At 46.4% G+C, this 121896-nt stretch overlaps 1 protein-coding gene and 1 long non-coding RNA gene across 9 annotated transcripts; both read right to left on the bottom strand.

Moving 5' to 3' along the window:
• Positions 1–26344: 26344 nt before the first annotated feature.
• On the bottom strand, positions 26345–103566 carry DNAAF11 (dynein axonemal assembly factor 11). 7 transcript variants are annotated; one of them, XM_042923582.1, is made up of 12 exons: positions 103443–103566; positions 94578–94745; positions 89919–89996; positions 80857–81029; positions 77705–77907; positions 70913–71098; positions 67518–67595; positions 62246–62311; positions 57710–57779; positions 56414–56509; positions 33566–33651; positions 26345–26770 (listed from the first exon to the last, which is right to left on the bottom strand). In XM_042923582.1, exons 1-12 carry the CDS (start codon positions 103450–103452, stop codon positions 26593–26595), a joined length of 1392 nt encoding a protein of 463 aa, XP_042779516.1. In that variant the 5' UTR covers positions 103453–103566; the 3' UTR covers positions 26345–26592. The 7 variants fall into 7 exon arrangements, 5 of the variants coding, with proteins under 5 accessions (XP_042779516.1, XP_042779515.1, XP_042779511.1 ...); XM_042923581.1 differs by lacking the exon at positions 103443–103566 and adding an exon at positions 98057–98747; XM_042923577.1 differs by lacking the exon at positions 103443–103566 and adding an exon at positions 94960–95230.
• A 15056-nt stretch (positions 103567–118622) lies between these two features.
• On the bottom strand, positions 118623–121435 carry LOC122210748. 2 transcript variants are annotated; one of them, XR_006198217.1, is made up of 2 exons: positions 119864–121435; positions 118623–118927 (listed from the first exon to the last, which is right to left on the bottom strand). It is a non-coding gene; the product is annotated as an uncharacterized LOC122210748 (long non-coding RNA). The 2 variants fall into 2 exon arrangements; XR_006198218.1 differs by having other exon boundaries at positions 119322–121435.
• Positions 121436–121896: the final 461 nt, after the last annotated feature.

Below are 121896 nucleotides of genomic sequence, written 5' to 3' on the forward strand. Positions count from 1 at the left end.
CTAGGAGGTCACACAGCATCCGCAGAACGAAGAGTAGGCTTCCCGAAGCAAAAATTTAGCAGTACATTTAAGGGAGAAATTACAAAACCTGCATCTATAGTAGAGAAAGGGTCTTTGGAGTGAGACAGGCGACCCGTGTTCCAGCTCAATTCTGCACCCAGCCTCGGTCTTGGCCCCAGTTTTCCGTGGGGCTGCTTTAATCATACTACCTTGGGTGAGGCATGGCGAGGCCAGGTGCAGTTCAAAAAAGAGAATCGAACTGCAAAGAGTAGACTCCCAGCTCCCTGGGGACATCATCTCATGCCACATGGGGTCACTCTGGACGTGGTGGGGTCAGCCACGAGGCCGAAAGGGAGGAGAGATCGGTGGGCAGGCACTTTTTATTGTGGTCTCCTTGGGTAGGGACATGCGAAGGCAGGGCAAGCGGGCTCCAGATTGGCTAGTTTGGTGGGCTCTGGGGCATCGGGCTGTGCCTGATCGTCTGGTACCTGGCCCTGAGCTATTAGGGTGGCTGTGGTGACCCAGAGTATGAGACTCAACAGACTGCTCAGGAAGGGGAGCTAACTAGCCTCTGGCCAGCGTCCTACGGCTAGGTGGGCATGGCCTCTACAAACTAATGTGTTACGCAGGTGTTACACAGGCCTTGACCAAACCACCTCCCCTCTCGGGGCCTCAGTTTCCTCATCTTTAAGAACGGACTAAAAGTTCTTCAAACTCCCCTGAATTCTGAAGTTATTCCCTTTGACCAAAGCGCTTTCTGAGGTCATTTGCAACAGCTGCAAGAAATCCAGCGCTCTCCAGCTTGGACATGCTGAGATTCTAATTTTAAAAAAAAATTTAATGTTTATTTATTTTTGAGACAGAGAGAGACAGAGCATGAACAGGGGAGGGGCAGAGAGAGAGGAAGACACAGAATCCGAAACAGGTTCCAGGCTCTGAGCTGTCAGCACAGAGACCGATGCGGGGCTCGACTCACGGACTGAACTCACGGACCGAACTCACGGACCATGAGATCATGAGCTGAACCAAAGTCGGATGTTTAACCGATTGAGCCGCCCGGGAGCCCCAAGGGATTCTAATTTAATATTAACAAACCGTTTTCAGAGTATTGCCAGTGTTGTCTGGAATGCAAAACGCACCACAGAATAAATATGAAACGCAGATCTAATTTGTAGAAGTTTCTGAAGCCCTGGCCGACAGGTGGTTCACCTTGGCAGTGTTTCTGCCTCAAGTACAGACTGATGCACCAAAGGATATGCCCAGGTTTTCCTCTGTCTTGTCTCCAAGGGTGTACTCTTCCCTGTTCAATGGATTGTCATCGTCTTGGGGATAATGAATGTCCCTGTCTACTTCCTGAACTCCCCCACCCCTTCCAGCCACTCCAGACTTTACCAAGCCCATGGTTCATCAGCAACATCATGTTGGGGGGGACAGCTTGATCAAGTTAAAAATTCGGCCTTGAGGGGCACCTGGCTGGCTCAGCCAGTTAAGCATCTGACTCTTGATTTTGGCTTGGGTCACGATCTCACGGTTTGTGGGTTCGAGCCCCGTGTCGGGCTCCGTGCTGACAGCTCGGAGCCAGGAGCCTGCTTCGGATTCTGTGCCTCTGCTCCTCCCCTGCTTGCACTGTTTCTTTCTCTCTCAAAAACAAATAAACATTAAAAAAAATAAAAATAAAATGGAATAAGAATTCAGGTTTGAGCCATCATTGTAGGCTTCAGAAACCCAGTCGTTTCTTCTAAAAGTTCATTCTTTCTTTCCCTTTCTTTTTCTTTCTTCTTTCTTTCTCCGTCCACCTGATCGCACAAGCCACCAATGTGGAGGCATCCTGGGCTCCTGCCTGCCCTCCTTCCCGCTGCCACCATCCCCCGTCACCCCTTTCGTGTGCCAGCCCCTCACCTCCACCCCTCGGGCACTGTTCTAGCTCAGACCCACACCGCCTGAGCTGGGACCTCTGCAGAGTCTAGGGAGGGCCCCTTAAGGCCCAGAGACTTCCTTTTGGTCAATGCATTTCCCCCCCCCAACGACAACAACTTAGACTAGCTGTCCCGGAAGCAGACACTGACGCCAGGATTCGGGTGCAGATGAATTTCGAGGACATGTTTGCAGGACCACCTGGTAAAGGAGCAGGAAAGGCAGAACAGGGATCTGGAAAAGAGTCCTGGGGCTGGGGGGGGGGGGGAGGGGGGTGCCATTTCAGGTCAAGTCTCCAGCCTGATCATGCAGGAAACGCTGGGGTATAAGGGAGTCCGCAGAGAGTCTGTCCTGACTCGAGGAGCCGGGCTTCCCTATCCTGCACCATTAGGTTCTCGGCTTGTCTGTGTGGGACGGACGCAGAGGCAGACATGAAAACTCAGGGACACCAGCTATTTCCCCAGTGCCCCGCGGGGTAGGTGGGGAGAGGTGGAGCCAGGCAATCTGGGTACATGGCTGTGTCCCCACCAGTCTGGTCCCCCTGCTTATTCTTCTTCTGTGCTCGGGGCACAGAGAGGCCAAGTGACTTTCCTGAGTTTCCACAGCCAGGTAGTGGCAAAGTCACAACTCGGCCCCCAGGTCCTCTGGCCCTGTTCGGGGACGCGGCAGGCGGCACAGGGCGCGTCTCAGAGAACGAAGCTATGGCCAGTGAAGCAGCCGCTGATGCAGGCCGGGGATCCGTGTTGCCCTGGAACACCTCCAAACACCCTCGCCTCTCTCCTTCTTCCTGGAGCAGGAAGCGTAATGGCCAAGCGAGGTCTGAGTTCTAAGGATGCGAACGGGGAGATCCTGGGAGCTGGGAGCAAATATCCCAGTGAGGAGGGAAAACAAATGAGTCAGCTCCCCTCCCCCGCCGCCCCGATTGTGTGCCTGTTACAATGCAAGTCAGTTCATGTCTCTTCTTGCCTCTGACCTTCCACTGGTCTGTTTTACCTTGCACAGAAGCCATGTCTTTATGAGGACCTCTACGGCCCTCTGCAGCCTAGCCCTGCCCACTCCCCTCTACGTTTCTGATCTTACTTCCAACTCCCCCATGCTCGCCTGGATCGAGCCACACCTGCCCTCCTGCTAGGCTTCACACATGCTCAGTGCAGTCCTGCCTCAGGGCCTTTGCACTCGCCTTTCTCTCTACCTGGGATGCTTTTTTGTCAGATAACCACCTCCTTCCGGACATTATCCCCGGGGAACCCCATCTCAAGGCAACCTCCCCCATTTCTTCCCATTACTATTCCCCGCTTTAAGTTTCCATTTCTATCATAATTTTACTTATGTTCATGATCTGTCCCGCCTCCTGCCCTCCGCCCTGCCACACTTGGAAGCCCCCAGAGGGCAGATACTATTTCTCTCTCCCTCACTCCCCGTTGTATCCCGGTGTCTAGAACAGTGCCTGGCACACACGATGTCCAAGAGATTTGTTGTCGCAAAGAGTGTACTGCTCTGCGGGGTCGTGTCTGTGAAGTTTCCTCCCCCCCACCCCCATCCCAGAGCTGTGCTCTGAACCAGACAGGCTAGGCTCTGACATTGACACTCAGAGTTAATGAGCACGTGTCCTTGAGTCAAGAATCTCATCTCTGGCATTGAAAGTCTCATTTTTAAAGCAGGTATTATTATTCATATCTCACTGGGTCTTGGGAAAACTAAGACACAAAACATTGATACAAGGTATACACCCGCATCCGCGCGCCTATGCGAGCCACATGGCGGGTGTTGCCTGGGGATCCGGGATAATTTTAAAAATCTCAAATAACCACAGACCTGGGTACTTAGTCTCACCTCCGAAATTAGCTGTTAAGTGTGAAAAGAAGCTAGCAAGCTGGTTTTGCGGCATGAAGTCTGAGATGTTGCCTTATTATGTCAATCAACAGGTCATTTTAGCAGACACATTAACGACATTTAAATAGAAATTTGGGATAGTTCATGAAAAAATAAGACATAACAGGGAGGGGGGAATGTCTTCATTGTCTAGGCTTCCCTTCCAAAGCACCTTAAGAAACCCTTTTGCATAGATAGTTCTCTTTCATATTTAATATTGTTTCCTCTTGACCCCCTCCATACATTTATGCTGATTTAGTATGTATATTCAATAAAGTATATTTAATAAAAAGCCTCTCATGTAAGGGAGAATCCCTCCCCTCTCATTCACTCATTTACCCTGCTTCATTCATTCACGGAACAAATGCTTATCGGACGTTTAACGGGTGCGAGGCCCTGTGCTGGACCCTGGGGTATCACGGGAGCAAATAATATAGTCTCTGCTTTCATAAAGCTCACGATTTAGGGAAAGAGAGATACTGAAACCTGCATGCAAATATCAACGATCTAATATTGAAAGTGATCCAGGGGGATACAGAAAAGGCACATGAGAATTCAGAGGAGGGGACAAATTGCTTCCACGTTGAGTCATCCAATGGCACGCGGTCCCCTTTGGCAGAGATAACCCTCTCTCTGCTGGCTCTGTGTCGCACTCCAACAGAATGAGCGGGGGAAAGGCAGGGGGTAGCTCGCATATAGGACGGCCTCGAGCCGCCTTCGCCATCTCGGCCCCTCTGCCAGGTCTCGTGCGGGTCACTGTCATCCTCCTGCTTGCCACCTCCTGAGGCTTTTCCAGTACTCGTCTACGTGGTCATGGAGACAATGACAGATAAGACAGGTACAGCCGTGGAGATGCCCAGAGAAATGGTTTGGGAGCGGCATGTTTTGAAGTCCTGTTGTATTTGGCAGGTCGGTGTAAAACCAGTAAAGCTAGGAGACACGACTGGCCACCTCCTCCAGGAAGCCAGTCTTGCCTCAGCTTCTCCTGGTTGGGTCCCCACCCCTGGCCCTGTCCTCTGGGTTCATCACTGAATCACCGTCCTGTGATCATGACTGCAGACCAGGGTCCCTTGGGACTTCTTTGTCTCTCGAGAAAGAGAAATCTTCCAGATCACAGAAAATACCGCCTCATCCACAGCATCATGTATTTCATTAGCGGCAATATTAGTTAACGGCATTTGTAACACAAAAAATACAATAAAATAGGACGAGGGGCACAGAATGAGGTGTAAATGGCTCCCTGACAAGGAGAAGATGTGACTGAGACCTAGCCATCGCGTCCGGCCTGAAGCCAGGGCGTGTGCATGGAGCGAGTCCTGACGGGTCCTTGACCGAGGGGGTCACACAGGATATGAAATTGGATAGCGTTCACGGACTCAGGGGCGCTCTTCTGAGCTTAACGGAGCCTAACATCCTACCACGGGACTCCAGGTGATTCTGGAAGCACAGAGAAAGCAATGCCTTACGCTGAGCAGGGTGGAGGTGCTAGGATTGCCACGGCGGGTGGGGAAGGCTCGGGGCAGGGGGCATCCCGGGACGGGTCCCTACATTGCGGAAGGCCCACCGGGTGGTTCTCGCGAGGGCTCAGAGCCCAGACCATTGGCCGCAAACGAAGAAAGCTGTTAGGAGAGCACCTGCGTCACGAGAAGTCGGGGAGCGCCTCTGTGGGCCAGGGCCAACGTAGGGGGAGCTATGAAAGAGCTTGGCTTGCAAATAGCCCTGGGGATGACGGGACCACCCCCCCGAAACAGTGGGGGCCAGCTGGCGGCACTTAGCCATCGGAAACCAGGGGGTTGCAACTATCGCAAGGGTCGAGCAGGAGGGCCTGACGCCCAGAGGACTGTGGAGACGGTGACGACGATGGGGCATCCTCAGGGGCGAGACAGACGGACAGGGGATGACGGCAGTACTCGGCCGGCACCAGCAGAAGACATCGAGGACGAGTGACCACGGTCTGGCCGCTGAAGGTTACTTGTTTGTGTAGCTGAAGGTTACTGGGTCCTACTAACTTCCCTCCATTCTAAGAGTCCCCTTGGGAGAGAAGCCCTCCAGGACACTGGAGGCCCGAGTCCCCGAGCGTGCATGCGACGTGGACGCGAGCAGGGCGTCGGGAGGACCGGGGTATACATGTAGATGTGCTGCCCAGCTGCTTTTCCCGGGAAGAGCTGGCGGCCCGTTACGAGGGTGCGGGCAGCCCAAACCCTCCTCTAGCTTGCTCCTTCGGGGTTTGCCTGAGCTGCCTCCCCAAGGTCACGCCCTTTCTAGGGCAGCTAGTGACCAAGTGAGACGGTGCCCCCCCCCCCCCGCCCCTGCGTTGAACTAGTCCTTCGTAATTCTCCCACGGCTTTACCCTGCCTTTATGAGTAGATAGTCCTCTGAAGAAGCCCTTCTTGGGCTTACCGTCATTGGAGAGCACCCAGGCTCTGACTGACACAACGGCCGATAAGACCAGCACATCCTCGGAGACACCCAGGCCAACGTTCTGGGGGAGGCACGTTTTGAATTTAGCAGGTTAGCATAAAACCGGCAAAACTGGGGTTACAAACAGAAACACAGGCCTGCGATCTGTATGCTGCCCTGAGGTTTTGGAAAGAGTTTTGCCTGCCTTCTCAGCAGCCTATATAGATGGGGCATTGTTGTCTCCTTCCACGCGGCTGACTGCCCGGCTTAGGTGTCACCCCCTGATCGGGCACCGACTGGCCGCCCTCAGTCGGCCTGGAGTCGATGTCTTTTCCACACTGCCTCCCCTGCCAGGCTCAGGAAAACATTTGTTCTCTGGGGGCTTCCAAAAATATTGACAGTTCTTGGAAGAGATTCAACGCTAATTTGGGGGACTTTCTCTTTCTCTTTTCCATGGTGACAGCTTTCCTGACAGCATGGGGCCAAGCATTTCGGCTGTTTCAATGGTGAGTTTTGTTTTTTTGTAAAGATGGTGATGAGCTCATCTCTGCAGCTCTGTCTGGGTGGGCATGAGTGGCACAGACATCTCACACGCCAGGGCTGCATAACGAGCTCTCGGGAGGACGATGAGCTCATCTGATTGCTACCGTGACCGTGGTCTTGGGGTCGGGCCGCCTTCTGCGTATCTGTGGCATCCAGGTTCTTGCAGACGGGCACCTTTGCTTCTGAAGATAGCTCAGCTGGCATTTTCTTTCCCAGCTGGCCATTGGCAGCTCTTCCCCATAGAAATGATTCTTGCCGCGGACGCCTTCTCAAGCAGCAGTGGACGATGCCCTTTGTCCAGTGTGCCCTTTGCTGTCCTGTCCCCAGACCTTAGCTGTTCCCTCCCCCCGGAATGCCTGCTCTACTCCATCCACACGGCCAAGTCCTCATTGTCTCTCGATCGCCATTGTCGCCATGAAGTCTTCCCCCAGCCCCTCACGTTGGATTTAATATTCCCCTTATCCAAACATCCACAACAGTGTAGTTCTCTGATAACTTAGAAATAATATCTGGGCAGTATTTCTGCTTTCTAGGTATTTCACACACGCATTATCGATCCTTAAAACGTACGATGTTATCCCATTAGTTGCTGAAGGCTTGTCAAAGTCATTGATTCACAGAAATTCTCAGTTCTCCCTGCCCCTATAAAGTTAGGTGAAGCCACGTGACTTGCTTTGGCCAAGACAACAAAACTGAGGGGCTCCGGGGTGGCGTAGTCGGTGAAGCGTCGGACATCAGCTCAGGTCACGATCTCATGGTTCGTGGGTTCAAGCCCCGTGGCGGACTCTGTGCTGACAGCTCAGAGCCTGGAGCTTGCTTCGGATTCTGTGTCTCCGTCTGTCTCTCTACCCCTCCCCTGCTTGTGCTCTGTCTCTCTCTAAAATAAATAAACATTAAAAAAAAACCAAAAAAAAAAACAACAAAGCAAAACTGATATGTCATTTCTGGGTCAAAACTTTAGGGGCCAGGGTACAACTGGCCACACCCTCTTTGACTCAACCCCGTAAGACCAGCAGTAGCCAAGGTCATGGCTACTCTGACAGTGGCCTGGATTCTTTGCTGGGTGCTGAGAACACAAGATGGTAACGTGGGTACAGCCTTGGAGATGCTCGTGGGCTAGCGCAGAGTGCCCGGGGGGAGTGCGTTACCAGTGCTGAAATAATGGCTATAATGGAAATATTTTCAGAATAATGGAGGGAGGTGGGACGGAGACCCTAAAGGATGACTCGACGTTAGCCAGGCCCCAAAAGCAGGAGTGGGCTGTTCCCAGAAGCCTGGGAAAGTACAAAGACAGGAAAAGAGCTTGCCACGACAAAAAAAAACATGAAGGAAATGAATGGCCTCCCAAGGAGATCACAACGAAAGCCAACACCCTGGTGCCTTTGTCAACGTGTATCGTTATTACGGTGTCTTTATTACTAATGGCATAAAGGAAGCACTGAGTAAATGCTCATCCCCATGCCTCCCTCCCCAGGTCAAACTCTGTTCTGTGGTTGAGGTCAGGGACGAGGGCCGTTTTCATATTGTCTCTATAAATGTTGGACAAGGAGACCTGGGTCTTTTCTCCCTAGTGCCTGCCTCTTGCTTCTTTTTTTTTTTTTTTTTTAATTTTTTTTAAGTTTATTTATTTATTTTGAGAGAGACAGAAACAGTATGAGTCGGGGAGAAGCAGAGAGAGAGGGAGAGAGAGAGAGAATCCCAAGCAGGCTCTGTGCTGTCAGCATAGAGCCCAATGCGGGGCTTGAACTCACAAAACCATGAGATCGTGACCTGAGCTGAAACCAAGAGTCAGATGCTTTACCCAACTGGAGCCACCCAGATGCCTCACTGCCTGTTGCTTCTTTAGTCAATGCCCTCATTTAAAATTGTCAGTGGTGCCCCACTACCTTCAGAAAGGAAGTTCACGCTCCTGGAGAGGCATTCCGGCTCATTCCCAGTCCGTACCCAACCTACCATTCCAGGATCTAAGTGCACTGTATTCCTACAGAAGCGCGTGTCCTGAACTTCCAATTCTCTGGGTCTTTGTTGATCATTCCTCCACCTTGAAGACCCTTCATCCAAACCATGGCCATCTTTCAAGACCCAGCTTACGTCTCGCCTCCTAGGTGGAACCAGACTCTTGCCTGACTCCCTGGCCTCCCCCCTGCAGGGTAAACCCCTCTTCTCTGTTACTGTTGTTCTTTGCTCTGGTTGTTTCTAAGAGGCTGTTTCTCCTTCGGTTTTTGGCAGTTTTCCTATGATGTGCTTCGCCGTAATTTTTCTTTCTATTTATCCCATTTGGGATTTGTAGACATTCTGAAATCTCTAGCTTGATGTCCTTCGTCAGATTTATAAACTTCCCACCATTATCTCTTTAAAAATTGCTGCTGCCCCATTCTGGACCTTCTGTCCTTGGGGGCTCCGTTACCCTCTCTTCTGTATTTGTCTGTCTCTCCTCTTCTCATTTGATTCTCGGTATCTTTCAATTTACAAGTTCTCCTCTGGGCGGGGCTTAATCTTCTGTTCGAGAAGCCCGTACTGCGTAATTTTAGTTACTATATTTTTTTCAGTTCTGAGATTTTAATTATTTGATAGTTTCTGATTCGTTGCCAAAATTCTCAATCCTATTTTTTATCTTCTGGCTGATGCATCTTTATTTTATAACTCTATTATTTATATCACCTACGGTTTGTTTCCATTGCCTGTTTTGTTTTCCGTTAATATCAGCTTCTGTCTGGCATCTTTACTGGGCGACATACATTGTTTATGAAGAACTGGGCAACGCGGACAAGGGACATCGCATGCTGTGATTCCTGAGAGACAGGAAGTATGTGAGACGAGCCCAGGATTGTTCCAGTTTTCTGCCTTGGGGAACTTTCTAGAATATTGCAGAGGGAGATGAAATCCAAAAAGAATGCAGAGGTCTCTGCGCTCTGGGGCTGCTATCAGGGGTGGAGTTTTTAGAAGGGGGTACCGCAGAGAAGGAGGGAGCCATACATACCAGGAACTCCGGAATTAGGCACAGGGTTCACTTAAGTCTGACCAAATACTAACGTGTGCCTGCAGAGCGGGATTCTACACAGCCCAGCAGAAAATAACTACAGCGGAGGAGTGAGCTGGATGGAGATTCTGGAGGCTTCCCAGTGCCGGGGACATAAAGGCGTTCAGACCAGCCAGGCAGACCTTGAAAAGCCACCAGACCACTCAGCTGACATCCCCCCAAAGCCCCGTGTACATCGGAATGTCCGGTGAAGTGATTTGGTGTTGGTTATGCATCGCACGCTGGGGGCGCGGCGAAGTTAACTTGCCCGTTCAGTTTATGGATCTTCCCTCTGAGAAGAGCCATATTCAAGGAAGCGCACCCCGCGAGCCTCATCAGCACCCGGACCCGATTTAGATGATGGGATTCCTATCTCACAGCTGAGACTGTAATGATACAGGATTTGGGGGCATCTTGGGAAGGGGTGAGTGCATTTTGCACGTGGGGAAATACTTTATGACCGGAAGTTGGACTGTCGTAGAGATGGCCACAGATTCTCACACTCTGCCCCATCGGGGGCTGGACCCACCCCTCTTCCGCTGACCGCTGAGAACAGCTCCTAGGCCAGCGTGCCCTTCTGGACCCGTTTCGTGTCTGTCTCGGGAAACCTGGATTCCAGACGGGCCCTCCTCTGTTTGACATGTCCCCACCAGGTGCTCTTGTCCTTCTGTGGGTGATGTAGGGATAGACCACAGTGTGTTGGCCAAGCAGAAATTTCACTGAGGAATCAGCCTCTCCTTCTTGCTGGCTCTCACCAGTTTTTCTGAGCCATTCTCTCGGCCCCTCTTTCCCTTGGCTCGTTAGATGATCAGAGTTAGAACTCTGAGGTCACAGGGCATAAACGGGCTTAATATTCTTGCCATATCATGGAAACGCCCTTTCAGAAAGAGGTTACACGGGCTGACTCGGTGCCAGCACCAGGCAGGAGAAGCCCCTGTGGCCGTTTTAAAGAGGAATCGGGGGCGCACGGATTTTCCCTGTCCTCGGAGAGTGACATCATCTCTTGGTGTTCCTGCCAAAAACGATTCCCTGCTGGGTGGACTGTGAAGCATGACTGTGTTTAAAAAGCCAACGAAAGGCTCTCAGAAAAGGGGATTTTGCAGTGTTTGCAAGTGAGTGGGAGGCCGGTTGGCTCTGGATCTGAGCTACAAGGATTTTTCGAAAAAAAACGAGAGACTCACACAAGGGTTTTCTCTTTACATCTAAAACCTCCAACGGAGCAGGAAGGCACTTGGCACTCAGGGGTGGTTTCCGAACTGGGTTCAAATCCTGACTCATTAGCTGGATGAATGTCATCGTTTACCTCGGTAACTGAGTTTCCTTCCCTGCACAGCGAGGTGAGTAACACCTCTAAGTGTTGCCGAAGCATGAGGAAGCGTACCTCCCACCCTGCCCTCTCCCCTGAATTCCAGACCCCACCTGCCCACACAACCCTCCTCAGGTATCCAAAAGGTGTTGGCAGCTCAGCACACCCAAGGCCAAGGCCGCATCCCCCCGCCCGACCGCCATCCCCTCCTAACTCTTGCAGACCTCGGTTTAAGTCGACTCATCCTTCCTGTTTCTCAAACACTTCAAAGTCACTCTCGACTCCCTCTCTCTCTCTCTCTCTCAAGAACACACACTCCATCTGCAAATCCTGATGTGTCTCTCCTGAAAATATGCACAAAATGCAGTTAACGTCTCCCAACCCCTTCCACCACCCCGTAATCTAAGCCAGCATGGTCTCCCTCTGGGTTGTCACCACCTTCTTTTTTTTTTTTTTTTTTAATTTTTTTTAAACGTTTTTATTTATTTTTGAGACGGAGAGAGACAGAGCATGAACGGGGGAGGGGCAGAGAGAGAGGGAGACACAGAATCAGAAGCAGGCTCCAGGCTCTGAACCATCAGCCCAGAGCCCGACGCAGGGCTCGAACTCATGGACCGCGAGATCGTGACCTGAGCCGAAGTCGGACGCTTAACCGACTGAGCCACCCAGGCGCCCCTGTCACCACCACTTCTAACAGGCCAATGGCTTTTCCCATTGCCCCTGCAGAGCAGCTAGGGCAGGCCTTTGGGAAAGTCTTACACCTCGCTCCCACCCTTCAGCGTCCTCCCCGCCCACTTCTGTCTCATAACGAAAGTAGAGCCGGCAGAGTCCTCTGAGGTGCCCTGTAATCTGGCCCCCTTAACTCCCTGACGGCATCTCCCCCTGGAGGTTTCCAGCCATGTAGCCGCTCTGGTCACTCCTCCACGGAACTCCGATCATTCCTACCTCAGGGCCTTTGCAGTTACTGCTAAATCTACTTGGAACCCCCTTGACCAAGAAGTCCATGCTGAGTCTGACAAGTCAGTTTATTCTTTGCCCAAATGCCGCCCTTGTGACCACATTATTTTAAATGGCAGCCCCCGTGGTACCCTCTAGGCCTCTCTCTTATTTATTCCGCTCCATTTTTCTTATACCATATGGTTGGCTTGTTTATTTATTTGTTTGTTTTCTGTTTCCCTTCAGTCAAATGTAAACTCCATAAGGTTGGAGATTTTTGCCCATTTTTTTTTTTTTTATTGCTGTGTCCTTAGCCTGGAACACAGCAAGCGTTCAATCAATATTTGCTTGAATAAAGTGAAGGGCGCACAGCAGACACTTAATAAATGTTAGTTATTATTATTCTCATTTTTACAATATTAAATTAGCTTCACTTAACCAAGTATGTCATGTGAAGGATGCACGGTTGAGCCTAATTTTCTGGTTTAACATGAATTAAGTCATTGTTGATGAAAGAACACATTTAAAATTATATTTTACAAAACAACTCTTCTCTAAAAATAGGGACTGACTAAAATGACTTTTACTTGCTTACTTAACACCCCAAACTCACAGAATGGCCTTCCTCAGATCTAATGAAAAAACAATGGCAGCTCTTTGGCCCTTGCCAGCAAGCACCGTCTCTGCTCTCTCCTCTCTGGAGCTCCTAAAAAATCTTATGGAGGGACAGAATAGTGGAGAATACAGACAAGGGAGCACTGCTCACTCACCTTCTAAGAAGTTTGGTTTCTCCTTTTAGATATAGGCAAAGGCTGGAAGTGTTCATGTGCTGCAATGGCTGACCTCCTGATTGCATCATCACCATCACCATCACCCCCATCATCATCACCATCACCGCGATCATCACCATCATCACCATCATCACCATCATCACCCCCATCATCGTCACCATCATCATCACCATCATCGTCACCATCATCACCACCATCATCATCACCATCACTGCAATCATCACCATCATCACCATCATCACCCCCATCATCATCACCATCATAATCACCATCACCACCACCATCACCATCATCATCACCATCACTGCAATCATCACCATCATCACCCCCATCATCATCACCATCATCGTCACCATCATCACCACCATCATCACCATCGTCACCACCATCATCATCACCATGGTCACCACCATCACCATCACCATCATCATCACCATCACTACCATCATCACCATCATCACCATCACTATTATAATCACCCTTGTCACCACCATCACCATCACCATCATCATCGTCGTCACCACCATCATCATCACCATCACCATCACTATTATAATCACCATCACCATCGCCATCATCACCACCGCCATCATTATTTTGATAACTAACAGTTGCTAAGGTGCTTACTATATGCCAGTAGCTTTATATGCATTTTATCCTCACAACAACTCCATGAGATCAGCATTATTATACACCGGATCTTACAGAAGAGGAAACCAAGGCTCAAAAGAGGTGGGTAGTATTTCCAAGATCATACAGCTACTAAGCGTCTCAGCAAGGATCTGCCACATCTTCGTAAGAACGCATGTCTGCCAGGGGTTTCTACTGTACCATCATCCCTCCCTCAGCTACAACCTTCCTGTGAATTTTGTGGTCCCTCTCTAGCCTAGGGGCAATTGTTTCCGATCATTGGACAGATGGATCTGGCCTGAGTTTGTTCTTTTCTATGAACAGCTGAATGAGTACATTTTCATTTCAAATCAGATTTTTAAACCTTATAAGACTTCTAAGGACTGATATTGGCCACGATGGGAATCACTGGAGTTTATGCTGGGGAGGAAATTCGCAATCCAGCCTCGGCTGCCTAAAGACCTACCTGGAGAGAGTTCCACTTGGAGGCCCCCACTGAGCCCCGCTTTGTTCTGCTACACCCCCAGCATCTCTCCCATCCAGCGTGGGGCTCCTGGCAGCTCAGACCCGGCGCTGAAGGCAGGGCTAGTGTTTCCATGGTGCCGGGGAGTTGCCCTGACCTGTCCATTAACACAACTCACAATTGATCTAGTTGCTTGGAGACGCAATGTGCTCTGTTTAAGGGGTGAGCCAGGGACAGAATGATTCCAATTGGGAACAACTAGCTCTGGAAGCCCTGTGCCCTGCGTGCTGGGGACAGCGCACCTGTGGGAGCAGGGTGATCGGAAGGACACTGGTGGGCAAGGACGACTTCACTTCTCTGACCCTAGGATTCTGCTGATGGCTAATGCAGACCTGCTGACGTTTCTGCTGAGTTCTCATTCCTGTCTGAAGTCAGCAGCAAAAGGGGTGCTAACTGCATTCAGGTAACACTTCAGAAGGTAATTTCACGCCCTGCCTCAGTGCTGATGAGGCACTATTAATTTGGGGACACTTTAACACCACTTCACTCTGCCGGCTTAGCAACCTGGCTAATTAATAGGGGAAAAAAAGGAAAGAATAAGGAGTTGATTTAAAGAGACATTGCAATGCAATATTAAAAAGTCACTGCAAATGTTCTGATACAAGGAGAGAGTTTGGGATTCTTTATATGTGGAGGTAAGATTATGATCTTATTAATATACAAATATAGAATTTTGTACATTTTTCTTATAAATCCTTATAGAATAGTATAAAGCAAGCATGTGCTGTGGGAACGGCACGGATTTGAAGTAAGATAGATCTGAGTTTCAATCCAGACTCTGTTCTTCCTAAAACAGCTGGAAGTCATTCAAGCTCCATGAACTTCACATTCCTCATCTGTAAAATGGGGCTAAGACTTCCAACACGGCAGGGTTATTCTGATGGGAGACTGCTGTTGACGATGTGCTTAGTGTTGCGTTGGCCCCCTAGCAGGCACTTTATAAATCGTTCATCAATGATCGTCAAATATGATAATGTTCCAAACTAGTAGAAGCATTCTTGAAGTGGATTCTATGAATCCAGAGTTTTTTGGACATACCACTCCACTCATTACCTTCCTGTACCAGGAATTGGCTGCATCGGACTCGAGAAGCCTGCTGGGTGTAGGTGGAGGGATGCTGTCCATCGCGAGCTCACCTGAGTGTCTGAACCCGGCTCAGGGTCAGCTGGTCCACATAAGAACCAGGCTTTCAAGTCCAGAATATCCAGCCCCTGGAGGTTTGGGGGGAGGGCAGTGAGACGAAAGGTAGAAACTCTGAGGGCAGCACGGGGGAGTCGTTCAAATTGCTGATTTTGAGCCAAGCTCTGTGCAGATTCTTGAGAACCACTCCAATTTTTTTGAGAGAGAGGGTGCAAGTGAACGAGGGGCGGAGAGAGGGAGAGAGAGAGAGAATCCCCCAAGGGGAATGGGGGTGGAGAGAGAGAGAGAAAGAGAGAGAGAGAGAAGTGGGGCTCACCCAAAACGAGGCTCAGGCTTGCCCAATGCGGGGCTCGGAACTCACGAATCGTGAGCCGACGGCCTGAGCTGGAGCCCAATGCTTAACCAACTGAGCCACCCAGTTGCCCCGAAACACAATTTTTAAAAGGACACATGTGTACCAAAATAAATGCAAGGGAGAGAGTTTGAAAGGCATAAACTAAATAGACTGGATTGGATCCCATGGAGGAATAGAATGGGTGTGGGGATGTGGGATTACAGAGAAAATAATTAAGACACATGCATGCATACAGACATGAAACACACCACATAGAGGCTTTGCATTAATTAATTATGACCTGTAATGAGCTGAAGAACATGCCTGTTTTCAGAAAGCTTAGATCCTAGGGGAGAAGGGAAGGTGAATCAATAAATCAATATTCATTCCTCATTTCTATAGTGCTGTTAGGAAATCTGAGGAATAATTCAGCCAATTGGAAACAGAGGAATCTAGACTGGTAGTCACTTAAACCTTTTTCCACTAAATATGAGGAATCCTTAGTATTAGCAAGCACTGTTCCAAGCCCTTGGGGCCACCAGTGACCTATACGAGCTCTGTCTGTGAAGAGAACCTTAGGTTCTAGTGGACAGGAAGTTGTAAAATCTCTCAGACGAACTGTCCCCATTCAGAGCCGCGCTTCAGGCCTGGCCTTAGGATGGGGAGGGCATTAAGAGGCAAGAACTTTTGTCCCTCATTAAACAACAAGCCTATCACGATTAACTTAAGACCTGCTTTTTTCACTTACATCCCTCAGTGCCTGATTCATACTATGAACCCTTGAAACGGCTGTCGAGGGAAGGAAATCGAGGGAGACAGGGAGACAAAGAGGCAGGCGATCCGTGTTATTTCAGAAGGTCAGAGAAGATGCCAAGCATCGCAGATAGCGTGCGGGAATATGTAACCTGCCACGACTACTCCTGCCTCGTGAAACCCGCACCTAGTCTAACACCGTACATTCTTATGAGATTCCTTGTCCCCCTCTTCGTTAAGACTTACTGATTTAGGTTTTTACCTCTACCCTTAGCTAGGCAGCGACCTCTGAATCATTCCACTGTATTTTCTCCTCATCTCCCCTTCCCCTTGGGGGATTCTCTCTCTCTCTCCCTCTCTCCGCCCCTCGTTCACTTGCGCCCTCTCTCAAAAAAAATGTTTTTGTGTTTCAGCAAGTGTGTAGTCTAAAAAAATACAAAGATTATACTATGTGCTTTCGAGATCTATGCGTCTGCATGTACATCTAGCTCGCAGCCCCTGACAACTGAAAAGAAGGACATCCGAAGCATAGATATCATCATATTCACCCATTCCCCTGGATGTCGTGCCCCTCCAACTCTGTGCTGCAATAAACCACACTTCCCCGCGGGCCTAGACGCGAGTCTTGCCGGGATACGCGTTGCAGGAATGACGGGCGTTGATTGGCCAGGCGCCTGCTGAGGGTGTATCGCCCGCTGGGCGCCACTTGGTACCTGATTTGACCGCCACCCTCCCCGCACCAAGAGCTGCAGACAGGTTTCCAGAGGAGAGCGAGCGTTCCCCTTTCTCCACCTCTTCCCGACACTTGATGATGACAAGTTTTTCTATCTCCTTGTTTAGCTGGTCTCTTCTGATTGCTGGTCACGTGTGCTTGTTAGCGTTTAGATTTTGCCGTCTGTCCACTTCCTAGTCCTTTTCTTCCCGATCTAAGTTTCTCATGTGATTTAGACACTAACTTCTTATGGTTTGAGACTTTCAAATAACTCTGGATAGAAGAGGTCGTGTTGAAGACGTCCTTCCCCTCTGCTGAGATCCAAAATATATTCACCTACATTTTTTTCTATCACATTTATAGACTGGTATTTCGCATTCACTTCTTCATTCCGTTTGGGATTTGGAAGTAGAGGTTCCTACTATTTTTCCTTCCCAACGCTATTTACTAAATAATCCATCTTTCATCCATTTGTTTGTGATAATAAGGGAACCTCTTGGTGTGTAGCAAGGTGAGTCTGCAATTCATTTTGTTTCATTTTGTTCTGTTTTAGTTGATTTATTCTGAGACAGAGAGAACAAGCAGGGGACAGGCAGAGAGAGGGGGACAGAGGATCTGAAGCGGGCTCATGCTAACAGCAGAGAGCCTGATGAGGGGCTCAAACCCATGAACTGTAAGATCATGAATGGAGCCGAAGTCAGACGCTTAACCGACTGAGTCATCCAGGCGCCCCATTTTGGCTTTTATTTTACGATTTGTCTTAGCCATTTGCTGACCCCCAAGTTCTGCTGCTGTTTTTATTGGAAGTGAATCGAATTAACTATTGAAGGTCTGACACATTTTTAATGTTTCATCGCCCCTTCCCTGCACAATAGTGTATCTACACTTGAGTAAGGGCTTTTTTCATGTCCATTAGATAGCTGTTTTTGTCTCAATATTTTTGCATGTTTAGGATAATTCTTAGGTACTTGATAGCTTTTGCTTACAGATGGCAAACTTGTTTGTGAATAGCGGCCTGTATCCTATCCTACTTTTAATTCACTGTCGCTGATGTAGAGGGACACTATTAACGTTTTTGCATACTGATCTCACAACTGGGAAAATCTACTGAACTCAGTTGTTCTAACAACTTGTCTTTTTCTCTTAGGCTTCCTGGGAACATAATCACATTATGTGAAAGCAAGGTCATCCCAATACCTCTTATTTCTTACTTGGTTGTTTTTATGTTTTGTTTTGTTTTGCTTTCCCATCAGAACACGCAGTAGCATGCTGACCCAGAAGAAAGGTAGGAAACACCCTTTTTCATCCCGAGCTTAAGGAAGTGCATACAAATAAGTGAATTTCACGAAGCGTCATGCTCGCTATAGGTTTTTGGAGGAAGAAAAATCTTAGCGGGTTAAAGAAATTATTTTTCTTAATGCCCATTGTTCTAAGAGTTTTTCCCTTTATTATTTTTTTTAATTTCCCTTTGAAAATCATAAATAACTATTAAACTTTAGCAAAACTTTGCTGCATCTACTGAGATGATGATATGATACAGTCCTCCTTTATATCGATTAATGTGCATTAAATTGATAGATTTCATGATGGCTAAACCATCCCTGCATTCCTGAAGTAAAGATTACTTGCTAGTGGTGTGTAATTTTTAATACAGTGGTATTGAATTAATTGATACTGTATTTAAGAGTTTCATATCATTGTTCACAAATGAAATGGCTCCATATTTTTTTTCATGAACTGTCTTTATCTGGTTTAGTATGAAGATCATTCTAGGTGCCATCTTAATAAGCAATTTTTTCATCTTTTGTTTGCAGGGGAACCAACTTAGATGGTCTAGACTATTTTGTCCTTTGAAAATTTTATAGAATTCTTATAAAACTGCTAGAGCCTCAGAAATTTGGTGGTGGGGGAAGGAGGCTGGGGAGGGAAGTTTTTGCATTAAGTGAAACTTGGAAAATTTTCAAGATTTTAACAGCCATTGATTAGGTCAAGCTTTCTATTTTTAATTTTTTTTTATGTTTATTTTTGAAAGAGAGAGAGAGAGAGAGAGAGAGAGAGAGAGAAAATGAGTGGGGGAGGGGCAAAGAGAGAGGGAGACACAGACTTGGAAGCAGGCTCCAGGCTCCGAGCTTTCAGCACAGAGCCCAACGCAGGGCTCAAACTCACAAACCGCAAGATCATGACCTGAGCGGAAGTCGGACGCTCAGCCGACTGAGCCACCCAGCACCCCAAGTTTTCTATTTTTTAATGGATTTTTGTCATTAAAATGTTTTAGCGTTTCAGAAATTTCCAATGTATCGGTGTCTAGTTTCCTTAGTATTTTATTGAAAATTTTAAATTTCTATCATATAGGTCACGGATTTCCCTCCTTTCCCTTTTTTGTTCTCTATTTTGTTAATTTGCATCACCTTCCCGTTTCTCTTGACCAGTCTTTCCAAATGAACAGTTTTCTTTATTATTTGCTTCTATTGTTATTCACGAATTCGTGGGTTCATGCCTTATTTTCACGATTGATTTCTCTTCATTGTTGGGTACATTTATAGTATGTTTTCTAGCTTCCAGAGTTAAATCCCGAGTTTGTTTCAGTCTTTGAGATATATATATATATATATATATATATATTTTTTTTTTTTTTTTTTTTTTTTTTTTTTGATAAATGCACTTGAAGTGTCGAGAAAAACTGAGGAATGTTCTGGAATGGACAGATACAGACCACTGACTGGGTGGCCTGCCCGCACAACTTCCTGTGTTACTTCCACCTTCCATCCTCTGATTCACAACAGGACCAGCTGTCAAAAGTTGGGAATCCTGTGGATTGTGTCAGGTGGACTGAGACTAGTCGCCGCCCTGTGGACAGACAGAGCTGTGTCTGTCTGTGAATTCATGACAACAATCCCTCCTGCCTCTATGCTAGCGACTCACAAGTTCCCCTCGGGACCAGTGGTAACATCCTACTGGCTCACTCATTAGTGAGTTTAATACAATCTTTGCTATTTATTTATTTATACCCACGGGGGAGTTATAAATTTACCTATTTAAAAAAATTGTTTGTTTTTTTTTTTAACAAAAGCTATAGATTTTCTTCTAAGCATTGCTTTAGCTTCATCCTTCAGATTTTGATCTATGATGCTTGACAGGGAGCTCACACTGAGACGAGCCCGAGTCTGGAGCCCTCGGGAAGCCCGGGCTACATCAGATAGCAGGAAAGGTAAGGCCAGAAAAATAGTCACTTGTGAACAGCTCAGTACAGTATCACAGTTCACTGCTACTCACAGAGAAATATGACCAAAGGACATTTAAAAAAGACAAAACGAAACAAAACAAAAACCTCTTTTTTATCTTCATCTGCGTGACCTAAGGAACATTAAATGGGATCTAATTCATAACTCCGAACAACCCTTCTAGACGGCATCCAGCGATCTTTATTTGGCCGTGCATTGATTGGTAACTGTTTTTATTTATAGAACCCGTCATAGGAAGGAGAAGCAGCCGATGGTCCCCTCCCCCCACCATTGGCCGTATCTTTTATTCATACACCAACAGGAGAGGAACCACTTCCTGTTTTCTTGGGGAGCAGGGAATGTTGCCTAAACTTGGGTTTCGTGGAGGATGAGAGGCGCTGAGATGGCCCGTGTTCTCCTGACAATGTCTCTTGTCCTGCACGTTCTTCCGGAAGCTAGCCACTCCTCCAGCAAGATGTAGGGACTGAGTCCTCTCCCCTTGAAGCCGGATCAGGGTATGACAGAAGTAAGCTGTGTCACTTCCAAGGCTAGGTCATCAAAAGGCCACGCACTTCCTCGTTCTTCTGGGATGCTCGCTCTTGGAGCCTATCCATCGGGCTCTGGGGAAGGCTCGACCAGCCTTCGTGGACACGTGTCGGTGTTCTGGCCATCAGCCCGGCTGAAGTCCTGGTCAAAAGCCAACATCAACTGTCAAGCGTGTGAGTGAAGACACCTCCAGGTGATTCCAGCGTCCAGATTTCAAGTTATCCTGGGAATAAGAGAGAGAAGGTGGCTCCATTGTCTGTATCTCTGACCTACAGAAACTAGGAGTATAGTAAAATGGTTGTTCTTTGTCACTAAGTGTGGAATGTGTGTTATGTGGCCAATGTAACCAGAATGGGCATTCTAACTTTTCCCTTTGGTGGTGGAGGTGAGCAGAGCCAGTAACCCGGTTCTCCATAACCCCGAGTGCTATCCGGGAGTCCCTGGGTCGCTCTGGTCAGTGAGTTCTCCCTTCAACAGACCATGGGCAGGTGCACGACGGGCAGGTGCATCTTGCAGATGCAAGATCATGGCCCATCAAGTTGGTCTTAATTTGTCCCTGAAAAGGGCCCCATTTGTGTATAATTATCTCCACAATTGATGCTCTGGTCAAGGAACGGGTGCCTGTGTGTTGGCTCCTGCCTTCTCAGGGCCTCTACGCTGTCCCCGGACCTTGGCAACATCATCCGACTTCTGGGCAGCCCTGAGAGGGCTCACCTGTGCCCTCAGATTCAGCACATCGCCAAGCTCAGCTCAGTGACGCCGCTGACAGAGGGCCAATGCACACATAACCCCCCGGATGGTGACGACCTTGGTGTAGTGGGTTCGAGGTGCCGGGGCGGCGGGGGCGGGAGGGGGGGCAGTGTTGGGAGATGCGGCCTCCCAGCAGGATGGGGCCCAGGTCTTGTCCTCCAGGCAACAAAGGGGGTACTTAAGTCGAGGAGGGGTGAAGTGGGAGTCACGTCGACAAGCAGATGGCAGGAGAGTGAATATGAGCTGTGGAAATGGATTTGGAGGAGACACGAGAAGCTCTTTTTGAGGCAGAATTGACAGGAGTTAGTCACCACTTGCACAATGAACACAGGACACAGTGATGGTGTTTTCCTGTCTGGGTGAGTGGGAAGCAAGCACGTAAAACAAAAGCCGGAGGGCGGGAGGCAGGACAAGGTGCGAGAAGATGATGGACGGGCGAGCGTTGGAGCAGGAGGAGTCAGGTGACCTTCAGGAAGGCATCGAGGCCCTGGAAGGGGGATTTCGGGAGCGTCAGGCTGGAGCTGGCATGGAAGCCACAGGAATGGGCCCAAGCGTCCCAGGACGGGGCGGGACGGACACACGGGGAAGAGGATGGGGCCGAAGGGGTCCCCCGGGTAGCGGCCTCACGCGATGACTGGACGGAGAACCGGGAGAGTGGGCTCTCAGAAGAGAACTTTCCCTGGCACCCGGTATGGCTCCTTGCACCTAGCAGGTGCTTCGTAAATGTCCGCCGGGCGAAGGGCCGACCGAGGCTGATCTCTAAGACGAGGAAAGCGCCAGACCAAATGAGAGGAGCAAAAGTTAGGGAGCGAACTTAGAAAAGAACAGCTGCTTTTGGCAAAGGTCTGCTCCAGGAGTGCCAGACACGTTGGCCTGACAGGCGTCAACTGGAGACGGGCTAGCACTTTCCATCCAAATGTGTCAGGCAAGCTGTGACAGACTGCGAAATGGTGACAGACACACGCCGCGGTGCAGCCCCAGCTGTCACGCGGAGGGCAGCCGCCCGTGCGAGGGGAAGGAGGGCGCTGTCGCCCAGACCCTGCGGCTGGAGCAGCGCTCACCACCCCGCCCCCCGTGACGGCCACGGTCAGCGGCCTCGGGCCATTCACGGGCCACTCGCGTGCTGAGGGGAGCAGGAGGCAGAGACGGGGACAGCCGTGCAGGGGACGGTGGGACATGATGGTGGAGAAGGGACAGTTCTTGCTGCTCAGTGACACCTAAAAAGAGAAGCAGGAGGAAGAGTTCGTGGACTGGAGAGCATCTGGGCATCGGGACCCGAAGCTGGCACCCCACCAGGTGGGGGGGGGGGGCGAGGTTTTCTCTCTCCTGGGGCCCGTCCTGGCCCTGCAGAAACTGATGTGGGTGCATAGCCATGAGCCTTCCCGAGGGCGCCTGGGTGGCTCAGTCGGTTGGGCGTCCGACTTCGGCTCAGGTCATGATCTCACCGTTCACGGGTTCGAGCCCCGCGTCGGGCTCTGTGCCGACAGCTCAGAGCCTGAAGCCTGCTTCTGATTCTGTGTCTCCCTCTCTCGCTGCCCCTCCCTCACTCATGCTCTGTGTCTCTCTCTCTCTCTCAAAAATAAACATTTTAAAAAATTATAAAAAAAGAAATGGGCACAGGGAGAATCTGCAGGGAACCAGAGTACCAGACCCTGGAACCGCGGACCATCACTCGCATGAACCTATCGCTGAATGCTCACCTCACCTCGCAGCAGTGATCGAAACAACGCATTCACGCCTCCCGCTCTGCCCTTCTCCTTCCTTCCTTCCTCCGCGGCCCTCACCTGCCCTGGAGGAACATGCAGGCAGGTCCTAGGGTGCTTCCTCCTGCTCAGGGGGAATAGATGACCCTTCGGCGCTCAGTCCCTACTCGGTAATGAGACTGTCCCCCGCGACAGTCCCCTACCTGGCATGAACGTTCTCCACTCCTCTCCCTCTCCTGCCAGGGTCCCCGGCTGCTTAGGTTGGAAACCGCAGCTGAGGAAGAGGGGACGTGTGGCCGTCTTCTCACCCTGCTCCCCTGCTTCTCAGCCAGACTCCTGGCTCTCCTGCTCCGTCCCCGAGTCCCGGAGGGCAGGGGCGGGTGAGGGCAGAGAGGTGAGAGGGAGCGTGTCAGCTCAGTTCACTGCCGCCCTCTACCACAGGGTGGACCCTGGGAACGGAACCTCTAAGGGCCACACTGACAGGCCCCCTTGCTCCTGGCCTCTGGTTGTGTTTGGCCGGTGGGAGACCCTAGCAAGAGATTGGAGGGAAGGAGGAAAGTAAGGTCAAGGCATTATTCCCCCAGCTCGTCCCTGTCCTTGGCTGTCTCTCTGTGGCCAGGTGGCCACTCCCTCTCTTTACCCATTCAAGTCCAAGGCCAGGAGCTGCCAGGTGCAGGTAAGATGGTCGTCACACGGCTCGGTCAGGCTTCCTGTCCTGCCAGCCGAGGGGATAGGTGAAGCGGAGGCTCCCGGTTGCCCTTCTCCTACGACACGGATTCTGGTCAGTCCTCCCAGCTTCTTTCCTCAGCCCCGCACACAGCAGCAGGCCTCCAGCCTCCTGCCTGGGCTCCTCACCCCTCGGGGCAGCCCACATGGACAGCACCCACGACACCCCACATTTGGTCCTTAGCAAAGGCTCGGGCGTCCTGCCCCCAGCCAGCCTTGGGAGAGGGCCACGTTCCCCGCTCCTGTGGCACAGCTTTTCCCTGCGCCCAGGGGTGATTCTCCCGGCAGGATGGGACTCCGGCCCATCGTGGGCTTCAGGTTTCTCAGGTATGAGTCGGGCACCAGCCTGCATGTCCCCAGCTTCAGGAAACACTCTTCAAAGCTCCCCGGTGCAATCCTGTGAAGGTCATCTCACAAAGTTTGGGCTACAAAGGAGGAACGCCGAGCCGGAGGCAGAGCTCACAGAAAGGTAACAGCTCTCTCCAAAGACACGTGTTCGTCCTTCTTCGCCCCAAAGTCCCCCGGAAGCCACGCTCAGCAGGATCCAAGTGAGGACACGGCACGGGCCCTGCCCGAGGGTCTTAGAGCTCATGACCCCCAAAGACATCATCCGCCACAAAGCCCTTCTACCCTCACACCTCTTTGCATATCTCCCAAGGGAGTGAGTAGCTTTAAGATTCACGAAGTTGGTTTGCGTCTATCTTCTTTGAAAACATCGGCATGTGAATAGTCCCATTCGCTTGGGGAGGGAAAAACCTTTCAAGGGGGAAACTGAGTCCAGAGTGACCTACAGACGATCCCATTCTAACATACCGTTAAGCCATCTTAGGGCAAGCCACCCGGTGTTTAGGGGCCTCGGTCCTAAAATGCGAGAGTGAGTTCAGAAGAGTTAGCTTAGTTTGCTCGTGCAATTGATTCACATTTGTCTGCATCACAGAAAAATACGCTCAGTGAAACCCAAGGCCTGTTTCCTTTGGTTCACCATTATTCTCCCCACACTTGGTCCACGGGAGGCACGTGCCTACTGAACGAAGAATGAGCAAATGCTTAGTTGAGAGGATTTCTCTGAAGATCGGAAATGAAATGAGTCTAGGGAAACATTGGGCAAAAGACCAAAAACGCAACACTATGAAATCCGAAGACGCTCTCTCGGGAGCGGTGCGAATTTCCCAGCGGTAGGCGTGTCTTTTTAGGTCAAGCATCGTCGGGCCCGGCTCTCCATTGGCTCTCCCTTCTCTGATACTCTGCCTTGTTCAGGCTGCTCCAGTCCCACTGGCTTGCTGGCTATTCCTGAAACCTCGTGCCATCCCAGGCCCTTGCACTCGCTGTTCTAGGTTTTTAGGACACTCCTCCCCCAGGATTCCACAAGGCTCACTGTCTCATGCTTGGATCTCACTGGCGATCCCTGCCACACTGCCCAGATTTTATACTGTGCATCTCCCACCTGGCCTGCTGCAAAGGGGCCTTGTGCTTACCCCAGATGACTGTGCATTGACAAACAGAGTTTTCAGGCATTATGGGACACTAACTCTGAACGGATGGTAATTCCTTGGAGACCCAGAACAGCAATGTGGTCCACGGTCAGGGTGAGGCTGTTTGTATTTCGGCTGGGGAGAGACTGGGAGGGGAAAGTTTGATTTTGAACCTAGCCAATTTAGTCCCTTTATATTTTCTCTAAACGCTGCTTGAAAATGGACGAATTATTTGTGTCTTTTGCCTTGCAGCTAAAGGCACTAGTGGAGACTTTGGCATTCTACATGGAAATCTCCTTCCCTAAACCTATTAGGGCAGTGGGTACACTTACAATGTTTCCATGTTACCCCCGGCAACAGCTTTGCTAAACTCTCTTCCCCTAGGTAAGGTGGGTCTCCTTTCCTCCAGCACCGAAGAGCACCTTCCTCTTTCTCATGAGCCCTCATGGCAACCTCCTCAAGGCTGGTAGAGCTGCTGTGACCTTCTTGTGGCCGATAGAGGCACCCTGCTCGGCTGTCCCCAAGAGAGAACCCGCACGACGTGCGCAGAGCACCCCAAGTCTCCCACTGCGGCCACCACTCTCTGGGCAGGTGGCTCCCAGCCAAGGACTGAGTGTGGCCGGGGGGTAGCTGGGCTCGACCGTCTTGACCCAACGGGCTCGTCCTCTGTGGACAATCCTGCACTAGAGCGCCTGTCTTCTCCGAGCTGTGTGCTGCCTTCCCAGGCTCCATTTAGCCCACTAGACTTCCACCTGCTTCCCTCTCGTTTTGCAGATGTCAGGCCCGTACCTACAGCCTTAACGGCTTTCGCTTCCTACTCCTGCCAGCTCTCCTCCTCCTCACCCCAGGCATTACCACCAGTAATCACGAGAAGAAAATCGAAACACCGCTAAAATCATATTAGAGCGTTCCAGTTTGATCTGAAATTACAGTTTTAACTTCTGAGCTTGACCAATTTGCTGAAGCACCGACTTAATAATCAGTCCTTTTATCTCCGACTTCGTCTCTCTGCATTAGCAAGCAGTTCTGTGATTAAAAATCAGTGTCTTAATGTAAGAGTTCTATGATTTACTGAACGTTTGCCCTAGCCAACATTTTATTATAGGCAAATGAGCTGTAGCATTTTAAGGTACACACTTGAACGTCAAACTGGTGGAAGAATATCACTGCATAAAGTAGAAGTGAGACACTAGAGCAGCGATGGTGACAAATAACTCTGTGTTTACCCCAAACGTGGCATACTACGCGCTCTGCACTGAGGAAAACGGGATCGGGTGGGTCCGTCCACCTGGCCTGATGTTTCAGATCAACGGGGGCACTTCAGGGTTATCTTCAAAGTCTGGATCTTCCTCACTTGGTATAATTTTGGCTTCAGATCGAACTCTTCGGGGCGTGGGTTTTTTCTCTTGAACTATGTTAGCCACATCGGGGAAGGAACGCTTGCTAGGATCTACGTCTAATTTCTCAATTCGCTTGCTTCTACAACAGAAAAAAAAAAAGGCAAGAGGAAATTGAGAGATGTCATTTTAAATTAAATTTCAAGTAGACTCAACTCGTTCATTCATTCACTCATTCATTCAGCAAACATGGGCCAAGTGCTCTCCTTAGAGCATGGAGACAATAGTAAGAGACTGTCCCTTACTGTCCCCTACTTTCAAGTAGCTCGGAACCTTGTGGAAGCAAGAGTCTGACCTGTGGAGAAGTAAAGTGCTGATGCGTGGGCAGCTGGAGGGGAGGTCGGCTGAGAGGCTCTGTTCGCCTGAGAGGCTTTATTTTTTTTCAAGGTTTTTAAGTAATCCCTACACCCAACGTGGGGCTCGAACTTACAACCCTATGATCAAGCAATGCGTGCTCTACTGACTGAGCCAGCCAGGTGCCCTGCACCTGAGAATCCTTAAATGATGCTGTAGCAGGCAAACCCCGCAGCCAGGGCCAACGGTAGAATCCCTGTAGGCAGGTCTTATGTAGGCTGAATGTAGCTAATCAGCCTCCTGGTGATGCAGACAATCCAGCCTGTGTGCTTTTGCAGGGGCGTTTGTATAAGTTCAGGTGCCTAGAAATCTCAGCCCACCAGTCTCCCCCACAAGACCCCACCCCTGCTGTCGGCACCCAGTTCTTTCGGCAACGGCTATGTGGAAACAGAACAAGAAAGATTCCCGTATTGCCGTCATTAGAAAATTCTAGATAATACAGGTCATTGGGCTGCCGCCCTGTCAATTTTGATCTGTAGGCCTGGGGATGGGGCCCAGTACTTTGCATTTATATAAAGCCCTCCCCCCCCCCAACCTATCCCCCAGGGATACTGATAATCAGTCAAATTATTTTGGAATCACTGCCCTGGTCACCCAGCCAGGCATTCAACGGAATACATTAAGTGCCTCCCAGATTCTAGACACCAGAAATCCCATGGTCTGTGCAAATAGGACGTTTCCTGGTGACATCTAACAGTGCAGCAGAGAGCTCGAATAGAACATTTATCACATTATCATGTAATCGTCTCATTACTGATCTGTTCTCCCTATTAGAACCAGCATTCTTGAAGCAATTAGATTGTCTTTTTCATCTTTGGCATATAGCATTTGTGAATACTTGTTAAATAACGAAAAAAAATACTCTACTACGGTGCAATCATGAAATTAAATCAGAAACTGTCTCTGACCCAAAGAGAATCACGGTCGGTCTCATCCGGGAGCCCCACACTGATGTCCTCAGACCGAATTTAGGCAACAGACACAAGGTATTGGGAGGAGGGGTGGGGGTCCGACTTTCTCTGGAAAGTGTGAACCCTCTGTTGTTCTTACGGCCCATCCCCCCTCCTTTCTGTCAGCCACTTAGCCCTTGAAGGCAGTTGAGGTTTCAATTCTTTCCAGAATTTTGACGAACGCACACGGACCTGCTGAAGGCAAGTATCATGTATACGAAGAGTATAAAGTGTAAATTTTCCGAAGACCCAGATAGTACACTGTAAACTCTGTAGGAAATTCTAGTTTTTGAAGACCTACGTTACAGTCATTATTAAATGTGGCTCTGCTTTTTAATTACTGTGCTCTTGTTTAAAAGGCTGCCATATCTATGGCTTAATCAAGTAAATAGCGAAACTCAACTGTTATAATTATGTTGGCTTTGAGGACAAGCCGCGTCTCTCACTTCCAGGCATGTATCTCTCGGGCCATAACGTCTGGATCTTCGTAATAAAGAGTGAACTCAGCCCAGATGCAGTTCTCCGCGGCTCACCCACTTCAGATGTTGTGAGGAGTAATTTGCACGCAGGACTCGAATCGGTCATGAGTCTCCGGGTGATAAACAGTGAGCCCATAAGGCCGGGAGCCCCAAAGGATCACACTAATCCCAAAATAAAGAGGAGAGGGCCTTTTCTCCCCTACTGTTTCCTCCCTTAATGTCAGGCACCCGACGTGACTGTTTTACCCACCACCTGTCTGTCAGGGCCAGAACCTCTGGAGTCTAGTCAGAATGACCGGTTGGGCAAAATGAGTATTTTCATCAATGGTGGAAGAAAAAAAAAAAAAAAAAAAGACTAAAATCACCAGGCATAACACATCAGAGATTGAGTCCTTCTACCAAAGAACACAAGGAAAGAACTTTCTTCTGGTAATATGGTGGGCTAGCATACATGGACCAAAGATTCCCACCTCCCACTGAAAACCCTCGGGAGATCAGGAAAGATGTGATAAGATGATAAGGAACCATGAGGGCAGGATTCAGTAAAAGGAGGGACCAGAGAGGGAGTGGGTCCCTGAAGCCACCTTTGGCCTGAGGGCATTTGCTGAGCCCCTAAAGTCATGCTTTGGTCTTGCTGGCCTTGCGGAGTCTGGGAACAGAGGTCAAGGTCCTGAGCATGCCAGGTGCACAGTGAGGGGACGCCCGATCCCCTAGAAGGCTTTGCTCTGGCGTAAGAGTGACTGAACAGTAAACCCGCTGTGCCTGCCCCCACGGGCACTGTGAGGGAAGTAGGACAGAGAAGGGCTGGGCTGTCACCACAGCTAGGGTTTCCATGGGTTTACAGCGGCCGCAGTTAAAACCCAGCCACCTTGAATTTAGCGTAAATTGGTTCCGAACGGGCAGGGTCCTCAGGTAGCGTCTGCCCCAGAGCGCAGGCCAACGCTCCCCGGGTGAGCACTTTTCGGGCCTCTGAGAAGCCCCTAAACTATCTTCTAAGAAATTTCGGGCAGCTTGTAGTAAAAACGAACAAGCACTCAAGGAAAAAGGGCACTTAGCGTGAGAACTGGCAGAAGCAACAAGAATGTGAATAGAGACGAGAAACTTCAGATTTTGAATACGACAGCACGGATTATGAAACCAAGGAAATGCTTCAGACTTAATACTATAATGTTGACCTTTTCCTCTGGGATCGGCAAGAAGACAGAGACGGTTGCTGTCACCTCCCTCCCACTCCGTCCTGGTGCCTTTCCCTATGCACTAAGGCAGGAAAACAAAAGGAACAGGATTAGGAAGAAAGAAACTCCACATTCTCTGTAGGTAGACAGAAAATCCAAAACAACTAACAAATGAATAAAACAGTAAGAGAGATCAGCAAGGCTGCTGGGTACAAAATCAAACACAAAAGTGAGTTACGCAGTGGGGGTGATACAAACACTGTGAATATACTGAATCCCATTAAAAAGTTGTACACTTTTTAATACTCGAGACGACGAATTTGATGCGATATGTATTTTACCACGGCAAAAAATTAATTGCAAATCTATATCCTAGCAACAAAAGCATAGTTATGATAGCATCAAAATATCACACACCTAAGAAAATTAATACAGTATGTGTATATTAAAAAAAATTTTTTTAGTGTTTATTTGTGAGAGAGAAAAAAAGAGAGAGAGAGAGAGAGAGAGAGAGAGAGAGAGAGAGCATGAGTGGGGGAGGGGCAGAGAGAGAGAGAGGGAAGACACAGAATCCGAAGCAGGCTCCAGGCTCTGAGCTGTCAGCACAGATCTTGATATGGGGCTCGAACTCATGAACCGCAAGATCATGACCTGAGCTGAAGTCGGACGCTTAACTGACTGAACCACCCGGGTGTCCCCAGTATGTGTATATTTTAAATGAATTTAGACATAAACCTTGCGGCCTTCACAAGAAGTAACTCAAAACGGATCAGTGACCTAAACACAAAAGGCAAAACTGCAAAACTCACAGAAGGGAGCACAGGAAAAGAGCTGACTGACCCTGGGGGCGGGCGATGCCGTTTTAGATACAGCAGCAAAGGCACGAGCCCTGAAAGAAGTCATCGGCAAGCTGGATTTCGTTAAATTTACAAACTTCTGCTCCATGAAAGACAATTTTGGGAGAATGACAAGACAAGCCACAAACTGGGAGAAAACATCCGATGAACAGCTGTTATCCAAAACATACCAAAAAACCCTCTTCGAATGCAACGATAAGAAAGCCGTGTGATTGAAAGAAGGGCCAAGGATCTTCACAGACACGTCACCAGGGAAGATGTGCAGATGGCAAATACACGAATGGAAAGAGGCTCCAGACCGTTTGTCAGGGAAACGCATTTGTCCAAGTCCATGGAATGAATAACACCAACTTTGAACGCTAATGCCCACTATGAACTTTGGGTGATAACGACGTGTGTCAATGTAGATTTAGCAGTTGTAATAAATGTGCCACCTTCATGGGGGGATGTGGATAATGGGGGAGACTGTGTATGAGTGGGGGCAGTGGATATATGGAAAATTCCTGTGCTTTTCGCTCAAGTTTTCTGTGACCCTAAAATTGCTTTAAAGAAGAAAGTCTACTAAAAAAAAAAAAAAAAAAAAGACCTCGTGAAGAGAGTAGGAAGGCGAGCCAAAGAATGGGCCCAAATTTATCATTCTGGCTCTACTTTATGATCTTGGGCAAATTAATTTCTTTGAGACTCAGTCCAGTAGGAATAACAGGATTTCTCTTGTGGTTGTTTTGAAGATGAAAGATAGGTGATGGATAGTATCATGTAACACAGAGAAGGCACTCGGCACTCAACAAACCCATCCCGAGTGAGGTATGTGTCCCTCCTTGATCATACAGTGTCACAGGACCACAAGAGTTCACGGCATCGGTGACCTGCCCCACAAAACGTGATCTCCTCCGGTCCCAAGGAACGGAACCTTACTCCCCTGATCTTCCCCTCCGGTCACTCTGTCTCCACAGCATGAGGAAAGGGCCGCTCTGGCTACGAAAGGATCGATGGGCCTCTTCTGGCCCTCCCGGCGTATCACTGTGTCTAACGTCTTCCCGTCCCTCAAACTGACAACCTGCCTGACCTCATTCCCACGTGCGGCCTTCTTAGTTCACAGGATCGCCCAGCCAGAGGCTGAGGTGGTGTGGATGGTCAAGTCCGTCAATGACTAAGGAGCACGCAAACAACCTTCACACAGACATGTTAAGTGTGGCTGCAAGGTGATTACTTCTCAGTAACAAAAATGAAACAGCTTTATGGGGCGCCTGGGTGGCTCAGTCGGTTAAGCGTCCGACTTCGGCTCAGGTCATGATCTCACGGTCTGTGAGTTCGAGCCCCGCGTCGGGCTCTGTGCCGACAGCTCGGAGCCTGGAGCCTGTTTCAGATTCCGTGTCTCCCTCTCTCTCTGCCCCTCCCCCACTCATGCTCTGTCTCTCTCTGTCTCAGGAATAAATAAACATTAAAAAAAAATTCAAAAATGAAAACGGCTTTGCAAACAGACCGTAGGAAGCACTACCATAAAGAATTGTGCTAAGACATCTCTAGTCCTCAAATGTCATCACCGTAATGGGGATTTTCCCGGGGTCTGAAGACCAGCTTCCACACTGGCTGCCCCTCCCTGATCCTTCACAAACGGGAGTCACACTCCTTTCATGTGTGGATGCTGCTGGGGGGTAATTATGACCATGAATATTCATGCTAGCAGAGTACCCTTGAACCTCTGTAAATTACACTAATCTGGGAAATAGGAGACCAACTGGTCTCCAAGGTTAAAACCAGCAACCCAGCTTTCAGAAGGAATTCAACTCCGTACCCGTCGTTCCAACAAAGCCCACGTTCGAAAGTCCACAAAACTTCCACAGTTGACTCGGGATGTTATGAATGCCTGACGGCTTCTATTATGCAAGACATAAATATAGCTCTCGTTCAGGTATTTTTGTAATGATAATTTCAGCATATACATTTGTATCACAAAGATAGTTTGCCTCGGTTCAAAATAGATTTTGCCATCTGGACGGTAACAGTCTGGAAATCACGACAAGTGGAAGGAAAGTCGAAAGGCCCGGGATTGTGCATTCGAAGGAAGCACTGAAATAACGAGAGCTTTGTCCCAAATGCTTTAAGGGATGCCACTGGTCACGGGTGCTGAGCTTCGTTCTGAGGGCATTCAGGAGGCACCGCCAGGATCTTCAGTTAGGAATGAGGAGAGGCTTCCTGTCACTGGGGGAGTACGGAGAGCGGGAGGGGTCCTGGTGTGGAAGAAGCTGAGCCAGAGTCTCGCAGATCATCTGGGGGTAGGAGGTGGGCGGGAGGGCACATGGTGGGGACTCTTGGTCCTGGCAACCCTGAGAGCTTTAGAAGCTATGAAGTGGCATCCGAGCCATGAAAGGGTAGGTGAGCAGCATTCGACGAGGGCTCAGCAGGGCTGTCCCAACGTGTCAAGACTACCTGATCTTCAGGCATTCGAATTTTTTTTAATGTTTACTTATTTTTCAGAGGGAGAGACAGAGCACGAGCAGGGGAGGGGCAGAGAGAGATAGGGAGGCACAGAATCCCAAGCAGGCTCCAGGCTCTAAGCTGCCAGCACAGAGCCCAACGCGGGGCTCGAACCCACGAACCGCGAGATCATGACCTGAGCCGAAGTTGGACGTTTAACCGACTGAGCCAGTCAGGCGCCCCCAGACCTTCAGACATTCTAAACTTCTCTCCCTCATTTTGCCCATCTGTAAACCGAGGATAAAAATGGTGAGGATTAAGTGTGTTACTATGGGTGAAGTACACACGATACTGTCTGATACGTAGTAAGTGCTCAGTAGATGTTAGCAGTCGTTGGTGTTGACCTCACCACTCTCACCATTATTGACACAAGAAATTGGGGCCTGTATGTCCAGAGATTTGATTTTTAGGGATCAAGAGCCCTATAAATCCAGAGTCTAAGTTTCGGGAATAGACATGAACATTCACAGCGTGAACCATCTGTAAATGCTAAATAATTGTATCTTTGAGGAAGGTGCATTCTAGCCACCAAATGACAATGAAGAGAACTATAAGGAAGCTTCCGATGGCTGGGGAGGTGGTACCTTTGGTTTGTGTGCTCTCTGCTGCTGTCCGAGGGACTCGTCCCCGACTCTGACGTTTGTCGCCAACCTGTGATGACTTCGTCTACCTAAAATAAAAATATAACACGCACTGAGTGGTGCATTAGTCTTGGACATATCCTCAAAAATATACAACATTTTAAGTTTTGCTACGTATGCCATGAAAGAGTCTAACTGTAAGCCCCTGCATGCGGTATGAGAAAGTTATATCACAGACTGGATCTGTCTTGCAAAGCCACAAGCTATCCTTCATTTGCCAAAGACCAAGCAGGGGGGATACGGTGAATTAATTCACATAACAGATATTTTCTGAGAGCCAGAAACCTGCCAAACACTGCTTGGGGTGGTGGGGATTTAGGCGTGGTTGAGACACTGCCTCTGAGCAGCTCCCCTCCTCCACCTCCACCTGGCATGTGTTGCAGTGGAAAGCAGGCTGAGCTGGAGGTTCGAATCCCTCCCTGCCCAGCACACTGGACCCCCAGGTCATCCTTCATAAAATGAAGGGATGAGATATGAGCTCAAAGGCCCCTTTGGGTATGAAAAGTTCTGTGATTCTTCCACTTCTTTTTTTCAAGTTTATTTATTTATTGGGGGGGAGGGGCAGAGAGAGGGAGAGAGAGAATCCCAAGCAGACCTCACGCTGTCAGTGCAGAGCCCGAGGCGGGGCTCGAACTCGTGAACCTGTGAGATCGTGACCTGAGCTGGAATCAAGAGTCAGACGCTCGATCGACTGAGTCACCCAGGCGCTCCTTCTTCCACTTCTTTTAAGCCAAATAGGCTCAGTGCTAACCATGTTGAGGTCTCAATAAATAAAACTGACTGATTTGATTCGATGAACATATAGTGAAGATTATTCGCACCCAGCACCTCCTACTAGAAAGCTCAAAGATCTAAGACTATGGGGGCAGAAGAGAACAGGTGGCCACTTACTAGATCCCGACACCATGCTGGACACATGCCTGCCTATCCTAGGCAGTTCATGTGTTTTATTTCACCCCCACCTCCCAGTATAACTATAAGACAAGGATTATTTATAGGCAGAGAGAAGGAACTCTCCTCATGTTGTTTTGGTCCGCTGATCAGGATGGGGGCTTCTGCCTTTTCTTTCCTTTCTTTCTTCTTCTTTTTTTTTTTTTTTTTTACAAGAGATGGAGCATGAGTTGGGGCGGGAGCGGGGGGGTGCAGAGAGAGAGGGAGACACAGAATCAGAAGCAGGCTGCAGGCTCTGAGCTGTCAGCACAGAGCCCGATGCGGGGCTCAAACTCATGAATGGTGAGAGATCATGACCTGAGCTCAAGTCCAACGTTTCACTGACTGAGTCACCCAAGCGCTCCGGCCTTTTATTACCAGGGAGGAGAAAGATCTAGAGCGTGTACATTCCTCTCTCCATCCTAATCATTTCCCTTTCTTTGGGGAGGAAGTGCTTCGTTGACTGGCCCATCTCACCGGTGGGCAGGGTCGTTCCCCTGCAGGTGAGGGACACCTGCTGCCCTTCCTCTGTTGGGCCGGAGACTTCACTTGCTGCCCAGCAGCGAGAGGATCCATGAGGACACAGACTAGGCTTGGGCTGTGAGGGTCTGGTCACCACTCCTACCCCCACCTGCTGGCTCGGGCAGGCTGCACTCACCATCTCCGTTTGGGAAGCGAATCGGAAGCCCCGAGGTAGCCTCAATTCTAAACCAGATTCTCCAATCCAATCTTTACCCAACTTCTGCATCAGGGTGCTGGCCAATTAACCAAATTAATAGACCGGGTCGTCGGTTTCCCATTAGGGGCAGAGAGAGAGAGAGAGGAGGACAGAAGATCTGAAGCGGGCTCTTGAGGGGACAGCAGCAAGCCCAATGTGGGGCTCGAACTCACGAGCCACAAGATCATGACCTGAGCCCAAGTCGGATGCTCAACTGACTGAGCCACCCAGGTGCCCCTAAGAACCAGTGTTTTAGATAGTGCAGAGTATATTTATCTATCACATTTGACAACAATTCAATCCGTGTTTGTATGTGTGATTTTGTTCCGCTCCCTTACACAGAGGATCACGCACACAGGCTTGCCTTTCCCTTCCCGTAGACCTCACGGGAGGGCCCGTGTGCAATGCAGAAGGGAAAGATCTGCCGAAGTGACACATTTCAACCTATGTACTGGACACCCGACCAGGAAAAATACCTTTAAGTACCACAAATGGCGTGTGCAATGGCCAGACTTTTGCTGAGACTCTGGGAGGAAGGAACAATGGACACTGCGCGTACTAAAGACGCTAAATTTCAGGTCCAGAAGAGTTTGTTCGGAGACATTTTAAAAGAGAGAGTTCCAGAACCGAAGAGGCCACACAGTCAAGGACCACAGACGAATGAGGGGTAGTCGGCAGAACACAAACTTGTAGAATACTGTGGGGGAATCAGCAACTCAAGCCACCAGTGCGATATTTACTGAATACTTAAAGGAGGTAACTCATGGAAAGGTCTGCCCAAGGAAGCAGATTCTATCATCGTCAAACACAGGTTTTTGGGGGAGGAGGTTAATCCTAAAATGTTTTATTTGCTATGTTAAAATATATTAATGTCATAATTTTGTTTTCCGGGCATTTCTTGCCGGCTAATGACTGATGCTGTATTTTCGGATGTTAACGACAGTAAGGTATGAATGTTAACACTCTTTGAATATGAAAACTTGACTGGTTTTTGTCCTTTTAACAGAATTAGTGTGATGGACTCAAATATTTCCCCCTCCTTCCTGGCCTATCCTTAATGAGACGGAAACACTTTTTAGGTGCTGTTGAGTCCAGTTCTGGCTTGTTAAACCATATTAATATCAAAGACGAAGGAAAAGATAGATACGAGGGGGCTAAACAGACATCTCCAGTCAAGGGGAGCAGAGAGAGGCCATAGATGTTAGGGTGTTGGGAACTGGCACCTTCCTCCTGCAGTGTCTGAGGGAGACCGAAGCATCTCTGGGAGACGCGGTTGTGCAGAGAGAGCATACTGTCCACTAGAATCTTCTGCAACGATGGAAGTGTTCTGTGCTGTCCGACATGGGGCTCCTGAACATTTGAGACGTGGTTAGTGCACCTGAGCTACTGAAGGTTTGATTTTATTTAAATTGAAGTAATTTAAATTGAAGGGAACATGATTACAGTGAGCCCCAAATGCATAGGTGGGCTTCCGATTCTTCTTCAGGGTGAAGGACGTCCATCCACACCAGTTACCCCTAATTCACCTGTAGTCCTTGACTCTGTGGCCTTTTCGGTTCTGGAACTCTCTGCTGCTCCCTTGACGTGCCCGGGACCTGGTACTCTTATGGAAGTATGAGAACCCGGAGCCTGTGTTCCACTCTCTCTGATCACTGTGGGGTCTAAGGTTGCTCCCCAAGCCTGACTCAGGACAACTCTAAAGGACCTTGTCAGCTGCAGAGCTCGCTAGGCATCGGCTGAGGTCTTTGTCAGGCCTCCACGGCAGCTCGGTTTTCCCCTTTCCTGCTCCTGGCCCCTTCCCTCCCGCTCACAGGCAGCTGCCTGGGGGGCGCTCCCTCACAGGCACCCTGCATGCTCCCCTCCATCTCAGACCTGTTCCTGGGGAGCCGTGGCACCTTTGCATTTTTAAAACTTTTTTTGAATATTTTAGTTACATTAAACGAGGCCAATGCTAGTGAAAAATCATTAAAATGTCAGTTTTAAGAACAAAGCTCTTGAGCCAAAAGTACAAATTTTGTATTGCTTCACGTTGTAAACGCACTAAAGAGAATGGGAGCATGTGCATAATTAGAGTCTTAAAACACCCCGTTTCTAACACTGTTATTTGTCACATAATAAGCTCAGACAAAGATACTCTGTGTTTATGGAAATGCAAATAGCATCACAAATTTGGAACTTCTCTTCACAGGGAATTTGCTGTGCACCAGAATCTAAATGTGTTTCTTATTTTTAAGAGATATTTTCAGCTTATTTAGTTCCAAAGATTCTTTGAAGTTTAAAAGTTAGAAGGAACTAAGGAAGCAGCACGAAGAAAAATATTAACACCAACATTCGTATCAACGCCAAAATTCATCTTAACGCCAGTATTTATATTCACAGCAGGTGAAACACTTCCAATGAGCTCTGACTTTCCCCAGCAGAGGACCACGAGGTCCTGCAGGAGTGACCACTGTCTTCCTACCACACCCACAGCACCAGCATCGTTTTTCCTCTAGGAAGTGATGGTCATTAACATTAACCATCTTATTCCTTTGCACTAAGTGTGTTTAGGGATGACTGATGGACAGCTGTAAGGGCCAAAATATGTTCAATAAATTAGATCAGGGGGACTAATGGTTTCCTGAATCCATAGAAAGAAATGTAATCAGCTTCCTGAAAATTCAATTGTGGGACAGGCACAAAGGTACAAATTAACTTTTTACTGATGTGATATTACTTTAATTCTCACAGAGTCATGTGATTTCGTGCAGCTGAAAGTTGGGAGCGCACATGGAGGTAGGAACCAAGTCTCCTCTACAGAAGGCAGAAGTCGCTCCTAAGGCTCTTCCGCCAGACGGCTTTCCAGTCTTTGCTGACACAGTACCCTGGGATGGCGTCTCATGACTTCCTGAGGCAGCACTCAGCGCGGAGACAATCTACCTCTACTTATTTTATTATTTTGTTTTATTTTGTTTTATTTTATTTATTCCATTTTATTTTATTTATTCTATTTTTATTTTATTTTATTCCATTTTATTTTATTTAATTTATTCCATTTTATTTTATTTATTTTATTCTATTTTATTTTATTCCATCTTATTTTATTTATTTTATTCTGTATATTTTATTCCATTTTATTTTATTCTATTTTATTCATTTTATTTATTTTATTCCATTTATTTTATTCCATTTTACTTTATTCTATTTATTTTATTTTATTCCATTTTATTTTATTTCATTTTATTTTATTCTATTTTATTCATTTTATTTTATTTATTTTATTCCATTTTATTTTATTTTATTCTATTTTATTTATTTTATTTTATTCCATTTTACTTTATTCTGTTTTATTTATTTTATTTTATTTTATTCCATTTTATTTTATTCTATTTTATTTATTTTGTTTTATTTATTCCATTTTATTTTACTTATTTTATTCTATTTTATTTATTTTATTCCATTTTATTTTATTTATTTTATTCTATTTTATTTTATTCCATCTTATTTTATTTATTTTATTCCATTTTATTTTATTTATTTTATTCCATTTTTATTTTATTTATTTTATGTGCCTTGAGAACTTGTTTGGAGTTTCTAGCAGGGAATTGCAGCCACTCGTATACCCTTGACTAAAGAATGATCCTCCTCTGTCAGGGAAGGTCATTTTCTTGGACTGAGCGAAGCTTTGGGAGGGACACACCTGGGGCAGCGAGGGAGGAAGGGGACACCCGCCTAGCCGGCTAGATCAGCCAAACCAACCCTGGTGATCAATGGGGTGACAGATGTCGTAGCCAGATCACCCTCGCATCCATTTTTTTTTTTTTTACCATAGATTATTTATTTTTTTGTTTCAAGTTTTTATTTAAATGCCAGTTAGTTAACATACAGTGTAATATCAGTTTCAGTAGAATTCAGTGGTTCATCACTTCTGTACAATACCCAGTGCTCATCTCAACCAGTGCCGTCCTTTATGCCCATCACACATCTGGCCCATCCCCCTCCCACAGCCCTCAGTTTGTTCTCTGTTGTTAAGAGTCCGTTTCACGGTTTGTCTCTCTTTTTCCCCCGAGTTCATCTGTTCTATTTCCTAAATTCCACATATAAGTGAAACCATATGGTATTTGTCTTTCTCTGATTTATTTTGCTTAGCATAATACACTCTAGTTCAATCCACATCATTCCAAATAGCAAAATTTCATTCTTTTTGATCGCTTAGTAGCATTCCATTTTATGTATATACCACATTAAAAAATATAACTTATTGTCAAGTTAGCTAGCATACCAGCGTATACAGTATGCTCTTGGTTTTGGGAGTAGATTCCCATGATTCATCACTTACATACAACACCCAGTGTTCATCTCAACAAGTGCCCTCCTCAATGCCCATCACCCATTTTCCCCTCTCCCCCACCCCTCCATCAACCCTCAGTTTGTTCTCTGTATTTAAGAATCTCTTACGATTTGCCTCCCTCTTTGTTTGAAACTATTTTTCCCCTTCCCTTCCCCCATGGTGTTCTGTTAAGTTTCTCAAGTCCCACATCACACACTTGGGCTGATGAAAACTTGGGCTGAGTGAAAACATAGGGTATCTGTCTTTCTCTGCCTGACTTATTTCACTTAGCATAATACTCTCCAGTTCCATCCATGGTGTTACAAATGGCAGGATTTTATTCTTTCTCACGGCCAAGCAATATTCCATTATATATAAACCACATCTTCTTTCTTATTAGGAAACTGTCTAAATCTGGGGACTGGTTCTTATTCGGAAACTGTCTAAATCTGGGGACTGGTCATCAAATTTATTGCACGAATTTATTGTCGATGGACACTTGGGTTCCTTCCATGTACCTCTACTTTAACAAAATGTATGTGGTTGCTTTACCAACTACAGAAATTACTAAGACGATGAACCAAGACTACATGTGCTGTGTAAAATATAGGAACCAGACGCAAGCGAGAGAGACCCAGCTCTCGATCCTTTAGGTTGAACCACAGGAATTACCAATATCTGACCATTTCTGACCTACAAAACAGTGATTTTTACATGGTTCCACTTAACTGTTATTTATATGAAGCTGAATAAGAATGAGAAAACAATCGCTCCACCTTAGATGAAGGCTTGCTATCGTGGTAAATTAAGGGAGCAAATGGACAAAGAAAATGGAATCTAACCAGAGATGTTCATTGAAGAACAAAATATAAAACAATCCATCATTTAATTTTTTTCTTGTGAATTTACCCTGGTTTCTCAAATCACAGTATTTAGGAAAATCAGAAGCAAATTTCTCTTTCTCTTGGATTTTTACTTGGTACCACGGTTTCAGCTATTGCCTCTATTAAATCTTCTCAAGAAATATTTACTGAGCATCTATTATGTGCCAAACATAGGAGCAAGTGGTAGATATGGAAGGATAGGTTAAAAAATTATCCTTGATCATCTCATGAGAGATAAAGACACATTAGCAGTGAAAATGCATTGAAGGAAGTATAATTGACAGGTATGTGTGTACATTAAATATGGAAGCCCAAGGGAAGGAGGGATGTGCACCGGTGACATGGGGAAGGCTTACTGGAGGATGTGAGGTTTGATATGAATTTTAAAGAAGGAGGAATTTGCCAGAAGCTGGAGATTATGTGGTACATTCCCTACATCAGAACATTCCAGAGAGAGAAAGCAAGCCTGAACAAAGACAAGAAGGTAAATGACCACATAAACTAGCACAGAATATTGGGTAGATAATAGATGGAAAAAAGGCTGAAGCACCAGACAGAGGTCAGGTCTTGAGAGACTTGATTTTAAGGTGCTTGGACTTGGCACAGGAGGTGACAGAGACTTTGCTGGGTTGTTGTGTGTGTGTTTTTTTTTTCCTTCAACTCAGCTGAAGGAGCAATATTCTCAATACACTCTTACTTTCACCAGCCCGAGTGTGTGATGTTAACAAAAATATTAAGTGCAGTGGCATGATGGCTTTTGAAAGAAAGTGTTTCTTTCGTCGCTAGGTAAAAATACACTGTTTTGTTTTTGTTTTTGCCATTACAGCTAAATTGCTTTCTCCTCACCCCAAACTTCACTCTGAAAATACTACTGACACGGAGTCTTATTAGGAAACTGTCTAAATCTGGGGACTGGTCATCAAATTTATTGTACGAATACATAACATGCGAATTATTGGCTAATCGGTTCTTCCGGGCTTCTGTCGGCCTGTCCACTACGGATGTGTACGCATTTCTCTGGCTTCCCGCTGTCCCATGTAACGTAGGTTTTAGACTCTGCATTCGGGGCCCCCTGGCACCCACACACCCTCTTAGAAGGCATCATTTACACGAAGGGCAATCCGTTATTCACAATTTGCCCCAGAAGGGGAGAATAGGAGAGTTAAATGGAGATTTTTCCCTTAAAAGAATTTACCAGTGATAACTGGCTTTCGTACCCTTCGGGCCAGGCCTCTGCGGGATTTTAACGAGGGTGTGATGTGGTATCCAAACTCACAATACACGTACTGAGCCTGCGTGCGGTTGTGTCCGTTTGTTCTCCTGTCTCTGCTCTGCTCTGGAGAGTTCCGGGTCACGTGGCTCCCAGCTGGGCCTGGCCAACAGGAAGCACTGGAGGGAGGCTGGAGAACCTCGAAGGAGGCTCCAGGTGTCCCTCCCACAATCCCTGTGTGCGTGAGCGACTCCACTCCACGGAGGGAGGATCTCCTGCGTGGCTGCCCAAGAGGCCTCTGCGGCTCTGGTTCCTTCCGGGTGACCTGGCGCGTGTTTTCCACCACCACCACCTCCTCCCTCTGTCCTGGGAGAGGGGGGACCCACCTGATGTTACGGCTTTCTGGCTGGTCTTACTCTCCCTCCTCTGGCATCTCAGATCTGCGTTTACCTGTGTAATACATTTCCTGAATTACTCCCGCAAGGTACCTTCCTGTATACATTTCCTGTATGCATTTTCAGTGCCTCAGTGTTTTCCTGAGTTTCCATCAGACCCTTAACTGACTTCCTCCGTGTGTCTCACACCTCAGGGTACTTGTTAAGACACACACTTCCACAACATCTAACTGGAATCCTCAGGATAGTGGCCTGGGAATCTAGTTTTTTAACAAGCTCTCTCCAGGTGATTCTATGGATCGGGGGAGTCTTGAAAACAGTCTTGCTGATCCCACAGCTTCGAGGCTTTTCCGGATGCCATTCAGTTACACAAGCACATTTACGGGATGTGCGATGGAAAGCCATTGGTGGGTTTTAAGCGTGAGAATAAAATGATCCGACTTACGTTTTAAAAAGGTCACTGTGGCTTTTGTATGGGGAAGGAATCAAAAGGTGGAAAGGACAGAAGCAGGGAAACAGGGAGGGGCCTGTATGAGATGGTCCAGCTGGGAGATGGTACTATAGCCTGAACACGGCTGAGGTGGGGAGGCAGAGGTAAGTAACTAAATTCAGGGTATGTTTGGGCGGTAGTGCTGACGACGTGTAAGGGTAAGAGGTAGGTCAAGGATGCCTTCTAACCTTCGACTTGGACAACTGAGCCTACGATGATGCCATTTTCTAGGACAGGGAAGACCGTGGGAGGAGCAGGTCTGCAGAAAGCAATTATGGGTTCATTTGGCCATTTGAAATCAGTCCGGCGGATTTACGCTTGTAGGCGGCTTATGAGCTGGCAGGTGCATATAAAATGTCTTTGATTCTAAAGCCTAGACAGTTTGCTAATATTTAAAGCTTTTATTTTCCAATTAATAACTCTAGTTTGTATTTCCTGTGAGGTTGAACAGCACTGGGGGACAGCATTTTGAATTTCCCAATTGTAGTTAGTGGTTTACTCTGTATTTTATGCTTAATATTATTTCTAGGGACTAGTAATTAAATATAATTTCTGTAATTTTTTCTTTTGGAAATGAGAATAAGCTTTTTGGAGGGTTTTGTCTATTATGAACTTTTCAAATTACCTTAATTATATTGCTCAAATAATAAATGGTCTTACTCTTCATTGATCATATTTATCAAAGACAGAAATGGGTCATAAATCTTCTAGTAGAGATGACTGCTTATCTGTCCTTATGTTTATAAGACCCTGGGCTTTCTACACTTAAATAATGTACAATCAATGAATATAAGGCCGTGAGTTGGATTTTTATTTTATATAATACTTTTATTACTATAGAATAACTTTTATTCCATTTTATGCTTCTTTGCTTTAAATTGTCATGTCTGATACTCATTTTGCCATAAGTACTCTAAATTTTGCTTGCATTCACTTCATATAGTTTTGTCCATTCTTTTGTTTACGTATCTCCCAGGTCTTTGAGTTTCAGGAGTGTTCTTTTGAGCTGGATAGCATAATGGATTTTACATCTGTTACTTTCTTACAAATATTCTGATTTTGTGTCTCCCTCCTGGTGTTTTTCCACTCCTGACTGTATTGACTTTTGTTTACATTTATTTTCTGTAATGCTTTGTAATTCACACATTTTAATTTAATTCCACTCATTTTCCCTGAGAATATTTATATTAAATTTCAACATGAACACAGTGCACTGAGAAGACCTAAATGTGAGACCTGAAAACATAAACATCCTAGAACAAAACGCAGGCAGTAACTTCTCTGCATTGGTCGTAGCAACACTTTTCTAGATAGGTCTCTTATCCAGAAAACAAAAATAATCTCGGGACTACATCAAAATAAAAAGCTTTTGCACAGTGAGGGAAGCCATCAACAAAACTCAAATACAACCTATGGGACGGGAGACGACATTTACAAATGATATACCCAGTAAGGGGTTAATACGCCCCCAAAACAAGAAGCTCATACAGCTCAACACCAAAAAAACCAACAGTGTGATTAAAAAATGGGCAGAGAGGGGTGAAAGGGCGGGCCTACGCCGGCTGACTCCATCTTGTTCTGTGTCCTTCACCTTGACCACACCTCCTCCCCTTGAGTAATACCCCCCTCACCTGCCTAACAGGACTCGGGCCCTTCCCCAGCCAATCGGCTGAGGCCACAGCCATTACCTCACCAACTGCCCCTAGACCCCAATAAAACCTTTGTGCTTTTGAAACTCGCTCTCTCTCCCCGGCATCTCACTGCTAAGTCAGTGCAGGTAGGGGATTGAGCTCGAGCTACTCGAATAAAGGCTCTTTTGCTTTTGCATCGGACTCGGCTCCCTGGCGGTATTTGGGGATCACGAATTCTGGGCATAACAAGGGGTGCATGGGTGCTCAGTCGGTTAAGCATCCTATTCTTGATTTCTGCTCAGGTCATGATCTCACAGTCATGAGATAGAGCCCCATGTCAGGTTCCGCACTGGGTGTGGGGCTTGCATAAGATTCTCTCTCTCTCTCTCTCTCTCTCTCTCTCTCTGAAAAAAAATATATGGGCACAGAACCTGAATAGACATTTCCATATAGACATGAAAAGATGCTCAACATCACTGATCCTCAGGGAAATACAAATCAAAACCACAATGAGATAACACCTCACACCTGTCAGAATGGCTAAAATCAAGAAGAGAAGAAACAATTGTTGGCGAGGAGAAAAAAGAGCCCTCGTGCACTGGTGGCAGGAATGCAAACTGACATTGTCACTTTGGAAAACAGTATGGAGATTCCTCAAAAAACTAAAAATGGAAATGCCATATGATCCAATAATTTCACTATTGGGTATTTACCCAGGGAAAATGAAAACACTAACTCGCAGAGATACATGCACCCCTATGTTCACTGCAGCATTATTTACAATAGCCAAGATATGGAAGCAACGTAAGTGTCCATCAATAGAGGAATGGTTAAGGAAATATGGTGTATATACACAATGGAATATTATACAGCCATAAAAAAGATGAGATCAGGCCATTGAGACAACATGGATAAACCTGGAGGGTATAATTCTAAGGGAAATAAGTCAGACCAAGAAAGACAAATACCATATGACTCCACTCGTAAGTAGAATCTAAAAAAAAAAAAAAAAAAAAAAAAAAAGCAAATGAATAAACAGACAAAAAGCTGAAATAGACCTATGAATCCCGAGAACAAACTTATGGTTGTCAGAGGGAAGCAGGGTGGGGGATTGGAAAAATTGGTGAAGGGGAGAAGGAGGTACAAGCTTCCAACTTTGGGAAAAGGCACAGCACAGGAAATACAGTCAATGATACTATCATAGCGATGTAACATGACAGACGGTAGCCACAGCTGTGGTGAACACAGCACAATGTACAAACTTGTCCAGCTTGAGTATAGTTAGCCCTGAAACTAACTATACTCAAATAAAATTTAAAAAGTTAACGGTATGTATTTGGTGGTTGCGAAAGTGTTCGTATGTTTGTTCTCCCCACTCCCAGTTTCCCTGTTTTCATGTTTTAATCTAAGTTTTAAAAATCATACAACTCTCTTTCTTATATCTTCTTCACTACTTCTTCCAAGAAAAATAACTTTCTGACTCATTTTGAAACTTTACTCAAAACAAGGACAACTATTCCTATAAGACTATTGAAGTAGTTGAGGAGGGGGATGGTGGCTCAGTAGCAGAGCATTAATGGTGGGGGGGACCTGGGGACTGGGAATGAGAAGCCCTCCTTAGGTTTTCAATGCAAGCAAAATAGCAGGAGGTATTACAGATTCGATCCTAATTCTACACGAAGATATCCCTACACGAAGGTATCCCCTATTAGGGGAACCTAATGCAGCACAAGTCTTACTTTTTCTTTGCATTTCCAAGAACCTACCAGAGCACCCAGTAGGTGATCATTAAAATATATGGAATGGCTAGGTGGATGGTAGGATAGGTGGATGGATGAGTGGGTGGGTGGGTGGGTGGATGGATGGATGATGGATGGATGGATGGATAGATGGGTGGGTGGGTGGGTGGATGGGTGGATGGATAGATGGGCGGATGGATGGATGGATGGATAGATAGATGGGTGGGGGGGTGGACGGATGGGTGGGTGGGTGGACAGATGGGTGGATGGATGGATGGATAGATGGATGGGTGGGTGGATGGATGGGTGGGTGGGTGGATGGATGGGTGGGTGGATGGATGGATGGGTGGATGGATGGATGGGTGGGTAGATGCACGGATGGGTGGGTGGATGGACGGATGGGTGGGTGGGTAGATGGATGGATGGATGGATGGATGGATGGGGGGGTGGATGGATGGGTGGGGGAGTGGACAGATGGGTGGGTGGGTGGACAGATGGGTGGATGGATGGACGGATAGATGGATGGGCGGGTGGATGGATGGGTGGGTGGATGGATGGGTGGGTGGATGGATGGATGAATGGATGGATAGATGGATGGATGGGTGGGGGGGTGGGTGGATGGATGGATGGATAAATGGATGGATAGATGGATGGATGGGTGGGGGGGTGGGTGGGTGGATGGATGGATAGATGGATGGATGGGTGGGTGGACGGATGGACGGACGGATGGACGGATGGATGGATGGGTGAATGGATGGAGAGATGGGTGGATGGATGGACGGATGGGTGGATGGGTGGACAGATGGGTGGGTGGGTAGATGGATGGGTGAATAGACGGATGGCAACTAATAGGACTTATAGAAAAGACCCCTAAAGATGCCTGTTCTTGTCTCTTTGTCTACAAATGGGGAAGAGGCAGGAGTTCTATGAGAGCTGCGGCTTCATGCATGCTGGGCTCTGCTGGCGCTGGGTCTACCTGGAGGAAGAGGCATGTCGGGAGCCTTGGGAGATCCCAGAGGTACAACTATGACACTCATCTCTGAGCCAGTAACATAATTCCAAGTTTAAGCAGAAGGGAAGAGAAGCTACTTAAGAAGAATCTGAGCCTTTTTGAAACTGAGACTTAGGAAGTGAGGGGTGAGGGCAGATCTGGGCCCGCAGGTGGTCATGGTCAGTGAGTGGATTCAACAGGGAGAAGACAGGAAGAACGCCCTAAGAAACCCACATCTTTTTTTTTTGGTCTCTTCCACAGTAATTCACACAGTGCTTTATTCACACTAAATGCTTAGTAAATCTTTAATGGATTGACTATTTTAATTGATTAATTAATAATTCATTGATTTTCTAAAGTTTTTTATAATTTGGCAGGAAGTTTTTGAGTTCTAGTGCCTTACTTCCACACATGCTAAATAATTCCCTCATCTGATACAAAAAACTTTCATATAACTTATTAATGGGTGTAGCATGTCTTTTCTCTACCACCGTTCTACTTAAGTATACACATGGCAGTGTCTTCCCCCATGCCTCATAAGTGATTTCTAAAAATGTCTCATAAAGCTTCCAAACTGCCTAAGTCCATTAAATACCAACCTGCACTGATGTAAGCCACTTACCTGATCTGGACGGTAGAGTAGTTGAATCAGTTACTGGGTAAACAGGACTCAGCAATAAGGCCCAGCCCTACACCTGAAATGGACTTATTTTCCACCAATCCTACATCAACTACAGAGGAATTGGGTCAGTTGTAAGTTCTCCACCTTTGTTACATGTTTCTGGTGTTTATATTTATTAGTTATCCATAATTCCAGTGTTGAACATTTAAAAATGTGAGGTTCAGAGTCCCGGAAGAGAAAATTATTAATATAAAACTTCAGAATCTATATAATTTTTAATTTGCCTCTGGCATTAGAGGAAGTTTACATTAATCCAAATTCATTGTTGATATTTTAATAATTTCATTCTTTCTTAACTGTGCCCTGATTGACTTTGCTAAGAGAAGCATGTAATTCACTGAGTCTAATGAAAAAAAGATTTCTTTAAAGAAAACAAAATGTTTTTTCTATTTAAAGACAGGTCATTAACCCACAATTTTAGAAAATATATAAATTACCATAGGAATGTTATTTAAAAATCTTTGAACAGATAAAAATACCTATATAAATTAAACATTTTTGAAGTATATTCCATCTCAAACAAGTACATACCTGGCAGCAAAAAAAATTTAAATTTTAGAAAAAATGATCAGAAAAATAAGAAAGATAGAAATATTGGCTATGATCCCAAAGACACCCAAGTAGTCTGAGGAAAATTTTAGAAGGTGCAATTACTGACATTTATATGTAAAATCAATATGACAGTTGCAGAAGACAGCTACATGGCTTTGAAATAAAAGTAGAAGAAATCTAACTATCAAACAGTTCCTCCAAAATTCTTTTATACTTGTTAATGCAATCTTATCTGACAGTTCCCCCTGGATGATCATCTCCACACAACAGCCTAAAATTGAAGACGGTATTTTATTAAGTTAGGACAAACATCAAGGATGATCATGATGCTTCCAAAGCAAAGACAACATCCTTTTACAGTCTTGCAAGAGATAGTCTCAGTGGGAGATATCCTCCATGGACCTGGAAAAGTTCATGGTTTTTCTTGCCAGCAGTAGTTTGGAATTGCTGTGGTGTTTATATCATCCCCTTCCCCCCGCCCCCACCATAGGTTCTCAGGGTCGGTTTATTACTATTCCAGTTTCTTCTCCGCTTAGGCGGAGCTATCCTGAGGTGTTCTGCAATATCTCCTAGAGCTTTCCCCCTGGGGTAGCTAGCTTCATAGAGCGCTCTCTGCTGGCTACCTTCCTTTCCTTCCCTACTTCCTGACCAGCAGTCCCTTCCCACTCAAGTAAATTGCCGTACTCACATCCCTACACTAGGTTCCTCTTCGGGGAGACCTGAAATTAAAACAGTATTTTACAATCTGTGTCTCACAATTTAATATCTACAATAACTGTGGCTGTCTGAAGGTTCCCGGCAAGAAGGAAGAGCGGCAACCTGGCAGAACCAGATTCCAAAACACTGGTAGTGTTTCAACTGGATCCCATTCATGTCTCTGTGTGCCTAATTTATCTTTGAGTGTGCACTCGATAGTTACTTAAAAACTACCTATAGATGTGTGTGTGTGTGTATATGTGTGTGTATGTGTGTATATAGTCTAAAATAAAATGGTTGAATGGATAGATAGATATTCACATACATATATATGGCCAGTCTCACCTGAGACTACCTTCACTCAAGTTCAAGGCTCAAGTTAGGGCCATTTTGATAGCCATTGAGACAGGCTGCTAGACCTTCTGAAGGGCTGGCTGGCTGCTTATTCACCTTACTCTTAGGTTACAGTCCATCAGAGTGCCCTCTCAAAGCGGGTATGGTTTACCAGAGTCTCCACCCATAGACTTATGCTTTTTTCTTCTCATCCCTGTGTGGCCACTGAAAGCCATTCCTTCTGCATCAGTGGACAGTAACTGTTCACTGCCACATTCGGTACTGATATTATTCAGGTGTTTCAAATATGCAGCCCACCTTCCTCAATTTTGTTCAGCGTCATTATTGCTCCCGATGACCTTGCTGGCAATCAGCAGATGATGTAGCTCTCGATGTCATTCAGAGTCATGAGATGAGGGGAGATTCCCGTAGGGAATGAGTATACATAGGGAAGAGAAGAGGCCCCAGAATTGAATGACCGCCACGCCCACTCTCGGAGGCCAGGGTACGAGAAAGAACCAGCAAAGCAGCAGGTAGCGGCAGAGGACATCCAGTGAGCAGGAGGATCCAGTGGCATAGGAAGAGAAGCGAGTAAAAGTGGTGTATATCTAACGCCAAGTAAACAAACGTTTACAAATGGAGGGACCGATCGTGGTGTAAAAAGCTTCTGAAAGGGCAAATCAGAAGATGAGGGCTTAGTAACGTGGACGAGACTGGAGACCTCAAAGAGATGTTTCCACGGAGGGGAGGTGGGGGGTGTGAATGCCTAGTTGGGGCTGGTTCTTTCTGAGGAAAGAATTGAAGCAGCAAAATACAGATGTCCGTTCCATGAGTTCGGCTGTAAAGCAGATGATGCCACTACCTAGAAGCGGATGGTTTTATTTTGTACCGGTTCGTTTGAAAGAAGGAAGATGTATTTAGCACGTTTTCTAATGCAAGATGCAGAAAGGGGAAATTCGATTCTTCTCTCTAGAGAGAAGAGAAAATTGTCAGAGAGAAAAAAAGGTCTCTCAAGAGCCAGTGGCAATGGGACCCAACACACACACGGAGAGTTTGGATAGATCACAGCCAGGTGGTTGGGCGAGGAGGCCAAGCGAGGGAAGACGCAACCGTTGGGGTATGTGGAAAGGACCTTGTTTTGCTTCTGTTTTGTTTCAATGTTGGAAGTTTGAGAAATGAGCTGAGGCTAAGAAATATGTTCAGAAAAAGGAGAAGTATGAATGGAACAGGAAAAGCTAGCAAGATGAGCAGGCAGCCGTCACTACAGATCCACTTGAAATTAATAAGCAGAGAGTAAAAGTGAGCTTAGGTCGGGTGTATCATACGTATATCCGAGTCGAGGGCAAGTGCGGAGAAATCCGTGTCCAACTAATGAAGACAAGGGAGTCTGAGACTGTGTTTTAGGATCGTGGTCTGTGATGTTCACCTTAACGTGTGACCTTCACCTCCAGCGCTCAATACAGCAGACTCCAGCAAGATGTTCACCAACCGAAGCCGTAAATATAATTTGCTGTTCAGTTGAGATAGCAACTTCCTTAATCTCGGTTAATTATTCGGAAAGAACACCCAAAGGAAATCACGAAGCGTACGCTTGGGGTGTTCCTGTAACTTGTCAGTTGAGAATCTAGATGGGAGCCTAATTTAATGACTTGGAACAAGCTTCTCAGTGAATACAAAATTTCCGTTAAATCTTGTTAAGCTGGACTGTAATGAGATCATATGCCAAACATTCCCAGGCTGATGATGGTGAGATTGTTTATGTACATGTAACTTAGTCTGACCACCCATTGAAGAAAACATGCCGAAGGCCAAGCATAAACTCAGGCAGTGTGATGGGAAATAATTCCACATAAACTGGGATTACAATCCTCTGTATGGGACCTAAAAATAAACCTCAGTAAATCTGTAGTAGCTCTGGAGAGAAAACCACACACATACCAAAAAAAAAAAAAAAAGTTCTGAGGGATGTAAAATAAGAATAATAAATGGAAAAACATACATTATTAAACATACGGTTTTGGTTACGTAAATATATTAATTCATTCCCGTAACAATCTATAGATTCAATAAAATATCAATCATAAAAAATGTTGATTAATAGAGGAAGGGACGTTACCAATTAATGGGACAATATTAGTCACTAGTAACAACGAATAACATGAATTAACAGTAAACAGAAATGCAGTGTGTGTTATGTCCCAAGTTCTTCTAACATACACAAAGCTACATATATTAATTTATATAATCCTCACAATAACCTTTTGTAACATGAGTGATTATTAATATCATTTAATGGACAGGGCATCTGAGGCACAGAAGGATTAATAATTTGCCCACGGCCATACAAATGCTGAGTACAATTACCAGGGTTTAACCTGGGTTCTCTGGCTCCAGAGCCCCTTCCTTAATCATTTCCCCTGCTTCCAAACTGCAATGACAACAAAAATCCCAACAGCACTTTTGGAGGCAGAATTAGATAAAACTATTTTAAAGTTAACCTGCATGGAAAAATAATAGGGAAACGGTTGGGGGAGAAAATAATTAAGCAGGAGATTCACGTTCCAATACTAAATGTATTTCATCTATTTTTTAAATTCTTAAAAAATGTTAAGGTTTATTTATTTTTGAGAGAGAGAGAGAGAGAGAGAGAAAACATGAGCGGGGGAGGGGCAGAGAGAGAGGGAGACACAGAATCTGAAGCAGGCTCCAGGCTCTGAGCTGTCAGCACAGAGCCCGACGCGGGGCTCGAACTCACAAACTGTGAGATCATGACCTGAGCCGAAGTTGGGCACTCAACCGATTGGGCCACCCAGGTGCCCCATTAAATGTATTTCAAAGATGCACTTAAGGTATTCACTCATTGAACAAAACTTAACACCTTCTCTTTGTCAGGCTCTGTTCTTGGTGCCAGTGACAGAGTACTGATAAGAACAGACAAAAATCCCTGTTCTCATAAATCTTAAATTCTTGTTGAGGGGGATAGACAAAGAAATAAACAAATATATAGGCTGTTAGGTCGTGATACAGTCTACGAAGAATATATAGCAGCAAGAGGGATAGTGAATGCTAGGGTAAGGAGGGGATGCTTTCTAGATACAGGGATCAGAAAAGACCCACGGATAGGAGGACACTTGAATAGAAACATGGAAAAGTTGAGAGAGCAAACCATGAGGGCATCTGGGGGAAGAGCATCCCAACAGACCGGACGCTAGGTGCAAGGGTCCTGTGGTAGAAGGCTGTTTGTCCTGTTTGTAAAATAACAGGGAGGCCAACATGGCTGGAATGATCGGAAGGTAAAATGGTACAAGATGATGTCAGAGGGATAATGGCAGGGGGAGGTGGTCAGGACGTTTCACCTTTAACTCTGAATGATACGGGAAATGGGACTTGATCTGACTTACATATATTATAAAACCATCATTCTGGTGGCTGTGCTGACAAAGGAATTACCAACACTTCTCCAAAAAAAAAAGACTGAGTTTGATAGAGGACACCCAGGGGCCACGTCCCTTGACTGGATACGTCTAATGTAATAAAAGGCTGCACACACTGGAACTGAGATTCCCTCTACCACGCCCCCAAAACTAAGGCTAGTGAATAAAACAGTGCTAGAACCTAAGGGAAAAGATGCCACTAACCCGTGAACAGGACTGCGAAAAAACTCACGAAACAGAAAGTTTCCTACTCCTCTGCCTGCCATCTGAGCAGTGGATTGCCCGATGCTACCCTGCCGGGAGAGCTGGAGTGCGTCTTCATCCACTACCGCACTCATCAACGGTAGCCAAGACATTGGCCCTTGAAGTCATGGTGGAGAAGGTACGGTAGGGGACGGCATCCTGGGAGACACGGCGCCCACAAGTGAAGTTATAAGATGGTACGTGAAGACAGAGGAATTCCAGCAGCACTCTAGGGATAGTGACATTTGTATATCAATTACATCTATCCACAGGACACAGACTCAGTGGCGGATGTTGGGAAGCATCTGGTGCTGTGGAGGGCAGGAGGGGAGAGCCTCTTGGAATGTGGACCTGAGCTGGGAGGACCCACTGGCATGTCGGCGACAGAAAATTTAGCCACGACCCCGTGACAGGGAGCAGACTCGATAAAACTTGCCTACAAGCACGCAGTCCGCAAAGATCCAGCCCCATTTAGGAGTAAGAAAAGGGAAAATTATTAATTTGATGTCTAAGACCAAATGCCGGAGGAAGGGTCTGATGAGAAATATTATAGCATTTTGTGGATTCGATTACAAATTTTACGTCCTTGGAAATCGTACACACCCTTGAATTTCCACCAATAAACACAATATAATCATCACAGCACAGACACAATCAAACAGGTCAGCTCTTTGCAGTATTCTTTACAAATATTATCATAAAAGGGAACCAAATATCACATCTGATCTTCTTTTCGTTAATTTAGAGTATCCCAATATTAAAAACTACTAAAGGGCACGTTGGGTATTTCTGGAACTAGGTTATCAATATGTTAAGTAATGACAACACTATTTTGTGAAGGAATCAAAATTGTACCTAAGGGTCTACCCGACTTTTACGAGATGCTTTACAATTCCAAGTCGCTGCCTCAGTAATTATAATGCAGCCAGATGCAGTCAATTCCACAGTAAGTTAGAGGCCTGGACATATAAATAGCTCAGTAGTTTGGTACTTCAAGAGTTTCTATGAAGATGTCAATTTTCAGTAATGCATACTTTTAATAGTACGCATAAGTAAAGTCAGGGTTCTGGATTTTTCACTTGTGATGATGTTTAAGAGAAGGGTTTTGTTCTTTGAACTTTATAGTCCTTGCAAATATCTCACTCATGAATGAAAACCAACTATTTTGGGGCAAGAAATTATTCTCCACAGGTTGTTTTCACTGACTATCTTTCAGTTTGAGGTGTGCAGTTTAGTGATTTGACAATTAAAGTCTTAGAGGAGAACACAGGCAGCAACCCCTTCGACATCAGCCGTAGCAATCTCTTACTAGGTATGTCTCCTGAGGCAAGGGAGACAAAGGCAAAAATAAACTATGGGGACCTCGTCGAAATAAAAAGCTTTTTGCACAGTGAAAGAAATAATCAACAAAACTAAAATTCAACCTCCTGAATGGCAAGAATATATTTGTATATGACATGTCTGATAAAGGGTTAGTATCCCCAAAATACAAAAATCTTATAAAACTGGGGTGCCTACGTGGCTCAGTCAGTCGAGTGTCGGGCTCTTGATTTCAGCTCAAGTCACGATCTCGCGGTTTGTGGGTTCAAGCCCTGCATCGGGCTCTGTGCTGGTAGTGCAGAGCTTGCTTGGGATTCTCTCACTCTCTCTCTCTCTCTCTCTCTCTCTCTCTGCCACCCCCCTCACTTGCTCCCTCTCAAAATAAGTAAACTTTAAAAAACTTCCAAAACTCAATACCCCCCAAACAAATAACCCAATTAAAAAATGGGCCGAAGACCTGAACAGACATTTTTTCCAAAGAAAACATCCAGATGGCCAACAGACACACGAAAAGATGCTCAACATCACTGGTCGTCAGGGAAATACAAATCAAAACTACAATGAGACATCACTTCACACCTTGTCAGAATGGCTAAAATCAACAACACTGGAAATAACACGTGTTGGTGAGGATGCGGAGAAAGGGGAGCCCTCTTGCACCGTTGGTGGGAATGCAAACTGATTATCTACCTTTTAAAAGTAAGAGACATATAAAGGAATGCTAAGAGGGATTAACTGAATAATAATTTAAAAGAAAGAAGAACAGAGATAACGCGTATCGATGTTTGTTGAACATAGTAGTCTAAAACCTTAAAAATAGATACCTCAAAGGAAAAATGTTATTCGTAGTTTATGAGTGAGAACAAAATTGAACCATTCTGAGTCCCTCTATGTAAATTATCTCATCTTCAATGGCGCTCTTCTAGGATGCTTTTTATTTAATAAGCCGCTTTCTATACTTTTCATGTGTCTTTAACATGAAAAATGTCATGTTTCAGTTCGAATGGAAGTTGCAAAAAAAAAAAAAAAAAGAGGTTGCTGATCACAGCATCACACTCTTGTGTAGATCAGAGGACTGAGGTAATTAGGTTATCTCTCAGAGTTCCCTATGGGCTATCCTAATTAGCATACAAGCACTTCCCCAACCGGTGGTAGTTACCAAGGACAATGTGATTCTTACGGCTGTGTTTGCCATCTTATTGCCCGACAGCACATTGTATTTGCTTTTTTTACTGACTCAGAGCAAAAATACATACTTGATCACCCATAATCGATCTGTTACAAATCTGGCTATGGGAAAATGAAGGATTAATAAATTATTATCGAAACCTTACTGGTTAATCAAGTTTATTCTCTGGGGCAGACACCCCATCCCCATTGTCCTGTTTTTCCTCAAGACCAGAACCCCATTTGACTGGCTCATCTACTCTGCCCCTTTGAAACCTGAGTGGCTAGGGCAAAGCTGACCCCACCCCAGGTCATGGGAGGAGATAATAGTAACCAATATAAAATAATAGAAACCAAACAAAGTACTTCTATCCCTTTGGCCAGAGATGGGTTTCATTGCCCAAGGTTAAGTTAATCAAGACTTGCTGGGCTCTTCAGCTAAATCGGCCTGATTAGTCCAGAGGAACTTTTGTTCCAAGGTGACTGGGGGGCTCATCTCTCTGTGTCTGTCCCTGATTCTCCGTTTGTCTATCTTCATGCAAGGGAAGGACAAGACAGCGTGCTGTCCCCGTGGCTGCGAGTGCTCCTCTCAGGAAGGAAGCGGGTCTGAGGACAAAGCTAACATATTGGAGAGACCCTGACCCTCCCCTGCCCGAGCCCTCCCTACCTTCTGGAGATGAAACACTTCTTTATGGTTAAAAGTACTGATCGCCATGTAATAGATGTGCTCGTGTTACCTGTCCCACTTGGAAGGACGAGGGGACTCACACACAACGACCCCCACCGCCGCTCTGGCTGCAGAGGTGGGAGGGGGCTGCAGAGGCGAGAACAACTGGCCGAGTGGTGACGGGGTGAGGCCCCCCCGCCCCCCGCCCCCGGGTCCCAACTGTGCCCCAGTCTCAGCTCTGTTCTCACACGTCCTGGTTCTCCTGCCTTAGCTGGGGTGAGTGGATCTTCTGGTTCCCTCAACCAAAAGCAGCCATCATTAGCTTTGATAGGTCAAGTTCCTTCAGGAGCCGACGCGCCCAGGCTGGAAATCGATCCAAGTGACAAGTGACATGGCTTACCTTGGGCATGCAGATCACCAGATGCCCTGTCGTCTGAGATCGCTTAGCAGAGCTGCTGTCCGGCTTCACTTCGGCAGGAAGAACAAGCTGAAATGGCTGACGACAAACAGGAAGTTTGCATATTACGGGAGAGGGTTACTTCAAGAGGCATTTTCATGACAAATTCAAGATCCACCGTGCCATTTTAAAAACAACGTGCTTAGACTTAGGAAAAAAAGAACCCATGTCCGAGCTACGCTTGATGTGCAGGAACTGTTTGACCTGTTTTAATGGATGGTCTAAAGAACAGTCATCGATGACAAACAGCAAAATAGTCATTGGTCCGTTTATGTTAACATGACTAATAATAAAGGATAAAACTCCTTGTCATGAACTATCAACGTATTTCCATTTTAAAGTCTTTATAGCATTCCTGTGAATGCTCATAATCAGCCAAAAATACTATTTCAAAAATTATAAAATTACAATTGCTGTGAATGAAATCATCGACAATTTAAAGCGGGTACATAGGGGCGCCTGGGTGGCGCAGTCGGTTAAGCGTCCGACTTCAGCCAGGTCACGATCTCGCGGTCCGTGAGTTCGAGCCCCGCGTCAGGCTCTGGGCTGATGGCTCCGAGCCTGGAGCCTGTTTCCGATTCTGTGTCTCCCTCTCTCTCTGCCCCTCCCCCGTTCATGCTCTGTCTCTCTCTGTCCCAAAAATAAATAAAAAAAAAAAAAAAAAAAAAAAAAAAAAAAAAAAAAATAAAGCGGGTACATAATTTAAATATAATCTCAAGCATAGGCTACCACATATATAACCATCTACTCAGCTTTGGAACAGTACTAACACAACAGAAATAAGTTAAAAATATTAATTTTATGGAGCTGCACCGTGGCTGGTCAACAACCATTCCCATTGTATACCACTCCCATTGTATGAAATCATGTGTCCAGGGGCGCCGGGTGGCTCAGTTGGTTAAGCATCCGACTTCGGCTCAGGTCATAATTTCATGGTTTGTGGGTTCGAGCCCCATATCAGGCTCTGTGCGGACAGCTCGGAGACCAGAGCCTGCTTCGGATTCTGTGTCTCCCTCTCTCTATGCCCGTCCCCTGCTCGTGCTCAGTCTCTCTCTCTAAACTAAATAAATATCAAGAAAAATTGTTAAAAACGTTTAAAAATCATGTGTCTAAACAGTAGCTCTCTGATTGGGCTTCTTTTTTCCTATTTTCATATTACTCTCACAATTTTTGAGGCAACCTAGCTGAGTTGCAGACTTAGCTTTTGAAATTGTTAACAGTCGACTGCATTATACTTACCTTCCCTTTGACCATGACCCGTACGTAAGTTGGTTGCACATCTACATCGATTAAAGAGGTGTCCATATACCTTCAAAATCAAACATGTCAAATCTTAGAATTTTCACAAACATTAAGCTTAAAGAAGTGCAAATAAAAACTAACATTTAAAGAACCGTGTTAGGGGTGCCTGGGTGGCTCAGTCGGTTGGGCGTCCGACTTCAGTTCAGGTCATGATCTCACGGTTTGTGGGTTCGAGCCCCGCATCGGGCTCTGTGCTGACAGCTCAGAGCCTGGAGCCTGCTTCTGATTCTGTGTCTCCTTCTCTCTCTGCCCCCCGCCCCCCACTTGTGCTCTGTCTCTCCCTGTCTCTCAAAAATAAATAAATGTAAAAAAAAATTTTTTAAAGAACTGTGTTAAATGAAAGAGAGGTTTACAATTTCCATGCTGAACAGGTCTTAAGAAGTTTGTCTTACATTAATCCCTAAACCAAAGGAAATTCAATATATCAGCAATTTCATTTTTAGAGCCACAAGTACACTTGGCATTGATTGCCCCTCACCTAAAAATATCTGCGGCCTGAAAACACCAGAGGTTTGCAAAGAAAAAAAACAACCAAAAAACAAAAAACAAAAACAGCTTGCCAGGTTCTTTCATGAATATTTTATTTTAAGCCCTTAAGACTGACATGAATAGCCAGGGATGTTGAGCCTACTAAGCGTGGGGCCTGCAGACCCCCACTCCCTCTTCCTTAGCTGCTCTCTGTCCCCACAGCTGTTCTGCAGCTGCCACAATGCCACCCCCCGACCCCCGCAAGACTGGCTTTGCTTCTCCCTGCCAAGCTACCTCCTGCTGATTAAGCAAAGCCTTCCATCTATGGCAGGGACCCCAGGATCGGCTGGTAATTGTTCTCCTTGGCTTTATGAACAAATCAAAGATTCAGGCTTCATCTCGCTTGTGTAGACAAACGATTATACGTATAATTGGACATTTAAAAATATTGTGTTGGGCGCCTCGGTGGCTCAGTCGGTCGATGTCTGACTCGGGCTCAGGTCAAGAGCTCATGGTTTGTGAGTTCAAGCCCCACGTCGAGCTTGTTGCTGTAAGCGTGGATCTTCTGTCTCCCTCTCTCTCTCTCTCCCTGCCCCTCCCCTGCTCACGCTCTGTCTCTCAAAGATAAGTAATCATTAGAAAAATTCTGATTGTGAACTTTAGCGAATGCAGCGAGGATTCAGAAATCACAAACATTAAGGAGAACACCAGGGCCGCAGGCACAGGCCTGGGTCACACTGACGGTGAGGAATTGACCCCACCCCCTCTTCCTCTGTTACCTTGGACGACATTCCTTAACCCCTCCCCGCCTGTTTCCTCACCTGGAAAATAAGGATGGGAAGTGCCCCGCCCCCTAAGATCGCAGTCAAGACCCAGGCATGGCGCCTAGCCCGGAGCTGGCGTTGACAAAGCATCATGCTTGTAATAGTAAAAATAAAAATTCTCGCAACAATACCAAGGCTGGGCAAGGTCTCCCCGAACCTCGTTGAATATCTACCACGCTAAAGGATCACATCTTCTCGTTCACGCGTGGGGCCTCCTCAAGCGTTCATCTGCCCCTCCCTACGAGGTCCTCGCGTGCTGTTCGCCTCTGCCCAAGACCGCCTTCTGCTGGTCCTCTGCAAAGCCCACCACTTCTCATCCCGCAATCGTCAGCGCTCAGTCCAGCAGCTTCCCTGAGCATCCCCTATACACGGACCACCGGACTGCAGGACCCCCGGGCGCCACCCCCGGACTCTGGCCCTTCCTGTGCAGCACCCTGACTTATTAGATGCCTGCCTGTTTACTTCTGGCTCCCCCACGGGGCCGTAAGCTCTAGGACAGCAGAGACTGTCTTTGGAATGTGCCAGTGACAGCCTCCCGTGCCCGGTACATAGGAGGTGTTCTACTGATATTTCTGGATAGAGACAGAAAGAATATACGAACGAACGAATGAACGAGCACATGAACGAACGAACGAATGAATGAATTTAACTTTCAGAGATACGTCCATGCGCCAACGAAGATCACAAGGAGTGTTAGTGTCATCAGTTCAGACAGAATCGTGGGAAGGGAAGGGAGGGATTTTACTACCTAGACAGAAGTCGCACCACTCCTTGAAAAAGTGCACGACAGGGGCATAAGGAAAGTCTTCGTTCGGGGATTGAACATGAAGAGGCCAAGAGAGCTACAAAGAGAAAGGGGTACACATTCATTAAACTCCAGGAATATGACCAAAAAATGGAAAGAACTAAAAGGATGAATGAGAGTGTTTAATGAAACACAACAGAAAGGGAGCTCGGGTTGCTGCAGGGTCAGAGGACACGAAATCAGGAGAAGAGCTGGGCGCTCTTTAAAGGCAGATGGACTGGCGGTGCGTGGGCAGGAGAATTAACAGGAGGTGAGACGGGGCACCTTGTCATGAGAAGGAAGGAACACACGAAGGACTAGCCCTTCCTCACCAGAGCCGAAGGTGGAAACAACCCAAATGGCATCAACCGGTGAGTGGGTGAACAGAAATGTGGTCCATGCGGACAATGGAGTATTACTCGGCCGCAAAGAGGAAGGGAATTCTAATACCCGCTACAACACAGATGAGCCCCGAAGACGTTACGCTACGTGAAAGGACACAAGACCACAAGTGATTCCGTTTATACGAAGTATCGAGAATTGGCAAATCTATAGAGACAGAGCGCAGGTTCGCGGGGGCCAGGGCACAGGGTACGTTTCTCACTTCCCTGTGAAATGAATACTTAGTGGCCATGCGCTTCCGTTCTGCGGTGATGAGGTTGTCCTGGGGCTCAGCGGTGGTAAGGCCGCACGGCATCGTGAAGTTACCGAGTGCCTCCGAATCGGACACTTGAAATGGCTGAAATGGCGAATTTTAAGTTGTGTGTATTTTACCACAAGTAAACAAAGTGGGACGTCGGGCTGTGAGTACATGTCCTGGCCCCTCTGATTACTGTAGTTACTTTGACAAGACTCGGTCTCTGGAAATTTACTCCCTTTTGGATAAATTTCAGGATAACAATCCCTCTTCCTTCACTGGGTTACTGGAAGATCAGATGAGATAGAGCCCACAAAACGGGCCTTAGAAAGAGAGAGGACTGTATTAAAATGCATGTATGTGAATATTCACTGGCTCCCATTACCAGTATTCATTCATTCACTCACTCAGGCGTTCATTCGTTCCTGCACTCACACCTTGTGGGTGCTGGAGACATAAGGAGGGCCGAACAAACAAAGTTCCTGCCTTGACCGCACATTTAAAAAAATGCAAGTAAATTAACAGTTTGTCAGGTAGAAATCAGAAAGCGCGAAGAGGTGGGAGGAAGTGCTGGGGTAGGGGTAGGCACTGTTTTACATCGGATAGCGGGGCACAGGGGCCTCCGTAATGAAGTGACATGTGACCAGAGGCCCTTAGGAAGTGAGGCAGCCAGCCACGTGGGCACCCAGGGTGATGGCGGTGCAGGCAGAGGGAGGCGTGGGTGCAAAGTCCCGAGGCACCAGTGTGTCTTGAAAAGGCTGGAGAAGTGGAAAGACCCTATACGTGGACCCTGAAGTCAGACGCATGAAGGACAGTGAGCCAAAACCTACAATCCTAAAGAAATGAGGCAGGGACGCAGCCAGGGGAAAAAGTATCTGCTGGAGGTAAAAAAAAAAAAAAAAAAAAAAAAAAGCTGCGGGGTGTACCCCTGGGTCTCTAAGAGGGGACTGGAAGGCGGGGGCCACCACCCGCCGCTTACTGTCACATCAGAGTGATTTGGAAAAAACAAGGAGGAATATAAAAGGACAGCGGCAGTAGGGAAAGCCGAGGGGCCCATGGTATCAGCGTTAGGAAACAGCAAAGTTCTGACAATTATGTAAACTAGGCCTGAGCGGCAGGGCCAGGGTGGCTCAGTCGGCTGAGCTTTAGAGTCTTGGTTTCAGCTCAGGTGGTGATCTCAAAGTTATGGGGTGGGCGAAGAGCCTGTCTGAGATTCTCTCTCTGTCTCTCTGCCCCTTCCCCCAGTTCATGCGCCCTCCCTCACAAACAGGATTTAAAAAATTAAAAGTGGCTCAGTTGGTTAAGCCTCTGACTTTGGCTCAGGGCAAGATCTCACAGCTCGAGAGTTCGAGCCCCATGTCGGGCTCTGTGCTGACAGCTCAGAGCCTGTCATCTGCTTCTGATTCTGTGTCTCTTTCTACCTCTGCCCCTCCCCTGCTCATGCTCTGTCTCTCTCTCTCTCAAAAATAAATAAACATTTTTAAAAATTACAAAAAAGATTAAAAGTAAATAACTAAACTCTGCCTTCCAAACAGAAAGTCCAAAGTTCGTAGCCCTGGGATTAGGGGTTTATTTACCTCTGCCTTTGTTTTCATTTTCATGCTTTTTAAAATTACGGTAAGCTCGGGCTTAAAAAACAAAACAAAACTTCTTCGTTTGGCAAACCAAATTCCATTACAAAATACTTCAGGACTCAAGACATGGCACTGAGAATGACACCAGAGAAGCCATTAAGTAAACCCATAATAAAATGACTTTACCTATAGACAGCAAGGTCCAGGATGATCTGGTTACGTTTTTCATCATCTTTCAAGGAGAAGTCAAGTCTAAGGAACAATCAATCCGTTGGGGGGAAGAAAAAAAAAAAGATGACGTCTTTAGCAATACTGTCCAGGTATCCCACCCCTTATCAAAAGTAAACTTGATAATAAGTATATACTAATCCCCGACGACAAACTTATTCTGGGAGGTGTTATTTAAAACTCTCAACGGAAACCTACAACACACGCATACATTATTTATTTACCTTGTTGAAATGTGAGAATCCTAAGGCAAACTACATACAAAAAAAGTAGCATTGGTGCAGAGATAGAGACATCTGGTGGTTAAAGCTTTCTTTTCGATTTCATTCAAGTTTGTTAGAAGCAAAACTAAAACGCTGGGATTGCTTATGGGGAAGAAAATGTCATATCTGCCTCCCTCACCCAGCGTTCTATCCCTTCAGTTTTAAATCGTCCTGTCTTCCTTCTTTCTCCTTGCCATCTTTTTTTTTTCTCCTTTCATTGTTGACCTTTGCACCACCTTGGAAAATGCTGAGACCCTGCCCATGATCTATCACCTCCATATAGACGAAGAAACAGAGGTTCAGAGAGGTTGACACAGCTGGGAAGGCGGCCATGTGAGCCTGGAGAGGCAGGATTTCAAAGCCCTACATCTTTCAACTATATCGTACGGCTCGGTCTGAGGTATAACTTCCATAGTGTCAACATACCATTCAGAATTATTTGGCTGATTTATTTTGAGCATTTCACTTGTCATATCATTCTGTAAAGTATATAGTAAAACAATATTAAAGGATGTATGCTAAATCGTTTGGAACAATTTGGCCATCAGCAAGATGTCTGTGTGGGCCCGTCCCTTTTGGTGCTTTCAATGACCCGGCCATGCGGGACTCCTTCAGTTGCTCAAATGACCCATCCCTTTGTGATCTCCTCTCAGGAGCTTTCTTATGTGCCGGTCCCTCTGCCTTGATTGCTTATGCCCCAATTGTCCAGCCAGCCAACTTGAACTCTCTCTTCGCAGATCATTTGAAAGGTAATTTCAGAGAGGTTTTCTACGGTAGAGATTGCTATTCATTCCCTCACGGTCCGCTTCCCCTTTCTCCACAGTAATAGGACCCCTGATTTTAACTAGGAACATGGCCGTGCAGAATAAAGGTGACACTTTCCCGCACCCCCCGCAGCTGGATATAGTCATGATTTAGTTCCCTGAAGGAGAGCATTATATGGCACTCTCCAGGAATTTCCTTAAAGAGAGGGCGCATGTGTCCTTTTCTCCCTCTCTTCTTCTTCCTCCAGTTGGATGGAAGAGACTATGGGAGACCCAGTCATGAACTACAAAGACTACTTAGCAAGCTGCTGCAACTCTCCGGGCAAGTGGGGGATGGCGTTAGTGAGAAGCTGTGGATTCAGGTGATATTGAAGGAAGAAATTATAAGGTCACTGATAACATGACCGAGAGAAGAGTCAAGGATGAATCCAAGGTGGATGCTTGCTACTGAGTTGGAGAACGCTGGGGAACGAGACGGAAAGTGATCGTGGGGATAGAAATTAGGACTTCTGTTTCTGTCATGGTAAGTTTATAATACCTATCTTATAATCCCATGGCGAGGACAAATAGCTCATTAAACATCCAAGCCTTGAGTTCAGGGAAGAGGTTGGATCTGGTTGTAATGTACAGATGGTGTTTAAAGCCATGGAATTTGGTGAGAGCTTCACAGAGTCAACGTGAAACAAGAAGGCAGCTGAGGAGTTGGCCACCACTTAGGCACATCACAAAGAGAATCTGGCAAAGCCTATGAAGACGAGCAGGTAATAAGGTCAAAGAATCTGAAGCAAAGGGAAGAAATTGCTTTAAGAAGGAAGATGATGATCAGTTTGGTCAAATTTGCTGGGTCAAGTACATAGGGCCTGAGATTTTAAATGATGTGACTGAACATAGGGATAATGTGACCACGGAACACAAAAATGATGTGACCGTGGAACACAGAGATGATGAGAACACAGAACATGGAGATGATGTGCCATGGAACATGGACATGATGTGACCATGGAACACGGAGATGATATGACCATGGAACATGGGGATGATGTGAACACAGAACACAGAGATGATGTAAACAGAAAACATAGATGTGAGGTGAACAGAGAACAGAGAGCTGATGTGAACATATAGAAATGATGTAACTACAAAAGTTTTATGTGACAGGATATGCAGACATGGTTTTAAGAAGGAAAGCGAAGTAGGGAACTGGTGACTGAGTCCAGGCATCTCCATGAGGAACAGCAGCTATAAAGAGGGGCAGAGAAATAGGGCTGACGCTGCAAGGGAAACTACAGAAAGGGAGCTTTCTTATTTTTTTTTAAGATGGACAATATCAGGGCACCTGGGTGGCTCAGTCGGTTAAGCATCTGACTTGGTGTCGGCTCAGGTCGTGATCTCATGGTTCGTGAGTTTGAGCCCCAAGTCGTGCTGGACGCTGCTGGTGTGGAGCCTGCTTGGGATTCTCTCTCTCCTCCCGCTCCCCTGCTCATGGTCTCTCTCTCTCTCTCTCTCTCTCAAAATAAATAAATAAAACTTAAAAAAAAGATACACGATGTCACGACATTCGTATACTGATGAGAGCAATTTGGTAGGAGGGAGAGAAGTGATCCGGAAGAGAAGGAATCATTGCAGAAGCAAGTCCTCTACAGGAAGAGGCTTGGGATCAGCCGACCAGCAGAGAGAGTCACTCTATAGGGGAAGTCCACCCATTGCAGCAGGAGGCAAGAGAGTATGTGGACAGGTCCAGGGACGCTGGTAAATTGGATGGGAAAACTTCTGATTGTTCTGTTTATGGAGTAAGAAACAAGGTCCCAGTCAGGGCCACAGAATGGAAGTAAGAAGGGAGCAAGCAGTGTGAAAGCAGGCTACGGGAAATCAGAGGAGTGAATTACCCAAGAAAGTACAATACGATTGCCGGAAGTCCGCTAGAGATCGATGGTGGTAAATTTACGGTAAGACCGGCAGGTAGAGTTGAATGTTTTCTTCCAGCCTCACGAGGGCAAGTCCAGCAACAGATGGCATAGATTTACATACGGTTGAGGTTACGAGAGAGGACGCGGGAAGGAAAGAGGGACAAGGGACTTGAAGGTCCACGTCAAGGATGAATCTCTGAGACGAACCATAAAAGCACAGCGGAGTGACAGAAGATAAGAACACGAGGGGAGGGGGGAGGCAGGCAGAAAACCAGCAGACTGAACAGATTCCTGTTCTTAATGGGGCTTCTGATTGTTGGGAGTGCAGGGCGCTCCCCGGGAGCATGGGAGGCGGTGCCCGGTGGGACACTCGAGGGAAGATTCTGGAGGCGGAAGAGATATAGAAGATGGCAGATATGAGAATAAGAGTGGATTATGTGGCTGGCTGAGGGAGGGAACCATGGCAGGGAGTGAGACAGTGGGGCAGGGGAAAAAGCAAGGCTTTCGTGGATTGTCTACAAGTAGGACAAAGTCACATGACCAGTGATGGGAGGAGAGGCAGAGGAGGCAGAGAGAGAGAGAGAGAGAGACACTTGTCCGGGCGGGGGGTGAGGTGGGGGGGGGGGTGAACATGGTCTTCTGCAGTGAGTGGGGCAGAGGGCGAGCGTGAGGGCTGGGCAGGGCTAAGCGCACAACCGCAATAAGGACAGAGGTGGTATTATCTAGATGGCCCCGGCTCCAAGGGGGCAGGGAGCTTTTAGGGAAAGGGAAGAAAAATGGTCTGAGAGTGGCTACCGGGTTCAACTTTCCTCGTGGTGTATGTACGTGGCGAGGGAGAATACGGAGGGCAGCCGTGGAAGCAGAACCCTGAGTTTCCCTTAGTGAAAGAAGATAAAAGGGACGTTGAGAGAGAAGGTTGAGGATCGAGGCTTTGCTGACCAACACATACTCCAGAGGGCACAGAGGCAGGGAAGGAGGGGTCGGCAGCGGGGAAGAGAATGAGGTGTACAGAGCCACAGGGGACAAAGTTTCTGGTGGTGACGGGTGACCCAGGAGGGCAAGGAAGGGCGATGACGGCAGGATGGAAGGTGGTAGGAGGAGGTGATGGGTGTTCAGTTCTTCACAGAACCCCCCTCAATACGGTTAGCAGGAGGGGCAGGTAACGTGGGCAGTGTGGTGGGGGGAGAGGTGGTCTCACCAGGGGCCCAGAGGGCTCTGAGGGTCTCCCTTAAGCCCCTGCTATAGGCTGAGAGACAATCTTCCCATTAGATTTCTGAGCTCAGTGAATGCAGACACCGGTCATCTTCACTGCCATATCCTCATGCTTAGTATCGTGTCTCAGGCTACGTTAATTTCTGCAGGAGAGAGAAGGGCTGTGTGTGTGAGGGGCTGGTAGATATGAACTTGATCACGGAAGTCACTAGAGCTGGGTTAGCACGAGCAGGTCAGTCACACCATCTATGAGCTACGTGGCCTTGGACAAGCCACTCTACGTCTCCCAGGCTCAGGCTTTGAACCTCTGAGAAGGAAATACCGCCTGGCATGTAAGATTGCCACGCAGATGGAAAACACAACGCCTGGAAATGATCAGGACGGTCTCTTTATCCTGGTCCTGGTGTCGAAAACGAAGTACTGAAAAGAAACAGGCTTTGAGCAATGAAATGAAGCCAACGAGATTTAGTCCAAAGGCTTTTGGTCGGTATTTTGGCTATAAATGGCCTTTTTTTGTTTTTTAAATTTTGCCTGCTTTCTAGTTTTAGATTTTAAGACAGCCAGATAGGGCGGCCATCATTACACTTGAGCATTTCCAGGTCGAATATTTTCCCTCTCTCATTAACGTCCCTGAAGGATCGCCATCAGTTTCTTTCCTCAGCTCTCACGTGCTTTGTAGATGCGTCCCAGAGTGTCCAGTTGAGGGACACATAGGAAAGGTACCAATACTCTCAGCCAGCTTGTTCGTGTGGCACTTTACAAGTTAATAGACATAACAATAATGCACGTGGAATTTTCAGGCAGAAAAGCATATAGGGCCCAAAGTTTCCGCGGATACATAACTAAGATTCCCATATGTCAAGATCATTTTCTGAACGCCAAGAAAATGAAATATAACGTTATGCACTCGAAAACATCAGAGATGTTCTACTCTCAACTATGCGCAAAATGACATTCTTATCGGGCTCCTCGAGCTTGTGAAGAATGCGATATATTCTCCGCGAAGCAAACCCGCAACGGAAACCATCATCAGGACCACCCCCATGCGCTTGACTTCTTCAAGCCTCTCTTTGGCCTCACGTACTTGGGGTCATTCACATTCAACGCTTTTCCGTCTTCAGTGATCAAAATCCTGGGTGGTTTCACTTTCTTCTTCTTTCCACTTGAGATGGGAGCAAAGGGCAGTGGGGAGAGAGAAAAACAACGTAAAAGGAGTATTTTTGTGACACAGTTTAAGAAAAATCGATCAGGCATTTGTGAATACATGAATAATTCACCGTTATGAAGTCCATTCTGTTACTCCTATGCTGGGAATTGACAGGGCAGATTTCTTTATGATCGTTATCTATATCTTTAAGGCAAAAATGTGACCTAGACAATTTGGCAGTTAATTCAAAAGGGGGAAAAAAAACACTCTTTTTCATGAAATATCCATGAATATTTAAATTCATCTATTTCATGCATGATTTACCCAGATAACTGTCGATTCTCCATTGGCGGATACAGCCTCTGCTTTAGTTAAAGTTTTAATTTTTAGGGGTGCCTGGGTGGCTCAGTCAGTTGAGCATCTGACTGTTGACTTTGGCTCATGTCATGGTCTCATGGTTCATGAGATTGAACCCTTCGTGGCTGTCAGCACAGAGCCTGCTTGGGATTTTCTCTCTCTCTCTCTCTCTCTCTCTCTCTCTCTCTCTCTCCCTGCCCCCCCTCTCTCCCAAAACAAATAAATGAACTTTTAAAAAAATTATCATTTTTAAAATGCCAAGTAGATTCGACTCTATAGAAATAAAAATACCAGTACATGAGATTCTACATAAACAAATGTCTATCACAGAATTACTCATAGTGGCAAAACTCTGGAGCTATGAGGAAAACCCATCAACGGAGGAGTCAGTGGCCTAACTATATTCATGCTATGAAATATTTTGCGGTTGTTAAAAACACGTGTCTGCTCTTTACCTCACTGGTCTAAAAAGTGGTAGAAAATGTTGATGGAGGAAAAGAAACAGTGCAGATAGGAAAGACTCATGAGATAACATGAAAAATGTAGAGCGTAGTCCTAGCTATTTAAACATCAGTGAAGATCTATAAAAACCTAAAAAGGCCTGTATGGACAAGCTCTACAAAACCACATAGAGGAATGTGTGTAGATGACAGAACTGTAGGCAAGTCTTTGCCTTGGATTTCCATTCTTCTAATCCCGATTTTGGATAGTGAACTGTATATGAAAATGTAAATTTATTCACATTTTGCTGCATTTGAAGCTGGTTCTGCTGGTCCAGGTAAGTTAATGTGTCCACGTACCACATTAGTCTCCATGACGAGGACAATCCAGGGGCATCCTCCAGAAGGGGCAAACATCGCAGGGACCCATGGGACTGGGAACACCACTGTGCACTTGCACAGAGTGGCTTGGTCTTCTATCCAACCCAGCTGTATTTTTTTTTAGGCTATCAGGGAGAGGAATTTTTTTTTCCTGGTTTCAGGCTCAATACAATGTATTATACGATATACTGTACTATCTATACATTTCATGCATGCATACATATAGACATATATTGCATATACATGGCTGTATATGTGTATATATGTTGGAAATACAATACATATTATATACAAACGTAGAATTTCCATTGCAGAAGGTTCTTAAGTCTGCAGAGTACTTTACATTTATTGGCTCCTATGATTCTCTCAACCACACAGTGGAGTAGGGAAGGCAGGAAGAGAATCCCTGTTTAACAGACGAGGAAGGAGCTGAGGAGAAGTTGGGTATTTGCCAACATCGCACAGAGAGTAAGCAGCAGAGTCGCCACATGGACCCACATTTTCTGATGTTTTCTGATGCTCTTCCCAAAGCACTGGGTGGCCTCACCGTATACAGACCGCCAAATTTTACAAACAAGCATTTTGGATAAAATTCAATTCTCGTTTTTGTACCTCCCTATCTAGCTACTGAATAAAATTGTATGAAAGCAGCAGAGATTGCTAATGGTTGTGTTCACTCTTTCAGTTTCTTGCTCGCAGGTGACAATCACAGGGAAAGACACTGGGCTTCGCGCCTGTAACTGCCGTGCAGACGACGGTATTTCAGAGCTAAGTGATCCCATCCCCAAGCACATGAATTGTAAGCATTTCCGTAAGTGATACATTTTACGTACTAGATTTGAGCGATTACATGAAATGGAATGACACCGAGTCGAGCTTTTAAAAAGCTTCCCTGACAATCAGAGCATAAGCGTTCGAGCTTCTAACAAATCGTCAAGTTCGATCTAAACAGTTTCAGAAGTGAAAGCGTGCTGTTGAATGTCCAAGACGGTTGTACTGGGAAAACAATGCCTCATAAGACTGCTTTCTAATTTTGCAAATTATGAGACACAACGGAACTTATTCGTCCCGCAAAGTGGCCTTTCCCTCGGTGCCATGATAATCAGTATCTCCAACCTGGGACATCCCTACTGCTTGATTCGTTGAAAGTTGTTAAAAAAAAAAATTAAAGACATCCAGAAGCACTATCAACAATAGCCAAAGGATGGAAAGAGCCCAAATGTCCATCGATGGATGAATGGATAAAGAAGATGTGGTGTATATATACAATGGAGTATTACTCGGCAATCAAAAAGAATGAAATCTTGCCATTTGCAACTACGTGGATGGAACTGGAGGGTATTATGCTAAGTGAAATTAGTCAGAGAAAGACAAAAGTCATATGACTTCACTCCTATGAGGACTTTACGAGACAAAACAGATGAACATAAGGGAAGGGAAACGAAAATAATATGAAAACAGGGAGGGGGACAAAACAGAAGAGACTCATAAATATGGAGAACAAACTGAGGGTTGCTGGAGGGGTTGTGGGAGGGGGGATGGGCTAAATGGGTAGGGGGCACTGAGGAATCTACTCCTGAAATCACTGTTGCACTAGATGCAACTAATTTGGATGTAAATTTAAAAAATAATAATAATAGGGGCGCCTGGGTGGCTCAGTCAGTTGAGCATCCGACTTCAGCTCAGGTCATGATCTCACAGCTCGTGGGTTCGAGCCCCACATCGGGCTCTGTGCTGACAGCTCAGAGCCTGGAGCCTGTTTCAGATTCTGTGTCTCCCTCTCTCTCTGCCCCTCCCCTGTTCGCGTTCTGTCTCTGTCTCAAGAATAAATAAACATTAGAAAAATTAAAAAAAAAAAAACTTAAAAAAAAAAATAATAAAAATAAAATAAAGGTATCAACAAGGAGAAAAAAAACAGAAAAAAAATTAAAGACATCCAAACAAGACCCTACGTAAAATGCCATAATTCATGACATCCTAAAGAAGGCAGTTTGATATTAACAAATGTCAGTAGACACAATTCAACAGGAAGCTGAACTTAGAAGCCGAGTCAATTAAGTGATGGCTAACAGAGATTGAACACAGAGAAGGAGTAAACCCTGTGCAATCAAGAAAATACAGTCCATAGCAGGGCATTGCCTCACTGTGGAATACCTTAATTTTTCTTGGTCTTTCCGTTGTTTTTCCATATGCCTAAGTGTTTCCAATCTAGATTCAGGAGTAAACAAAGAGGGCTTGTTCCAGAATTCCAGGTCATCCTCATTGTCCTTGAATCTCTTTTGGTTGTATTCCCCTTCTTGTCCTTCCTGGACATGGTCTTTGTGCTCTACTGAAAACGGGCTAGGAAAGAACAAAAGACATACAGAGCATGTGAAACCAGTACTGGATGTCTGAGTTTCATCCCAAATGCCGCCCCTTCAATCTCTTACACATTTTTCTTGTGTTGTCTTCGTACCTTTGAGTGACAAAACACGTCTGAAAGAGAGCCAACGTAAGCCATGCTGGATGAACGTACTGTCCCAAATGGGACAGGCCCTCATCAGCTAACACGGGGCATAGTGCAGTGATCGGATGAGAAGCTCCCAGGCTGGGGGGATGTGAGTCACCTGCGGAGCCGTGTGAAGGGCACAGATGCCTCGACCTGCCACCAGAAAGTCTACTCAATAGATGTGGGGTTGGGCCCAGGAATCTGTGTTTTATGACAGCTTGCAAGAGGTTCTGATGATCAAACTCAGAGACCACTGGGCCTTCCCAGGCACCCCACTTCCAGTCTGGGCCTCCTCAATTCCTGCCTCCACACTGCTCCCAGAGGAGTCTTTCCAACAGGCAAATTAGATCATATTAGTTCCAGGTTCTTTAATGATGCTCTCTCTCCAAAATTCTCCAGTGGGATATATGAGATTCGAGGTATGGTCTTTTATGGACAACTTCTGATTTCATAGCTTTGTATAGGAACAGTGCTGTGTGCTCTTTTTTTATTCATGTTTTGTGGGTTGTCAAAGAGTTCTATGGTGTCTCTGACATCAAACAGATATATGAGATATTCAACAGTCATTCAACGTGGATTCGAGAAATATTTCTTGAGCATCTCCTCTGTGCCCCAGAGATCCAAGCCTAGGCAAGACAGACAATTTCTTGACAGTCCTTTCAGGAGATCCTATTCTAGCAGAGCAAAAATGACACCGTTCACATAGTAAGCACTGGGGAACAGTGTTCCTCACCTCTCCCTGCAACATACACTCTATTTCGAAATAACATTGCATGAAAAAATCCACATGAAGCCTTGAGTACCAAGCATGGCAAGCAGGAAGCGCTCACTGAATGTTACGTTTTGTTATTGTTACTGAAACGAGATAACACAAAAGGCTCATTTAGTTGACCTTCAGATAAGATGCTTTTTGAAGGGATAGACCAAAAGTACTAGAGCATGAGGTTTAAACAATATAAATAGAACAGAGAATAATATCTGCTAACACTTTTTTGCATATTACAAAATGTAACTAGTTTAATAAGCAAAATAATGCAAACTTCTGAAAATGAATACTTTGCCATATAGCTACAGTTCTCTATGGTGTTGAAAAGGCAATCTATTAAGGGGATTTATAATATCCTATCACATCCTAGGTAATCATCACTGAAATAATTGGTTCCATTTCCAGTTAAAAAAAAAGAAGAATTTGTTTTTGGGGGCGCCTCGGGTGGCTCAGTCTGTTAAGCGTCTGACTTCGGTTCAGGTCATGATCTCGCGATTTGTGGGTTTGAGCCCCACGCCGGGCTCTGTGCTGACAGCTCAGAGCCTGGAGCCTGCTTCGGATTCTGTGTCTCCCTCTCGTTCTGCCCCTCTGCCCCTCCTCCACTCACACTCTGTCTCTCTCAAAAATAAACATTAAAAAAAAAATTAAAAGGATTGTTTTTTGCTGGAAAGTGACTAAAGGGTTCACTTTTCTATTCTGTAAAATGTAAATAGATAATAATACACATAAACATCATTGCACTTAATAAAAACTATAGAAACATCAGCTAAATAACTTAAGTCTCCGAAGGCAAAATGTATGGAAATGTGAGCAGCCAGGTGACAAAACAGACTGATCTCATCAGGATACAAACAAACAATGGGCTCTTCAGCCACTTCCTTCACATCTGTGCTCTCAGAACTCTCTTCCCACTCGTGAGCACATCCCACAGCCCTATGGTCCCTTTTAGAAGAGACCCATCTCCGCTAACACTCATTTTCGGGTATTAGAGGCCTACAATTTAATTTATTTTATTTTAGACAGAGAGGGAGTGAGCGGGGTAGAGAGGAGAGGGAGAGAGGGAGGGAGAGGGAGAATCCCAAGCAGGCTCCACACTCAACGCAGAGCCCGACTCTGAGTTCCATCCCACACCCCGGGATCGTGACCTGAGCTGAAATCAAGAGTCTGATGCTCAACCGACTGAGCCACCCAAAGGCCTACAGTTTAAACAAAACTTCACTTACATCCAAATCGAAGCCCTTGCCCTCCCTCTCCAAACCCCTCACCCCTCACCTAGCTCATGACTGGGCTGTGCACGGGGAGAGGGGCACGGGCTACGCCAACCCCCCTTCGCTCATCTACTCCTTCCCTCTGTATCTCACCTCGCTGGCTTCTTCAGGTCCCCCCGACTTCAGAAATTTGGGCCTGGGACAATGGATGGGGAGAAGGAGGCAAACATCTCATCTGACACTGATGCTCTTACACCTTGGCACCTGGCTCCCTTTCTAGGGCCGATGCCCAGTTACCGGTTTTGTCTTCTGAGCACATTTATTGGTTCTCAGAGACATTACAATGGCCTTCCAAGTACACTGTTCCCTATCAGAGCGACCAATATACTACCCGGCTGGTCATTTATGACAACTCAGCTTGGGCCACTGACAGTCCACCCCACGGTCCCTCACTGCCGCTACTCACTTGGACAGTATCCTTTCAAAGAGAGCCAAGTGCAGTTCCTTCTGCCATGTGTACTTGGCCCACGGGGTATTCCCAAATCCTCGACATGACAGATGCGTGAGGCGTGAGTTGATTCCGTTGACGCCCACTCTCCTGACACTCCTGCTCTAGGCTATTCCAGGACACATCACATCGTTTCAAGTCTCCAGGCTGGAAGCAGGTTGCCTCTAGTCAAGGGGTGGGATGACTGTCTCCCCTTCTTGCAGTCGCCCCCTACATCTTTATGGAATTTCTTCTTGCAGCGTTAAAAGGGGAGTGGCTCCCTACTCCTTTCTGACTAAGCGGATGATTCACTATTTTGATGACCGTCCGCCAGAATGTCTGGGTGTCTATGCAAACAGGCTGAATGCAGTCATGGGAGGAACGGAAGGACCAGTCAGTCCTGTGGAGAAGTAATAGGGCAAGAAACCAACCCAGCCGTGTGCTTCTACTCAATGCAAGCAACAGCCCGCCGTCAACATTTGTCAACTTGTATGAAGCAAGAATAGTAGATGATCCCCAACACATTTTATGTGCCTATTATAACTGACGCAAAACACTGGGAAAAATGCAGTGAAAAAGAATATTACAGCATAAACTCACGAATGTAGGTTTAAATATAAATAAAATAGTAGAAAAATGAATGCAGAAATCTATTACAAATATATCACAGACAAAGTGAGTTTCTTCTGGAAATTCAAGGATGGCTTAATATTGGGAAATATATTAATGTGACTCAACACATTAATAGACAAACATGATTATCTCAATAGATGCAAAAAAAAAAAAAAAAAAAAAAAAGCATTTCATAAGATCCAGCATCTGTGATGATAAGAGCTCTCATCAACTTGGAATCAAAGGAAATTCACTTAACTCTACCAAGACCCCACAGCAAATGCGTTACTTACTGATGAGAAATTGGAAACCTTCCTTTTAAAGTCAGAACCAGATACAGATTCTCACTCTTACTGCTGACATTTCGCCCTCTACTGGGGCCTTAGCAGGCACCATAAAAATTACAAAGCAGAGGCCTAAGGATTGGAAATTCTTTAAAAGTTGCCATTTATTTAAAAAAAAAAAAAGTGTTTTTCCACATAGAAAACACGGGATCAGGGGCGCCTGGGTGGCTCAGTGGGTTGAGCGACTGACTTCAGTTCAGGTCATGAACTCACAGCTCGTGAGTTCGAGCCCCGCATCAGGCTCTGTGCTGACAGCTCGGAGCCTGGAGCCTGCTTCCGATTCTGTGTCTCCCTCTCTCTCTGCCCCTAACCCACTCGCATTCGGTCTCTGTCTCTCTCAAAAATAAATAAACATTAAAAAAAAAAGAAAGAAAAAACACAGGATCATCTACACACTACGGCACCTTTTTAAAAAGGTCAGCAACATTGCTTAATACAGTATCAGTATATTCGCCTCTTTATCCAACAGCAAGAACAAATTACAAGAGTATTTTAAAAATGCCATTATACAAGATACTTAGAGATAAATCTAATAAAAGAAAACCTTTATAGAGAAAAATTATAGAACCTTATTGAAGGACTCAGAAGAAGGTCTAAATAAATAGAGAAAGCTATTCCACAGTTCAGCAAGGAAAGAATCAAAGTCATGAAGATGTCAACTTTCTCCTAATTAACATATAAATTGAACGCAATTTCAATCAAAATTACACTAGGGATTTTTTAGGGAATTTGAATAGCAGATTGTAAACTCCTAACAGAAAAGTAAAGAGCTAAGAACAGCCGAGATAAATCTGAAACATGGGAATACCTCCTACCAAATATCAAGATTTACCATAAATCGACAGATTAAAACCACATGAAGGTACATCCACGGAGCAGTCCAGGGAGCCCAGAAATGGACACACGAGTACGCGTGTAAAGGGTATATGGTAAGGGTAGTGTTACAGATCAGGAGAAGAGCACCTTAATAATGGAGCAGACAATCAGCTACCCGTATGGGAAATGACAGGTACCCTACTACCCACCGTAGTCACAGCTTAATTCCACACACACAGATAGGACACTGGAGTAATGAAACGTTTCCTAAATGAAAAATTTCATAAGTGAGACCAAAAAATACAAAAACAAACTTGACTATACTACTATTTTTTAATTCTATAAAGCAGAAGCACTTATTAAAATTAAAGATAAGTCAAAGGCTGGAAAAAGATATTTGCAAAGCACATAACACTAAAGAATCTGCATCCAGAATATGAAATAACTGTAAGTCAATAAGAAAAAAAAACTTATTTAAGGTAGGCAGAGGGCCTGAAGAGTATATGAATAGCCAATACAAATATAAGAAGACACTTAAGATAGTGAAACTCACCGGTAATTCTAGGAATACAAATTAAATATTAGGTGTTACTTAACAAACAACTTGATTGGTCCATGTTTTAAAATATCATATTATCCTGGGGTGCTTGGGTGGCTCAGTCGGTAAGCGTCCGACTTCGGCTCAGGTCATGATCTCACAGTTTGTGAGTTGGAGCCCTACGTCGGGCTCTGTGCTAACAGCTCAGAGCCTGGAGCCTGCTTCGGATTCTGTGTCTCCTCTCTCTGCCCCTCCCCTGCTCATGCTCTGTCTCTGTCTCTCAATAATAAATAAACATGAAAAAAAAGTGTTTTTAAATATCATATTGTCTAATGTTGGCAAAGATTAGGAACTCTCCTATACTGTTGACATAGGAGTATAAATTAATGCACTTTAGAAAACAATTGGGCAACGACTATTAGGTTGAAAAATGTTCTTAATTAATGATGTGGCAATGTCACTGCTGAACGCTCTAGAGAAACTTTCATACCTCCATAAGGAGACATGAGCAATGTTGTCTGAAAGAAATAGAAGAAGGGAAACACCCCAGATGGCCACCCAATGAGGGGAGTCCGCACCTGGGCTGGTCTGCAGCTGACCCCAGCTCCGAGGGCCATGCAGGTTGTTAGAGCTGGTGCACATCTGATTGGTCAGGGCCAATGAGTCACTAGCTGTTAAATATTTTGAACATCACCTCTGGGATAATCTGTGATTTGTTCATCTAATGGAACGTTATTACAGAGTCAGAATGAATGAACTAGTTCCACCTGTCTTTATACGCAAAAATCTCAACAACATAACATTGAATATAAAGCAAAGTTGTAGAAAGATATTGTTTGTGCTAAACGCACACACACGCACACACACACAGCCACTCTTGTTCAAGGAGGCATAATTATATCACAAATATATCTAAAATATGGATGGGAGCACATATACCAAATACACACTTAACTTTCAGGATGGCGGACCCACTGAAGAGGAAAGAAGGGGATAGACTCTCAGTGATGTTGTATCTTTTTATCGTTTTTAAAAAGATACAGAGCATAAATGCAAACTACTGATATTTATTAAATCTGGGTGGAACTACTGTGTCTATTGATTTTTTTAAATATTTATGCATGTCTGAAATATAATTATTATTTTCTCAAGATTAAGAGATTCTGTTTTCAAACTATTTAAAGCTTTCACCATATGGAATCAAATCAACTGACTGTGGCTGTAATTCACTTAAAATAAACAAGTGTGAAAAATTCTGGCTTGTAAAAATAAAGACCAATTTAGAGGCTTATTAATCACATTAAAATGTATTCATTATATAATTCACAAAACAGAATATTTTATGATGCAATCAAAATTATTTGATTTATAATAATGTGATTTACATTTAACTTTTCTGAAATACCCGTTAACTCATCTTTCCTGTGCATCTTATAGAGATTTGTCTGAGGATAATTTTAGATGCAAAGGAAATTTGGGAAGGAAGGAAAGCCTCAGAGAATTGTCACAAACAATGAGGTGTTCATACTCTTCCCCCCAAAGTCACATCACAATTGATTCTCCAAATCTATCACCTGAAATATGATACTGTGAACACTTTAAGAAGAGAAAAGCTGCTTTTAACTGAAGTTAAGTAGAAAGTAAACCCTCGTAATTTGCGCACAGAGTGGCACTGATGTCTGCGTACCTCTGTCCCTCGAAGACTGAGTGACTTCTCTCCTTGGCCTCATTTTCATCCTCTTCTCGAAGTTTCCTCTGAGCCTCTTCCTTGTCTTTGGCCCGTTTGAGGCAGTAAGCTTCCTCTTGCTCTCTGATTTGTTGTTCAATTACTGGAAAGTTCTGCAAGGCCTGAATCCTTTCTGAACGCTCGATTTCTTTACCGTCCAACCACTTGAATAAAAAACAACCAACATGGTGTATTCAAAAGTCACAATTTGAATCACGTTGACTTTGACTGGAATACTGTAAATTTAGAAATAACAAATAATGCACCTTGGTGATATGGAATTAAAAGCAAAGGAATGAATGGGAAACATCAGAAACTTTGATCTAAATCAATGTCTATTTCATATAATTAACAGAGTTACAGAGTATCTTTATGGGTAAAGTAATAAGTATGTTGTCTGTTGAAACCAATTATTAGTGACAAGCTCTCAAAATCTATTGATTTTATACCTGCTCACTATATAAAGAACATCAAAGCTTCAGGTCAGACCACAGCTCCAAAGCGTAACGGTGCCACCTCGAAATGCTCTCTACAAAAAGGGGTCTTGTATATTAGACAGAGTTGGGATCCAATACGAATGGGCCCATTTTCTACCCTCTACAACAAGATGCACCCAGTAGGTTGTCAATTGTTATGGTCACTGTTTATACCTGGTATTTTCAAGGTGATTTTCCAAGCTGAAATACTAAAATAAAAACACCAATTAAAATGTGAAGTGTCAAAGCTACTAGTTTGAAGACACCTATGTATTTTGCCCAGCCCCACTGTATAAAAAGAGGTAAGGCATTAGAAATGCAAGGTAGGCTGTATAATGGCCCCTCAAGAATGTTCACTTTCTCATCCCTGTGAATGTTACCTCCCATGGCAAAAGGGTCTTGGTAGATGTGGTTAAGTTAAGGGAGTTAAGATGGAGAGATCATCCTGGATTATCGGGATGGGCCCGGTGGAACCACAACGGTCCTCATAAGGGAAAGAAGAAGGCAGACGTGGCAGGGTCAGAATCGGGGAGAGATCAGAGGAAGCCACCACTGCCGGCTTTGAGGCTGGAGGCAAGGGCCACAAGCTCACACATGCAGGCAGCCTGCGGAAGCTCAACGTGCAGGGAAAGGAGTTCTCCCGGAGGGAGGGCGGCCCAAGGCACGCAGCCTTGCCAACACCTGAACATCAGACTCCTGACTCCGGGACTGTAGCGGCAAACATCTGTGTTGTCTTAAGCCACCACGTTTGTGGTAATTCACGACCACAGCAACAGGAAACTAATGCACAAGGAAAAACACACGAAGCTTGGGTAAAACAGAAATCTAACAAATTACCGGGATCGGTAAAATCATAAACCAAGATCACAATGCTGACATTTGGAAAAAGAATTTAAAATACGCTTTGGACACAAGGACCCATGTGGCTGTTGTGGATGGGCTGCCGGTGTCAGGCACGTGCCCGACAGCTGTCACAAGCTTCTAGCCTGACCGCCACAGCAGCAACCCGGGGCTCGGCTGGGCTGGCCCCTGCACCCTTCCAGGGATGTGGCTCATAGTGCTATGAGCCTGTTTCTGTGCAGGGCCTGTTTCTGTGATATTCTGGTTCTCATCGGTTCATTTTGTTAGTACGTCACTGGATAATGAAGATCAGCTTGGGTTATGTTTGAGCTCATTTATCATTTTATTCTAAATATATGTTCTGGATTCAATTACCTGAGTGACTCATTCTCTTAATCAAAAACATTTCACATTAGAAGAAATGTGCTCCGTTACTCCAGCAATCTCGACTATGCAGGACACGGCAGTCTAAAAACAAACGTCCTCTGAGAATAGAAGAAAATGCCTATGGTGAAGCCAGTGCGTCCGTGCGTTTTCTTGCAGAAGCGTGGGGCCACACGCAGGTCAGAGATTCTTGGAATTACATGAAAGTTAACATTACTAGTTTAACGTAAGCAGGTATAGGATTTCTCTAGAAACCACCTGTTTTTTCCCCAGGTTCCAAAAATGTTAGCTTAGGGGAGATACAAGATAAGAGATTAGCCACATTGGGTGGAGGTTGTCAGATGAGTTCCCTGGACCAGCAAGCATCAGTGCTGGGGGCTTATCAGAAGTGAAGAATCCTCGGGGCGCCTGGGTGGCTCAGTCGGTTGGGCGTCCGACTTCGGCTCAGGTCATGATCTCGCGGTTTTTGGGTTCGAGCCCCGCGTCCGGCTCTGTGCTGACAGCTCGGAGCCTGGAGCCTGCTTCGAATTCTGTGTCTTCTCTTTCTGCCCTTCCCCCGCTTGTGCTCTCTCTCCCTCTCTCTCTCTCAAAAATAAATAAATGTAAAAAAAAAAAAAGAAAAGAAAAAAGAAATGAAAGAATCCTGTGTGCCACATCAGACCTAAAAATCAGAAACTCTGGGGTGGGGCCCAGCAAACACCACCCAAGTATTCCAAAGCATAGCGAAGTTTGAGAACCGCTAACACAGAGAACGTGTTAAGAGAAAGCAATGATAAAAAGAAAATAATTATAAAAGCACAGTAGCTTAAGACAGTGTAATACAGAGGTATGTAGCTGTAGTAAGAGTATGTAAAACTCTTAAGTTTTCAGTCTGCTGTTAGTAATGATGAATGCCCTCCATGACTCTAATTTGCATTCCTCAACAAACAGTTTAGGGGCGCCCGGGGGGCTCAGTCAGCTAAGCAGCTGGCTCTCGGTTTCAGCTCAGGTCATGATCTCACGGTTCGTGAGTTTGAGCCCTGCATCAGACTGCACACTGACCGTGTGGAGCCTGGTCGGGATTCTCTCTCTTTCTCCCTCTCTCTCTCAGCCATGCCCCTCCCCCCCAATCGTGTGCACTCTCCGTCTCTCTCAAAATAAATATATACACTTAAAAAAGAAAGAAAGAAACAGTTCAGTTAAGCTCTGTTGTGTTCTGAAAGGAGAAACGTATTTAATCTATTCTTCAGGAGTTTATTCAAGCTATCAAAACAACTTTAAAGTGTCGGTAAGTCGAAGGGTTAGTTTCGATTTTCTGGAATCTTCCCTCCTCTAAAACTACCCGTTCCCCGATGATGCCGCGAACGATCAGGCATCACTGCGGCTGCTTGTTTTCCTTTTTCCGAGGTTTCTGCATCATTAAAATAAGCGTACCTTTAACTGCTGTAGTGTGGCCACCACGAACTGCCTGTAGCCGTCAAAGTCAGCACACGGGTTACCCATGAGAAAGAGCTCCTTCAGGTGGATATTGTGCCCAAGCGTTTTAACGCTGCTCAGCTCTCCAATGAAGTTTACGGTCAGGTCGAGTTTTGTCAGCCCTTCACATCCTGTTGAAAGGAGTGGAAAGAACACAAAGCAAAAAAAAAAAAAAAAAATCACACTGGTAATAAAATGTGTGTAACAGTTCATAGCAGAGACAACGGTTGGAATAGTTTAAGTCCGCGGATTAAGTGCATCACCCAACAAGTGGGTGTTCAGAAACAGCACCTCAAAGGGTTAGCTCTAACTCCTGTCTCAATCTGCATTTCCCTTTTGTCCCTGCGGCCAGGGGAAATCACTTTCCCTGCTCATATCTGTGAGGCCAGGGGGGAAATCACTTTCCCTGCCCATATCTGCGAGTCCCGGGCTGGTAAACATGTGCATTTGGTCACCATGTGGTGTGAAGAAAGCCAAGTACCAGCTGCTGCCAGGGAGCACCCGACATCAGGACGAAGATCCCTCTAGAGAGGACACCATCAACCTGTCTGAGAATTCTTCCAGGTAGGCGGGACGCATCTCGCCCTGAGGGGTGATGGTGGCGGGAGGGTTCCCCAAAAGGAAAAGGCGGTTCACAAACCCCAGGCATCAGAATTAATGTTCACGAAGTCACAGCGAAGACACAGAATGGCTCCCAGGCCACCGGAACGGCATTGAAAGTATCAACAAAGGTAAAGAAGAGTTTGGTCCTCAGGGGAGTAACAGAAAAAGGGGTAGTCGCTGAAGCGGAGCTTGTCGTAAATCGGCCCCATCTACCTTCATCAGAGGGACAGCCGGATGCTACGGAGATCTGAAGCAACAGCCTTCACCCAGGTTCCGTGAGAGCTTGGTGGTTAGGAATGCAGCCTGGAGAATTAGGCAGATGGGGGTTCAAGTCCCAGCCCAGCCTCGTCCAGAATTCCATGTTTTCCTCCTATCTAGTCATATCCCAAACCAGAATCTTCCAAATGAGACAGTGTGCTAGCTCAGGGCTTCCAGATGGATGTAGGACCTCACCCTCCATTCATTCATTCATCCGTCCATTCATCCAGGAGTTACTGGGTACCCACTGTGACCAAGTTAATGAGCCAGGTCTTCAGGATAAAGTGGTTAAAAAAAATCCATGGCATTTCACCTCGTGTATGTTTAATATAGGGAAAGGAGAAAAAGATGGGTATTCCAGGAAAAGAAGGTACTTGGTGCAAAGGCACCGAGAAGTGAATCTAGAGGAGACAGAACCAGAAGTAGGCAGTGCCCATTGTTACATTATAAACCAGCCTAAATCAATATGTACTGGGTCTTCTTTTTCAATTCCCATTCATTGTTCAGCCCACCGTTCCCGGCTGCCGTCCCCAACATTCTAGTGGGTTTGTTCCTCTACAGGGGACCAAGGACCTTCGTACCGACAAGATTAACGGACCCCTCAATTCATTATGTCACTAGAAAAGTCTGCTGATATGGCCCGATTAACCACAAATTCTCTCCTTTAAACGTTTTTTACAGATTGAGTTTCTTTGTCTTTTTAGCTTTATTTATTTGTTTACGTCTAAGTTTTCCATTGCAGTTAAGTCAATACAGTGATTCAACAATTCCGTCATCACCTGTTGCTCATCACGTCAAGTGCATCTCTTGATCAACCATGACTTCTCTTGGAAATGTTTCATCTGTCTTGGAAAAAGTGATACTGCTCTCTCCTTGTCCTCTTTCACAATGCAGTTTCTTCCTCTTGACCCCCATTATAGACTTTTCCACTCCATCAATGGTAATAGAGCCCAGACTTCCATCCTCGACCCAGTATTTTCTCTCCTCATGGCTCTCTTGACGACAACAGTTGCGTTCCTTGGTTTAACCAACCCCAAATTCTGACGAGTCCCAAACAATAACTTTATATCTGACCATCCAACCGAAAGTCATACTCTTATTTCCAAATGCCTGTAAGACAAATCCCATTCGATATGTCTGAAAATGAATTCTCCATTTTTCCTCTCCCTCTCCCCTCCTCAAGACAGCTTTCCTGCCTCCTTGATGTCTAATCCTGTCAACGTCATTGCCATTTTGGTATCAGATGTGTTTGCGGCCAAGAGTCAAGCCAGAGTTAACTTGAGTGCTAACCTAAGTTGTTCCCTTAACCCCTCCATTACATCAGTCACCAAGCCGTACAGATCTCAATGGCCACATTGTCCCACCTACTTCTTGTCCACTGTAATCCTGTGACCAACAGTACAGTTCAGGTTCTTATCCTCCTGTGCATGCAACATGGCATATTTCCTAAATCATCTTTCTATTTTGAAATCAGGAAGGATGGACCAAAAGAAGACAAAGGGTGACATTTCAAAGACTCCCAACAAGTTCAAAAATGTATATGTATTTGATTTTATTGTCATTGTTTCCATGAAGGACCCTCCAAATGTTCATTATGGTTTTCAAAGTGATAAATCTTAATTGTTTTTCTACTTGGCCTACCCATAAGAAATGAAACCCCATCCGCCATTCTAATGAACAATTCTTGCTGAACTAGCCAGGCGTGGGAAAGGCTCTTCTTTGAAGTTAGGTACTCCTTCCTTTAACTGATTCCTCCCCGCCATCTCTCCTGTTCTTGGAAGATCCATGTCAGTGGCCCGTGGGGCTGAGAAGGTCATTGAGACAACACTGATCTCCCAAGGGGGAAAGCTCACACTATTAGAAACCCCACCTCTCCTTCCAAGTTAAGGTAAGGAAGAGGGATGGAAAAAGAAGACAATTTATTATATCCCGGTGACTCCACGATGGAGGGGGGTGTGGGAGGTATGCTAGCTAATTCTTGCCATCCAGCAAAACATAAAAATAAACAAGTGGATATCCATCTTTTTAAAAAATTTTTTTAATATTTATTTTTGAAGGAGAGAGAGAGAGACAGAGCGTGAGTGGGGGAGGGGCAGAGAGAGAGGGAGACACAGAATCTGAAGCGGGCTCCAGGCTCCGAGCCATCAGCACAGAGCCTGATGCGGGACTCGAACTCACGGACCGTGAGATCATGACCTGGGCCGAAGTCGGATGTTTAACCGGCTGAGCCACCCAGGCGCCCCGATCCATCTTATGCTTAAAATTATACTGCAATTTACTCAAGTAGGTGGGCTGAGTCTGTATATCCATCTTTCCCCCCTCTTACCTCAAACCTTTAAAATTAAACAAAAAGTGTACATTTGCCAGCCAATATGATGCATCCTCCCTTCCTACTGCCCATCCCCCCAAACATATCCTCAAACTACCCTGCGCCCACTGCCTCCCTCTTAGAGCTGGAAGGTGGCGCCCCCGTGGGAGAAGCGTCCAGGAAGAGGCCTGCGGTGGGCTGTGGACTACGGTTCCCCAAACTCAGACATTCAACAGTGACAATGCTGCCCTCTAGTGGCGGATGTGCAAAACATACCGGAAAACAACTCTCGGCTTCCTTTAAGATATTTGAACAAAAACAAGCCTTGGACAGGCCGACTGAGAGTGACAGTTTGAATTACTTCTCTGCCATCACAGACTGACATTTTACTACCACAAAACACACATACAGAGTCCATTTGTTCATTCCATTTGTTCCCATGAGAACGTGGAATGGGGCTGTAGAGTGGCAGCTGGGGGAGAAGGACGGCTCCGGTTCTCATGCAGAAAAATGCCCATGATGGAAAGAGTCTCCCCGGTTCCAGCACTGATGATGGCTTTGGGGCCTTTGACAGTGACGACAGCTTAGGCTTTGAGGATGAAAATTAAGAACGTATGATGAACACTCAGGTCGTTGTTGGCACGTAACCTTGACAGCCACTGAAACACCCATTTCTACGCTGGGCGGCAAACAGGCTAAAATCTACCACCCTAAGTAAAGCCCTCCTAATTTTAGCTCTTGGCAGATGGGAGTGGGGTGGGGAGAGCAGCCTGCCTGCCTCTGCTCCGAGCCCCTGTACTCCAGAGTAAGGCCTGCCAGGCGGCGTGCCCAGCCCACAGCCGCCCTGCCAGCCAAGCGGGAGGCCGGATGTGGAAAGAGAACCTCACAACTGCAGAAGAAGCCGGCACTGGCCACCGGATCAGCCAAATCCTTTGTGATTGTGAGCGGACACCAAGTGTTACCAGACGTCGCAAAATAGATAAAAGCACGAGACAGAAGCCTGCAAACTGAAACAAGAAACCTTCCAGAATGTGGAGTGACAAGACAAAGAGGTTTAAATAAGGAATACAGCGTAAGAGGCATGGAGAATCGATCTAGGACGACCAAATCCATTTTAAGGGGAGGTGAGAGAAAAAAGGGGCTGGATATGTCTATTCCCTTGATCGTGGTGAGGGTTTCACGGGTGTGTGCGTGTATCCAAACTCAACAAACTGTTCACTACCTATGTGCAGGTGTTTGTACATCAATTATACCTCAATAAAGCTATTAAAAAAAAAAAGGTTGTGCTCCAAAGAACATCAAGAAAGTTGACAAGAAGACCTCAAGATGAAAAGACGTATCTATAAATCATGTATCTGACCAGATATTAGTATCCAAAACCTATAGATAGGCCTTACGAATCAACAAGAAAATGACAAATCACCTAATTAGAAAGTGGGCAAAGGTTCTGAATAAACATTTCTCCAAATAAGACACACAAATGTCCAAGCTCATCCGTCATCAGGTAAACGCAGATCAGAACCATGATAAGACACCCTTCACATCCATCAGGATGGCCCCTAGAAAATAAAGGAAGAAATAAAAACAGGAAATAACAAGTGCTAGAGAGGATGTTGAGAAGTTGGAGCACTCGGAAATTGTTGGTGGGAATATAAAATGGTGCAACTACTTTAAAAAATAGTTTGGGGGCGCCTGGGTGGCGCAGTCGGTTAAGCGTCCGACTTCAGCCAGGTCACGATCTCGCGGTCCGTGAGTTCGAGCCCCGCGTCGGGCTCTGTGCTGACAGCTCAGAGCCTGGAGCCTGCTTGGGATTCTCTGTCTCCTTCTCTCTCTGCCCCTCTCCCGCTTCCCCTCTCTCTGTCTCTCTCTCTGTCTCTGTCTCTCTCTCAAAAGTAAATAAGCATTAAAAAAAAAAAAAAACACGTTCATGCAAAAGCTTATACGTTAATGTTCATAGCAACTTTATTTATAACCAAAAAGTGGAAAAACTCAAACATCCATCAACTAATAAATGGGCAAAGTGTTGTGTATCCATACAATGGAATGTCACTCGGCCACAAAAATGAATGAGGTACTGATACCTGCCACATGTGGATAAACCCTGAAAACATGCTACAGACACAAAGGACCACATATTGTGCAATACCATTTACACTAAGTGTTCAGAGAGGGGAAATTTATGGGGACAAACAGATCAGGGGCTAGGTAGGGCATGGAGGAAATGAGGAATGAATGCCAGTGGATACAGGTTTTCATATGGGGTGATGGAATGTTCTGAAATTGGATAGTGATAATGGGTGTACAACCTTGTAACTATACTAAAAACCCTTGAATTGTATAATAGAAAAAAAGTGAGTTTTATGGCATGTGAATTATACAGCAATTAAAAATAAATGCTTCAAATATTTCAACTAAGAGACATCCTGAGAAAAAAATACGATTTTCCAAATTCATCTTATTTTACTTTATTTTTCACTGAGGTATAATTAACACACAGCATTATACTCGTTTCAGGTGTGCAACACAGGGATTCAATACTTGTATATATTGTGAAACGATCAGTCTACTTAGCATCCATCACCTTACACAATTACAGAAGTTTTTTCTTTGTGATGAGAACTTTTAAGATCTACTTTCTTAGAAATTTTCAAATATGCAGTACAGCATTATTAATTACAGTCGCCATACGGTGCATTACATGCTCATGATTTATTTTATAGTTTTTTAAATATAATTTATTGTCAAGTTAGTTAACACACAGTGTACCCAGTGTGCTCTTGGCTTCAGGGGTAGATTCCCATGATTCATCACTTACATACAATACCCAGGGCTCATCCCAACAAGTGCCCTCCTCAATGCCCATCACCCATTTTCCCCTCTTCCCTGACCACCCCCCCCCCCAGCAACCCTTAGTTTGTTCTCTGTATTTAAGGGTCTCTTATGGTTTGCCTCCCTGTTTGAAACTATTTTTTTCCCTTCCCTTCCCCCTTGGTCTTCTGTTAAGTTTCTCAAATTCCACATATGAGTGAAAACATATGATATCTGTCTTTTTCTGACTGACTTTCTTCTCAAGTACACATGGAACATTCTCCAAGACAGATCACATACTGGGTCACAAAACAGCCCTCAATAAATATAAAAGGAACGAGATCATACCATGCATATTTTTAGATCACAATGCTATGAAACTTGAAATCAACCATAAGAAAAAATTTGTAAAGCCTCCCAATGCATGGAGGTTAAAGAACATCCTATAAAGAATGTATGAGTCCACGAGGCAATTGAAGGAGAAATTTAAAAATACATGGAAGCAAATGACAATGAAAACACGACAGTCCAAACCCTTTGGGATACAGCAAAGGCAGTCCTAAGAGGAAAATACATTGCAGTCCAGGCCTACCTCAAGAAACAAGAAAAATCCCAAACACAGAACCTAACCTCACACCTCAAGGAACCAGAAGCAGAGCAGCAATGAAAGCCCAAAGCCAGCAGAAGAGAAATAATAAAGATTAGAGAAGAATTAAACAATGCAGAATCCAAATTAAAAAAAACAGTAGAACAGATCAATGAATCTAAGAGCTGGTTCTTTGAAAGAATAAACAAAACTGATGAACGCCAAGCCAGACTTCTCAAAAAGAAAGGAGGGAGGACTCAAATAGATAAGATCACAAACGGAAGAGGAGAGATCACAACCAACACCACAGAAGTACAATTATTAGAGAATACTATGAAAAATTATATGCCAAAATACTGCACAACTTGCACGAAATGGACAAATTCCTGGACACCCACACACTACCAAAACTCAAATGGGAAGAAATAGAAAATCTGAACAGACCCATGACCAGGGAAAAAATGGAATCCGTTATCAAAAATCTCCCAACAAATAAGAGTCCAGGACCAGATGGCTTCCCCGGGGAATTCTACCAGACATTTAAAGCAGAGATAATACCTATCCTTCTCAAGCTGTTCCACAAATAGACACGGAAGGAAAGCTTCTGGACTCATTCTATGAAGCCGGCATGACCTCGATTCCCAAACCAGGCAGACCCCACTAAAAAGGAGAATTATTTTATAGTTTTAAGGTTTGTACCTCTTGGTTCCCTTCCTCTCTTTTGCCTGCTCTGCCCACCCCCACCCCTGACAACCATTGAATCTTCTGTTCTGGGTATCTCTGAGCTTGGTGTCTTGTTTGTTTTGTTTTATTATTCAGATTTCACATATAAGGAAGATCATACGGTATTTGTCTTTGGCTGACTTAGTTCACTTAGCATAATGGCTTCGATGTCCGTCCACGTTGTCATAAATGGCAAGATTCCATTCTTTTTTATGCCTAAAAAATATTCCATTGTGTACACGTGTACGTCATTTTCTTTATCCAAAAAAATATCCTTTTATATGATAAATTTGAGATGGACTAGAGATATTAAATGTACAAATACAATCATTAAAACTAGAACTTAATGTAGAATGTATTTATATTCAGAAACTATAAGGAAAAAGTGAAAAGTTGAGTCTATTAAAATGTAATACTTCTGAATGATGCTAGCATCATAAATGGAACCAAGGAAAAGTAGCAGACTCAAGAGAAAATATTTATAGCATACATAACAAAACATTAGTATCTGGAACGTATAAGAGCGACTAAAAAAGATAAACCAGAATAAAAATAACCAATAAATGTAAAGTAGAGATAAGAAATACAAATACTCTATAAAAATCTGAAGGATTATATGGACACTCAATAATAATAAGGGAGATGTAAATAATTTAAATAAATATTTGATAACAATGCCTTTGTTTGTTTTTAAAAGATTGCTTATTGGGGCGCCTGGGTGGCTCAGTTAAGTGTCCAACTCTTGGTTTCAGCTCAGGTCACGATCTCACAGTTGGTGAGTTTGAGCCCCACATCGGGCTCTGTGCTGAAAACCTAGAGCCTGCTTGGGATTTCTCTCTCCCTCTCTCTCTACCCAACCCTGGCTTGCTCTCTCTCTCTCTCTCTCTCTTAAAAAAAAAATAAATATTAAAAAATTGTTTATTAAAATTATTAGTGAGGTTGTGTAAAAATGGGTACTCACATCAGTACAAAAGTAAATTGATACAACCTTTTTGGGGAATAATTTGGCAATTCTTATCAAAATGTGCGTATTTAAACCTAGGAATTCCATTTCTGTGTGTTTATCCTATAAACACATGCACACAGAGCGAACTGTGAAGAATCCTCATTGCAGCCATGCCTATCATACAAAATGCTGGAAACCACCCAAATGCCCATCTGCAGAAAAATTGTTAGATAAATCAGTCTACCGTCATTCTGGTAGAAAGCCCCCGTGGTTCCTGGATGTGAAAGAACAAGGTAATTTCACGGAAGAAATCAATTCTCAAAACAATACTCAGAGTATGGTCCCATTGATAAAAAGCAAATGAAACAAAACTAGCTTGTATTCAACCAAGGTTTATTTTTTTTTATAAATGTTTACTTATTTATTGAGAGAGAGAGAGAGAGAGAGAGAGAATCAGAGAGAGAGAGAGAATCCGAAGTAGACTCCACCCTTAGTGTGGAGCCCGATGCGGGGCTTGATCTCATGACCTTGAAATCATGATCAACCAAGGGTCAATTTTAACACCACTATCTCTGTGAGGGAAGCTGGGTTAGGAAGGCATGAAGTGGACTTCCATTTTCGAATTCAGAGATCTATTATTATTTGAATTTTCACCAATAATTAATAAACGTAAGACTTTGGTAAAATGTTAATTTGAAAAGTACACCTATTGTTTAAGCAGTACGGTTTAAATCTAGATGCAAATCTCAAGTTTAATTCATAATAAAATGTAAGAAGAAAATTCTTACCTTCCAAATTTTCAATTTTTTCAATGTTGTTCAAAGCTAAGTTCAAATATTCAAGTTTCTTGAGTTTGCTAACATTTTCTGAAAGATACAAATAATGTAATCAATTAACCTTCAAGATAAACGCTATTGTTACACAATCTACTGTGAAAATGATAAAGGGAATCTAAGCATTATTATGGTTATGAAAACCGTGTTGCTTTTTCGTGTCTGTACTTGGACATGAGAGACCATTGGTTGCCCAAAGCAACACCCATGTCTTTCTCCATAGCTCCTAATAGAACCCACTTCTGCTCTTGTCCCCAGCCAGCTCTAACTCCAGAGTCTGGCTTCACCAAGCTAGGCCAGTGCGTAGCAACAGCATGTCCCTCGTTAATGACAATTCAGGAACTAGGCTTAAGCCAACCAGCCCCCGGCAGTCTCCTGGCCACATGTGATGCAGGAGAAGACATGCAAATCAAGGTCTCCCGGTCAGATAAGAGGGAAAGGTCTGTGTTCCATGCTTGGGGATGGTCTTTTCCTTTTTCCTGCTGGATGTTATTAGGGAAGAAAGTGATACCCTTACAGATACTCACAGTCCTCTTACAGCCACGAGGAAACCAGCAGCAGGATGGAGCCCGTACTGTGGTTGGGGAGCAGAAAGAAGGCATCACCGAACCCTGGAGACTGTCCTATCTCTGGGCTTACAAGTGGGCAAGATATGTGATTTCCTTACTGGTAAGCCACAATGAAGCTGGGGTTTCCTTCACTTGAAATCAAACTCACCCTGATACATACAGGATTATTGTTTTTAACAAACACAAAAGCTCTTAGAGGCAAAATGATAAGCATAAATAAGTCAGAGAATTTCTGTAGGACGGGGACACTTAAAAATGCTAATAATACTGGGGCACCTGGGTGGCTCATTTGGCTCATAAGCTTCCAACCTCGGCTCAAATCATGATCTCGCGGTTCAAGAGTTCGAGTCCCACGTCGATCCGTGCATCAGGCTCTGCACTGAGAGCTTCGGATCCTGTGTCTCCCTCTGTCTCTGCCCCTCCCTCGCTTGTGCTCTCTCTCTCAAAGTTAAATAAACATTTTTTTTAAAAAACTGCTAATAATACCATAGCTAACATCATTGAGAGCTTATTATATGCCATGTATATTTCTAAGCATTTTGCATATATGATATCATTTAATTCTCTTAACAACCCTGTGAGGTAAAAATTACTGTTGTCCCCTTTTCCAAATAGGAATACGAAGGTGCAGAGAATTAATCACTTGTGCAAGGTTCAGTGGCAAAGCCAGGAAATCTTGACTCCTGAGTATAGCACTAAATCATGACACCACACCCTAAAAGCACAGTCCTTTCTAAGAGGACACGAATGTAGGAAACCCTGCTAAGGAATGTGGATTTGGGAATTCCTCACTTCAATAAGGCTCCTTCTGCCCATTTTCCATGGAGATTAGGAAGATCAAATATGATAAATTTATAGTTATCATCACCTTTATCATTGTTACATTTCGTTTAAAATTTAGAGAACACCACCTACGTGTTCCCATAGACCTAAGAGTAACACTTTATCTCTCTAAGCCTCAGCTTACTCATTTTTTTTTAAAACCGGTATCTGGGAATAAATTACTAGAGTTTCTCTTAGCAGTTAGATGATTGTAAGTAGTACTAATGTTTCCAGGAGGTTCTCTAGGCAACACTGGAGCATTCAACAGTCAACAGATTTGTGAAGCTCTGTGTGCAGAGTGTCTAGTCTGCACCCTAAACAAAAATACCTGAAGTTATTACTGTTAAAACTACCAGCCGACAACAAAATACTTGTTCCTTCCCCACATTTGTTACATGTATAACCTTCTAAATGTGACAAGGGTCTTCTGATAAGGAAAAAAAAAGGAAGATTTGTTTTAGGAGGATTTCTTAAACTATCTCTCAAGAATAACGGGCTGGAAAAAAAAAAGGAAAACGGGCTAAGGAGGGGAGCCTGGGTGGCTCTGTCGGTTAGGTGCCCCAACTCTTGATTTTGGCTCAGGTCGTGATCTCAGAGTTCGTGAGGTTGAGCCCCAAATCGGGCTCCGCACTCTCAGCGCAGAATCCTGCTTGGGAGTCTCTCTCTCTCCCTCTCTCTCTGCCCCTCCCTCCCTGTCGAAATAAATAAATAAACTTCAAAAATTAAAAAAAAATTAAAAAAAAAAAGAATAGGTTAAATTGGTCAGGGGGAGAAAAGGCTCTGCAGATAATAACACACAGCACTCCTGGCAAGCGGGAACGGAGGCAGCCAAACCGTGGTTCTAGCCCAAACCATCCTGGAAACAGTTCTCACCCATGGCCATAACCACACCCACAGACTTGCCCTGGACCAAAGCCACCCCCCAGTGCAATCAGCTCTGCTCTCAGGTAGGCCTCAGGCTCACCGGGGAGCCGTTGCAAATGCAGATTTGGGGGGCCCCCCAGCAGGTTAAGTCAGGAGGTCTGGGAGGGGGCTGGAGCCCCAGGTTAACAAGACCAGGGGGGTCCTGGGCTCACCCTGGGACCAGCACTAAGCACAGCCCCCCAAGCGAGCCCATGTGCACCCCGCAATGAGGAATGGAGCTTCAGGAGAGGCAACCGTTTTTTTTTTTGCAAACTCCTACCTCGAGGGCACAAGAGCCAGTCTGAGTCCCGGAGAAACACTTTTGCTTGCTAATAAAGTGCCTAAGTGCCTATGGGTGGAGTAGCACTGAAAAATCCCATTATTAGGATTTAAAAGAGTGTTTAATTCAAGAATACTTTGGAAGCAGAAATGTAAGCTTTCTCACAGCTCTGAAAAGGCCTGAAATACTATGCCGCTAATTAGTAATTGTGATGGACCCAGCTGTGGAGATTGAAATTTCGGGAACTCTTTTAGATCTGTACAATTAGGACAGCTCCTTAATGCCCCGCCCCCCCCCCCCCCCCCCCCCCCCCCGCCCCACAGAAAAGCTGGTGGTTTTCTCTAACAGCCTTTTTAATTGAACAGTGTGCCAGAGTTTCTAATCTCTGGTGAAGTGAAAGATGCCGAAAATAATGATCTGAAGAAAGATAAAGAATGTTAACAAATCTTCAAAAAATAATGCAGATTCCAGGCTTTTTTTTTTTTTTTTTTTTTTTGCAACCCACCAGGGTTTCTCAGCCTCAGCAGCACTAACACTGTGGGGCCAGCCCGGGCACCACAGGACAGTTAGCGGTGTCCCGGGGTCCCAGGACAGGACATGCGGCGGTACCCCCTCCCCCCCACGCCTGTGGCAACCAAAACCGTCCCCGGGCGTTGTCAAACACCCCTGTCGAGAACCACACCGGGGCAAGTTCGAATGACCTTGCAGGCTGACCTCTGGTGCCAGAGCCACGACCCTTAGGTGACCCTTATGTCCGTCCCTTTTCCCCCGGCCTCTGCCCCCGCCCCCACGTGGCCAGCCTGGGTGGATGACATTAACAGCAGTGGCAGCAGACAGCATCTGGGCGAGCGCGGAACTCAAGAAGTAAGTGTGTTGTTTCACGCAGTCCCTGGTGTAGACACGGCAAGACTAAGTTAACAGACTCACCTGATTTCACACAGGTTTTTTTTTTTTCCCCTTTTCCTTTTTGAGAGAGAGAGCATGAGCAGGGGAGGGACAGTCTGTGCTGTCTGTGCTGACAGCAGTGAGCCCGACGCGGGGCTCGAACTCACGAACCCTGAGATCATGACCTGAGCTGAAGTCGGGCGCTCGACCGACTGAGCCACCCGGGTGTCCCCTTCACACAGTTTCTAGGTGGCCAAGGCAGGGATCAAGCCCATCAGGGCCCGTGCTCTCCTGAGTGTGGGAACATTCCTGTTTCCACCTGGCAGGTCCCCCTTCTCCCTGCCCCTTAACTCATTCTTCTCCCGGGGACCGTGAGGAGTGCCCACCCATCCGATGGACGAACTGGGAGAAGGAGCCGGGCAATGCCCGGTCCCCCTCTGTCCTGGCTTCTGGGCTCCCCCCACCAGCAGAGAGGACGCGCTCCTGTCCCCCTACTGCCATACGCAGGGGGACTGCCAGCCTCTGGTTGCCCAGCCTGCATGTGACCGGGTGGACACATTTAACCTGAGGGCGGTTTCAGGAAGCCCACGTGGCGGCAAGTCTAGGCCACCTTCTCCAAAAGGTTTTGTCAGTTACGATGCTGACATTCTGATCCGTCTCCCTGGAGACAGTAAACAGGGGTGTGGGTGTGGAACCCTCTCGAGACCCAATACGGAGCACACAGCCTCGCCCAGACACGAGCTCTGTAACCACGGCAGAACCAGCCACCACAGGGAATCTGACGAGGGTTTACTCAACTCCCACGCAACCCTTTCTGTTCCACGGAGCGGTGTGAAACCAGGACAAATGCCTGGATTCTATTTTCCTTCTTTCAAACTTTTACCAAACCCTGGCTGCAAACGGGCAGGTCGACAAACATGCCTGAACATCGCAACTCCTCGATGGCGTCCCTGGAGAGCCTCAGGCAAGGGGACTGAGCAGCGTGGGAGCTCAGAGAAAGGTCCAGGCAGCCTCCCGAGAGCCGGCCGTGTCTGTTTCCCCGGGGGGTTCTTTGTCACCCGTGTCGTCTTCTTCTAAGAATCACCCTGCAACTTCCCCAGGTTTCCCCACTCAAAACGTCAAAGAAACCATGAGAACAAAATCCTGAACACTTACCAATTTTTCCAATGAGATTATTTTGAAGATAGAGGATTTTTAAGTCCCGGCACCATTTGTCAATATGCTCTAGTCTTTCTATTTCTTGCTGATGCAAGGAGAGCTCCTCCAGGGAAAAAATGACACAGTCATTGTGCTCAGAGTTCCGTCTAATAAGATCTTCTGTGACTGAAAGAAAATTCGTTATGTGTTACGTCTCCGTCCCTACGTTCATCATCAGGTTATGACATGACGAATGCGTTGGGTTTTCTTCCCCGTTAAATGTCAATCCCCCAGGCCCGAGTGATTTTCAAAGGGGAAGAGAACAGACAAGTGTTGCCTTGTCTGGCGACACCATGGTGAGTCAGAGAGATTTTGCCTTTTTTGCACAAGGTCTACCTACATTTTGCTGTAGGGATGGAGACAGAGTTGGTGGGTGATGACCATGAGAGTGTTGCTATGGCGTATGTTGACATGACATCCTGTGGTGCTATCACGCCAAACTGGACGAGACCCGCTAAGGAGACCACGACAGGGCAACTTGAGACGAAGTGGCACAGTCTGGCCACCAGGGGGCCAAAAACGTGTGAGCGGCTCCCAGCGTTCAGTAAGGAAAGGTCTGTCCATTCAAGTGACATTGATTAATTGAACTCGAGCTGGAGAGGGAGGAGGAGCACGCTAGATTTTGCACTTCGATCTTGCAGAACAGCTACCCTGAGCTCTGTTTCCAGGAGGAATGAAAGGAGCCGCTCACGGGAGGGGGGGTAGTAAGAGTCCCTGCCCCTCTGACCAGAGTGCTATGCAGCAACCGGGGGGGGGGGGGGGGGCGCTGGCCTGCCACGGGGGCACTGAGGGAATGGGGACAATTCTCTGGTCCATGGTTGGAGCCAAGGGCAAGACGGGAATCCCCTTCCTAAGACACACCCAAGTTAAAGACGTGATGACAACGGAGAAACCCTATGTTTTCCAGCGCTACGAAAAAGATCATTAATCCCTTTTAATGTCCCGCCTTTTAGGTGGACAGTGGAATGGTACATGTCCAGCCCAAGAGACAACAAAGATTCATTTGTTGCCATGTACAAGTGCCAGGCACTGTCCTAAGTGCTTTGCATGTATTAACATACGAGTACGTATAGGGGGCAGATGAGGAATTGAGGCACAGAGAGGTTCAATAACTTGCCCAGGGTCTTGGACCTCTTCAGGCTCCTCTAGTCGAGACAGAGTTCTTCACAGCACCCTCGGCTGCCAACGTCCACGCCACACTCTTAAAGGTGGACTTGCCCTTTTGTTAAAAAAAAAAAAAAAAAAAAAAAAAGGAGGGGGGGAGGGGGTGCCTGGGTGGCTCAGTCGGTTCAGCGTCCGACTTCACCTCGGGTCATGATCTAGCGGTTTGTGAGTTCGAGCCCCGCATCGGGCTCTGTGCTGACAGCTCAGAGCCTGGAGCCTGCTTCCGATTCTGTGTCTCCCTCTCTCTCTTCCCCTCCCATGCTCGTGCTCTGTCTCTCTCTGTCTCTCAATAATAGATAAACGTCAAAAAAAACAAAAAACAAAAAACAGTGAAAACAGCTACGAACTCGATCATCTGTGTGCAGGAGGCTGAACCCCTGCTATTTCTGGTGGTAGGAGATGGGGTTGCTTGCAAAGACAGCTCTTTGGAAGTCAGGGGAAACGTGAAGGTCTGGAGATTAAAACACCACGCACGGGGCACGTCCTGCTGTTCTACGTTTTGGCTCAACTAGCAGGCAGAGGTGGCTAACAGACCCCCAGCCGGGTCCCGGGGAGAAGCAGGCCCAAATGGCTGGCAAAGGGGCTAACAGGGCGTTCTGGCCAGTCCTGGCCCCCCGGGGTCCCCACTGCCTGCTGCACTCTGCTGTCTCCGGATGTCACGGCTAGTACGTAAGCCAGTGGAAACAGAAAACAGCTTTCTGGAAACCAAACCTCTAACAGAAGGGCATGAAAACTAGTCCCCACACATCCCACTCCCAAAGTTGGCTCTAATAGCTTCAGTCAACTGATAGTGGATGCACGGGTACAGCAAGTTGAGGACACAGCAAAGCTGTTGTGTGAAGTCAAATGTATTACCTGCCTCTGTAATTATCTGTAAGAACTGTCTTAGCAACGATGCAACAGGGATGAAGGGGTTGGGACGGCACAACCAATGTTATTTCAGCGAATTCAGTGAAATGTGGGAATTATTCGCTACTATGGATAAGACCCTCAATGACCAGGAGGGTATGTGTAACCTTAACTACACCAATCCATGGAGCAGGGGGCCGGGTTTTTGGAGGCCTTGCTGCCATCAGACCTGGAGTCAACGGGGCCAGGAGGATGTGCCCATCCGAAGCCCATGCCCTTCCGTCTAGAACATGTCCCAGGTGGAGGAACGACAGAATTCTCTGCCCAAGGGGCCCCAGGCCTGCCTCCAAGCTCGACACTGGCCACTTCTCCAGGTCCATCCCAGACCACACCATCAGGTATGCATCCCAAAGTGTCCAAGGAGCAGCTGTTTGCTGAGATGTGGACAGATATGCAGGCTGAGTATCCACCTTCATACGTGGGCTTGAGGGGCCAGGATAGGGCCAGGGATGGGGAAAGAAGGGAGGGATGGCCGGGGAGCCAGCTCTCCCCAGCCCCACCCCCCCAGCTCTGGCACAGATCCCAAGGGGTTTGAGAAACGTATTAAATGTAGCCTTCTGGGTCGTTATAAAGGTCTCCTTGTCAAGGGTGGAAAATGCATTTTATGCGGCAATTTGATTATAACTTGATACACGGGCCTTGTTATAGTCTTTCCCTGGGTCCCCAGTTGCCCCTGAAGGCTTAGTGGGTTATTCATATTGAAGATATAAACCCAACTTGAATCCCACAGAAGCCGTCATCGGTAAGTACGGTTAAGTCGAACGTGTTCAGGGGAATTCTGAAAACACCTTGTTAAGCATCACCGTCTCTGGCCTGCAAAAGCTAACATGAGCATCTGCGCAACCCCCCGGGGGCTTCCTGGGTCTCAGAAACACTAAAGGTATCTCAGGCCTCTCCAGCTCTACAGTCTTAAAGGCTTTTCCGATTTGTCCGACCCTAAAGGCCAGCAGCTTCCTCTACGGACACCAAATATCCTTCCTACGTTCCCTGGCTACACCTTTCCTAAAATTCAGAAACCCTTTTCATTATGCTATTGCATGTGTGAATTTGATCACTTCCATGCGATTGCCAAACCCTCCCTTTCAGAGGCATGTAGATATTAGGAAGGAATTATGTTGATCTGTATCTCCTAGCCGCAACAATTAAAATGATAAAAGTCACTATTAGTCAAAAGGAATGGGGGGAGAGGAGCCCCCGCCCTTAGCATAATCACTAATTGGTGTGTGCATGCACACACAGGAGGGACCGACAGTTGATCTGGCGCCCCAGGGACGCCTGCCCGACAGCAACAATTACAGACAATTAGGACAGATGAAAAGAAAATGGAGAATCACAGAGGAAGGCAAGATCTCCTAGCGGCCTACTTCTGGGCTCTTCCATATGAAGCAAGCTGACGCGTGGCACACCGTTTTATGGCGCTCAGGAAACTGCTGTTACGCGGCACTGCCCGCCTGCAACGGCAGACGTCAGTGAGGCAACCAGCGTCCCCAGGAAGACACGTGCAAGAGCGTCCACGCGGTGGATGGAGGCAACAGTGTTCCGCGCCTCGCGACAGGAAAGCATTCTGCCGTTCTACGCACTGTGTAATTCAGACCAAACGTGCTCGAGCTCCCGGGAGCACGGTTCACCTTTGGGAAGCCCTACTCCGAATACGACAGCACTGCATTTACACGAAGTCATTCCAGGCATTTAAAACTGTTTTGGAAGTCTCAGTGGGTCGTCATAACGCTATTTCGAGAGAGATGGCGTGGGCGATGCCCACCACACAGTGGAGGGAGAACATTCCCGGGTAGCGGATGAGAAACAGTGTGCTTTCACGTCCTGATTTTGGAAAAATTCGCAGAGCGAAACGCAGGACTTGAATGGATTCTGGGAAGTGTCTCGCCCATGGGGGGTGCTAACCAAGATATGGCTGGAGCCGTCGTGGCGGGTAAAACCACTGACAGCGTAACCACGGATTCGTACTTCTCTCACTAGCAGAATGCTGCTAAGGATTCCGAGGGTTTAACCGAAACTCACCGGCCAGCCCAGTCTTCTTTTTGATTCCTTACAATGACCGAGTTCTCAACAACTCCAGGGAGTGCAATAAAATGACTTTGTGGGGTGGGGGCGGGGCAGAGGGCAGAAGGAGAAGGTTTCTGGAGTCCCGGAAGTTGTCAGCCTGCCGTTTCTACCAAGATTTTTCAGTGGCTTGAGCAAAGTTCTAGAAGCTTCCAAAGCCGCCAACTTAGTGTTCATTCCTTCAGGCTTTATATCGTGTTTTGTGAACAGCCCTCGATTCCTCACTAGATTAGAATAAAGTCAATAATCTGTGTTCCTAGCAGGTTTCACAGAATGTTTAAACATCTCGGAAGACGCAGCAGATACATTTATGACTTAACAAGAGACGAAGGGGTCACAAACAGGAGAAGGTCACCTCTTGTAGCATCTAAACTGTTCTTTCTTGTATGGTTTCCAATGGACACTTTTCAAAACAGGGTTGCTCATTTGCTCTGCCTTTTTTTACCGACTCGAGGTCATGATAACATGCAACGCTAGCCACACAAGACCTAACGCAACGATACCCTCTAGCTTCTATTCACACGGAGAGTGCTAGTAAAGACCATGGTGAAGTGCCATGGGGCAGTGACAGAAGTGTACAGAGAGAACAGGCTACTGAGTGACAGGAGGGACGTCAAAAGAGGCATCATGGAGAAGCCTGAGCTGAGCGTTGAAATGTGAGTAGGTATTTGCAGGATACACAGATGAGGAAGGGCGCTAGGGCTACAATGGACACTATGTTGCACTTCCCAGATCCCTCCTTCCAAACTGAAGGCTCAGTTCCTCCAGCTGCTGGCAGTGGTGCCAGCGGACTGCCCTCAGGCTGCCCACTTTCTTCATAAGTCACTCCGCTGAAATGACACCCCGACCAACGCCACTCCCCTTCCCAGGAAAGCCCATATCCAACGACTGGCTGATGAGGGGCCATAAGGGCCCAGCCCTCTCACCCGAGCTTGGGAAAATTAGAATGTCCATTTCCAGTTTAGACCTCCAAGCATCCGGGTGGGTTTGTGGGTAAGGCCTTTGTTAAAATGCATCATAGCCCAACGTCCTTCCCTGCCCAGTCTTGCCTCCTTCCCTACCCACTCCAGTAACGTTCCCGAGTGAACCTCCTACACGCTAATCTGCATCGAAGAGTCTGCCTTCCAGCCAACCCAACCTGGAAGGGTTGATATCAGAAGTGGTACGTGAAGGCAGACGCTAGCCACGACGGGCCTCCGGAGTCAGAGTCGGCTGCCCGAGTGGCAATGAGGACACCATTACTGGTGGCAGGTGGGGCACAGATGGTGTCGGGCACAAGGCAGCTGGGGGACGTTCAACACTTGCACTACAGTGTCAACCCATTTGGAATACTATAACACAAGTGCCATAAAGCAGGTGGATTATAAACTAGAAACATTTATTTCTCACAGTTCTGGAGGCTGGAAGTCCAAGGTCACAGCACCGGCAGATCTAGTGTCTGGGGACAGCCGGCTTCCCCACTGATGGTAATCTCACACAGTGGAAGGAGCAAGCCAGGTCTCTGGGGCCTCTTTCATAAGGGCAGTAATCCCAACTATGAGGGCTCCCTGCTCACGACCCACCTTCTAATACCATCACATTGAGGATATGAATTTGGGGGGGGGGGACACAAACATTCAACCTATAGCAAAGAGATCGCACCAGTAAGTGTGACGTGACACATTGGGCAATAGAGAAATACAGGGGACACTATAACTCAAAGGACAGCTGCATTGGGTGGCTGCTGTTGTGGACACTGTTGGAAAGGAAAGGCTGGACGTGATTCATCGGACAGTTAAAAAAAAGCCAGAGTGGCACACTGGCAGCGTATAAAGAGGTTTGCTTCCTAAAACCAGAGGGTAGAGAGGCCAGAGAACAAGGACCAGGACTAAATCATAAGAGGAGCAGGAACTTCATGTTCCAGACATGATGGAGTCATAGGGACAGGAAATCCAGGAAAGAAATATATGAAAACACACACACACACACACACACACACACACACACACACACAGACCAAACACTGAACATCAGGAAATCCAAAGGGAAGTCAGAAAGTGTCTTGAACAGAACAAAAAAAAGAAAAGGTGGGACGCCTGGGTGTCTCGGTCGGTTCAGGGTCAGACTTCGGCTCAGGTCATGAACTCAGAGTTCGTGAGTTCAAGCCCTACGTCGGACTCTGTGCTAACAGCTCACAGCCTGGAACCTGCTTTAGATTCTATGTCTCCCTCTCCCTCTGTTCCTCTCCCACTTGCTCTCTGTCTCTCTCAACAATAAATAAATATATTTTTTAAAAGGCATATCAAAATGTGTGTGATATGGCTAAAACATAAGTTGGGGAAAATTAACAGCACTAATGCCTATAGTAAGAAAGGAAAAAGGTCTCAAACATTAGCTTCCTCCTTAAGAAGCTAGAAAAAGAATAAATTGAACCCAAACTAAGCAGAAGAAAGGAAACAAAAAAGAAAAAAGATTAGACCAAAAAATCAGTGAAATAGAAACAAAAACAATGGAAAAAGTCAATAAAAATACATAAAAAAATAAAATTGGTAAACATCTAGCCAGACTGATCAGTAAAGAGAGAGAAGACATAAATTTCCATTATTAGCAAGGAAAGCATGGCATTAGATTATACAGAATTAAAAGGCTAATAAGAGAGTAATCTAAAAAACTATGCTAATAAATTCGAGAACTTAGATTAAAAGGGAAAATTTCTTAAAAGACACAAACTACCAAACCTCACGCAGCAAGACACAGATAAATCAAACAGCCCTGCATCTACCACAGTAGTTGAATATGTAGTTCAAACCTTTCCACAAAGAAAACCATAGCACAGGCATCTCACTGATGAATTCTACCAAACATTTAAGAAAAAATAATACCCAGTGTACAAAAACACTTCTATAAAATTTACAAAAATTTAAGAACTTAAGAAAATTTAAGAATGCTTGCTAAGATAATTCTACAAAGCCAGCATACCCTGAGCCCAAAACTAGACAAGTACAAGGCCAAGGCTGACCACAAGAGATGCTTTTAAAGACCTGGGTTAACTGATAGAAACTGGGATGACAGACTCCTAAAACAATGAAGGTCAGTAGCAACACTTAACTTTAGAAGCTAGGTGGATAGATGTTCTAATGAGGGACAAGGTTGGAGTGGGGCCAGTGGTCTACATCCACCAAGGGCAATGGAGATGGTGAATAGAATATGACATTCCTAAGGACAAAATAGATGCTCAGCCAACAAAGGTACTCCTCAATCTGTGCAATCAAAAGACAGCAACGATTGATGACCAGAAAACGAAGGACAGTTGCCTCGATAAAAATTCACAATTTCTTGCCAGTCTCCAGACCTTAGTGAGTTTGGGGACCCGAAACGAGGGTTGCCAGATTTAGCGAATAAAAATATTGGGTGTCCTGTGTTTTATTTGACAACATGTTGTCTAAAAGAGAGGCTGAGTCCCCAAGAATAGTTGGCAAGGATTCATCCAAATCCTTTCCAAAAGGCCTGCTGGCCATTTACTTGAGTGACAATACCCTGGGGAAGGGGTAATACCAAATCACTGGGACGCTTGGGGGCTCCAGGTCTGAGCTGCCATTAACATCTGGAAACAACAAAGCATTGCCTTACCACAGTGGGGACCTGTGGGGGCCAGGTAATAAATGGAATCATGCCCGCGACCAATTCATTAACACATGTTGAAGAATATTTGGGTTGTTTCCATTTTTTAGCTACTATGAAAGCAGTTGCCATAAACAGTCATACACAATCTGTGTGTGTACAAAGGTTTTTGTTTTCCTTTTGTAATAGCTAAGGATTCCACGGGTGGGAGACAAAGTTTTCGTTTAATTTTTACCAACGTTGGTCTAATTTTTTTGTCTACTGCTTTAGAAAGGAGTGTGAGAACAAATAACAACAACTGGTTTAGGATTGGGGCTTTTCCTATTCACAAACCACCCACCCCCTCCATCACCAGGCTGTCAGCTCTTGCGCGGAAGAAACCTCATCATCAAGCAGTCTCTTGATTCAAAAATATTCACTATGACACTTCCACCAGAAGTGAGCAATTAGGCTGAACTGTACAAAATTGTCATAAATGAGAGGAGAGTCGAAGATGGCGTTCGCGGGCAAATAAAGATGTTAATCCCCTCACTTTGCACATTCTGCGGGTGTATTTTTAAACCCTTAGCAACACTTAGCCAAGTCGGTAAAACGCTTCTATTACTGCCTTCGTTTTGGAGCTGGGGCTTAGGCCCACATGGGTGAAGTCACTCGCTCTAGGTCTCAAGGCTGCCAGGTGGAGGAGGGGGGCGCCGGCTTCGGTTCCCTCCACCCCCGGGTACGATGCCTAATCGAACAGTGTGGACGCTGCAGCCCTGAGACAGTGACTAGCCCGGGACCACCCGGCGAGCAAGGAGGCGCTTGGGCCCCGGACCTTCCACCACCAAGCCCTGGACCTTCCACCACCCCCTCTCACGAAGCCCCCGCCTTTCTCGCCCACCGCATTTTATGGACGAGGAACCGGAGCCCCGCGGAGGCAAGGCTGCCCGCCGGGTCGGCGGAGGGGCTGGCCCAGCCGGACCTGAGGAGCGCAGGGTTGGGCCGGGGCGCGCGGGCGGGAAGGGGCGGCGGCGGCCCGGGTCCCCTGGGACGTGGGACGATGCCCGGAAGGGGGACGGTCGAGGGCGGCAGGGAGGAGGGGACGCTTACTCCGGCCCATGGCGCCTCTCGGGTTCGCGGGCCCGGGAAGAAGCTGGGACTCTTAGGACTCCGTACACGCTTCTCAGTCACGCCTCCGCGCGTCCACAGCGGACCTCGGGAGCCATGGCAACGAGGACTCTACGGCGGCCGCACGGGGCCAGGCGCCGCCGCGTTTCCCGAGCTCGCGAGAAGCAGGGAGCAGAGACTCCGCGACGAGCGCTCGCCCCTCCCCGCACCCCGTCCTCTTCCCCGTCCCCACCCCGCCTTCCCCGGACGGGTCCCCTTTCCCCAGATCGTCTGGACGGTCTAAAGAGAACCACGGACGCTCGCTTCCAGGTGGATCCGCCTCCCAGGCGTGCCTCCCAGCCCGCCCTCCACTTTCTCCTCTCTGGGGAGTTAACGCGCTCCGGAGCCAAGGGGGGGTCAGGATGGCGCCCTCACTGCCCGTGCCGGCGGGGCGGGCTTAAACTTCTCATCTGTAAGATGCGGGATAACAAATAACTTCAAGGGATTCTGGTGGAGGTTTTTAAAGAGATGATTTGAGTAAAAGAAAGACACGTTTTAAAAACAGCCTCCCTGTAAAGGGTAGTTGTCCTCGTTGGATTTCATCTCCTTAGTCACAGCCCAGCACCGATCTCCTGCTAACAGGTTTTCTTAAAACACCACCCTCAGCAACTTTCCCTACCCACCCACCACTTTGTGGCTGCCAAAAATAGAAAGTGCATCTCCTGGAATTCCCGTTACTCCTCTCGCATTTCCCCAGACCCCTCCCCAAAGTGCCCAATTCGCTTTACCCAACTCTGGACTGGGAAGGACATCAGTAATTCATCCTCGGTTAGCTTCATATGTTCATATGTCAGCGCTTTAAGGGATGACAAAGTTGTTTGTTTGTTTGTTTGTTTGTTTATTACCACCTTCACTCATTTTGTCCCCCCCCCCCAGCCTCTGGCAACCAGAACTGATTTATTCTTTGTATCTCTGAGTTCATTTGTTTGTTTTTAGATTCTGCATATAAGTGAGATCCTAGAGTATTTGTCTTTCTCTGCCTGACTTATTTCACTTGATGTAATACCCTCAAGGGTCATCCATGTTGTAACAAATGACAAGATTTCCTTCTTTTAACGACTGAAATATATATATATATATATATATATATATATATATATATACACACTATATATATACACTATATATATACACTATATATATATACACTATATATATACACTACATATATATACACTATATATATACACACACATATAATCTTTTTATGACTGAGAAGTATTTCATATATATGTATAACCACATTTTATTTATCCATTCATTTTTAAAAATTTTTTTTAACATTTATTCATATCTAAGAGAGAGCACGAGCAGGGGAGGGGCAGAGAGCGAGGGAGACACAGAATCTGAAGCAGGCTCCAGGCGAGTTGCTGTCAGCACAGAGCCCGACGCGGGGCTCAAACTCACAGACTGAGAGATTGAGAGATCGTGACCTGAGCCAAAGTCAGACACTTAACCGACTGAACCACCCAGGCGCCCCTATCCATTCATTTTCTGATGGACGCTTAGGTTGCTTTCACGTCTTGTGTATTATAAATCATCCTGCAAGAACACGGGAGTGCAGGTATCTTTTTGAATTAGTGTTCTCATTTTCGTCAGATAAATACCCAGGAATGGAATTCTGGATCGTACGGTAAGTTCTATTTTTAATTTTTTAAGGAACCTCCATAATGTTTTCCACAGTGGCCGCCCACCAATTCACTTTACCACCAATAGTGCAAGAGAGTTTTTTTCTCCACATCCTCACCAACCCACGTTCATGCTTGTCTTTTCGAGAATGGCCGTTATAACAGGTGTGAAGTAATACCTCATTGTGGTTTTGATTTGCATCTTCCCAATGAGCACCTTGTCATGTGCCTGGTGGCCATGTGTACGCCTTCTTCGAAAAAATATCGATGCAGATGTTCTGTCCATTTTTAAGTAAAAAATTGGCTATTGAGTTGCCTGAGTTCTTTACATTTTTGTCTATTAACCGTTTGTCAGATACATAATTTGCAAATATTTTCTCCCATTCCATAGGTTGCCTTTTCATTTTGCTTGATGTAGTCCCACATGTTTCTTTCTGTTTTGGTTTCTTTTGCTTTTGTTGTCAGATTCTCCCCCCTGCCTGAAAAATCATCACCATGACTGACGTCAAGGAACTTACTCCGGACATTTTCTTCGAGGAGTTTTATGGTTTTGTTTTGCCTATATTATTATTACAAAGTAATTATTACCCTCTGTCCCTTTGCAAAGAGAGAGAGAGAGAAAGTATGTGTAAAATATTGTTTAAAAACTTCTTCCATCCCAATCTTAGTAAATAGTACAGAGTCCGTGGTCTCATCTTGAAATGTGTGTGATGTTTACGTTATGAAAGAAGATTCATAGAGTAACGTGGAGCGTAAAGAAATGTGTTCTTTCAGCAGGAACCTGTTAAGCATTCACTGTTGCCGAGTATTAGGGTTTGCCAAGTGGCGACCAGAACGTGAAGTGGGGCAGAGAGACAGGAGCCAGGAGGGTGGAGTGCAGGAGGGGCTGGAAAGCCAGTCAGTTTGGCTATGGACACAATTGCATGGGGTGATCAGATGAGGGGTCATGGAGGCCACGAATGCCAGCTCAACTAGAACAGAATGGTGGGATCTCAGGCACTATGTCCCCACAGTGGGAGAACCATTTGGAGCTCCAAGGAGACTCCCAAAACACTCCAGCTATCAATTTAGGTGACATCCACCCATCCTGCCCAAAAGCCTGGTTCTGGTCGTTTCACTATGTTTTGGAAGCAACACGTTGCCGGGCGAGGAGCATGAGCTCTGGCCTCGGAGACCCGGTTCAAATCCACAGATCTGCTACCGCGTGGCATTAGGCAGATGACTCCACGTTCTTGAGCTAACGCTTCCCCCATTTGTGTGTGGAGCTGACCATACAGGCAACGTATGGCTGTGCCACCGAGAGAGGGGTCTGTGAGCTGGCGTCTGGTTGCTCACGGAGGACGTGACATGCCATCAGCCGCAGGCGAGGTTAGCAAACGGGCCTATGCCCCAAGTGACAGCAAGAGGTTCATCAAGGCTAACAAAGGTCTATTTCTGGCAGGGAGCTGGTCCCGGGGGATAAGCCAGGTAGAAGGGTGGTTTCTGAGATGACAGAGGCATGAAGTCAGGACCAGTAGAAAGGACCTTGGCCTCTGGGTCACAAGAGACAAGAGGGAGAGATTCTAGGACTCTAGAAAGTTCTCAAGACCAGTTGCAACCCCGATATCTGATATGTTGGCTCTGAACTTTCATCCTCACGCTCAGACGCCCTCACTCTTAAATCCTGTGGGGGTCAGAAGGGCCTGGAAATTTTCCTATGAAACTTAAAGTCTGTTACCTATGAAACTTAGTATCTATGGAGCAGGGGTCTCCTATCCATTTAGACGCACGTAAACGAACAACGGAGCTGTGCTCAACGTGGTCCAGTGTTTTGAAAGTGTTAGCTAATTCTTACATTAACCCTTCGAGGTAGAAAATGTTACCATTTACATATTGTCAATAAGGAAACTGAGGCCCAAGGAGACTATATTACCAGAATTTTATGCCCCAAACTGAATTCTCTCCTGCATCGCTTTTGAGGGCAGGAGGGAGTTTATTTTTCATCTCCGAATCCTACCTCTCAGCACAACTCCTGATACTCACTAGGTGCTCAATAAATCTTTGTTGAACGATTGAATGAGCAAGTCAGTGAGCCAGTCTCTTTAAGAGCGTGGCATCCTGGATGCACACATCTCATGACTTAAATAGGATCACCACGGAAATGTCCGTGTTTTAAGGGGATCTATCAGGTTATCCAGGAAGGGTGTCCCATTCTTCGGGCCATTGGACACTTCCTTGGCTTAATACCTTTTCCCCAAAATGTAGGATAGGAGCTCCTTTGGGGAGCAAGGTCTTGACCGATTGTTCTCCACTCTGGTGGAAAGGAGAAGAGCCTCGGATGATAAAGCAGAGAAACAGGAATATCTACTTCATGATTTGTCATGGGCCAGGCCGGGGTGGTTTTGATGTGTCCTCCCTCAGCCCAACGTCACAGTCCCTCTGTCTCTTAGGAACAAAGGACCCATGGGGCACATAGGACAGGTGTACGATGTGCTGTGATTGTTACAGTCCACTGACAGAAGGGAAATGGGGGAATAAATCACAATGTGACAGCTCCAGGCAAATTGGAGTTTATTTTACTCAAACTGAATGAGATTGTTTAGAGTCACGGTGTGTGTCTATTTATGCAAATAATTATTCAAAACAGACTTGTTTCTTTGGCCCCTGGAAATGTAACTAGATGAGTGCGGCCTCCTGGGGAAATGACTACGACATTTTTGTGTACATAAGTAGGAGAAGTAAATCTCAGAAAGGGTTTTTTTCTTTTTTAATTTCCAATAACAGCAAAATGATCCTCCTTCTTCTTTTGCGCTGGATAAATTCAAGAGACGACCTAGAAAGCTATTTGGTTCTTATTATTTTCATTATTATATATAATTTAGTATTTTTATGAAATGTAACTGTGGTTACATTTCAATGGTATTAATATTCCGCCAGAAGAGTTTCCTCATTGCGTCTTCGTGACAGGTAAACCCCCAAGTTTACCAGCACCTCTATAATATCAATTACTTGCTTGCTTGCTTGCTTGCTTCCTTTCTTCCATCCATCAGCAAATATTTATCAAGTGCCTTCCAGGCACAGTTAGGGGTAATTGAGACAATGTATGTAAAGCTCTTAGAAGAGCACTTGCCATTTAGGAAGCGCTCAGTAAGGATTAACTATTCCTGTGGGTTGGTGGGGAGAATGGGTGATGGGCATTGAGGAGGGCACTTGCTGGGATGAGCACTGGGTGTTGTCTGTAAGTGATGAATCATGGGAATCTACTCCTGAAGCCAAGACTACACTGCATGTTAGCGAAAGTGACAATATATAAAATTAATAAAAGGAAAGGAAAGGAAAGGAAAGGGAAAGGAAAAGAAAACAGAAGAAAAGAAAAAAGAAAGGAAAAGAAAAGAAAAGCAAAGAAAAGAAGAAAAGAAAAGAAAAAAATATGCATAAGTATCTAAAAAAATTAAAATAGGGGCACCTGGGTGCCTCAGTGGGTTAAGCAGCCAACTCTAGCTCAGGTCATGATCTCACAGTTCCCTGGTTTGAGCCCCGCTTTGGGCTCTATGTTGACAGCTCAGAGCCTGGAACCTGCTTCGGATTCTGTGACTCCCTCTCTCTCTGCCCCTCTCCCGCTCACTCTTTTCTCTCTCTCTCTCTCTCTCTCTCAAATAAACATGAAAAATTTTTTTTGACATAAAAATAAATATGCATTATCAGATGTGAGTTCCTCAAACCTCAGACTCTCCGATGATTCCATGCAAGTACAAGAACACATCTCAAAAGCAAGTGTAAAATGATTATTATTCTCTGCAAGTTTTCCATCTGTTAAAAGATAAAGCGAGGTACACTAAAACCGTCAAGAGTTTGTTTGAGCAAACATGGGTTTGAATCGGGCTGTGCCAAACTGAGTGGTCAGGTGTGCCTCCCTCCCAGGAGCTGGTGGACAAGTTTTTATAGAGAAGACGGGAAGCAAAGCAAGGAAATCATTGGATCGGCTTATAGCTTAAACAGTTGCCTTATTTGGGAAAGCCCCGTTGGCTGTGATTGGTTGTCTGTAGGTTCCGCCTCGGTCACCTTGAGGCATTTGTAGGAATTGAGTCTGGCTTCAGTTTTGGCTTACTTACACAGGCTGCCCAGGTGACAGAGCCACCTCCGTGTACTTGGCCCCTCGCGTAAGCACCTGAACACCTCCAAACTTCTTGCCTGTCTTTGCTAGCTTGATCCAAAATGCTGCCCGTCTCCGTTAGCTTAATACAAGTAAGAGTTGACCCTTCCGGAAGGCCTTTTACTAATCTGCACCTACTCAGAGCAGAGTCATCGGGGTCTGCTCCTCCCCCACTGAGCATTCAACAATTCACTTGACTTTCTTGTTCCTTCGTCTGTGAAATGGGAAAAGTAAAGGGCCTGCCTGCTTGCGTTTCAGAGAGGTTTACAAGAGAGGACGTGTCAAGAGTTTGCCTCCACTAAGTGCTCGGCCCGTCTCCGTTTTTGTTGTCACGTGCGAGGAAAGGTGGAGGGCGATGGCTTGTCCCAGGGAAGACCCCCGGGTACAGCCAGTGGTTAGACCAACAGGGGTCAGTCGTGCCTCCGTCACCGTCCCGAGAGTTGGACCCATTAGCACACGTTTCCCCTGGAGGAAGAGGCTCTTGATCTCGGAAGGCTGCCGACCAAGTTTTTCCCTGATTCGTTGATTAGTTTGTTTCAAGTTCGGGGGTTTTGTCATTTTTTTAGCCCTTCCTGGAGGACAGGTAGTAGCAGGTACTGAGGCCCCCCCCCGCCCAAAAACAAATTGGAGGAGCAAAAGCTAAAAAATTGTATGCACTAATTTAATTTTCTCTGAGAACTGGGCGAACAACAGCTTTGTTCCGTTTGAGTGTTAGAACACCTGCGGCCAGCTCACAGAAAACCCAAGATCTTGTCTGGGAACCACTGAGTTCTACCAACAATGGGCAAGGGTGGGAGAAAGTGAAATCCACAAAAATTAAAACTCTATCTCCAAAAACATTAATCCTGCCTTAATATAATCTACGAGGATACACTTGAAATGAGGACCCCGGGGAAATTTGCAAGCAACTGCTAATTTTGTTAATGATAATAAGTTTATTTTAATTGCTAATATATCCCTAATTACTCTAGTTCTAAAATGTTTACTTGGCTGCCAGTCATCTTTGATTTATGTTCTCCGTGGAAAGAGTTTGTCATATCAATCAACCCGTTTCAAGTTCGGGGGCAGCTGCTGAAGATGATCTCACCTTCCTTGTCACACAGCTCAGCTGGGTACCATCCGTCCAAAGGCAGAGAGAGGCCTTCCCCACCAAATCTTCTAGAATTCATAGCTTCCTGTTTCAGCTGGAGAAGGATCGTATTTTTAAGACCGGTTACATAAGCAAAAAGGACTGACACTATCCATTCCAAACTCTCTTTTTAATCTGATCTCCTGCCTGTTCTGTCTCCTGTATCTATCTGAATGCGTGCGTGTGTGTGTCCAAATCATTGTTCCAGGACCATCGTGTAGTCCGTGTAAAGATTCCTAATCTGGGGGAGGGGGTGGTGCATGACAGGATCCCATTGACCTATTTTCTCATTTTTTCCCCTCTTTCAACAAACATGTGTCGAGCCCTTAGGGCTGGGGTGGCGTGGTAACCAAGACTGACCAGGTCTTGACTGTGCCACAACCATATACTCATAGAAGGAGATGTACAGTAAACAAGTAGATGAACAAATGCTCCGTAAGATGATTGCACGTGGTATGTGTTAGGAAAGAAAAATGGGGTGGTAGATTGAGCTTGGAGGATGGCTACTTTGGGTGATCCAAGTAGGTCACATATCGGGTGAGTCCTGAGCATGAGAAGGAGCCAGTTACATGAAAAGCTAAGAGAAGACTGTTCCCAGGGAGAGAGAAAAGAACGACTGGGGAGAGGCTGGCCTGCTAACAGACAGAATAAGGCAGCTCGTATGATGGGGAAGATGTGCAGAGAAATGTTAAGGGGTAGGTAGGAGGCAAATAATCGGGTAGGACCTTGTAAGGAGACAGGATGTTATTCCAAACATGATGGACACAGGTGCGTACAGAGAGAAGACCACGAGAGGACCCAGGGAGAAGAGCCTAGAACACACCCTTGCCTCACAGCCCTCGGAAGGAACCAGATCTGCCAACACCTTGATCTCAGACTTCTCACCTCCGGAACCACGAGAAAACAAATTTCTGCTCGGTGGAAATTTTGAGTAGGCGATGCGGGTCTCTGAATGTGGAGCGGAGATCCGAACTGGAGATTTAGTTGGCCCGGTTCTAGTTTACAGAGGTGTTGACACCCATGCCCGTGGATGAGAACACTCTAGAAGTGAGTGTAGCTAGAGGAGAGGGCCAAGAGCTAAGCATGAGCATTCTCTGAATTTTGAAGTTGGCACAATGTGGAAAAATTAGCAAGGAAGACATAAAACCACTGGGGTGGGAGGAGAAGCCAAGTAAGAGAATTGCTTCCAAGAAAGAAGGACTGACGAAATCTTTAAAATGCTGCCATGGGTCAAGTCGAGTGAGACCTAAGACTTGATCATGGGATCAAGCATCGTTGAAGGGTGTCTCGGCTTTGCCAGGGGCTGCTACGGTGGACGGTGGGCTTATAATCCTGACTTGCGTGGGTTCAAGGAAGACTTGGAAGAGAAGACTTGGGGACAAAAAAGTGTGGAAGAAAAACCTACTGAGGAAGTTTGCTGCTCCTGGGAACAGAGCAATGGAGAAAGAGAGCAGTTATAAGGGATGTGGAGTCCGAAGAGGGCTTGATTAAGACAGGTGTTATGGTAGCACATTGGCATGCCACCGCCTAGAAGAGAAGGCAATTCTTGGAGGAATCTCCATAAATAGAGAGGAGGGGGCGGGTTGCAATCGTGAGTGGTGAGTCGGCCTTAGATTAGCAGCAAGGACCTTCCAGCCACAGCACAGGGAGGGAGGAGAGTAGGAGCAGATGCCCGTGGGTGGATGAACACAGTGCCAATGGCTGGTTGAGTCTTCTTAGCTGTTTCTATTTTCTCAGCGAAATAGGAAGCAAGGACATCAGCCAAGAATGGCTTGGAAAGGATGTCTTGAGGGTTCGAGGCGGAAGGATAAGGTAGCAAATGGCCAGGCTGGGGAGGGGGAGGGTGAATACATAGAACGGGCTAAGATGATTGCCAGGCATCGCCACACACACCTCGAGGGTTGTGGCCATGCATTTAAAGACAGCCTCCCTCGTGTTTCCTCGCGAGCCATCTTCAGTGTGTGGAAAACTGCGTAACAGGCATAGCTTCAGAGGCAACCAGAGCTGTGGGTTTACCGAGAAAGCACCATGAGTGGAGGGACATGCGGGGGAGCGACAGTGACGACAGCTCATGGGGCCTAAAGTGAAGAGGTGCGGAAATGAAGACACCATGGAATGGTATCAGGACCAACGGAATTTGACGTGGTAGCATTCAAAAATTGTTGTAGGGGAAGAGGTGGTGAGCTGGAAGAGCAGTGGTGGTCAAAAGTGGAATGTTTAAGAGGTGGCTGGGTGGCTCAGCCGGTTGAGCACCCGACTCTCGATTTCAGCTCTGGTCACGATCTCATGGTCGGGGGATCCGGTCCCGCATCTGGCTCTACGCTGGGCGTAGAGCCCACTTAAGATTCTCTCCTTCCCCCTCTCTCTGCCCCTCTCTTGCTCACGTGCCTGTATATGTTCTGTCTCTCTCTCTTTCCCTCTCTCTCTGTCCAAAAAAAAAAAAAAAAAAGTGGAACGTTCAAAATTGAGACGGAGGAAGTAACGGCAGGGTCCAAGGTCTGACGGTGATAGTGTGTGACCGTTTTAAGGTGGAAGACCAGATTACAAGCACAGAAGCGGTAAAGGAAGTGAGAGGTCAGGCAAGAAACACATGAAGGATGCTCGACATTAGCCACCAGGGACTGCAAATCCATCCGACGGTAAGTACCACTATACTCCTTTAGGGCATGGCTGAGATCAGAAAGATAGACGTCACCAAGTGTTGATGAGGACTGGGAGAAACCGGAACCTTCTTCGCACGCTGCTGGTGGGGATATAAAATGATGAAATTCCTTTGGGAAATAAGTTGGCAGTTTCTTAAAACGTTAAACATAAATTGGGGCGCCTGGGTGGCTCAGTCGGTTAAACGTCCGACTTCGGCTCAGGTCATGATGTCACGGTCCGTGAGTTCGAGCCCCGCGTCGGGCTCTCTGCTGACAGCTCAGAGCCTGGAGCCTGTTTCGGATTCTGTGTCTCCCTCTCTCTCTGGCCCTCCCCTGTTCATGCTCTGTCTCTCTCTGTCTCAAAAATAAATAAGTATTAAAAACAAACAAACAAACAAACAAAAAAACGTTAAACATAAATTTACCATGGGACCTAGCAATTCCATTCCTAGGTATCCACCAAGGAGACATGAAGACGTCTATCCCCACAAAGACTTGCGTGTGAATTTCCTAGCAGCCTTATCCACGGTGGCCAAGAAGCAGAAACAACACAAATGCCTGTAATGAATCAATAAACGACATGTACTTTACCCATATAACGGGGTATTATTCTACCGTGAAAAGAAACGAAGCAGTAATTCATGCTACAACATGGAGAAACCTTGAAAACATTATGCTAGGTGGAAGAATCCAGACCCAGAAGGTCACATGTTGTGTGATTCCATTTATATGAAATGTCTAGCAAAGGCAAATCTGTGGATATGGGAAGCAAATTAGGGCTTGGCTGGAGCCGAGGGGTGGGAGTGAAAAGTGACAGCAAATAGGCAGTCAAAAATGTCTTAAAATCGGGCTCTAGTGCTGGTCGCCCAACTCGATAAATTCATTAAAAATCATTGAGTTGGGGGAGCCTGGGTGGCTCAGTTGGTTGAGCATCTGACTTCAGCTCAGGTCGCGATCTCACAGCTCGTGAGTTCCAGCCGCGCATCGGGCTCGCTGCTGTCCGTGCAGAGCCCGCTTTGGATCCTCTGTCTCCCTCTCTCTCTGCCCTTCCCCCCCCCCACTCTCTCTCTCTCTCTCACTCTCTCAAAAATAATAAACATTTAAAAAAAATCATTGCGTTGCACGCTGGAAATAAAGGAATTTTATAGGATGTAAATTATAGCTCAATAAAGCTGTGTGTGTGTGTTTTTTCATCAAAAAAGGAAACTAAAAAGGATGAAGGAAATCGAGTGGCCCGAGTATTCAAGGGGATATCTGTGTGTGTATTGACATCTCCAGGAAGATTGGCAGGAGTCATTCTAGAAGGAGTAACGACCGGGGAGGTGCTAACGTCTTCAAGAAAAGAGGGGTCAGTAGTCGATGCACCAAGAAATGGCAGCAAATGATGCGGTCTGATGGCCTGAACTCTAAAATCAGAGGTTTCACGGCAACCGGGACAAAGATCCAGAAATGGCCATGAGAAGCAAGGACACCCAGCCTGCTGCCAGGTTCAGGGATACGACAACTCTGGGAGAGAAATCTCAGTGCACGTGCTTATCATTTATCATGAATCATCACAACAGCCTGGTGAGGTATGCAGGGGAAGATCCCGGACTGGGAACCGGACACGGGACCCCAGTCTCAGCTCCTCCAGTGGTTACCGATTGACCTCAACTTACCCTCTCGGACCTTCAACCATAAAATGAGAACACTAATCACGCTCAACGGCGCAGCGTTGTTCTGAGGGAGACCCAAGAGTATTTACAAATCCACCCCTACGTTTCATAATAGGAGGCCACAGAGCTGTTCTTCGCAAATACTCTCCATTTTTTGCTGAAATGGAGAAACCTGAACTTCAGAGTGGTTAGGTGATTTGTCCAAAGCCACACAGCACTTAAAGAGAAGACGAGTTTTATCTCCTCCCATCCTCCACGCTGCCTCCCCTTGGCAAAGCCTCCTCCCAGGAGCAGCACCCCTCTAGGGTTCCTACGCCGACTCCGAGAGAGGAATAATAAGTAAATATCCCATTTCAGCAGTGCCACAACATAATCAAGTCTCAAGAAGTCCTAAAACTAAAGTGGACTAAGCCTGGTATACGGAAGCCTCTCGGAAAATCTGGACACAGCCATTGTTTCCACCACAAGCCATGGACCTCCTGCTCTCTTTCTCTGCACCAGCCACACCGTAAGCCTCGCCATTTCTGTGCTGGATCATGTCCAGCCATCGGCCCTTTGAACGGTGACTTACTGATTCCTTTCTATTTTCCAAGCAGTCTTCTGTGCACTGAGGATTCAAAGCATTCCTGACCCGCTTGGAGCTTTTATTCTGGCGAATTCAAGAGGCCAGAGCAGGAGGAAATCAAAGACCAAAACCAAAGCAAGCAAATAATAAACTCCATATACAAATGAACAGGCAGGAAATGAGACAGTTCAGTTTCCGGGGGCGGTGGGAGTGGATGGGGAGAACATTCCTACAGTGGTTGAGCAGGCTTCCCTGCAAAGGTGGTATTTGCCTGATGAGAGGGAGCTGGCCTTGAGAAGTTCAGGGAGAAGAGCGTTTCTGCCAGAGTCTGGCAGGTGCAAAGGCCCTGAGGTGGAGGTGGGCTTGGTGTATTATAGGAACAGAAAGGAGAGCAGTGCCGTGGCCATGGCATAGTGAGCAGAGGGGAATGTACTGCGGGATAGAGTGTCTTCAGCAGAAAAGTGAAGTGATCTGATGTACCTTTTACAAAGATCACCGTATGTAGCCGTTGTGTGGAGGACCAGACTCTCGCCTGGATGATTAGAATGGGCACAAGCCAGCTAGGAAAATTTCTCCCTTCAAGTGCCTCCCTGGTCTTCAAATGTCCCTTCCCATTTTCCTCCCCTTCCAAACTCATGCCCCTTCTTCACGAGTATGTCAGAAGGCTGCACAATAGCCAGAAGGCGGAATCGGGTCAAATGCCCATCGGTGAATGAATGGAGGAACAAAAGTGATGCATGCTTACAAGGGAATATTATTCAGCTGTACTGAATAATCAGGAGTACCGATACCTGCTATGATGTAGACAAACCTTAAAAACATCACGCGACGTGAAAGAAACCAGACACAAAACGCCGTGTATTGTACGATTCGATTTATATGAAATATCCAGAAGGAGTAAATCCATGGACAGAAAGCAGACTAGCTGTTGCCAGGGCCTGGGGGACGGGTCATGGAGACTGACTACTTAAGGGACGTTGAAACTATTTTGGAGCTTGATCGAGGTGGGGGCCGCACAACACTGTGACTGCGCTAAATGCCGCTGAATTCTGAACTTTCAAACGGCTCATTTTATGTCGCGTGACTTTCACCTCAATTAAAAACTTTAAAGGAGAGAAAGCGGGCATTAGATGTGTTTTTCTGGCAGGCGGGGTAAATGTATTCCGACTGACAGCAGTTAGGAGGAAGGATCTTTTGGAAAGACACCGATTCGTCAGAGACTTCCAGAAAGAGCTGGACAACCAGGCAGTGGGGGGGGCTGGCAGCAGGTTGAGTACAACCGTGGCTGAGGCCAGCTCGTCCCTGTCCCCGGGAGACAAGAGAATCTGATCGGCCAAGCTGTGCCCCGTGCCTCTGTGCGCCCCACGGTCTGCGATGTGGGTATGAGATCACAGCCTTCCCCAAACCCACAGACTGAGGGCGGCGTCACTGAAAGAGGGGAAGAAGGGATAAGAGGCAGAACAACAGATGTCACCACAAACACCCTTCAGCGCGGCGCGTACATTCTCTCACTGCATCTGTCTGGACAATGTTTGCAGCTGGCACTGCCCGGGCTCTGGGGATAAAAGTGGTCTCTGCCCTCCCGGAGCTTGTAGTCGTGAGGAAAGATGGTCACCAGCCCTCCGCCAGTGGGCAGGACGCTGTGCAATGGAGTACAGAGGACACCAGGGAAGCTTTTCTGTCTGTCTCTCTGTAATCCAGGCAGAGGTAGGAACTCCATACCTTCTTTAGGCTTCTGGGGCCACCTCAAGTCACTTCTGTCTTATTGCTCCTCATACTGGTGCCACCACGTGTCTGTCTACGTCACTCATTGGACAGTGAGCCCTGAGCTGCATGGAGCTCAGAACTAACACAGGGGCTAAGAGTTGGAAAAAAAAAAAAAAAAGAAGGAAAGAAGGAAGGAAGGAAGGAAGGAAGGGAAGGGAGGGAGGGAGAAGGAAGGAAAGGGAGGGAGGGAGGGAGGGAGGAAGGAAGGAAGGAAGGAGAGGGAGGGAGGGAGGGAGGAAGGAAGGAAGGAAGGAAGGAGAGGGAGGGAGGGAAGAAGGAAGGAAGGGAGGGAGGGATGGAGGGAGGGAGGGAGGGAGGGAAGGAGGGAGGGAGGAGGGAAGGAAGGAAGGAAGGAAGGGAAGGGAGGGAGGAAGGAGATGGAGGGAGGGAAGAAGGAAGGAAGGAAACAAGGAAAGAAGGAAGGAGAGGGAGGGAGGGAGGGAGGGAGGAGAGGGAGGGAGGAAGGAAGGAAGGAAAGAAGGAAGGAAGGAAGGAGAGGGAGGGAGGGAGGGAGGAGAGGGAGGGAGGAAGGAAGGAAGGAAAGAAGGAAGGAAGGAAGGAGAGGGAGGGAGGGAAGAAGGAAGGAAGGAAAGAAGGAAGGAAGGAAGGATGGAGAGGGAGGGAGGGAGGGAAGAAGGAAGGAAGGGAGGGAGGGAAGGAGGGAGGAAGGAAGGAAGGAAGGAAGGAGAGGGAGGGAGGGAGGGAAGAAGGAAGGAAGGGAAGGAAGGAAGGAAGGAAGGAAGGAAGGAAGGAAGGAGAGGGAGGGAGGGAAGAAGGAAGGAAGGGAGGGAGGGAGGAAGGGAGGAAGGAAGGAGAGGGAGGGAGGGAGGGAAGAAGGAAGGAAGGGAGGGAGGGAAGGAAGGAGGAAGGAAGGAAGGAAGGAAGGAGAGGGAGGGAGGGAAGAAGGAAGGAAGGGAAGGAGGAAGGAAGGAAGGAAGGAAGGAAGGGAAGAAGGAAGGAAGGGAAGGAGGGAGGAAGGGAGGAAGGAAGGAAGGAAGGAAGGGAGGGAGGAAGGAAGGGAGGGAGGAAGGGAAGGAAGGAGGGAGGGAGGAAAGAAGGAAAGGAACAGAGGGAGGAAGGAAAGAAGGAAAGGAGGAAGGAGAGGAGGGAAGGAAGAGGAAGCGAAAGAAGGAAAAAAGGGAGTGGGGGAAGAGGGAGAGAGGAAGGGGAAGGGAGGAAGGGGGAGGGAGGAAGGGGGAGGGGGAGGGAGGGAGGAAAGGAGAACACATGGATAAACTGGATACACTACATTTTAGTTTGTGTCCCGCTTCCTTTTTGATAAAGGGCCTTTAAAACTAACTTTTGTTGTGTGGCCATCTTGAACTCCACACTGGGGGTGGCTATGAGATGACTTTCCTACAGGGTGACAGCTGATGGCTGCCCTCTCACTAAATCATAGCAGGGGGCTGGGCCTGACATCTGCCGGAGCCCTCTGCTTCCAACAGGACAATGGCAGCACGTTTGACCCCAGATGGCGGCTGTTTCCGTGCCCAAAGTCCTTCTCACCGGGTGGCTTGTTTTCGTATCTCATCAACCTTGCAACCAAAACGGGTTTCTTGGATAAACACCAAGATGTTGGCCAGTGGCCGTCTCTGAGTAGAGGGATTATGGGTAACTTCTTCTCTCGTTTATTTGAATGTTCTCATTTTTTGTTTAAAAAAAAATGATGGTGAATCACTTCCAAAACAAATAAAATCAAATTATTCATTTCATGAAAGTGAATCCTTCCTCATGCCGCTGTTTAAGCTCACTTTCTCTTGCTTGGTGTTCTCCATGACAGTTCAGTGATAGTCCCCTCCCCTTGAGAGAGAACCACAAGGCATGGCCTTAGGCCTGTTTTCGGAGAAGCTGTTACTATATCCTCGCATCGGGGAAGGTGGGCCGCTCTAAGATGTGGTTCTTGATTTTTCCTTTCACCAAAAAGGGGGAGAAAGAGAAGAAGAAGCCGGTGAGGCCGCTGGCACGGAGATTCAGCTCTCTCCCCTTGCCCACAGCAGAGCCCTTGTAGACTCAACCCGAGTGTCACCCACAGGGAAGTGTGCCATTTCAATCTGCTTTGGGGTGGAGGACGGGTCACCTTCCCTCTCCACAATGCAAATGCAAGATGACCTCGTGCATTGAAAATAAAAGTCCAGAGGCACCAGCCTTGGTCTCCTCCCCCACCCCCCACCCCCCGCCCACCTCCCACTCCTGCATTTCATTTCCTTTGTTTTCATTTCTCTTAAGGCTCCCAAAGGGTAAGAAAATCTTTGCCAGCTTGTAGTATCCACCTGCTAAATCGCTCCCCACCCCCTAGGTACCCACCGGGTCTGGCTCCCTGGCAGGTGCTGCTTGCAGCTGTAGCCCATTTCACCCAGCATGGGACAGATGGAGGGGTACAGCCATCACAGTGGGACAGGGTTTTTTTTTTTTTTTAAATACACGATCAGACCTTCATCGGGGCCTGGTAGGGAAGTGTGGCATCGAGGCAAAGTATGCCAAGGTAGCAGGTGTCTGCTCCGCCGTGTTGCATGAGCAGTAGTGGGATTCCTTTCGGGGAGGAGGGGGGTGGTTGGCATCCCCCGCGGCACAGGCAGATCGTTTTGCATCTGAGTTGCTTTGAAGTAACCACCGACCCTGCCCGGAGAAGCACTGAGGGGAAATGACACCGGAGTCTCCAAGACCTGAGCGGAACCCGGGCTTCAGCGATCGTGAGTTGTGGGACGGCACGAGGCTCGCATTCTGAGGTCTGCCTTCCTCGCCTTTAAAACGTGGCTGTGCTGGAGTCTGCGAGAGCCCGCGGGGCATCCACATGCTCCCCTACACGTCCCAGCTCTCCCCACCACCCATGGTTGTGTACCTCTCACCTTCACTCGTGGTGCGGAAGGGAAGGGATATGTCCCTCCCCAGTCTAAGGCAATGAAGTGGGCAAGCTTGGAGGCCAATGGCTTGGTTAAAAGATAACGCAGAGCCGCCCGGCCCACATTAGTCGTTAAACGTTGTCTGGTCACGGCAGCTACAACATGAAGTCAACCTTGGCAGGACCGCGGTAGGGATTATAGAGAAGGCGGGTACAACGTCTCGCACGTCGTACGGGTTCCGTCAAAATGGCAGGTCTTCCCATGAGCCGACAGCTATGGAAGCTTACACAAGCAGAGGCCCTCCAGCAGACGCGACGGCGCCACGTGACCTCTCTCTCCTGTGGCGTCTGGGTCGCGTCATCCCTCTGAGATTTGAGAATCTTGAGGTACGAGAAAGAGGGCAAAGGTCACAGGTTGGCTCTGGTCACTTAACCTCTTGCCTCCCGGGACACTTTTTCCCGAGTTAGCATTTCTGGAGAGAGTGACCAGGGCAATATTTAACCTTCGGGGTGCCAGGCCGTTCACCTGTAATGCTTCCAGCAGCCGTCAGTAACGGGCAGGGCAAGGGCCGAGGGGTCACACAGACCTGGGCGTGACTCCTAGACCCCCTACGTGCCCTCCTTGTGCTTGGGAAGGTTATCAAAGCTCTCTAAGCTTACTGTAAAATTGGTGGATATTATTCCTGCTGAATTTGTTGGGGTTATCCAGAGAAACAGAACAGGATGTACGATGATGGATGGATGGATGGATGGATGGATGGATGGAGATCTACACAGATCTGCATCTAGATATCTATGGATATATATACAGATGGTCGCTGACCGACAATGGTTCTTACGATTTTTCAACTTTGCATTGCCCAAGCGATAGGCATTCAGTAGAAACCACACTCAGAATCTGTGCAAAGGGGCTTTGCAGACGGGATTAAGTTACAGGTCTTAAAATGGAGAGACTATCCTGGATTGTCTGAACGGGCCCAACATAATCACAAAAATCCTCATCAGAAAGAGGCAAGGGGTCAAGAGTCGGAAAACGGGGCGTGACAGCAGAAGCAGAGGGATGTGTTTTGAAGAAGAAGGTAGGGCCCGAGGGTCAAGGAATGGAGGCAGCTTCCAGAATCTGGAAGAGCGAGGAAATGGGGTCTTCTCTGGAGAGTCCGGAAGGAACGCAGCCCGCTGACGTCTTGATGGGACACTCCTAAGACTCATTTTGGGGCCATCGGACCTTCAGAACTGTGAGATAATACACTTATTTTGTCTTAGGTCATCAACTCTGCGGCAACGTGTCACTGCAGTGATAGGAAGCTTAAATAATTGGGGAGGAAACGTCCCCGACACAATAAAGTCTGACATACTCGTAAACAATGATTTGTATCGCTGCATCTAACTTTGAAAGGTATTATCATGTAAACGTAGTGACCCTCTATAAAACCCTGCACAACACAGAAGACAGGCAACATAAGCAATTCTCAAGGTGTGCTTTCCTGACAGAGCATCAAAACAGCAGGCTCTCGGGGCACCTGGGTGGCTCAGTCACTTAAGAGTCCGACTTTGGCTCAGGTCATGAGCTCACGGTTGGTGAGTTCGAGCCCCGCATCGGGCTCTGTGCTGACAGCTCAGGGCCCGGAGCCTGCTTCGGATTCTGTGTCTCCCTCTGTCTCTCTCTGTCCCTTCCCCACTGGTGTCCTGACTCTCTCACTCTCAAAAATAAATAATAAAACATTAAAACATTTTTGAAAAAAAGAACTGCCTAGCTGGAGAACAGCATGCAGAACAAATCTGAATCGCAGGCCACATTTACTTCAAGAACAGACACCAAGTGAGAGCAATGGCAGGGAGCGTCTTGTACAACTTTTGCTGGCTGTACAATTGCACCGTGTTTATGCGTGTCAAGGCACTCAGGTGTTTTGCCTTTTTTTTTTTTTTTTGACCCTTAAAGATCTTCTTCTCTTCTATTTTTAATAGCACATGAGTGAAAGGCGATCATGAACCCCAAGAAGGTTGCAACCTTGGCAAGGAAATGGTTCAAAAGAAGAAGGT

The sequence above is a fragment of the Panthera leo genome, chromosome F2, assembly GCF_018350215.1.
Source record: "Panthera leo isolate Ple1 chromosome F2, P.leo_Ple1_pat1.1, whole genome shotgun sequence".
Classification (NCBI taxonomy): Eukaryota; Metazoa; Chordata; class Mammalia; order Carnivora; family Felidae; genus Panthera; species Panthera leo.

Coding starts and splice junctions, on each gene's coding strand:
- DNAAF11 (XM_042923577.1), bottom strand. CDS start 95,194: ATGTCACTTGAATGGACAGACCTTTCCTTACTGAACGCTGGGAGCCGC. Junction 67,596..70,912: donor AAAGACCAAGAAAAATTAAG/GTATTCCACAGT, acceptor TCCCATCTCAAG/TGGAAAGAAGAAGAAAGTGA. Junction 33,652..56,413: donor TGGTGATCTGCATGCCCAAG/GTAAGCCATGTC, acceptor TTTTTATTTTAG/GTAGACGAAGTCATCACAGG.